The following is a 144,179-nucleotide window of genomic DNA, read 5'->3' as shown; positions in this document are numbered from 1 at the left end:
ATGGATACTGCTTTCTCCATAGTCATGGAACTTTCTGGGAGATCATTCCTTTTCACACTCAAAACATCATTGACTTTCTTTGGTATCCACTTTTGAGTGCGTTTATGAACGACCAAAACCTTCTTCCCATTACTCTCTTCAAGATTTTCCGGAAGAGAATTGGATTGACTATTCTTTTGCAAGTTAGTCTTTCTCCAATTGGGAGCATCAAATCTTGTCTTCGTCTTTACGAAGTTATCCTTTTGATAACCATTACGATTGTGAAAAGGATTCATACGACGTTTATAGGAAAATCTAGGTTTATCACAATACTGATTCCTTCGCCTAAAGGTTGGACAGTTACAACCCGTAATGTTAAGAAAATCTGTCTTAACGTATGATCTTGGTTTCACAACTTCTTGTGATTCCCAAACAATAACATCATGAAGTTTTTCATTCCTTATGCGGAAACGACATCTCCTATCCAGGTGACCTTTATTCCCGCAATAGTGGCAAACATAAGGAATGTTTTTACCTCGATCCGTGTGTGCTGACTTGGGAGGTTGATATACTTTGCACTTTTGAACCTTAACTGCCGGTGAAGGTATTTCACTTTTGCCATCAGTGGAAACATTTTGTTGAGAAGAATCACTAGCCTTGACAAATTTTACCTCTTTGCTAATAATTGGAGCATCTATTCCCTTATAGCCCAATCCCCGTGTATCACGATGATTTTTACTTGCTCCTAGCATAGTGGTTAATTTGCTTGAACTAGTATTGAAATTTTTCAAGTCATCTTCCAACATCTTGATTTTATCAAGAGCAACAGCTAAATCAGCCTCAAGGCGTTTTTCTCGAGCGAGATAAGCGCTTTATCTGTCATCAAAACGTGTTTGCTGAGAGTTAAACCTTGCTTCAGATTCTGCAAGTTTCTCTTCCAACAAAAAGTACTTTTGATAAATATTTTCACATTCAAGTGACTTCATACGTAGGTTTTTCTCAGAATCCTTGAGGATCGATTCGTTAGAACGATTCGAAACATAAACACCTGCATAACATCTTATCAATTTCTTGTTTTCACGACAGAGAGGAGTCAGAAGAGGAGTGACATGAGAAGTTTTCATCTGCTTCTTTTCTAACGAATTCAAAACTGTCACATACTCAGAGACTTCCTCATCAACATCTCTATCAATATCTGAATCACCTTCATCAGAAAGTTCATCCAACTTTTCTTCTAGGTGTGTTTCCCAGACTTCAACAGGTTTTACATTAAGAGAATGTTAGATACTGACCTAGATGTGAGAGTCCTCTTCGGTGAATTCAAGCTTTGAAAATCATCAGGTAATTTATGAACAAGTACGATGTTAGAGATAGACTCGTCCATAATCAGATCGCTACAAACACAGACTTATGAGGTCTTAAACGTGTTTGCCTGCTCTGATACCAATTGAAAAAGTGGGGGTACAACAACCACACCCTATAATTCGATTAGCAATCTGTATGGACAAACAACAATATACTTTCTAGAGAATCAACTAGACAGTCAGACTCCATCTAGATAAAAAGTATATCAAAGAGTTTATATCTCAATCTCTCGATTTGATATATACGCAAGCAAATAGAAATCTGCAAGTCTTTATCAAACACTAGAGAGATAACTTGGATGGTACCAAAGAACAATATCCAAGTGTCAATCAATTTAAATCAACAACCAAAAGGTCGGATATTCTAATTATTTGAAGAACGCACAACCTGTGATATTTCAATTATATAAACAAATATAATGCGGAATAGAAATAACAAAGACACCAGAATTTTGTTAACGAGGAAACCGCAAATGCAGAAAAACTCCGGAACATATTCCATATTGAATACACACTGTATTATGCCGCTACAGACACTAGCCTAGTCCAAGCTAACTTCGGACTGGACTGTAGTTGAACCCCAATCAGTCTCCCACTGATCCAAGGTACAGTTGTACTCCCTACGCCTCTGATCCCAGTAGGATACTGCGCACTTGATTCCCTTAGCTGATCTCACCCATAACTAAGAGTTCTACGACCCAAAATTGCAGGCTTTGACAACAAACAAATCTGTCTCACACAGACAAGTCTATGAAAGGATCAATTTGTCTCCCACAGAAAAACCCTAAAGTTTTTGTTCCGTTTTTGATAATAATCAAGGTGAACAGGAACCAATTGATAATATGGTCTTACATTCCCGAAGAACATCCTAGATTAATCAATCGCCTCATAACAATCTTAATTGTATGTTAGCGAAACAAGATGTATCACAAACAACGAAACGAAGATGTTTGTGATTACTTTTTATATCTTGCCTATCGGAGATATCAATATCAAGCCAATCAATATGATTGTACTCGTACGATAGAAGATGTAAGATCAGATCACACAACTACGATAAAGTAGTATCGGTCTGGCTTCACAATCCCAATGAAGTCTTTAAGTCGTTAACCTGGTTTTAGAAGAAGAAAACCAAAGTTTAAAGGAGAACCGACTCTAGTACGCAAACTAGTATCACACGTAAGGTGTGGGGATTAGTTTTGCACAATACTAGATATCTCCTTTATATAGTCTTTCAAATCAGGGTTTTTCCTTGGTAACAAAGCAATCAATATTCACCGTTAGATGAAAACCTGATTTATATTCAAGCTAATATTTCTCAACCGTTAGATCAAAAACTTAGCTTGTTATACACAAATGAACTGCACGCTTTTAGGTTTGTTAACCATACCCAAACGTGTACATTGTTGGTTCAACAATAGTTAACCAAAAGGTTAGCCATATGAGCATTTCATATCAACCATGTTCTTCTTCACCATAACTAGTTCAAATGACTCAAATGAACTAGTTAGAGAGTTGTTCAATTGCAAGGAAATCTTATGTAACTACACAAGACACAATTGAAGCAAATATGATTTGATTCACTTGAATCGGTTCATGAACTTTTATATCCATGGTTTGAAAACTGCATTCCTTAGTATTTTTAAAGTTTAAATTCAGATATATAACCTTCTTAAGTTCGCACACTAGGTTCGCGGACTTAAGCAACCGGCAGAGTTTACAAACTCCAGCAGAAAATCTCGGCAAGAGACCTTCCTCCGGTTCGCGGACTGGGTTCGCGGACTGGTACTCACGCAACTAGTTTGTCAACTCCAGCATAATTTCTCGGGATGAGAAGTTCGGCAGTTCGCGGACTTGGAAACAAGCCATTCTTCCGGTTTCTCTTGATCAACAAAGTTCGCAAACTTTGGTTCAAGGAATAGGACTTATACATAAATGTTCTTACAAAACAATGCTTATGTCCATCATTGGTTATGTAATCTAAACTCTCATTTCAATCATTTAAACATTCTTAGAGGACGTTATATACACCATTTCTCGTCAAATAAATTTTCAAGATGATTGAAATATATCATGACTTTCGTCACTAGGTAAAGATAAACTTGGTCGAAGCGAAAAGCTTACCAACACATATTTCGAGATATAGATAGGCGAGGTATACTCGGCTCGAAATACCAAATGTGTATAATCTAAGTCTATATATATAGCATACGACTTTTTGTCTCAAGAAGTAGGAGATCGAGTAGATAGACTTTTGAGTGACAGATAAGTTCAAGTATTCACATACCTTTTTGTCGAGAAGTTCCACCGGTTCTTTGAGTAGTTCTTCTACTTGTATAATGGATCACCATGAAGTCCTTGAGCTCAACTACACTTTTTATCCTAGTCCGAGACTTAGCTATAATAGACTAGAAATCAAGGCTTATAGTTTTGATCACTAACATTGACAAACATGCTTGTGATAGCAACGCATGCGAGTTTGACCGAGCAATGCTCTAACAAATCCGTTATTGTTATGCCTGAAAAACTCAGTGCCAGCATGGTAAAAGTATGAATACCATGCCGACAGGGACCAAATCGACATGGTATTCATACTTTCGCCATGCCGATACACAATATCCCCCAATTTTGAAATTGTAAGTACACTACCGGCACAAAAAATTCATTATCGAGCATGCCGGTAGTGGTGCCGGCATGGTCGATTCCCAAGTGAACCGTGCTGGTTTGAAGACAAAAACATACAGAAAAAATCTGTCTGAAATAACAAGTTTCGGCATGGTATTCATCCTGAAATACTATGACGGCACTCAGTACCGACATGGTATTCATCCAAAAATCCATGCCATCACTCAGTACCTGCATGGTATTCATCCTAAAATCCATGCCGACACTTAGTAACGGAATGGTATTCATCTTAAAAACCATGCCGACACTAGTATCGGCATGGTATTCATCTTAAAAACCATGACGGCACAAAAAACAGTAGGGTATTCATCATGAACACAAGCCAGGAGTGAATTGAATTTGAAACTGAAAAGTTTCAGTTTATGATTCTAACCCAAACGAAGTTTTAAAACAACAACAACACTTTAAATATGATTGGGTATCATGCACCTTCTCAATGAAGTCATTTCTTCTTCTTCTTCTTCTTGCTCAACAACAATTCAATTTAACTTATCTTTAAGAACTTGTTAGGATTTGATTTTGATTTTTAGTTTTAGTTTTAAATTTTAATTTAGATGGAAGGGTATTTAGTATTTCCGCCTCCAAAAAACACCCCTTAGCGGACACTATTGGTTGGGGGAAGTAATTTATATCCCCCAATTAGTTCAAGTATCCCCCAATTATGTGTTCAATGAAAATTAGATCAATAGGAGCCAAGATAACATGATGGTGATCTAAAAAAACTGATATCGAAAAATATTAACTTATAGTTTAGCAAATATATCAAAGAAAAAAAAGAAGATAATACGAATAAATAAATAAAAATCCTGATCAATTTATTTGAAGTATAGTTTAACTAATAGATCAAACAAAAACTCTAGATCAGAAACACAAAATAAAAAATAGTCTAATAGTAAATAATTTGTTCATAGTCTAGCAGTAAAAAAACTTCTTCAACTTCAAGTTTTCCAAGTTATGCATGTATGAGAGTATTCGGGAGAACCAAGAACCAAGTTATCCATCTAGTTTTGCCATCCTAATCGTTGTCGTTTTTCGCGTTTCTCGTCTTCTTTTCTTCTGCAAAACAAAACACACCACCAAATTATGTCTACTTATGATTTAGATGATTATCGCGACCAAGATTATGGGAATATGAAAGTCTACGGACACAATAAAAGTTTCTAGTTTAGCTTTAAAATGTTGATGAAAAATATGAAAATATGACTTACTTAGTTGATGCTTTCCATGAATCAAACATCCTCAAGTGTGGGTCCCTAGGAATCCCTAGAGCCTCATATCTGGGGTCGAATATAGAAAATGTACTAATATCGTACCTGTACAAAAAGATGGAAATTAAATTAAATTTGATGTTAATAGATTGTAGTTGCAACAATCTTATAAAAGTATTGCGTAAACAAAATCATATCAAAATGCACCTGGGATTCCACCCCGACAAGGTACTCAAATATCCATCGTGATTATCTGCTGAAGTTTGTGTAGATCCAGACTCGTGTCTCTATAAAAATTATTTATTTAACAATTGGATTTTGATAAAATTAATTATTGTATTATATTTTTGAAAGTTAACAAAATAAGAAACGAATTGGTTAATTAAACTATGGGGAACACCTTTACCTCAAAGAGAGCATCCGCATTGTGTGAACTACGCAGATTTTGGTGTGTCATTGGCACCAAAATATCATTTTTCCTACTTTTCTGTTAACGTTGAAGATTTTGTATGCACATAGATTAGTTAAGTACAAAAAATGACAAGAAAAATGGACATGTTTTACATGAATTCAAATAATTGTTTATCATAATTTTTTTTTTTTTTATGAATACTTAAGAGTTAATAGGTCATACCTGGTTAAAGAAAGGTACTTTTTGGCATACTGGAGGTGGCATGTCACTAGCCAATTCCTTATTCGCATTGACATTATGATCATTGGTACCAGGAGTAACTGGATTGTATGAGTTCATTGGATTTTTGTTTTTCAATGAAGCCGAAAAATCATTTGCCGGATTTCTCTGTTAATTTTAAGATTTTAATTGTACATATATAGAATAGTTAACTACAAAAAAAAATGGAGATGTTTTACATGTATTCAAATAATTATTTATCATGATTGATTTTTTTCTTTATGAATACTTTTTTTATCGGTTTCAGAAGAGTTATCGGCTCGTACCTGGTAAAAGAGAGGTACTTTTTGGCGTACTGGAGTTGGCACATCACTAATCAATTGCTTAGTCGCATTGACATTATGATCATTGGGCCCAAGAGTGGATGGATTGTATGAGTTCATTGGTTTTTTATTTTTCAATGAAACCAAAAAATCATTTGCTGAATTTCTCTGTTAATTCATTGTACATATATAGATTATTTAACTAAAAATAATAAGTGCCCACAGAAAAACCTAAAAAAACTAAAGGTTTAAGTTATTTCACCTCCATGATGTAATGGAATTTGCTTTCGTTTGGTTCTCAGGTAATAAATGCGCACTGAAAAACCTGAAAATGAATAAACGGTGTCAAAAAGACAAAAACACAATCAGTTTTGATGGTTCTTTTTCACCTACAATTAGATGGTCCGAATTTGCAAGTTAATATGGATTTAGCCATCTTGCATCGTGTTAAGAATTCTATATATATTGTTGAGTTTTTTCACTCTTCCCACTAATGCATATGCCGCAGCGTAACAATATTAGGGGCACAAAGTTTGCAAAGAGTAAGAGTAATAAATAATAGATCTACTTTACATTAGATTGTTTTCTAAAATAACAAATTTGGCATGCTTATTTGGAAACATCGGTCTTCATATTTCTTACCATAGTATAGGATCTAGGCATTAAAATCTTATAATGAATCATAAATATTCAAGGAAAAACTTAATTAGCTAGAAAAAAATTCTTTAATAGATTTCAATAACAAAATCTTATCATAAATACGACTTTATAATGATGGTGTTGTTGTTTCTAATGGTTTACGAAAAATAAAATAGATCAAAATATGTATTTGCCTTAGCATATAGGGTTCACCCCAACTAAGATCTTGTAATCTACCCCAACTAAAAGTAAACCCCCGAAATAGCAATGATAATCTTAAGGGTATAAACCTAGGCTAATTGCTTGATTGATTGGATAAGCAAGGAGGATACCATATGCACCAATAAAACTCATGCTTCAAAAAAATAAAAAAAATAAAAAAAATAAAGAAAATAAAGAAAATATGAAAACCCATTTGATGGACGAGTTTGGATAGAGGATTCCGAAGGACAAGATTTCCCTTTAGCTAGCTAGGAATTAGTGGATTAAGAAAACCTATTAACATCCTTGATTCATGAATAATACCCACTCGATCAATAGACATAACTAAATAAAAAAATGCTTAGTTAACTAGGCATTAGGATGACTATAATCGATGGATCTACCAAATTTGATGTAACTAATTCTAATAGACTGTCCATGAAAAATAAATTTAAATTAAAAGAGTGAAACCAAGACAATCTATACTTAGATTTAATCCAAAGCAATTGAAGTTGTGATACTACTTGTTAAGGTTTTAAGGTACATAATAGTGATCTAACAAACATACTTATTTCTATGTAATTGGTGAAGCCTAGTTTCAATATTTGGTATGAATATGATTAACTGCGATTAAATCGAAGTAGAAAAAAAATTTGGTACATGAGAAAGCAATTATTTACCAGAAGAACAAATAAAATAAAATTGGAAGAATGTCTTGTTTTTGTGGTGTATGGTGGATTGTATGGAAATGAGGAAGCAAGTATTTTGGTATATATATGTGATAAAGAAAAAGCTAATACTAGGTGATTCCTCTAAACATGACTTTGTGATTTGGTTTGGAATTTAGGTATCATACTTAGTATATTTATAAGTGAAAAGGGGATTGAATTTACATTACTTTTTAATTTTTTTTACCATAGCTTTATTTTTTTCCTATTTGAGAAAGTATGTATTTGGTGCACTGGAAAATTCTTCCCTATTTTGAAATAGGAGTCCTACCAACAACTTATCTTGGGAGCCCTTCCATAACCAACTTAGGAAGAGCAGAGAAGATTTTGTGGAAAGATCCTTGGTAATAGCTTTTTCTGTAAACTCATCAACTGAAGTCACCGCCTCACCTTGTTGGAAGTACAACTATGTTCCTCTTACCATGGCCTTTTAAAATGGAAAGTATAAGAAAACTATTATATATATTTACATCCAAGTTCTGAATAACAATTTTTTTTTAGCAAACTTGATTTTACGAGACTTTGTATACTTAAAGTTCGATTAAGATTATTCTGAGTTTACATGACATTAGTGTACCACAATAAAGCCAACATTAAACGTAATGTAGTTTACTACTGTGTTGACAAACTGCCATTACCGAATAACGGATATTTTATCGTGTAGCAAATGATTGCTTTAGATGTTAATACGTAGTGTTTAAGCGTCTTTTATTAATTTTTGTATCGCCGCATATTTGAAAATTAAAGGTTTATATAATTTAAGTCAATCCCGAATATTTTCTTTAGCTATCATATGTTTCATCTTGATTACGTAGAAATTTATAATACACCGTCAAAATATAAACAAATAAACGTAAATAAATTGAAGGCGGTATAAATTTTCAATTATAGACGTACATGGAAAGTTACAATAAACCGCTAAATACAAGTTTAAAAAGTTTAAATTTATCAACACTTTTTTCTCTAAATACAAGTTTTTTTTTTTTTTATAATCACGACGAGCTATTATCCTGAATCAAGATGTAATTTAAACGACTAAAAGTAAACATCTTATTAAAAGGTGATGTGAATTCACTATGTAAAAAAAGTAAGCCCTTAAAACAAAAAAGAAAAGAAAAAAAAAGAAAAGAAAAACTTTTTGTTGACCCGTCAGCAAATCTTTCAAATTTTATTTTCTTAAGGAATATTAATGACATTATTAAAAGGGTTACTAAATTGTTCAAGTGTAGTAAATTAGTAATCGAGTGGCTAACCATATTGATATAATTGCCTTATATTCTTCGGATTATATTACCACTAAATATTTTAGATTCAAATTCATACCATATTTGTGCCCCCAACTGCTTTTTGTATCATAAGAGAAACTAGAGTACATGCACCATTTTCTAAGTTTGCGGTTTATGTATCAACATGTTAGGATGTTCAAATACAGGATTCTTGCGAAAATGTTGTTCATTTAATTTTAAAACGTTCACTTATAACAGTACATGCACCATCTTCTGAACTAGGATCTAAATAAGGTGGAACAAACTCTTTGATACTATACAATGGAGCTAACATGTGATTATAGTGGGTGCTCTTAAATGCCATTAGTTGTTATTCCGATTCACCTTTTATTAAGTAATTATGGCGTATCATGTGACATGTCATCCACTCATCCTAAAAACTATATCACACTGTCCAAAATCTAGAGGCACAAAGTCGCCCTTCACCGGGAAACTACCCTACGGTTGAAGATCTACGCAGTGTTCTATAATATTTCCGTATGATTCAATTTACCATGTAACCTGAAAAAGCGGGGGTCTAACAACACCACCCAATATTTCGTTTGGCAATTTGAATAGACAAACTCCAATATACTTTCTAGAGAATCAACTAGAGAGTCAGAGTCAATCTAGAGTAAAGTATATCAAAGAGTTTAATATCTCTATCTCAACACAATCAAAGTTAAACAGAAACAAGTCCGTAAACCTGGTTTTAGTGTGAAGCTCTTAAAACAAAGTCTTTTGTTTTAATCACAACCTATTCAATATCCACCGTGTATAAACCTCTTTAAACAACAATCACTAAAGAAATATTTCAACACAGTGTCCACTTGAAATAGGGTTAGTCCAGACTGGTCTAACAATGTGAAAATAACAAAATCAATTGTCCAAGATCAATCAAGTCTTATACAACAAACAAGGTCGGATTTAACAACTATGATTGATTAACGTACAACTGTATTATTTCAATCATATAAATAAAATATAATGCGGAAAAGAAATAACACAAATACCAGAATTTGTTAACAAGGAAAACGCAAATGCAGAAAAACCCCGGGATAAACACACACTGATTAATGATAAGTTGTTACACCAAATTCCTACTACCTATTCGGACTAGATGTAATACCTTCTTCAGCACTTGTATAACTCCTAGAAGAATATTTATTCTCTTTAGGAACTCTTCACACAAATCTTCTAGCAGAACCCAAAGTTCTCTTTAGAAGACACACCACCACGATTGATACGATTCGCTATTTTGTTTGCACAAAACACCGGTTTGATTTCCCTTTAGATGTAAATCAAGGTTTTGGAAATCTTGTGTTTATTTTGATAAAAAACAATTACTAGGTAAAGGTAATATCAAAACGAACTTGTAGATTAGTGTTTTAACTTACAATCAGTATGCGTACACACAAGGAGTCCGTGAACCTGATTTCCGTAAGTAAACTTGGGTGATTCCAAAGATCAATTTCCAAGTTAAGAAAACCCTAATAAATCTACCACAAGAAAAACTAGAATAAATCTAGAGATATCTTGTTTAAAACTTCTCAAGGATTTTTATGAGATGCCTCAAAAGAAGTTTTTCTTTCTAGTCTCCGATTTCGACTAACAAGTGTTGGTATACGATCGGAAACTGAAATCTATCAAAACCTAGGGTTTATGATCAACAACTCTTAAATGGTTTTATATCAAAAGAGAAAACCTTAGAATAGACAAGATGTGAAAAACCTAGATTACAAGTTATATGATCAATCACGAAGATTAAATCCAACTTGGCTTTGTGATCCCTAATACAAAGACTTTTATCTCACTCTCGTTCACAAAGAACGGAAGACGTGGAAAACAACCTGCAGAGCTTATGCCAATTTTCCAAAGGGATGAAAACGTGTAAACTCGCGAAATCATTATTTATAATGAACAATAGCTTGGAAGCTAAGAAAGCTATTTTATTTTTACAAGACTCTCCTAAATATGGGAGTCTTTCCTAAGTTAAAACTCTTGCCAAAGTAATTAAATTAATAACTTATTTAGCAAAAATTATATTTATGTGAATAAATCACATTTTAACTTAGGCAGGAATCACAAACACTTTAATATGGTAATCAAAAGTGTTTGGACCAATAGCTAACTTGCCTAGATAAGGAAACATCACCAACTTGACCAAAAATCCCTTTTAGTCACGTATTGGGCCCAAGTTCGCGGACCACTCCAAAGCCCATGGAATGTTTCCTACTAATGAACTTAAATCACTCATAACTTTGTTGTTATAACTCGAAATTGAGTGATTCTTGGCTCATTGGATTTGCAAGCTCATTCACTATAACATGAGATCCTTTATAGGGATAAAGGTTATTATCACCAAAGTCATGAATCAAATAACCTCAAGTATATATACATAAATATACATTTACCGTCATCGGAATTGTTCCATATAGTGAGAATATATCTTGATAGATTAGAAAGGTAGAATAGAACAAGAATCCAAATGAAATAAATCACATACCTTTGATGAAGTACTTGTTGATGTCGTCTTGTAGTCTTCAATCTTCAATCTTCATCCTTTAAGAATAGCTTCGATTCAACTTCTTAGACCTAATCTAGTCCGAGATGCTAAATCAAGAATGCATTTTGGCAACTAAAATTGACAACTAACTTGACATACCAACGCTAGTGGGTTCAACCGAGAAGTGCTCTAACATAACTAAACATTATATTGTGTCTCGTACTCTCTCCGACCCCATTATATAGGAAGAGTTTTGAAAATTTCTTGTCCCATTAGATGGACAGAAATCTAATTCCAAGAAGGTTTTTTCACCTATACCCTTAATTAAATAACATGGGTATTATCACAATAAGTTATATCTCTAGCATTGGAAATTGGACAAAGGGTAAAACAAAAAAGTGAATGGATATTTGTAAAATAAAAAAAGTTTCTTATTATAAGAGAAAGGAACTTCTCCGCCTATACATAGGGGACGAAGGGAGTATAAAATATGTCTTTCATTTTTCTATTTTTACGTTTTTTTTTCTTCCCTTTCTGAAGAAAATAAAGAGTATTATCTAAAATATGTATCGGTAGTCAAAATTTAAAATGAGCTAGCTAGGCTCGCCCAAATTTATACTCTTATATTTGTGGCCAGTCATCCTTTGGCTTTCACTAGAAGCGGCAAAAAAGGGTATGATCCAAAGAAAAGTGCGCAATGATTTTCCAGTGGCCAGTTGTTTGATTTTTTAGTTTATTTTTTAAGCCTTGGGTATCACTGGGTTTCAGTGTTTACGTATCTTGGATATTTTGTTTTTGTAGTTACCTAAAATCTGAGAGAGGCTAGAAGTGGGATTCTAAGTTTCTGAAAATGAGTTATGGGAGATTAAGCACGAACAGTCTTTGCCTAAACCACGCACAATGGCCATTCAAAGGCTGCTTCAGTTACAAGGAAGAGGCTTAAGGCTGGTCTTAGGGAGGGAAGCAGAAGAAGAGAGAGATCAGAGAATTCTAGGGTTTGAAGAATAATTACTCTGATGGTTTTTGAGAAAGTTGTGTCTTACCTTGGAGAAATAGAGGACCTATTTATAGTTGAATTCTCTAATCTCAGGTCGGTGAAGATAAGGATTACTTGTCATGCCGTGCCGAGAAATTCTCCCGTCTCCTCAGGTGTAGATAGAGATAAACTAGGTTGCGTTTATCTCATTATTCCACCGCCTTTACTCTCTTCTGCGGAGAGAAATAGGACGGGTATTTCTGACACGTGTCGTAGACCTCCAGATCAAAACCCTAATCGATATCCCTCTGTTTGTGTAAAGATGCGTCAGCCTTTGTGATGATATGTTGAGAGAGAAAAATATTCTTTTTAGCCGAGTTGGTCAAGATAGAGAGATATTCTATGATTTGTGAGAATGACTAGGATGAGTCACGTGAAAAGGCATGAAATGCGTCAGGAATCATGTGCAAAGTGTGAGAGAAACTGAGGTTCAGCTCCCTCTCTCCATGGCCGGTCGCATATGTCATGTGGAGACCGTATTATTACTTGTGGGTCCCTTTGTTGAGCATATGGAGATCAAGAGAGCTTATCCACGTTTTTTGGATAGACATGTATAGTTCACGCTCAATTTACTAACCGTGAGTGTATTTGAGAGGCTGAGAAATAGGCTTGAGATCTAGGTAAGTGGTGTGCTTGACTTTCATGCGTGTATAAAAATCTTCAAAGTATATGGCTCAGTTTGGATGAGGCCACCTAAGATTTAGCTGACACGACTGAGGCTATCATAGATTTGACCGACGGGTTTGAAGTCGTTAGAGATTTGGGAGACAGGTTTGAGACTGTATGATATTTAGATGACGGTTTTGAGGCCGTCAGAGATTTCACTGGCGGGTTTGAGACCGTATGATATTTATCCAACGGGATAGTTTCTGTTCAGGACTTTGCCAGCACAATGGAATCTCTCCGAAGTTAACTAGGACATGTTTCGGAGAGAAAAGAAGGCTTGTACGCCTAATAATGTCTCTGCGATACTTCGACTCACTTGTCTTTGACTAGCGTAATCTCGCACAGATATGATCGAAAGAGCCCAGAGGCAGAATATATAACCAGCGTATCTCGCGGGGATGTCCTAGGAATTATTCTGAAGCATCGGTAAGCCGAGTCATAGCCTAGAGTAGACACGACCAGTGTATCTCGCGATGATGTACTAGGAATCAGTCCTTCATCTCAAATAGGATGAGTCGTTATTACAGGAGACATGCAAGTCCCTGCTCTGGGTCATAAGTCCCCCAGGGACGTTTTTACGCATCTACATAGCCTATATGACCAGTTGTATCTCATCGAGGATGTATACTATGAATTATGGCATCACAATCAGCTCATTCTCGTGAATACATGCTGGAATTGTTATTGTTCTAGTTCATAAGTCTGCCGGGGACGTTTTACGCTCTACAGGCCTACGTGGCCAGTAGTATCTCTCGGGGATGTGCGTTAGGAATCACGGCATCACGACGAGCAGTGTCTCGCATGGACGTGTACTAGAAATCGTGGATATGAGTGCCTTGAGGACCAAGGTATTAATCTCTCCCGTAAGAGTTGAGTTTTGTCATATGGTCTTAAAATGACATTTTTGCCCCTTATCCAAATTTCTCCATCTACATTAAGTCCCCTACTCAGAGTAGAACCTTGATTGTTCTATGATGAGTATATATATGGTGACGAGTTGTTCAGATAGGAAATTACAATTCATTCGTTCTTTTAGACTTGTAGAGTCTCCGAATCGATGCTTAGTCTTTGCTTTTTCTGTGAACCTGAAATTGACTCTGGATCTGGAGTCCTTCTTTGCTTTTCCATTTGGAGGCTTTACTGGCAGGATAACTTAGTCTTGATGAGACAAAATTTCTATCTTGATCGGATCGTTAATTAGGGTTTACTTGAACCTTCGAGTTTGTACATGCGAGTATGGGGGAAAGAGAGGGCTCTGGATGATTTCTGTATAGCTCTGAGGTTGGAGGAATGCTATGAGAATAAATAGGCACTTACTTTTGACACTATAGAGTCTTGATCCCATGCAAATTCTGAATTCAGGCTTGTACTACACCTAAACCCTAATTTCTCTTTTGTTCGCGACTGACTCCTTAAGACACTCTGGAGAGGCTTAACGAGGCTTGGAAGGTGTGCATCTATCTCGTATAGTTGTCACCTTGTGTGATGATAGCATGTTTAATTACTTGTACCAATTAGACACCTTTTTTTTAATAAAAAAATACCTACTTTTGAAATTTAAGGGTATTTTCATCAGAAACCCTTATGAGCTTGATTTTATTTGGCATGAGAGAGACCATAAATCCCCTAGCAATGGTCACAGATTGAGATAGGGAGAAAGGCACATGTATGGTCCTGCTTTTGGAAATTATGAACTCGAACTTCCCTAACTAAATTCCCTTTATTTTCTCTAAAATTCTTCTTTTCTGAGTTCTTTTCCAATCCCTTTCTTCTCCGAACACTTATAGAACTCAATATTCACGTGTACGAGTCCTTTGGGATGAGTATATGAGAGTTTGGTCGGTCTCTGGCTATATTAGGGCCTTCTTCTTTGAAAATACTCAAAATTGTGAAATAAGGGTATTTTGGTCAAAATCCATTATGAGCTCATTTTTGTTGAAGAGTGATGAGATAAAAAAGGGTTGATAGAGCTTTATATAACCGTCCAAGATAATGGGGAGAGGCTCGACACCCTCTCTTTCAGAATAAATCCCTTTTTCGTCAAATTCTTGAAATTAGGGCTATTTTCGTCAAAACCCTAATTCTCTTCGACTTTGGTCCCTCTGAAAAAATTCTGAGAGAATAAGTGACGCCCAACTGTCCTAGGAAACCATTCTCATGCATCGGAAGGGCTTGGCCACGACTTGGAGAGGTTTTGGAAGAAGGGAAACCCTAGGTTTCCTTATTTGAGCCAAATCCCTTTAATTTCCTCTTTCGACTCAAATTCCTTTTCTTTTTTCTTTGAGAGCTTCTCTTTTGAAACAAAACAAAATAGAATTATTTTGGACGTGTACTAAGTTTAGAAACCCGTCCAGTATGTTCCACGAATTGTATTCACAGTGGAAATCCTTCTTTGAGTTGAATTCATTTGCCTTCTCCTAAAACTCATTTCCTTGCTTGGCGTGAACTCTAGTTGGACACATTGGAGGATGAGGTAACTTGAAAACCGTGTTTATGGTTTTGGTTCCATGATTGGATAAGAACTTGATCACCTCTATTAGACAAATGCAATTTTTCTTCAAAAATAGCCAAAATATCGAGCTAGAGGCACTTCTGTGTTTGCTTCTGCCTTTTTCCTCGATAAGTCTCCGTTCAAGGAGGTGGAGAAACTTTGGCATGACTTGTGATTTACTCGGGTAAGGATAGAAACAAGTATAACACATCTTGGACTCTTTTCGGAAGTTGTTTTCCTTGTTCAAGTGAGATTCACCCTTCTATTTGAAGTAGGATTTATATTGCACTCTGAAGGAAATTTGAAGTAGGATTTATATTGCACTCTGAAGGAAATTCGCGTGCTAACTTTTAATGCTTGGTGTACTTGAATTGAATTCTTGATCATGGCGTGCTGAATGATAGAATCTTTCTTTTGCATAGATGGTAACCTTCACTACAAGAAAATGGGTCTATTGCCACACATCCATAAATAATGTGGTAATAGAGAGGTTTTAGCCTCACTGCATTATAAGTGTGGCATTAAGTCAGATCTTTTGCCACATTTCAGAATAGACGAGGCAAATGATAAGTTTTTGCCTCGTATTGTTTGACGATGTCGCAATAGTTCAAGTGTTTTCCACATAGGTGTTGCAGCAGCTATAAAAATACGGAAAAATATAATTATTTAACCATGAACTCCCCTAATGAGGTCGACCGACCGGAGGGCCCGTAGGGAGGGAGTCCCTTTTATGGCCACTTTTTTGTCAAATGAAACCTTACAAAAATGTTCAGTTTGATAAAAAGATTGGAAATTTCCATGTCCATGGTTACTTTTTCACTACACAAAATTGTTCCTTCCTTTTAGTCCAATTACTATATCTACTTGTGCATCCTATCTTTTTAGGGCTATAATTGGAAAACAAACTTCAATATAACATATCTAAGAATCCGTGCCTTAGAATTTTACAAATTTCATATCGTTGGAAAGGTTATAAAAAAATCTACGCAATGAGTATAAACAACAATATCAAATTTAAAGCTTTTACGAAAAATTCGGAGGTATTTATCATTTTAGGCACAATTTTAGAAAATTAAATGTATGTTCATTATGCAAACCATCACAAAGGATACATAATACTTTATGTAGCCATATTTTGGTTTATGCATCAACTAATTTTCCTTTGCAACTAATAAAATGATGTACTCGCTTTGTTTCAAGAAAAGTGATACTTTCACTTTAGGCACAATTCTCGAAAATTGAATGCATAGCCATTATGCAAACCACCACAAAGAATGTATAACACATCATGCAACCATATTTTGGTTGCATGGATCGATTAATTTTCCGTGCTGAAAAAATGATATTTTCGCGTTCTGTTTCAGAAAAAGTGATACTATCACTTTGTTTCAGGAAAAGTGATACTTTCACTCCGTTTCAGGAAAAGTGATCACTTTTTCTAAAACGGGACAAAAATAATCATAAAAAACCCCATTTTCCGATTTTTTTCGGTCTGCCCTTCCACCGTGGCAATGGTTGTACTAGTACACGTGAGGCTAAAAATATTTGTTAAATTCTTTTTTTTTTATTTTCGAGAAAACGAAATTTACCTTTGTAATATTCTCTTGATTTCCCTCTATAATACAGTTTTTGTAAACTTTTGTGAAAAACTAATTTCCATAATATCCGCCCACACAGCCAAACTTTTCGCATCTTCTCGATTAAAGTTTTTTTCAGTTTTCCATATCTCAAAAACAAACTCACTCAAAATCCTATAAACTACTCCATCTTCTCTGAAACCTTCATCACCTTCTTGGCTTGTTCTCAGTTAAACAAAATCTCGTCACTCTGAAAGCCTTAATTTACTATTTCTCACTTACAATGCTATCTATCCATGGAGATCTGCATAACACCTCCGGTTGATATGGGGTTTTTGTTTTCGACACTCTTTAGAGACTTACAGCAGGTTAATTTCTCACCTCTCTCTGAAATTTCAATTTCAAGATGGTTCTTATTTTTAATTTGGGTTTATGTTAATTTTTTTTAGGGCTTCTTTCCGATGATGCAATTTGAAGAAGAGTAAGTTTCAAATCCCTATTTTATTCTTATAGGGTTTTCTTTATTCTGTTTTGGTGTGGTTTACTGATCGGCCACTGAGTAGATTTCTGTTTCCGTAATCATCATGATTAGTTCGAAAGGGGATTTCAATTTTCATAATTATCACGATGAGCTCCAGAAATTATTGCATTAATTCGGTATCACTTCTTTTCTGTAGTGTTCTTGAGAATTGTTTTTTGTATTATGGTTTTGTATCTTGTTCCACATCCAATTGAGAATATGCTGTACTCCGGTTATGTTTTAAGAAATGGTTGGAAAGTTTGAGAGACTTCCTTTGACTTGGTTGTGTTTAGATGAGTCAATTTAAATTTCTTTTGGTTGTGCTAAGTCTGATATTTTCTGGTGTATGCTTGTTATTGTAGCACTAAAATCATATTTTGATTCTGTCGGGAGATCTCTCCGATTCATTAGAATTCTAGAGTGGTTAGTTGATCTTTATGAAATGATTGAGAGTAAATTGTTTGCATTGTATGATATGATTCAAGTTAGCTGTTTGGCTCTGTCATTCATGTATGAATCTTGTCATTAGCTAGTGGTAAGACAAAGCTAGTGCCTTGTTCGCCATTCCTGGGATATTTGTTTCTTATAAGATTAGTGTTTTATACGGTGAATACTGGTTGCACCCTTTATTATTACATGATTCAGAACTAGCTTTAAATGCAATTTACGGTACTTTAAGTTGGTCTTTACAGTCACTTTTTAGTTTGGAACTTTGAAGTTGTTCAAGGTTTAGTATTTCATCTTAGGGTTGATATTCTTATCGGATTTGATTGCTAAGCTTAATAGGTGTTTAATTTTTATTTTTCAGTGGGTACATAGTTGGAGGTTATGCATTGAGAGTTATGGAGTAGTTGTATTAGAAATTTGCAATGTAAGTATATAATATGGGTTACGATTGATCTATCGTCGCCTACAAAATAATACGGTGGCAATATAAATGAACACACATCATCTCCGCTAACAAATGCTATACTAACAACAAATGGTTGTATGTAGTATGTATATATATTTGATTTGTTATTTCAGGGTGATTCATAGATTCAGTCATTGGGTGCGAAACACGGATTCCTTAAGTTATTCTGACATAGATGATTGATCTATCGGCATCAGTAAGCACAAATCATTCGCCAAGATTGTTGTCATGGCCTTTAAAGGATGCTTTGCTGATCACGAAAACGGTAAGGACTTACACTAGATAGGCTTTCTTATTACTTTAAGTAGTAATATAATTATGGATCAAAAAAATAAAATAATAAATGTTGGAAAAGAAATGCATTTGACCCCATAAAGTAAATGTCTTGGCTCTGTCCCTGTTATCACTTCTTGATCATCCAACTTCCTTAGTTGCACATTGCAAACCTTGTCAAGAATGGGAATGCCATATGCTACTAGACATTGGATAGTGCCATCACTTTTTTTGTTATTTAAACTTGACAGATATTCTTTTTATGCAATTTTTCATATGAGTTTTGCTATCAATTACCATAGATCATTTCATTGTTAGTGATGAATGCTATCAATTTCCACAGATCATTTCATTGTTAGTGATGAAATTTGTACAAGCCCAAGAGATTGGACGGAACCCACCAACTGACGGTGATGTGTTTGTTAAAGCCCGTGTGACTAAAGACAGTAGAAAAATTTATGAACATTTTATGAACATTTTACTCTTAGGAGATCAGATCCTTTAACCTAAAAGTTTTATGATACATGTAGGTCCAAATAAGGGAACCATCTGGGTTGGATGAGGATGGTAACCTACAACCTATCAGTGATGAAATATTTGTGTACGTAGTATCTACAAACTCCAGTTCTGATAGGAACGAAAATTTTAAAAGACAAACGAAAGAGCGAGAGGAAGGTTCTATTAGGCGGATGAGGGAACGAAATGGGGAACAACCTTGCATACATGGGCAGTAACTATTGCACCTTAGCAGCAACCTTACAGACCTTTGGAGCAGCCTTACAGATACGAGGAATAACTCGTTAGACCTGGGGAGCAGCCGTAGAGATCGCAAACTGATTGTATCTCTTTCTTGATCTTGAATTCATAGTATTCGAACAATCTCTTAACTAACACGTAAAAATTATCGATATGTTAGTATGATGCTTATCTGCATGTTTGTATGATATTTCTCGTACAACTCAAGATTCCATTAGACTTGATGATATTCTGCCATTTCTTGATTTCTTTTTCCTTGGTGGTGTTTGTTTCTTTGCTTAGCAGGAACGGGGCAGTGGAATAGACAGCTGTGATGGATTTAGCATGGATTATGTCTAGTTTGAAGTATAAAGTTTCTTTACTTCTGAGTGACGCGGTTAATGTTGAAGGTCAAAAATTGTGTAAATTAATCTGGTTATTTTCTTATGGTAAAGTTTGATTTACCACCCTACTTTGTAACATACATTTTTTCTTAATTATATATTTTGATTTCTTTGTTTCAATTCAATTTTTAGTTAGAAATGCTTTCGTAAAAATTTGTTTATCGTGTACAAGTTTTACATGATTACAGTGATCCCTAAACACGTTTTTGTGACAGGCAAGTGTCTTTTTGCTGCACTCAAGTGGTGTGGCGAAAATGTTTTAAAAGGAATATAATTAAAAAATTTAAAAATAAAACTTTTTTGCCTCACGTTATTGCCGCACACCAAATAGAGAAGAAGAAAAGAGAGAGAAATTCATCTATATAGAATACAAAGGTCTAGGACTCTATTTATAGAGTTTACATTCTTGGTACCCAAGTAATAGGGTTCCACCAAAGTGGGCATCTACATAATAAACTGTCGTTTATAACACTTCCCCTAGATGACCACTGTATCTAAGCTAATTGCCTCGTCAAAACCTTATCAGGAAAATCCGAAGGGACAAAACCTGACTGAAGGGAAAAGAGTACATTAGAGAAAACTTAGAAAAGTGTTGGACATGCATATGTTGCCTCGTTAAAACCTTGACAAGGAAAAACCCAGTGGGACAAAACCTTGATGAAGGAAAAAGAGTACAACGTGATAGTCCAGTAAAATACCTTTTACTATGATGCCCCCCCTGAAAAGTATTTCAGTTAAATCTTGGCTTGCAAATCTTCGAGTCGACACTTCCCAATTTCGATAAACGAATTTCTTGAATGCTGGAGATGTCAATGCTTTGGTGAGAAATTTGCCAGTTGATGAAGTCTTCTTTTGTGTTAGTCTTCTAATAGTAGTGTTCTCGAGTCTTCATGTTTATTTCAATACAATAAGTAATTGTGTCTTGGATTGCTAATTTCTTGGAGATGATTTGCAGAAATAGTTGATGTAGTTTCTTCAACAAAGTGCCAAGATATGAATACCTTATCATACGTGAACAAAAATCGTATTTATGAGAAGGAAATCCAAATTCTTAGGAGATGACTAAGTTGATTTGGTTTAATCAAATGTTGCATCCACTAAATAACCAAAATTGATACAACTCCCCCTTGGATGACCATCATGTTGAATTAAATTGCGTCACTAAAACCTTGCCAATAAAACCCAATGGGAAAAAATTTGGACGAAGGAAAAAGAGCACAATATCAATATTTTGAAAACAAAGGTTAAATGTCAACGAGATATTGCCTCGTTAAAACCTTATCAGGAAAACCACATGGGACAAAACCTGAATGAAGGAAAAAGAGTACAACTCTTGACAAAAATATGGATGTTAACCCAACAATATGAGTTTTATAGTAGACAAGGATCAAACAAATAACACTAGTTTATCTCAAAGAAGAGTCTAAGCTAGCATAATTCTAACTGCAGATTTAAGGAAAAAAGTAGAATATATGTTGCTAAAGCGTGGATTTTTGTGTTTTTAAGGACTTCTCAAGAGACCTATAAAGCTGATATCATCAAATAATTAATCCGGGTTTTTGGTTTTGTACCAAATTTCTAAAAACACATAAATGATTGCTAAACCTGATATAATCGATTCAGGTGGCTGCATGAATATAATTTGAATCCTTCAAGGATTACAAATCCTAGTATGTTCTCTGACCACATACGAGTCCTTCAAGGACTACCACGACATATATATCATATAAGGAGAACAATCATTGAAGCAATCCTAGGGTTTAAGAAAAAGTAAAACCCTCGATCGTTTTTAGAACGATTAATTTCTCTTAGTAACGCATCACGACTACACCAACCTGTAACTTTAAGAATTCAGGCTTGCACGTTTAAGATGTTAAGTCTTGGATCCATAAATCGCGTTATTCAAGAGATTTCAATCCAACATAATTTGGATTGTGTGCATAACAATCACATATGTCGTTACTGCTCTGTAGAGGGGTTAATAACCACCATTATTTATTATCTCAGTTGCTACTGTAAATGAGTATTCAACGATCATTACTTTATTATGACCCAACACATTTCTCTGGTGTATATACACTTTGGAAAAATCAAATTTTACTGATACCAGTACCACGGGTTATTACCTCCTCCTCTTCAAATGAGGAGATACTAATTTTGAGAATGTGAATCATATTCTGATAGACTCTATCGGAGCATTATCTTTATATGTAGCAAAACGCTACATTTTTGCTAGAAGTGATTGGATTTGCCTTTTCAAAACGACATTAGCTTATGGAAAAGCTTAATGAGATATGCCTACTATTTAATGGCAGCCATTTTTGGATTTGATCCAATGGGAGAGAAATTGGTATAACTTATAAGTTAACAAACACCGAATTCTAGTGTTGTATAATCTCCCCCTGATTAAGGCGGAAATATTTTCATCATATATACGAAAGAAAACTTCGTAAAAGTATTGTCTGATCAAATCGAGGACATATACTCATAATGATTTCTGGATGTTAACAATAACGGTCGGACGGTAGATAATGACTTCAATAGATGTAGTTGCAGGAAATCCTACACTACACCCCTCATATGATTTCATTATTAATCAACTCATTTTTAGGTTTACACTCTTAATTTTATTGATCAATCTATGAATGTTCTTACAAGAAAAGATAAAGAAATCAAGAATCACCTCTGCTCTAGACTTTCTCTCTCCTATTTACTTGTTTCTTACTCAAAGAAGATCTCTCTCCTTTCTTTACAACTTGAACGACTATTTATAGGGAAATGCATAGTGGATGACAACTAATCTGTCCTTTATTTTCGGGTATGATCTGCGACATTCTCGCAACCTTACAAATATTAATTTCGCAAACTCTCTAATTTTCGCAGGACTATCACATCTTTCTCGTGATCTTAGATGACGTCATTTATTATATTCTTCCTGAAATTGTTCTGCGACGCTGTTGTATTGTGTTGTTGATAATTTCGCTGAAATATTGTCGTTGCGAGATTCTGATCCTACATCTTGCCTCTTCTCATATCTTTTCTGCGATGTAGAGAATGATGTGAGAAATGCCGCAGTTGTTCTCCTCTTCATATTCTGCATTTATCACACGTATTCTTTCTTCCATCTATTTCTTGACACGTATTTTGTAACCGTTGCTTGTTAACCGCTTATATCTTTCCGTATTAATCGTGTTTATTTTCTCGAGGAGAAATTCCCTCTATATATATTCCTTCTCACTCTCTTTTTCTTTCTTTTTATTTTCTCTGCAACTTCATCGTTCTTCTGCAAATTCCATTATTGTAACTTTTCTTCATTCTTCTTCAATCTTTTTAAGTTCTTCTTCATCTTCATAATATTTCTTCTGCAAATCTTCATCGTTCGTAATTTTCTTCGAAACAATCTCCCTGCTATTGTTTTCCATGGATTCATCAAGTTTAGTTTTTTTTTCTTCTTTATGGGTTTCGCTGAAATTGATCTTGTTTATTACCTTATTTGATGTTGTTTATGTGATTCCCATACTCTTGTTATTTCAGCAAAAGCGCCTCCAACACTAGATTTACAGTTAGAACCCTAAAATTCCCAAATCGCAGCATAAGGTTGTTGCGCATAAAAGAAAGTCTGCGAATGAGAAGGTAGTAAGAAACACTATCCTTTTCTAATAACAATATTGTTTCCTATGTTTCTTATCTGGATTGTAATTCGCAGGGTGATAAAGATGTCAATAAACCTCTCAAGAAATCTCGCCACCTTAAAACTGTTCCAACTTCTGTTCCCTTCCAGTTACTCATCTCTTCTAAATCTCCTGCGACATCTTCGCAAGATAAACCTTTATCTCAAATTCGCGAAAAAGCTGCCTCAGACTTCATTTCTTCAGCTGACCTTTGAATGATTGAAACCCCCCTTGTTCATCCTTCTGTGAATAAAACCTATTCTCTTCCCATTGAGAATGTTTCTCAACCTTCTATCACTACCAGTTATCTACCTAAGTCTCTTCCTCTTTCGAAAGAAACCGTGGAAGGGATAGATATTGCCTTCAAAGTTTTATCTGAAGTCCTGGATGATGTCAAGAAGTCTTCTATTGATCCTATCAAGTCTAATGTTTGCGAAATTCTGAGCAAGCATTTAGGTTCTGACAGAGCTGCTTCGCAGACAGCTTTGGAAAAAGAATGTAATGCTCTTTGTCTCGAAAATCAAAAGATTCAGAATGTTTTGCTGATTCGTGACAATCTTCGCAAGAAGAATGATGAATTGAGAGGTATGATTATCTTATCTGTGTCTTTAATTTTCCTTTTTAATGGTTTTATCCTTCCCATATTTAATTATCCTTGAAATCCCTCTTCCCCATGTTAAGCTTTAAACCAGAAACGAATAATGGAGAGATATCAATTTGAATCTGCTGTTGAAGAAGCCCGTGTCGATAAAGAAATCTTGATGGATCAATATAACCAATTAGATAACCTCTATTCATATTCTCTTGATCATATAAATAATCTTACCAATGAAAATACCCAATTAGTTCAAAGACAAGATTTATTAAGTAATGAAGTATCTCGCCTTTCTTATTCTTTAACTAAAGCTAATTTAGGGATGGAAACTTTATCAGATGAGAATAAAACCTTATCTCAAGAGAAGCGAACTTATTTAAACAAGATGGCGATTTCTTCGCAACAACTTAGTATTCTTCAAAAAGTATGTGATGACCAAGAGCAATCTCTTCGCTCTTTGAGAAATGAACTTAAAGAAGTAACAGTCATCTATCGCTGAAAGAGATACACTCATTCAAGGTAGAATAGCTTTAAGTGTAAAGGCGAATCACTTAAAGAACAATATTCCAAATTAGAAGAATCTTATTCTTCTCTTGCGAAGAAAAATGCCTTTCTTATTTCTAAAGAGAAAAATCTTCAGTCTCGACTTAAAGGTTTAGTTGGAGATAAATTTGATGACGCAATGGACCGTTGGGAGAATAGTTGTCTGTCCTTGATTCAACACCTTATTTCGCAAAAGGAAGGTAGTCATAATAGTTTGACTGCCTTAATATACTTTTTTTGTCATATCTTTATGAGTTTCTTCATCTTAATGAATTTTGTATTCTATCTTTCGTCGAGAGAGTCTGAGAAGAATCTTCATCTTCCATTTCTTTTTGGAGGCTAAATATGCCAAATTCGCAAAGAAAATGCATTGCTCGTCTCTGCCCTTACTGGTTCTGCGACGAAGAAAGAAGACTTGATTATCTTGCTTATTTTAAGGATATTCAAATAGGAATCATCAGAGAGCACTTCTTCGTCAAGTTCATCCGGCTGAAGTCCTTGTAAATGACATTTTATTGTCCAAATCTCTTTCTCCTACATCAATTGAACCTTTAGAAGTAGATGATGATGAAGTTCCTCGTCCTGCTGATAGTGATTATGATTACGAAAGCGGTGCAGAGGATAATTTCTTGGAAGATGAAGAAGAAATTCCTTCTAAAGAAGCATCTGCTGGTGTTAATCAAAATGAGAAAGAAATTTCTCCTGAAGAAGTAATTGCTGGCGATAATCAAGATGCTAGTCAAGGCGAAGATCAGAACCGAAATGAAGGAGAGGCTTGCGATAATGAGAATATTGGCGAAGAATTTCTGTTATCTCCTGCTACTGAAATTAATACTGAAGCTTGAGCTTCTTATCTAGCTTTGTCTTCTTGAACTGTCTTATTTTATCACTTCTGCGAGTTACATTTTCAACCAACTTTGGAATCAACTTTTCCTTTTAATATTTTGTTGATGAGAAAGATAATGCTTCTTGTGTATTGATTCCCATACTTGCCTCTCATTATCTTTCTTGCAAAAAATAATCTGTTACGAATACTTATAAATATTTGTTTTATCATGTGGTCTTATTTTCCTTCCTAATTAAAGGTCTTATTATGCCACCTCTTGTCATTGCGACAAAATCGCAGGACGTCCTTGCACTTTCATGCAAAAACCCATTGATCTTGCCTTAACTTTTTTTTTGTATTATGGCCTCTTCAGGAATGTTGCGACAATATGACAGGCCTAAATATTCTTGCGAAAATAAAGCCCCATGACATTGTCGTCTTGCGACGAAATCGCAGGACGTCTTCGCACTTTCATGCGAAAACCCATTGATCTCGTCTTATCTTTTCTTTTGTATTATTGCCTCTTCAGGATTGTTGCACAAATATGACAAGCCTTAATATCCTTGCGAATAAAAGCCTCATGACATTTGCGTCTTAAGACACTTATCAGCTCCTAATGGAGGGTGCCGCCCTTATCTCCCCCTGGTTCCCTTCAAGGAGGCGTACTTCTACCATACAAGGTTAGCTCCTCCCATCCAGTCTTAACAACAACCAGTTGTTTTCGCAGCCTCTTATCCCTTTTACCTATAGGGTTTATGGTTACGAGACTGCACCCTAAGTGGGGTTTTCTTCAGGCCGAGTGCAGTATAAGCCAAGACTTGTCAAGAATGGCAAGGTACGCTTCAAACGTCCCTGGCACTCTTGACTCAACCGTGTACCTCGGCGCCTTGATCAGATCTGCACTCCTTGGGAGAGTCCTTATTACCTTAGTCGCCCAACCCAAGTCATATGCTTAAGCTGAGAATCCAAGGTGCCTCTCCCGGATGGGCTTTATTGACCCCAAATCTCCATGACTCAGTTCGGTTCCGGTGGGGTGTAGCCTTTCCCTGAGCCATGCAACAGGTACCCCCTAATATGACGTACTTTAGGTCTTACATTTGCCTCTTGCGAAATTTTATTCGCGAACTAGGGTGTACGCCATAAAGGTTCGCCCCTTTCTTTTATGTCATTGTTCTGTGATTATCTCTGCGAAAATTTCGCACATCATGATCTTGTTTTGATATGAGTAATCTTGCAATTATTCTTTCAGAATCCATAACTTCTCAAAGCTTCTTACGGATAATATCTTTTTAAGTACAACCTGTTCCATGGTCTGTCTAATCTATGACCAACATCTTCCTTCTGGATCCATTAATCTATAAGCTTGTTCCAACTATCTCCTTAATGATGTAAGGTCCATCCCATTTTTCGCCACCATTTTCCTTTTCTTCTCCTCGCTGATATAATTGGTGTTTCTTTCTCGCAGAACTAAATCTCCTGGTTGAAATTCGCGTATTTTGACACGTTTATTATATTCTCGGGCTAATCTTCGCTGATAATTCTCCATATGTTGTAAAGTTTTTTCTTCTTTTCTTCTAATTCATCAAGTTTATTTAAAATCAAGCCCGCACTAAGATTTTTCTCCCAAGCTTCTCTTTTTGTTGTCGGAATAACAACTTCTGTTGGTAACACCCGCTTCAACTCCGTATGTTAAACAAAAAGGTGACATTCCAGTAGCTTCTCTTCTAGTTGTATTATAAGCCCATACTGCATTATGTACTTGTTCGCACCATGCTCTGATGTCCTTCCAATTTCTTCTTTTAATATATCTGCAATTGTTTTGTTTGTTGCTTCTACCTGCCCATTAGCTTGTGGATACAAAGGAGTAGACTTTCCACATTTTATCTTGAATGCATTAAGTAGCATTTCTATATTCTGTCCTTCAAATTGTTTCCCATTATCAGATACCAACTGTGCAGGAATTCCGAATCTGCAAATGATATTTTCGAATATGAATGTAAAGATATCTTTGTCGCGAATATGTGTACTGCCTTCACTTCTGTCCATTTTGTGAAATAATCTGTTGCGACTATTAAGTATCTTCTTTGTCCAGAACCTGGTAAAAATGGTCCCCACAATATCTAAGCCCCACTTTCCAAAAGGCCACACACTGGTTGAAGATGATAGGGCGCTCCAGGTGCATGTATTTTCTTTCCATGCCGCTGACAATCTTCGCAACGTCTTGATATTTGTTTTGCATCTTCGTGCATGTATGGCCAGTAATAACCTTGCATTTTTGCTCTATGTGCCAAAGATCTTCCTCCACTATGATTGCCAGCATCCCCACTATGTAACATTTTTAGCACTTTTCTCCTTCCTCTCGTGTCAAACATCTGAGTGATGGTCCATTAAAGGATTTTCGGTATAGCAACCCATCTCTTAATTCATAATTCGTTGCACGGCTTTTTAACTTGTGTTTTCCAATCTATTTCTTGGTGTTTCTTCTCTTTCTTGCCAAATATGCATGAAGTTCCATTCTCCAGTCTGCGATATTGTTCATTTGTTCTTCTTCTTCATTGTCTATTATCATCACATCCACGTCTTCTTCTTCTTTATTGATTGATGGTGACAAAGTGTTTGTATTTTTATGCATCTCGCAGTTGGATCTGTCATCATGCTTGAGATGAAAGCAAAAGCGTCTGCGAGTCTGTTATCCTTTCTTGAAATGTGCCTCCATTTTATTTTTGGATTTTCGCTGACAATTCTTCAACCAGCTTCTTGTATTTCTTCAAGGATGGTTCATTTGTAGTATACTCTCCCTTTATTTGGCGAATAACTAGCTGCGAATCACTAGTGATCCTGGCATTTTCTAGTTTCATTTCTATTGCGAATTTTAAGGCATGTATCACAGCTTCATATTTGTTTCATTATTAGTGGATGCAAATTCCAATCTGAATGAAAAAGCCATCTTTATTCCTTCTGGCGAAATTAAAACAATTCCAACTCCATTTGATGATCCATCTACCAATATCTCCCATCTATTTGGTTTGTTAATAAATCTTTTGGATCTCCATGTTCTTCTTCTACATCCATCATTTCTTCTACTGCTTCATCTTCTTCTAAAGGAAATTCTGCCAAGAAATCTGCAACAACTTGTGATTTTGGTGAAGACAAAATTTCATATTTAATATCAAAGTGGCCTACTTGTGCATTCCATCTCTCCACTCTTCCTGATCTTTTAGAATTCTTCATCACTGATTCAATTGGTACTTTTGTTAATACCTTTATCTTGTGCGCTTGAAAGTATATGCGGAGCTTAAATGATGCATAAACTAATGCTAAGATTAACTTCTCAATCTTTGAGTAATTCTTCTCGCAGTATTAAAAGTTTTGCTAATGTAATAAATGGGTTTCTCCACTCCTGCGTCTACTCGCAATAACACAACACTTAATGCATGCGACGTCGTCGCAAGATAGATCAATAATTCTTCTCCTGATTCTGCTTTTTGTAAAATAGTTGTATTCATAAGATGTTCTTTGATCCCTTGAAAAGCTTTTTCACATTCATCATCCATTTAAATTTCGCACCCTTCTTGAGTATATCGAAAAAATATTTGCATTTGTCTGATGATCGCGAAATGAATCTCCCCAGCGAAGCTAGAATCCCATTCAACTTTGTACATCTTTTATTGTTGCTGGTGTTGGCATGTCACGAACTGCTTGCACTTTTTCTGGATCAACCTGTATTCCTTCCTTTGATACAATGTAGCCTAAAATTTTCCCGATGCAACTCCAATAGTACACTTCTCAGGATTCAATTTAATGTTATACTGCCGCATTTGTTCAAAATCTCCCTCAGGTCTTGTACATGGTCTTTAGCTTCTTTACTCTTTACTAACATGTCATCCACGTATACTTCTAATGTTTTGTGTATCCATTTTGCGAACACCTTCTCTACCATTCTTTGGTATGTCGCTCCCGCATTTCGCAAACCAATGGCATTTTCGTGTAACAATATAAACCTCTAGGGGCAAAGAAAGCAGTATGTTCTTGATCTTCTTCAGCGAGAGGGATTTGGTTATACCCTTTGTACCCATCTAAAGATGATACCTATCGTTTCCCGCTGCGGATTCCACCATTTGAGGAATATCTGGTAACGGAAAACTATCTTTGGGGCAAGCTTTGTTTAAATCAGTGAAATCTATGCAAATCCTGATTCCTTTGTTTTTCTTTGGGACAATGACCATATTCGCTATCCATTCTGGGTATTTAGCTTCTCTTATGATTCCCCGCATCAAGCATTTTCTGTAGTTCTTCTTCTATTTGGGAATGGTAAGTTGTTGCAATTTTTCTTATTCTCTGTTTAAATGGTCTCACATTTTTGTTAATCTAATCTCCAACTTGTGGCATGCAATTGATGGATCTATTCCCGGTATCTCATCCATGCTTCCTGCGAAAACATCTTTATATTCTCGCAACAAGTTAACAGTTCTTTCTTCTTCTTCTCCACCATTTTGGTTCCAATTCTCAATATTAGAGGTTCCTCTATAGTCGCAACGTTTATTTATTTTGTTGGTTCTGCGGCAGTGTAACCGGGTTTAGGTTCTCCCATTGGTGTTGGTTCTTTTATTTTTTTCGTAGGTCTTTCTCCTTCTTCCGAAATTTCGCTGGGTATTCCTTTGCCTTCTTTTGCCCTTATCATATATACTCTAAATTCTTCTTCTTTCTTTGCTTCCTTTGCCAACTTTCTGCGAAATTGTTTCTTTTTTGCTTGTCATTCATAATGCTTTACTTCAATTTGATGACATAATTTCGCATTGTCAACATCTCCTCTGATTTCACCAATTCTATTTGGTGTAGGGAATTTAATACATTGATGCAACGTTGATACTACAACTTTTATCGCATGTATCCATGGTCTTCCTAATAACATATTATATGGCGATTCCATATCCACCACGCACAGCGTTACTTGTGTTTCGATTTCTCCAAGTGGAATTCGTACCACTATTTCTCCTTTAGGTTTTGTTGTGGATTTTCCAAAGCCGTGAACAAAATATGTTGAACTGGACATTTCTTCATCTTTAAATCCCATTCTCCGGAGTGCGTGATAAAATATTATATCCACTGAACTTCCTGTATCGATTAAATTTCTGTTCAATATCCATTCTCTTGTGGATTTTGTCGTTGTCTCCTTCTCTTTTCGCGTAATAGGCACTGTGATAACCAATGGAGATGTGTGGTTCAAATTTTATTTTGGTATTTCTGCCGCCATGAATGTAATTGTTTGCTTTTCCCAATCTTTCAAGAGTGATGCCTTTTCTACCGCCATAACCTTCCTTCCTTCAAAATTTCGTTTATGTATTCTTCCTTTGATGCTTTCATGGAATTCATTAACCATCGTTTTTGTTATCATATTACACTCCAATCTTTTGTCATCTTCATTAATTCTATTCATATTTCTTTTAACTGGTTCACTGATTTATTTAATCACTTTCTTGATTTGAATATTCTCAACAACAATCTTCAACTTTCGATCTTCAAGGTCCCTGTTTCTAGCGCCATTATGTAGTTGCAGGAAATCCTACACTACACCCCTCATATGATTTCATTATTAATCAACTCATTTTTAGGTTTACACTCTTAATTTTATTGATCAATCTATGAATGTTCTTACAAGAAAAGATAAAGAAATCAAGAATCACCTCTGCTCTAGACTTTCTCTCTCCTATTTACTTGTTTCTTACTCAAAGAAGATCTCTCTCCTTTCTTTACAACTTGAACGACTATTTATAGGGAAATGCATAGTGGATGACAGCTAATCTGTCCTTTATTTTTGGGTATGATCTGTGACATTCTCGCAACCTTACAAATATTAATTTCGCAAACTCTCTAATTTTCGCAGGACTATCACATCTTTCTCGTGATCTTAGATGACGTCATTTATTATATTCTTCCTGAAATTGTTCTGCGACGCTGTTGTATTGTGTTGTTGATAATTTCGCTGAAATATTGTCGTTGCGAGATTCTGATCCTACAATAGCCATAAGAAATTTTTCCTACAAATAAAATAAAAATTGTAATATTTTTGACATACAAATTTTATATCAACCGTGAATTCATTGAAGATATTACACAACCAAAAAGCATACAATATATGTAAACAAATCTCCAATGACTTATCGGGACAAAGAGATATTCATTCATCTAAGAATGAAATTATAGGCACTTTATTTTATCAAAAAAAATTGATTTAAAGATCAATATAGTCGCTACAAGGACTAATTATTTAGGCTAACAAGCCGGGTGCGCACCCATTGATTTTTTATGTCCTTCTGTATTCCAACTACAAGTGGAAAAGTCCAAAAAAATTCGGAGATTATTAAATCGAAAAAATTAAAATTGCTCGATATCCCTCAAGAATGCAGCAATTTTTTATTCACTAGTATTTGCAAATATTACGAATAACGATTTCCACCCTTTTGGGATTGATTGAGAGAAAGTTTCTTTTTAAGAAGATAAAGAAACCGTAAATCGTTATTTTTCTTGGAAAACACCATGTTATGGTTGATAAATAGTTTCATTAAAGAGATAGAAACCAATGATTTATTATTTGATAAAACCATATTTGATGGTACAAGTTGGTTTTCGAAATCGTACCGTATTGGCAAAAAATTTAAAAAATATGCCAATATATTTTCGCTCCTCTTATGGAAACAATTTATCAAAATCGTTCGACAAATTAAAAGATGTCACTTTAATCATCGCATATGGAAAGAAAAAAAAATCCATTTTGTGGGAATTCTTATTATTGAATTACGGTTTCTGGAAAATAAATATAAACCATATGATAAATCACATGATATTTTTCCAACGGACAAAGATGCCGAAGTAAATTGGCCGGAGGTTCATGAACCATGCATGTGATTAATTACCGTAAAAACAATAAAAATCCACGATGGCACCAATTTTAATTTGGTGATTATAATTTCATTAGAGAAATAGAAACTATAAACCATCTTTGGATGAATTTTCTTTTTCTCTATGTAAAGGATTAGAAGAGAAAAAGTAAATTCTATTTGCCATAATCAATCCAGCGCCACGTCCTTTTAAAACTAAATAATGGAATTTAAATTGCATCCAAACAGAAAAATTGGTGCATCGATGATATAAAATCCATCCCATAGTAATAAGCCACAATGGTGAGGACATATATGTGGCCTCAAAGACATGAAATCCACGATTGTGGATAATACAGAACAAGGATCTGTCAAATAAGACCGGATTGATGGACTGATTAAATAATAAAAAATAATCAAACTGTCGAGTCCATATCAAAATAAATATAAATAATCGAGAAGGAAAATTGAAAAAAATAAATAAAAATAAATCAAACTAGTTGTTCTACCTGATACGGTCAAACATATTGATACACACAAGAAACGTATCGTACTATTAAACGTTAAGAGTACTGTATTCTAACCACCAATCCAAAGACCAAGGTTGTTAGAGCACTGCTCGGTTGAACCCACTAGCGTTGGTATGTCAAGTTAGTTGTCAATTTTAGTTACCAAAATGCATTCTTTATTTAGCATACTAAAGATAGTTTCGGACTAGATTAGGCCTAAGAAGTTGAATCGAAGCTATTTCTTAAAGGATGAAGATTGAAGACTAAAAGAAGACATCAACAAAATACTTCATCAAAGGTATGTGATTGATTTCATTTGGATTGTTGTTATATTCTACCTTTCTAATCTGTCAAGATATATGCTCACTATATGGAACAATTCCGATGATGGTAAATGTACATTTATGCATATATACTTGAGGTTATTTGATTCATGACTTTAGTGATAATAACCTTTACCCCTATAAAGGATATCATGTTATAGTGAATGATCTTGCAAATCCAATGAGCCAAGAATCACTCAATTCCGAGTTATAACGACAAAGTTATGAGTGATTTAAGTTCATTAGTAGGAAACATTCCATGGGCTTTGGAGTGGTCCGCGAACTTGGGCCCAATACATGACTAAAAGGGATTTTTGGTCAAGTTGGTGATGTTTCCTTACCTAGGCAAGTTAGCTATTGGTCCAAACACTTTTGATTACCATATTAAAGTGTTTGTGATTCCTGCCTAAGTTAAAATGTGATTTATTCACATAAATATAATTTTTGCTAAATAAGTTATTTATTTAATTATTTTGGCAAGAGTTTTAACTTAAGAAAGACTCCCTTATTTCGGAGAGTCTTGTAAAAGGAAAATAGCTTTGCTTAGCTTCCAAGCTATTGTTCATTATAAATAAGGAGTTCGTGAGTTTACATGTTTTTCATCCCTTTGGAAAATTGGCATAAGCTCTGCAGGTTGTTTTCCACGTCTTCCGTTCTTCGTGAACGAGAGTGAGATAAAAGTCTTTGTATTAGGGATCACAAAGCCAAGTTGGATTTAATCTTCGTGATTGATCATACAACTTGTAATCTAGGTTTTTCACCTCTTGTCTATTCTAAGGTTTTCTCTTCTGACATAACACCATTCAAGAGTTGTTGATCATAAACCCTAGGTTTTGATAGATTTCAGTTTCCGATCATATACCAACACTTGATAGTCGAAATCGGAGACTAGAAAGAAAAACTTCTTTTGAGGCATCTCGTAAAAATCCTTAAGAAATTTTAAACAAGATATCTCTAGATTTATTCCAGTTGTTCTTGTGGTAGATTTATTAGGGTTTTCTTAACTTGGAAATTGATCTTTGGAATCACCCAAGTTTACTTACGGAAATCAGGTTCACGGACTCCTTGTGTGTAGGAATACCGATTGTAAGTTAAAACCCTAATCTACAAGTTTGTTTTGGTATTACTTTTACCTAGTAATTGTTTTTATCAAAATAAACACAAGATTTCCAAAACCTTTATTCACATCTAAAGGGAAATCAAACTGGTGTTTTGTGCAGAAAAAATATCAAATCGTATCGATCGTTGTGGTGTATCTTCTAAAGAGAACTTTGGGTTCTGCTAGAAGATTTGTGTGAAGAGTTCCTAAAGAGAATCGGTATTCTTCTAGGAGTTATACAAGTGCTGAAGAAGGTATTACATCTAGTCCGAATAGGTAGCATGAATTTGGTGTAACAGCTTATAATCAATGTGTGTTTATTCTGGACTAGGTCTCGGGGTTTTTCTGCATTTGCAGTTTCCTCATTAACAAAATCTGGTGTCTGTTTTATTTCTTTTACGCATTATATTTTATTTATATAATTGAAATAATACAGGTTGTACGTTAGTCAACCATAGTTGTTAAATCTGACCTTGTTTGTTGGATAAGACTTGATTGATCTTGAACAATTGATTTTGTTATTTTCAAATTGTTAGACCAGTCTGGACTAAACCTATTTCAAGTGGACACTGTGTTGAAATATTCCTTTAGTGATTGTTGCTTAAAGAGGTTTATACATGGTGGATATTGAATAGGTTGTGATTAAAACAAAAGACTTTGTTTCAAGAGCTTCACACTAAAATCATGTTTACGGACTTGTTTCTATTTAACTTTGATTGTGTTGAAATAGAGATATTAAACTCTTTGATATACTTTACTCTAGATTGAGTCTGACTGTCTAGTTGATTCTCTATAAAGTATATTGGAGTTTGTTTATTCAGATTTTTAAACAAAATATTGGGTGGTGTTGTTAGACCCCCGCTTTTTCAATTGGTACCAGAGCAGGCAAACACGCTAAGACCTCATAAATCTGTGTTTGTAGCAATCTGATTCTATGGACAGAGGTGCTATCTCTATAAACGTCCCACCAGCCTTAAATGGCACTAATTACTTATGGTGGAAAATTTTTATGCGAGCTTTTCTTCAAGCACGTGATTTTCAATCATGGGTATATATAGTTAATGGCTATGATGCTCCCGTTGTGGCAGTTGGAGATGTAAACGTTCCCAAGAACATTGGTGAATACAGTCCTGCCGAGATACTTGCTGCAAAGCAAAACTCCGACGGTTTGAATGCTATCATCCATGCCATTAACCCATATCTTCAGCACCACGTGACTACGTGTAATAAGTCTAAAGATGCTTGGGATATCTTAGAAACCGTATTCGAAGAGAATGTCGCTGAGAAAGAAGCAAGGCTTCAAAATCTAGCTTCTGACTGGAAAAACCTTCACATGTCTGATGATGAAACCTTGGATGAGTTTAACCAAAGACTTTCTCAAATAGTTAACTCCTCTTTTTCATTAGGAAAAACTATTCCGGAGAAAGATATTGTGTGCCAAATTTTCAGGTCACTACCATCAAGATACGAGTCTAAGAAACATGTCATTGAAGAAGAAAACGATCTTTCTACACTCTCCAGAAGTACTCTTGTTGGAAAGTTAAAGATCTTTGATAATGAACACGCAAGAAAAGAGGTGATTTCTCTTAAAGCTGCAAACAATTCTGAATCCTGGAAGGATAAATATGGTTTGCCAGATACTAAGGATGTTACTCCACAACAATTTAGAAAATTCTTGAGAGACAGGAAAAAGAGTTTTTCTAAAAATGAAACATCTCCTAAGCATGATGCACAATGCTATAACTGTCGTGGTTTCGGGCACTTGTCTGCAGTATATCCTAGCTGGAGTCGTAGACAATCGGCATATGCAGCAGAATTTCCTACTCTTGATGATGGACCTCAATATTATAATCCTCAAGAGCTCATAGGCGAGGTTGCATTAGCTTCTGGAAAAATTCTTTATGATACTGATTCTGATTCTGATGAAGAAGTGTTCCATGATGATCAATTAGCTAATAATCTTCTTAAAGAAAGTCATCGGAAACTCTCGGAGGCTAAAAGCACCATTCTCAGTGAGAAAGTTAAATATGACAAACTTCGTAGTCGGAATAAAGACTTGCAAGACCAACTTGATTCTATTGGTGCAAGAGATTATCTCAACGAAATACGAAAGCTTAAAGAATAAATTGCCGAAGGTCGATATCGGGAAGTTACTCTTCAAGCAAAGCTAGATAACTTGGAGAATATTGAGATGACTTGTTATTTGATTCGGAACGAGAAGATCTCAAAGTTCAATGTGAATCATCCAAGAATGATCTAGTTATTGCGCTTGAGAGTGTCAAAAGTTTGGAAGAAGAAAACTTGAGCTTAAAAGAGAGTTTGTCTATAAATAGCAGCTCAAATAAATTAACCTCGATATTGGGAGCATGCAGAATTCATCGTGATACACGAGGATTGGGTTATGAAGGAATAGACGCTCCTAGTATTTGTAAAAAGGTAAAAGTTTTCAAAGCTAAATATTCTTCTCAACCAAAACCTTCCACAGTTGACAAAAGTAAAGTATCTCTACCAACTACGGATAGCGAAAAGAACAAATCCTTCCAAGCTCAAAAGAAAGCACATACACATTCAGGTAATACTAAACATAACTTTTTCCATTATACTAAACATTGTTTTTATTGTGGAAAACCAGGTCACTTACAAAGGAATTGCAGATTTCTTAAACGAGATAAAACCAGATATGATTCTGTCAGGATGACAAGATCTGATGTTCCAAACTGGAGAAAAACTGAGTCTCATAATATCAGTTCTTTCAGTATTCCCCCAAATAAGTTTCACAATTATATTGGGGAGAAAAAGAAATATGTTGCTCCAAAAGTTACTCAGAAATGGGTACCAAAGAAGACCAATAAAGCAACGAGTTCTATTAAGAAGGATCTCCCAGACAAGAGTTTGACAAGGGATAACATCTTAAAAAGGTATGGAACATTTATTGAAAGTTTCAAGGAAGTTTTTAAATTCCTAGAGTCCATGCATGATTTTGTTTCGATTACCTGTAGTGAGTAAGATTTTGCTCACATCAACACAACTTGATTGTGTTGAAAGTGCATCCTCGCCAAGAAGCCCTAATAAATGTGGTGAGGATTGCAAAAGAATTGGGGCGCACATATTAAGTTGGGAGATTTCTGAATATGTGGAACAATTTATTGTTTCGAGTTGAGTTTAACTCGCTTATATATTCCTCGAAACATGTGTTGGTAAGATTTCGGTTTGATCAAGTTTGACTTCACCTAGTGACGAAAGTCATGAAAAGTTTCAATCACTTTGAGAATTGCTCTGACGTGAATCGGTCTGTGAATAACGACTACATAGCGTCCTCTGAGAATGTCTCAATGATTGAAATGAGAGTTTAGATTACATAACCATGTATTCCTTGAACCGAAGTTTTCGAACTTTGTTGATCAAGAGAAATCGAAAGGATTGTGGAGTTGGATTGCCAAGTCCGCGAACCCAGTCCGCAGACTCAGTCTGCGAACTGTCGGAAGTTCTTGACCGAGAATTTCTGCTGGATTTTCCAAAACTCGTTTGTGTGCTAAGTCCGCGAACTCGGTCCGCGAACTGGCGAAAGTTCTCTTTCCAAGAATTTCTGCTGAGTTTGGAAAACTCAACCGATTAACTTAAGTCCGCGAACTTGTTTGTGAACTTAAGAGGTTATGATCTAAAGATGTACTCTGAACATGAAACTTAAATTACTAAGGAATGCTTTATGCAAACCGTGACTATAAAGTTCATGAGCCGATTCATCGAATCGAATCATCTTTGTTTCAATTGTGTCTTGTGTAGTTACATAAGATCTCATAGCAATTGAACAACTATCTAACTAGTTCATTTGAGTCAATTGAACTAGTTATGGTGAAGAAGAATATGATTTATATGGAAGTGATCATATGGCTAGATGCCACATGTATGAGTCTTAATTACCTAACTTGATTTGTGATTGAAATTCTTAAATATAACAGGTTAGAAGAAATTATCAAAGCCATGGATGCTGGTTTTTATTGTCAAAGAAACTTTTTCATACTCTTATGGTAACCATTCTTGGTGTAAATCCTTGTGAAAAAGTTTATTCTTCCTTCTAAGCATATCAAGTCTTGTTTATACAAGTTTGTATCTTAGAAAAGATGATCACATATTGTGTATTGTTACCATAAGATAGTTCTAAACTTTTTATTAACATGATCTCATGAGAGACTTTCAATGATTGGTTCTTAAATCATATCTCCTTGTAGGATTTCGAAGATCCATTATAAATCCTTCTCTTTGGAGTAAGGTCGCTCTTGTTGTTCTTTCGGGAATGACATCAAATGGGGGAGAGTTCTTTTGAACTTGTGCTTAATGGTAATATCTTGCGGGGTGTGCGGCTGTGGGATTTTATAGGGGTTATCTTGTATCTTAAAACTCCTTGATGAATGCATTTAGCTTCGGCTTTATGATTGCATCTAAATTAAGTTGGTATGTATTTTTCTTTTAGTCTATGAAGCACCTCTTCTCGGAAATTTCATTAGGAACCCGTTCTTGTACGTTTGCAAATTTTATTGACAAAAAGGGGGAGAGTTAATGTGTAGTTCTACTACATATACATATGGTTTTAGGATCATTGTGTAAGGGGGAGTGGTTTCCATGTGAGATGGAGTATTGACTAAGGAGGAGTGATACATATCACCGTAGTATTATTGTCAAAGTTGTGATACAATAAAACTTTGATGCTGTGTAATAATACTATGATGGATCTTCAACAAGTACAGGATGAACACATGAAGAGTTGAAGAACCAAGGAAATCAAGATTGTCGTTTTTACTTTTAACAAGTACAAGCCATATGTAAAATGGTTTTGTCACTAAAATTGACAAAGGGGGAGATTGTTAGAGCAATGCTCGGTTGAACCCACTAGCGTTGGTATGTCAAGTTAGTTGTCAATTTTAGTTGCCAAAATGCATTCTTGATTTAGCATACTAAAGATAGTTTCGGACTAGATTAGGTCTAAGAAGTTGAATCGAAGCTATTCTTAAAGGATGAAGATTGAAGATTGAAGACTACAAGAAGACATCAAAAAATACTTCATCAAAGGTATGTGATTGATTTAATTTGGATTCTTGTTCTATTCTACCTTTCTAATCTATCAAGATATATGCTCACTATATGGAACAATTCCGATGACGGTAAATGTACATTTATGTAAATATACTTGAGGTTATTTGATTCATGACTTTGATGATAATAACCTTTATCCCTATAAAGAATCTCATGTTATAGTGAATGAGCTTGCAAACCCAATGAGTCAAGAATCACTCAATTCCGAGTTATAACGACAAAGTTATGAGTGATTTAAGTTCATTAGTAGGAAACATTTTATGGGCTTTAGAGTGGTCCGCGAACTTGGTCCCAATACGTGACTAAAAGGTATTTTTGGTCAAGTTGGTGATGTTTCCTTATCTAGGCAAGTTAGCTATTGGTCCAAACACTTTTGATTACCTGATGAGTGCCAAATATTGTATATATTTATCCCTTTTTGTTGGCATTTAACTCATCTTTTGTGAAGTAATTCTATATTTTATCCCATATTCTGTATTTTCATTGTTTTCAAGAATAAATATTGTTCTTACTTAATTTTGCATTTTTAGGTAATAAATAAAGTCTGGATAACTTGCGGAGCGGAAAAGAGCTGAAGAGTGGTGAAAAGCCGGAAGAAATTACGCAAGGAAGCCGCAAAGAATGGAGCGCACGTCCAGAGGCTAGAAAGTGGGCTTAATAAGGAAGGGATTTGTTCTTAAAGAAGAAGTGGGCTCAACATATCCTAAGCCCAAACTTATTTCCCAAAACTAAACCCATTTTCCAAGCCCAGAACTCCAAAACCCAAACCCATTCTTTTGTAGCCGTCAGATTGGATACATCTCATCATCCAATGGTCGCTTCATCATCGTGCATCGAAGTCTGAAGATCCTGCTAAACACTACAGCACCTAACTCCATCTGGAGCCGTCAGCTTAGTTGTATCTCGCAATCCAACGGTCTCTCCAAGCTTCATCCCATCGCGCCGTTCATTTAAATCCAAATCTGGTCATCCGATGATTTCCCTCTCGCTGTGCATCAAACTCGCTACACTTGACTCACACCCTAGCACGAAGCACCTATACCCAACCAAACACTCCCTACATCCCAAAACACTCGAGTCTTCTCCACCCTATTTGCAGACCTACCACCACCACCATACCTCACCTGCTACCACCTCGCCACTGCCATCGCCACCATACCTCTGCCACAACCACCAAAAGCCATCATGGCTCTCACCAATCGAAACCCATCATCATCCTACCCTTCTACCTACCTATTTCACCATTCTCTCTTCCTTTTCAGAAACCCTAGAGGAGAGATTAGTGAAATATGTCGAGCTAGAAAGAGAAATTGAAGGCATGGGAAGGAGCAGAGAAGGGAGAAGAAGCATGGGTTGAAGACGGACTCGTCTTATCACAGTTGGTGAGTAAAAAAATCAAAACCCTAATTTTACTGTTAATTTGGGGATTTTTGGGATTGAGCTTGCATGTACAAATTGAAGGCATGGGTTGCATCAGGATAAGAATAAGAGGCATGGGTCGACGTATGAGGGCTGTTATCAGTAGGTTAGGTGAGTCAATTTCACTTTTTGGTGAAACCCTAATTCTCTGATATTTTGGGGATTTTTAGGTTTTTGCTTGCTTGTATAAATAGAAGGTGTTGGGTGTGAAATTGGCTCATGCTGGAATAGCCAGTGTCCAGAACTTTGATGTTCTGCATATATTCATGTTCTGTTTTGTGTAATGTTCCCTGTTGTTAATGTGATGTTCCCTGTTTTTGTGTAATGTTCCCTGTTTTAATATCCTCTTGTTGTTGTTGTTAATGTGATGTTTTTGTGTTGTTCCTGTTAATCATGTGTTGTTCCATCTGTTCTCTCATGTTCTCATTAGCTGAGGCTCAGATGAAGCTTTAGTGGACTGTTAGGTAGTGGAATGTTAGGTTAGAAGCCTTAGTGCACTGATTTGATTGAGCAATGGGAGAATTCAGTGCTCACTAGTGCTTGTGATTGATTGTACTGTCAAAAGACAGTCAATACTAGGAGCACATCAGTTGAGCAAGCTGTTTATCTTGCTATTCCCTTTTTGTATGCTTAGGATCTTAAGTTGGCCTTAACTGTCACTTAGTTCCATTAAGGATTCAACCTAGAACTATACTATCTGGCTAGGTCATAGGGTGGATTCATAACCCAGTTGTGTTGTTTCTCTGTTCTGTTATTCTTATTTGCTCACTGCCATTTCCCTTGGCTTAGGCCTTGGTTTATTACACTGTCATTTTATTGTCTTTGCTTCACTGTTTATCTCCATTGTTGTTTACTGTTTTGTGTGAATGTTAGGCTAAAGCCTGTGAAGCATTGGATTGATTGAGCAGTGGGGAGAAACTAGTGCTCACTAGTGACTGTGAGCAAGCTGGTTCTCTTCCCACTCTAGTAGTATGCCTAGGCTCTCAATTTTTTTTTTTTTTATAACTGTTTTGTGCCTTGTTCTCCCACTGCCCTTGGCTAACAGCCTTGGTTTATTTGGTTTTGTTTCCTGTTAACTGCCACTGTTACCATTTGTTTCATTGCTGCTCCCTTGCCTTAGGCTAACTGCCTTTGTGCCTCATTGCCACTGATTTTTGCTTCTTTCCCATGATCATTCTTCATTGTCATTGTAAATGCCATCCTTGGCCCTGTGTGATTTTGTTTCCTGTCTGCCTTTGCTTCTGCTGCCTTGCTCTCCCTTTCCCTGCTGAAGCCACTGCTGCTGCTGCAACTGAGCTTGGCTCAGCTAAGAACACAGTTCAGGTTAAGGCCCAGCCACAGTTCACTGTGAAAGCCCAGCTCAACCCAAGGCTCAAATCACATCACAAGCCTAGTCTAATTCAGTCCACCCAAGGCTCAGTTCACTACACTAAGCCCAAGCCCAAATTCAAAACCAAAGCCTAGTGCACTACAAAACCAACTGAGCCCAAGCTCAGTTCATTTCATTAAGACAACACCCCAATTCATTCCAAGAGTATTCAAAGGCCCAAAGCACATTCATAACCCATTGGTACCACAACCCTTTGATACCTAAAGCCCAATAGCCAACTAGAACCCAAAATAGCTAAATACTCCAAACACACCCAGTCTCTGTGGATCGACCCGTACTTGCACGAGCTACAACCGACGACCGTGCACTTGCGGTATTACTGTAGGCCCGCGTTTCATTTCGCTTAATTTTCACGCATCTCCGGGCCCACCAAGTTTTTGGCGCCGCTGCCGGGGACTGGTGCTGTGTTTTTCTAGTAGTTTTATTAGCTATTTTTGCATTTCACTGCATAGCATTTGCATCTGCATCTGCTTCACTTCATTTGCTGTTGGACCTGCTGTTCTGAACCTGTTTTTCCTCTGCTGGGACGCCACCAAGGAAAAGAACCAAAGCCCAACTGGGTTTTTGCAACAATATCAGAGCAGCTGGGCTGTGCTAAAAAGGTAACCCATTTAAGAGAACCCGAATTGTGGGCTTCCAATTTTTAATTGTGGGCTTGTAATATTAAAGCCAATTTTTGGGCTTCTCTTATTTTCTGTTGGGTTTGTAATAATTTATTTGTGGGCTTGTTTGTTTAATTTGTGGGCTTGTTTAAATTCTTTCATTGGACTTGTATTTTGGACTCTGGGTTTAAACCCAGCTGAGCTTGTAACCGATTGTGGGCTTGTTTCCACTCAAGAGTGGACCTCGAAACCAAAGTTTTAAAACAAACGTCGGGCCTTAACCAACTGGGCCAAATTAAACTTTCAAAGTTAAAACTTAGTGTTTCGTGGGCCGCAGCCTTCCTCCCATTCCATTAGAGGACCAACAGTAGGCTTGCTCCCAATTTCAAAAACCAAAAATTTCTCCCTAAAAAACCAAAATTTTTCTTTTTCCCATCAAAGCCAAATGTCTCCCGACAAAACCAAATTTTTCCCAAAAAGTCCAATCCCATTAAAAACCAAATTTTCTTGTAGATAATGTGTTAGTTAAATTTCCTTTTGTATATATTTTGTGCTCATCCATTGTGACTCCGAATATGTTGGAGTTTTGCCTTGGATAATGGAGTTTTAATTCTGCTTTCGCCGAAATCGGGTATTCTCTCTCCTTTTACTCTACTCAGCATGTCCCTTTCCATATGTTGCATTATAATTTTGTTATCTTTTGAAACATTGAGGACAATGTTTAGTTTAGGTTTGGGGGTATGGATTGGATACCATGATAATATGCTATAATTGAAAACAAACTCCTTCTTTTGAAAAAATCGAAAAAATTCAAAAAAAATTAAAAAAATGAAAAAACATAAAAATGGAGCTCATTTACCTTGAAATGTTGACTCTTGTGCAAATATGTATTTTTATTAGGAGTCTTAGTCTAGATATTTAGGCACCCTGATTCTAGCACAATTCACATAGTGATAAGAAATTTGCACGCGCACGATCTACCAATACATGTATGGCCTCGATCTTCAAGGTGTTTGATAGGAAGTCACGATTGCCAATCACTTTAGAATACTGAACGAAACTTGACTAGCTTGTTCTTTGGTTGGTTGGGATAGAAGGTGGAGGTTACATTAAGAAAGACAACCATCGAATTTAACTGGGTGCATCAAAAAGGGCTACCTCTTGCAAAGTGTCATGTAATCTTTTGTTTCCTTTTGTATATGTATCAAAAGTGTTTTCTGTTCAAAAAAAAAAAAAAAAAAAAAAAAAAAAAAAAAAAAAAAAAAAAAAAAAAAAAAAAACGATGTATATTCAAAAAAAAAAAAAAATCAGAAAAATACAAAAAAATCAAGTATTTATCAATTCCATCCTCTCTTGTTCCAAAAATAAAAGAGAGTAGTCAATGTAAATAAGAGTCATGTAAAGAGTCATTTTGTTGTTTCATTGTAATAAGCAAGGAGGGTGTATGCCATTGATTTACAACGCGAGTAATTGTGAAATACCTCCAACTCATTCACAATTCTCGTAAAGTCCGGACAGCTAGCTAGATTTTGACCTTGGTTCTTAGCCTGAGAAACTATCTCTTGGTGATTAGTAGTCATAACTTCAGATCTTTCTTTACACATGTGTAGATACACTTTACACTCTTATCACATGTCTTTTTTTGTTATCAGTGCTAGGATTGTGCTTTACATAGCTAGATTGACATCTCCATTTTGCTGTGAGCTTAAACTGTTTTGCACATGTCACATTTGATGGAATATGAGCTTATATTTTGACCTAGAACTTTGTAGGTACGTTCTAAGAAAACCTTCACGAGACTTCAACTCGTCCACTAGGGACACTTAGTGGTTTAAAAGGCTTAGTGCATACGCTAAATGCATTCGAGAGACCAGCGACAGTGGTATAGGTAGGATTTCCTTAGTTTTGTTTTACTTGAGGACAAGTAAAATTCAGGTTTGGGGGTATTTGATGAGTGCCAAATATTGTATATATTTATCCCTTTTTGTTGGCATTTAACTCATCTTTTGTGCAGTAATTCTACATTTTATCCCATATTCTGTATTTTCATTGTTTTCAAGAATAAATATTGTTCTTACTTAATTTTGCATTTTTAGGTAATAAATAAAGTCTGGATAACTTGCGGAGCGGAAAAGAGCTGAAGAGTGGTGAAAAGCCGGAAGAAATTACGCAAGGAAGCCGCAAAGAATGGAGCGCACGTCCAAAGGCTATAAAGTGGGCTTAATAAGGAAGGGATTTGTTCTTAAAGAAGAAGTGGGCTCAACATATCCTAAGCCCAAACTTATTTCCCAAAACTAAACCCATTTTCCAAGCCCAGAACTCCAAAACCCAAACCCATTCTTTTGTAGCCGTCAGATTGGATCCATCTCATCATCCAATGGTCGCTTCATCATCGTGCATCGAAGTCTGAAGATCTTGCTAAACACTACAGCACCTAACTCCATCTGGAGCCGTCAGCTTAGTTGTATCTCGCAATCCAACGGTCTCTCCAAGCTTCATCCCATCGCGCCGTTCATTTAAATCCAAATCTGGTCATCCGATGATTTCCCTCTCGCTGTGCATCAAACTCGCTACACTTGACTCACACCCTAGCACGAAGCACCTATACCCAACCAAACACTCCCTACATCCCAAAACACTCGAGTCTTCTCCACCCTATATGCAGACCTACCACCACCACCATACCTCACCTGCTACCACCTCGCCACTGCCATCGCCACCATACCTCTGCCACAACCACCAAAAGCCATCATGGCTCTCACCAATCGAAACCCATCATCATCCTACCCTTCTACCTACCTATTTCACCATTCTCTCTTCCTTTTCAGAAACCCTAGAGGAGAGATTAGTGAAATATGTCGAGCTAGAAAGAGAAATTAAAGGCATGGGAAGGAGCAGAGAAGGGAGAAGAAGCATGGGTTGAAGACGGACTCGTCTTATCACAGTTGGTGAGTAAAAAAATCAAAACCCTAATTTTACTGTTAATTTGGGGATTTTTGGGATTGAGCTTGCATGTAAAAATTGAAGGCATGGGTTGCATCAGGATAAGAATAAGAGGCATGGGTCGACGTATGAGGGATGTTATCAGTAGGTTAGGTGAGTCAATTTCACTTTTTGGTGAAACCCTAATTCTCTGATATTTTGGGGATTTTTAGGTTTTTGCTTGCTTGTATAAATAGAAGGTGTTGGGTGTGAAATTGGCTCATGCTGGAATAGCCAGTGTCCAGAACATTGATGTTCTGCATATATTCATGTTCTGTTTTGTGTAATGTTCCCTGTTGTTAATTTGATGTTCCCTGTTTTAATATCCTGTTGTTGTTGTTGTTAATGTGATGTTTTTGTGTTGTTCCTGTTAATCATGTGTTGTTCCATCTGTTCTCTCATGTTCTCATTAGCTGAGGCTCAGATGAAGCTTTAGTGGAATGTTAGGTAGTGGAATGTTAGGTTAGAAGCCTTAGTGCACTGATTTGATTGAGCAATGGGAGAATTCAGTGCTCACTAGTGCTTGTGATTGATTGTACTGTCAAAAGACAGTCAATACTAGGAGCACATCAGTTGAGCAAGCTGTTTATCTTGCTATTCCCTTTTTGTATGCTTAGGATCTTAAGTTGGCCTTAACTGTCACTTAGTTCCATTAAGGATTCAACCTAGAACTATACTATCTGGCTAGGTCACAGGGTGGATTCATAACCCAGTTGTGTTGTTTCTCTGTTCTGTTATTCTTATTTGCTCACTGCCATTACCCTTGGCTTAGGCCTTGGTTTATTACACTGTCATTTTATTGTCTTTGCTTCACTGTTTATCTCCATTGTTGTTTACTGTTTTGTGTGAATGTTAGGCTAAAGCCTGTGAAGCATTGGATTGATTAAGCAGTGGGGAGAAACTAGTGCTTACTAGTGACTGTGAGCAAGCTGGTTCTCTTCCCACTCTAGTAGTATTCCTAGGCTCTCAATTTGTTTTTTTTTTTATAACTGTTTTGTGCCTTGTTCTCCCACTGCCCTTGGCTAACAGCCTTGGTTTATTTGGTTTTGTTTCCTGTTAACTGCCACTGTTACCATTTGTTTCATTGCTGCTCCCTTGCCTTAGGCTAACTGCCTTTGTGCCTCATTGCCACTGATTTTTGATTCTTTCCCATGATCATTCTTCATTGTCATTGTAAATGCCATCCTTGGCCCTGTGTGATTTTGTTTCCTGTCTGCCTTTGCTTCTGCTGCCTTGCTCTCCCTTTCCCTGCTGAAGCCACTGCTGCTGCTGCAACTGAGCTTGGCTCAGCTAAGACCACAGTTCAGGTTAAGGCCCAGCCACAGTTCACTGTGAAAGCCCAGCTCAACCCAAGGCTCAAATCACATCACAAGCCCAGTCTAATTCAGTCCACCCAAGGCTCAGTTCACTACACTAAGCCCAAGCCCAAATTCAAAACCAAAGCCTAGTGCACTACAAAACCAACTGAGCCCAAGCTCAGTTCATTTCATTAAGACAACACCCCAATTCATTCCAAGAGTATTCAAAGGCCCAAAGCACATTCATAACCCATTGGTACCACAACCCTTTGATACCTAAAGCCCAATAGCCAACTAGAACCCAAAATAGCTAAATACTCCAAACACACCCAGTCTCTGTGGATCGACCCGTACTTGCACGAGCTACAACCGACGACCGTGCACTTGCGGTATTACTGTAGGCCCGCGTTTCATTTCGCTTAATTTTCACGCATCTCCGGGCCCACCATTACCATATTAAAGTGTTTGTGATTCCTTCCTAAGTTAAAACGTGATTTATTCACATAAATATAACCTTTGCTAAATAAGTTATTTATTTAATTATTTTGGGAAGAGTTTTAACTTAGGAAAGACTCCCTTATTTAGGAGAGTCTTGTAAAAGGAAAATAGCTTTGCTTAGCTTCCAAGCTATTGTTCATTATAAATAAGGAGTTCGTGAGTTTACAAGTTTTTCATCCCTTTGGAAAATTGGCGTAAGCTCTGCAGGTTGTTTTCCATGTCTTCCATTCTTCGTGAACGAGAGTGAGATAAAAGTATTTGTATTAGGGATCACAAATCCAAGTTGGATTTAATCTTCGTGATTGATCATACAACTTGTAATCTAGGTTTTTCACCTCTTGTCTATTCTAAGTTTTTCTCTTCTGATATAAAACGATTCAAGAGTTGTTGACCATAAACCCTAGGTTTTGATATATTTCAGTTTCCGATCGTATACCAACACTTGTTAGTCGAAATCAGAGACTAGAATGAAAAACTTCTTTTGAGGCATCTCGTAAAAATCCTTGAGAAGTTTTAAACAAGATATCTCTAGATTTATTCTAGTTGTTCTTGTGGTAGATTTATTAGGGTTTTCTTAACTTGGAAATTGATCTTTGGAATCACCCAAGTTTACTTACGGAAATCAGGTTCACGGACTCCTTGTGTGTACGCATACTGATTGTAAGTTAAAACCCTAATCTACAAGTTTGTTTTGATATTACTTTTACCTAGTAATTGCTTTTATCAAAATAAACACAAGATTTCCAAAACCTTGATTCACATCTAAAGGGAAACCAAACTGGTGTTTTGTGCAGACAAATTATCAAATCGTATCGATCGTTGCGGTGTATCTTCTAAAGAAAACTTTGGGTTCTGCTAGAAGATTTGTGTGAAGAGTTCTTAAAGAGAATCGGTATTCTGCTAGGAGTTCTACAAGTGCTGAAGAAGGTATTACATCTAGTCCGAATAGGTAGTAGGAATTTGGTGTAACAACTTATAATCAGTGTGTGCTTATTCTGGACTAGATCCCGGGGTTTTTCTGCATTTGCGGTTTCCTCGTTAACAAAATCTGGTGTCTGTGTTATTACTTTTCTGCATTATATTTTGTTTATATAATTGAAATAATACAGGTTGTACGTTAGTCAATCATAGTTGTTAAATCCGACCTTGTTTGTTAGATAAGACTTGATTGATCCTGAACAATTGATTTTGTTATTTTCACATTGTTAGACCAGTCTGGACTAACCCTATTTCAAGTGGACACTGTGTTGAAATATTCCTTTAGTGATTGTTGCTTAAAGAAGTTTATACACGGTGGATATTGAATAGGTTGTGATTAAAACAAAAGACTTTGTTTCAAGAGCTTCACACTAAAATCAGGTTTACGGACTTGTTTCTGTTTAACTTTGATTGTGTTGAAATAGAGATATTAAACTCTTTGATATACTTTACTCTAGATTGAGTCTGACTTTCTAGTTGATTCTCTAGAAAGTATATTGGAGTTTGTCTATTCAGATTGCCAAACAAAATATTGGGTGGTGTTGTTTGACCCCCGCTTTTTCAAAGGTGTTAGTGGATCCAAACCTCTTAGTAGCTGAGGAAGCTAAGAGATTTGGTGGGCGGGACCGCGGGAGATAACTCCATAGCTACAATGGAACAGGCCATTTGAATTTCATCATTCCACAACATGCAAAAGATAATAAAACGATGAATAGAGATTAGTATTAGAATAAAACGGACCACATCTCCCTAAGATTAAATAAAACAACATGTATTAAACAAAGTATTTGATTGAGAGCTTCTCTGTTTTGTTTTTTGCTCTGTCTTATGCGGCCAAAATCTCAGACGCCATTTTCTTCCTCTATAGGTTTATAGACGATCATATAGCTCGATTGGGAGTGTGCTGATGACGTGTTGCAAATAGAGAAGGAGACACAAAATAGAGAAGAAGAAAAGAGAGAGAAATTTCATTCATCTATATAGAATACAAAGGTCTAGGACTCTATTTATAGAGTTTACATTCTTGGTACCCAAGTAATAGGGTTCCACTAAAGTGAGCATCTATATAATAAACTGTTATTTATAACAAAAACAATAATAATTGAAATTTTTTTTACCTTTTTGGGGCATGTTATTGCTTCACCATTTGGTGTGGCAAAAAACCTAGCTATTGCTACAGTGTTTTTAAGGTGTGGAAATAATTTCTTGCCACCTGGGCTGTTGCCACAGGCGTGGAAAATTTTTTTTATGTGGAAATAGGTTTTTGCTACATGAAACATGGGTTCTTGCCACATAAGTGTGGTGTTGCAATACACTGATTTTCCTGTAGTGCGTTACATAAGATTTCCTTGCAATTGAACAACTCTCTAACTAGTTCATTTGAGTCATTTGAACTAGTTATGGTGAAGAAGAACATGGTTGATATGAAATGCTCATATGGATAACCTTTTGGTTAACTATTGTTGAACCAACAATGTACACGTTTGGGTACGGTTAACAAACCTAGAAGCGTGCAGTTCATTTGTGTATAACAAGCTAAGTTTTCGATCTAACGGTTGACAAATATTAGCTTGAATCTAAATCAGGTTTTCATCTAACGGTGAATATTGATTGCTTTGTTACCAAGGCAAAACCCTGATTTGAAAGACTATATAAAGGAGACATCTAGTATTGTGCAAAACTAATCCCCACACCTTACGTGTGATACTAGTTTGCGTACTAGAGTCGGTTCTCCTTTAACCTTTGGTTTTCTTCTTCTAGAACCAGGTTAACGACTTAAATACTTCATTGGGATTGTGAATCCAGACCGATATTACTTTATCGTAGTTGTGTGATTTGATCTTGCATCTTCTATCGTACGAGTACAATCATATTGATTGACTTGAGATTGATATCTTCGATAGGCAAGATATAAAAAGTAATCACAAACATCTTCGTCTCATTGTTTGTGATTGCACAACATCTTGTTTCGCTACCATACGATTTAGATTTTTGTGAGGTGATTGATTAATCTAGGATGTTCTTCGGGAATATAAGATCGGATTATCAATTGGTTTCTGTTCACCTTGATTATTATCAAAAGATGGAACAAAAACTTTAGGGTTTTTCTGTGGGAGACAGATTGATCCTTTGATAGACCTGTCTGTGTGAGACAGATTTGTTTATTATCAAAGCCTGCGATTTTGGGTCGTAGCAACTCTTAGTTGTGGGTGAGATCAGCTAAGGGAATCAAGTGCGCAGTATCCTGCTGGGATCATAGGCGTAGGGAGTACAAGTGTACCTTGGATCAGTGGGAGACTGATTGGGGTTCAACTACAGTCCAGTCCGAAGTTAGCTTGGAGTAGGCTAGTGTCTGTAGCGGCTTAATACAATGTGTGTCCAATCTGGACTAGGTCCCGGGGTTTTTCTGCATTTGCGGTTTCCTCGTTAACAAAATTCTGGTGTCTGTGTTATTTCTATTCCACATTATATTTGTTTATATAATTGAAATATCACAGGTTGTGCGTTGTTCAATCAATTAGAATATCCGACCTTTTGGTTGTTGATTTAAATTGATTGACACTTGGATATTGGTCTTTGGTACCATCCAAGTTATCTCTCTAGTGTTTGATAAAGACTCGCAGATTTCTATTTGCTTGAGTATATATCAAATCGATAGATTGGGATATAAACTCTTTGATATACTTTTCATCTAGATTGAGTCTGACTGTCTAGTTGATTCTCTAGAAAGTATATTGGAGTTTGTCCATACAGATTGCTAATCGAATTGTTGAGTGTGGTTGTTGTACCCCCACCTTTCAGGATTCAATGACAAAAAAATCAAATTTCAATACATTAATACCTATATATGACTAATTGGAGCACTTGTATATTCAGCTTGTTTACTTTCCTGGGTTGGTTCTTCACCTAAACCTTCATGATCACAAATATCTTGATTTAATGTTGCTGCATCAACAAATTCAATGATAATGATTTATTCTAATGATTATCAAACTAATCTATTAACTTACCTAATTATATTTAACCACTAAACATGATTAGTGAGGGGTAGATTAAGAATTAGTTAAAATACATGGATAAGGGGTGACTCTGATTTACTATTTATATCCCATTTTTGTCTTTTCCCTTTATCCCCAAATTAATATAAGTATCCCCAATCGCGCGTTCTTTTCATTTTATTTAACTTCTTGTACTCCCTTTTGTTTAGATTAGATGAATTTTTATAAAATTTCACATTCACATATACAGTGGCGAGCTAGGCTTTATCATAAATTGGGGTTAAAGTATTCTTTTTATATATTTGGTGGTCTAAATTGTGAAATTTCATAAATGTGGATTAAAGTATTCTTTTTATATATTTGGTGGTCTAAATTGTGAAATGTTATAATAAAGGAAATAAAGGAATTGAGGGACTTGAAAATATAAGACAGATGAGGGATTATTTAATAAATTAGTAAGTTCCAATTCTCTGTGAGCTCTACTTATTGGCCTAAAATTTATTTTTTGCGCAAAGAGAATTGAGCAAGTACATTTTTGCTCTTTTATTAATGATTTGGTAAAATTGTTCACATACAAGCTCTTTTTACTTCGTTTGGCTCCCAAAAGAAAGTCATTACACAGAGCTTGAGATCGATTCCAGGATAATCAAAGTATCCCCTTCAATCCAGAGGACCCCTTCTAGATTCTGAAATTACAACACTAGTCGTCGTCTCTCCAAACATCAGTATAACCTGAGATCTGTTACCCTCCAAATTAAATTTTTTGTTCAAAGCATCCTCTTAGCAAGTGAATGTAGGCTCTCCAATAAGGATTTGGCATATTTCTAGAAGGGCAAATATTAGCCGAGGAATAAAGTCATAAACTACGTACGATTATACCAATGTGATCAGACACTGAACTACTGGATTAAGGTTTTCTGCACTTGGATAAACTTAGTAACCAACTTTAACAATTGTCTTTACTATTCTTTAAAAGCAATTTGTATTTCAAAGATTTGCTTGTCATTAAAGAATATTCCATTTTTGTTTGTGTCAGCTCAAAGTCAACTATCAATTTATTTCCTTATCTCATATGGACAATTTAGTAATTTTAATTTCTTTGTGTAGGTAAACAAATAAATGTAAATAATAATTAAATGTATTTTGATAGATTTCGAAGAATACTTTGGAGGAGATTAAAATGTGGTTCATTCATGTATATACTCAGAGAGTAATGTGTCATCGAGAAGTGAGATTTTCTGAAACAAAGGATTAATATCCTTAATGGTTTTAAAATTTGATTTCGAATATAACTTATATATATGTTTATTTATGTTTTAACGGTTTAATGTAATCCGCCGCCACGAAAAGTAGATGAAATATTATGTATGACAATCAAGAAAAAAAATTTATTCTTAAAATGAGTCCAATTGGTTAGAACATTTAATATTTATATACGCGGAGATTCGTAAAATATTGAAAAACTTTCTAAGCCTATTAAAATAATTATATGGTACACGACAAGAAAACCGTTATTCTATAACGATAGAATAATTCGTTAAACTGAAAAACTAATTATTATATGGATGATATATAAAGTCTCGACTTCTTGTGGTACATCGATGTCATGTAAATTTGCAATAATCTCAATCGACTTTAAGCATGCAGTCTCACATAAAATCGCAAAATCAGTTCTAATAGAAAATTTTCTTGCTATTTAGGACTCAATACATTATAGATACATGATTTTCCTTAATTACCCATTGTAAATATTAAGCTAAATATTGCAACTGATTTTCTCTCTTTTTTACCTATAAGTATGATGCCTAGAGTTTAAACCTTCGTCCAAACTCGCACACCCTAGCAATATCCTATCATGTTTCTTTCTTACAGATATTCATTGTCATATAATTCACCAACACCACCCAAAAAAAATTGATATAGATATTTTCTTCTATGTATTAACATTGTTCTCCTTTTTCTGCTTCCATCTCGGTTCATCTTCATACCCTGCAAGCTACATCTAATTAAGCTAAGATTAATTACCATTATTTGGTTAAGTATTTAGCTATCACTGCTATGTACCATGAATATTTGCATGAAATTTAACCCCAACCAGTAGTTTTACAATCTCCTTTCAGTTGGTGCTTGTTTTTTATGATTGTTCATACGCTAATTGATCAAGCAAATGATTGCATTTCACTAGGATAAATATTTTACCTTAATTCCACTCTAATCTCAGATTATTACATACTTTCCTTTAAGATTATTTACTTAACATATTAATTGGTAATTTAATACTTTTTTTTTTATTATTTCTTTAAATGTAGATTACAAGATCATAGTTGGGCAACAAGCTCTGTCCAAAAATACAATGGAGGTGATATAAAACATGAAATGTATTCATCTGTGTATGAACACCATCCAATGTTGCGAACTGTAATGGTTCTTCAGACGTTGCTGAAGCTCTCTCCTTGACTGACGATACTGAGTTTCTTCTTTCCACGGACTTATTGAACACCATCTTTCAACGGCAGTTCACCATTGTGAAGGTTATTCCACACCAATGCGGGCTTGGCTTCTCCAGGGAACTGAAACATTGTCTCGATAGAGTTATCGCAAGCCTAGGTAACCTTTCCATGTGGCTACAGCTTTTACTTCTTCCCATTTGCACGATAACTCTTTTTAGACCAAAGAGCTCCGCTGAGGCAAAGTCGGGCAGCCGTAAGAAACTGCAAATCGCAGCAATCAACCAGGACATCTCGGTGTGGAAAGAGCCTAACAAATGCGCTATTCTGGTGTCGAAACTATTGCAGCAACCTGTACGAATGGGGAATGGAAATGCAGACTCGAAGAAACAAGGCGCTGCCAATATTTTGGCCTGCCAGAAGAAGATTAGCTGTGGTCATTACTCGACTGCAATACGAGTACTTTCTTCATCAGGGGTAGCTCCGCGTAATGAGAATACTTATCTGGAGTTGCAAGATAAGCATCAATCGGCTCCTCCCCCCGTTGTTCCTTCGGATGTTGTGACAGTTGACCCAATTACGGTGGATTCACGGGCTGTCTTGGGAGCCATAAAGAGCTTCCAAAAAGGTACTTCTTGTGGGCGAGATGGCTTACAAGCGCAACATTTGGTCGATGTTATGAGTGGGTCTGCAGCTGCTGTGGCGGATAATTTACTCGCTTCGATTACTGGGGTAGTCAATCTTTGGTTGGACGGTAAATGCCCCAATAGCTTGGGTGAGTTCATTGCCAGTGCGCCTTTGACTCCACTACTTAAACCAGGGGGTGGTATTAGGCCAATTGCGGTTGGTACGGTTTGGCGAAGGCTGGTTTCCAAGGTTGTTGCTTTTTCAGTCGGGAAAGAGATAACCTCTTATTGGGTGACTATCAATTTGAAGTTGGTGTGCCTATCGGTGGGGAGAGTATTTTACATGCTGTAAATAGCTTACTAGAGTTGAAAGGTCACTCGGATACAATGTCAATGTTTCTTATTGACTTTTCCAATGCTTTTAACATGGTGAGCAGGTCTCATATCATCAAAGAGGTTCGTCTTCACTGTACAAGTATTTCTCGTTGGGTAGAGTTTTGTTATTTGCGACCCGCTAAACTCTATTATGACCAATATATATTGTCATCTGCTCTCGGGGTTCAGCAAGAGGACCCCCTTGGTCCCTTGCTTTTTGCATTGACTCTTCATCCTCTTGTGAAGAGTATTGCTTCTCGTTACACACTTGATTTGCATGCTTGGTACCTTGATGATGGTACCATTATTCGGGATAGTTTGGAAGTAGCCAAGGCCTTGAGTATAATAGAGGCTGAAGGACCTAATAGGGGGATGCATCTTAACGTTCGAAAAACTGAAGTCTTTTGGCCATCTATTGATCCCAGAAGTACTTTAGACGGCATCTTCCCCCCAGACATTGGTAGGCCCTCTAATGGTGTTAAGCTTTTGGGAGGACCTGTGAGTTTGGATTCGAGCTTCATTAGTGATATGATGTTGACCAGGGTGAATAAAACTGTTCAACTGATGGATGCAATCAAAAAACTCAAGGACCCTCAGAGTGAGATGTTATTACTTCGTAATTGCACTGGTGTGTCTCGTCTATATTTTGCAATGCGTACTACCAATCTAGCAGCCTTGCAATCAGCCACTGATCTTTTTGACGATCATCTACTTAAGTATTTGCGACTCTTAATCACTGGAGATGGTGAGGGTTTTGGTCCTCTACAGCAGCGATTAACTACTTTGCCTATCAAAGATGGTGGCTTTGGCATCTACACCATGGCGGACACCCGTACTTACTATTTCCTTGCCTCTCAGAATCAGACCGCTTCTGTACAGAAGACAATTCTGGGTAGTTTACTCTCAACAAACAAAGGCTCTGCTTATCAGTTGGCTCTTCAGAACTTTATACAGGTATGTGGATTACTTCCTTCTTACTATGTCAATGATACTTCCCCCCCCCCCCCCCCCCCCTTCCATGCATTCCCTGGCAGTCACTTATTTTGATGCAATTAATAAGCAAATCCAGACCAATTTTCCATGGCTGCAAGAGATTCCGTTTTGTGGCAGTGTAACCGTATCAAGCATGCTCAAGATTGTTATTATCTGTACCAATCAGTGGGCTTAACTAGTGCATTGGGCCTAGACAGTTTCGAGCCGTGCTTTGCTATCGTCTTGGTATCCCTCTGTTTGTTGAGAATGGCTTATGCACTAGTTGCAACAAATCTATGGACATTTTTGGAGACCATGCGCTTCATTGTGCTAAAGATGTTGGAAGTAAGTTTCGACATGATCTTGTCCGTGATATTACTGTCGATATTTTCTACAAAGCTAGTGTACCTGCCCGCAAAGAGGTTTCTCTTGGTATTCTTTCCGATGAGGATAAGGACTTGAGGCCTGCCGATATTCTTGTTCTCAACTGGGAAAACGGGCAAGATGTCTACATGGATGTTACTGGTGTCTCGCCCTTTACTGGTGATGGTGTACGTTCTTTTGTCCCAGGGAAAGCTATTTCTAAGGAAGTTTCAAGGAGGCGTGCTAAATATTTGGACAAGTGCAATTCACTTGGTTATGGTTTGGGGGTCTTGGCTTTCTCTACTTTGGGTGAGCTCGGTGAAGATACTTTATGTTTTTTTAAGCGTCTGAAGAACTGTCTTGTTAATAATGACGCTAGTAGTGGTTTTGGTAGTTTTTTTCATAGATTAGGCATTGCTATTCAGAGGGGGGTTGGTGCCCAGCTTATCGCTAGGTTGCCAACCGATAGCTTTGTATGATTTTACTGTGCAATTATTTTTTTAATTTAATAATATTTGTGTATTTCCTTTGCAAATTCTCTTTAATAAGGTTATTAGCGACTGAAATTCAAAATGTCTAATGTAGGGATACACATGGGCGGGTATGGGCGGGTATAAGCTAAAACCAACCTCGCACCCAAAGACTGCGGGTTTTTTTTCATAACCAATCCCGCACCCACAAACAGCGGGCGGGTTTTGTTACCCGCCCGCTACGGGTTGGGAGGGTATGGGTTTAAACGGGTTTAAACCCGCTTTATATTCAAGTATTTAGAGTAACTTCTATTCTCCTTGATTAAGTGAGAAAAAAAACCAAAACCCCCAAAATATTCATACCTAGGAAGTTCACAGATAAAGATTAAGTGTTGAATATGTTGATTTTTCGATTGTTGTCGATTTCTGGTGAAGATTCGAAGTTGTTGTTGTCGATTTCTGGTGAAGATTTCTGGTAATTGTCGTTCGTAGGTGAAGAAGAAGAACTGAGGAGGAAGAAGAGGAGAGGCCGAACAGAGAGAAGAGTCTATAAAGTGAATGAGGGTTATCAGTTATCCTATCTACTAGTATTAGGGTTTCATAATGGACGAATATGATTAGTTTTATCTAATGATATATAATCTGCGGGTTTTTTGGGCGGGTATTAGCTTAAACCAAGCTCGCACCCACAGACAGCGGGTTTTTTTCATAACCAACCCCGCACTCACAATGGGCGGATATGAATTAAAAACCCACGAATATAGCGGGTACGGGTGGGTTTGGGTATCGTGGGCGGGTCTTGTGCAGCCCTAATCTAATGGTTCCTTGGGGGGGGGAGAAGATTTGTTCATTGATGCAAACATTTTCAATTCCGACTATGAATTGGGAGAGGATGGGGATTTATTCAATTGGTCGGTGTCCACGTGAGTTGAACAAATATATGGCCAAATATACTACTTAAAATTATTTAAACTACTAAGTTTAATAACTAATAGATAATGTTTTCTTCAAACAAATTAAAACAGATCAATCACTCATGATTCGTCAAACAACGCACCACAACATGGAGTAGGACACCAAATTACTTATGACCATCAAAATGTTGGTTCTTCGACTGGAGATGCACTTGACCAGAGTTTACGATATGGACTCGATGGACATCAACAACAGCAAAATTTTGATTCTTCGACTGGAGATGCACCAACCAATGAACTAGTCCTAAATTCGGGTTGGGTGAGTAGTGGTCCAATAATTATCCTAATAAACCAATGAATCGAAAAATTGACCGGTTAAACCAGTAAACCGTGTGAAACGGCTGGGTTTATAACGGTTCAATCTGTATGCATTTCTTACTTTCAAGGGACTAGTGGCCTCCTTTTCATACAAAGTTACCAAGACCATTGAGCACGTGAAATTATTCCATACTTATCTAGGTACATATCATATAACCCACTTACGTGACTACTTCGATATATGTTCATGTGAACAATCTACATAAATCTCAATTCATATAAGACAACTAGACTTTATCAGCTAACACTTAACCCAGTTGAACCACTGGTTGGACCTGATTGACCCAACCCAGTAACTTTACTAGGTCAGTGACCGGTCTGGGTTTTAAAATATTGATTTTAATTGGAGTTGACTATGAAATTAACTGGGATTACTGGGAAATGATATAACGAAGCCAACAAAAACTCTATGGTATTTAGCAGGAAAATGTAGATGCTTTCTATAAGGTAATTAATTTTATACCTAAATGTAATGATGCCTTTTTTTTTTTTTGAATTTTTGTTCATTTTTCTTTAAATAATAATTAAATCTTTTAGAATTTGATTTTTAATTAAGGAATTTATCCCGAGAGGTGAGTTGAGGTCTAAGAAGACGCCAACATTAATCGGCAGCGGGTATAGCAATTTGAATACGGTGCCAAACCCCAAGTATGACTCGATATGGTTGTTGTAGCATCAAATATCTACATTCTATTGATCTTAATTACGATTAAATTTAATTTCCATTCCCAGGGGATTTATGGTCTCTCTCATGCTAAATAAAATCAAGCTCGTAACGGTTTTTGATGAAAATACCCTTAAATTTCAAAAGTAGATATCTTCTATAAAAAAAAAAGGTGTCTGATTGGTACAAGTAATTAAACATGCTCTCATCACACAAGGTGATAGCTATACAAGATATATGCACACCTTCCAAGCCTCGTCAAGCCTCTCCAGAGTGTCTTAAGGAGTCAGTCGCAAACAAAAGAGAAATTAGGGTTTAGGTGCAGTACAAGCCTGAATTCAGAATTTACATGGGATCAAGACTTTGTAATTTCAAAAGTAAGTGCCTATTTATTCTCATATAATTCCTCCAACCTTAGAGATATACAGAAATCATCCAGTGCCCTCTCTTTAACTACTACCCCCCCCCCCCCACCCCCCACCCAAATACTCGCATGTACAGACTCGAAGGTTCAAGTAAACCCTAATTAACGATTCAATCAAGATAGAAATATTGTCTCATCAAGACTAAGTTATCATGACAGTAACACCTCTAAATGAAAAATCCTAGAAGGACTCCAGGTCCAGCGTCAATTTCAGGTTCACAGAAAAAGCGAAGACTAAGCATCGATTCGGAGACTCTTCAAGTCTAAAAGAACGAATGAATTGTAATTTCGCATCTGAACAACTCGTCACCATATATACACTCAACATAGAACAATCAAGGTTCTACTGTAAATAGGGGACTTAATGTAGATGGTGGAATTTGGATAAGGGGCAAAAGAGTAATTTTAAGACCACATGACAAAAATAAACTCTCACGGGAGAGATTAAGCCCTTGTTCCTCAAGGCACTCATATCCACGATTTCTAGTACACGTCCATGCGAGACACTGCTCGTCGTGATGCCGTGATTCCTAACGCACATCCGCGAGAGAAATTGCTGGCCACGTAGGCGTGTAGAGCGTAAAACGTCCCCGATAGACTTATGAACCAAAACAATAACAATTCCAGGATGTCTTCGCGAGACGAAGCTTATTGTGATGCCATAATTCATAGTATACATCCTCGACGAGATACTACGTAGGCTCTGTAAATGCGTAAAAACGTCCCTGGAGGACTTATGACCCAGAGCAGGGACTTGCATGTCTCCTATAATAACGACACACCCTATTTGAGATCAAGGACCGATTCCTAGTACATCATCGCGAGATACACTGGTCGTGTCTACTCTAGGCTATGACTCGGCTTACCGATGCTTCAAAATAATTCCTAGGACATCCCCGCGGGATAGCTGGTTATATATTCTGCCTCTGGGCCCTTTCGATAGGAAACTAGAATATCCATCCGAGATACACTGGTCATGTCGGCCCCATGAATACATACACAATTGATTCCTATCATATCTCTGCGAGATTACGCTAGTCAAAGACAAGTGAGCCGAAGTCTCGCAGAGACATTATTAGGCGTACAAGCCTTCTTTTCTCTCTCAAACATGTCCCAGTTGACTTCGGAGAGATTCCATTGTGCTGGCCAAGTCTTGAACATACTCTATCTCGTTGGATAAATATTAGATGGTCTCAAACCCGCCAGCTAAATCTATGACGGCCTCAAAACCGTCAGCTAAATATCATACGCTCTCAAACCCATCAGCCAAATATCTATCGACCTCAAACCCGTCAGCTAAATCTCTGACGGCCTCAAACCCGTCATATAAATATCATACGACTTCAAACCTGTCGCCCAAATCTATGACGGCTTCAAACCCGTCGGTCAAATCTATGACAGCCTCAGTCGTGTCAGCTAAATCTTAGGTTGCCTCATCCGAACTGAGCCATCTACTTTGAAGAGTTTTATATACGCATGAAAGTCAAGCACATGCCTTACCTAGATCTCAAGCCTATTTCTCAGCCTCTCAAACACACTCACGGCTAGTAAATTGAGCGTGAACTATACATGTATATCCAAATAACGTGGATAAGCTCTCTTGATCTCCATATGCTCAACAAAGGGACCCACAAGTAATAATACAGTCTCCATATAACATATGCGACATGCCATGGAGAGAGGGAGCTCCTCTCACACTTTTCACATGATTCCTGGGGCATTTCATGCCTTTTCACGTGACTCATCCTAGTCATTCTCACAAGTCATAGAATATCTCTCTATCTTGGCCAACTCGGCTAAAGAGAATATTTCTCTCTCAACATATCATCACAAAGGATGACTCAGCTTTACACAAATGGGGGGATATCGATTAGGGTTTTGGTCTAAAGGTCTACGACACGTGTCAGAAATACCAGGCATATATCTCTCCGCAGAAGAGAGTAAATGCGGTGGAATAATGAGATAAACGCAACCTAGTTTATCTATATCAATTCCTGAAGAGACGAGAGAATTTCTCGGCACGACACGGAAAGTAGTCCTTATCTTCACCGACCTGAGATTAGAGAATTCAACTATAAATAGGTCCTTTATTTATCCAAGCTAAGACACAACTTTCTCAAAAACTATCAGAGTAATTCTTCTTCAAACCCTATAATTCTATGATCTATCTTTTCTTCTGCTTCCCTCCCTAAGACCATCCTTAAGCCTCTTCCCTGTAACTGAAGCAGCCTTTGAACGACCATTCTACGTGGTTTAGGCGAAGACTGTTCGTGCATAATCTCCCGTAACTGATTTTCAGAAACCCTAGACTCCCACTTCTAGCCTCTCTCAGATTTTAGGTAACGACAAATAAATAATATCCGAGATACGTAAACACTGAAACCCAGTGATACCCAAGGCTTAAAAAATAAACTAAAAAATCAAACAATTGTCCACTCGAAAATCATTGTGCACTTTTCTTTAGATCATACCCTTTTTTGTCGTTTCTAGTGAAAGCCAAAGGATGACTGGCCACAAATATAAGAGTATAAATTTGGGCGAGCCTAGCTAGCTCATTTCAAATTTTTACTACCGATACATATTTTAGATAGTACTCTTTATTTGCTTCAGAAAGGAAAAAAAACGTAAAAATAGAAAAATGAAAGACCTATTTTATACTCCCTTCGTCCCCTATGTATAGGCGGAGAAGTGCATTTCTCTTAGAATAAGAAACTTTTTTTATTTTACGAACTTTCTTGTTTTACCCTTTGTCCAATTTCCAATTCTACAGATATAAATTTTATTGTGATAACCCATGTTATTTAATTAAGGGTATAGGTGAAAAAAACCTTCTTGGAATTAGATTTCCGTCTATCTAATGGCACAAGAAATTTTCAAAACTCCGCCTGTATAATGGGGTCGGAGAGAGTACGAGACACAATATAATGTTTGGTCACATGGTAAATTTAATCATAGGGAAATATTATAGAACACTTCGTAGATCTTCAACCGTAGGGTAGTTTCCCGGTGAAGGGCGACCTTTGTGCCTCTAGATTTTGGACAATGTGATATAGTTTTTAGGATGAGTGGATGACATGTCACATGATACGCCATAATTACTTAATAAAAGGTGAACCAGAATAACAACTAATGGCATTAAGAGCACCCATTATCCATGCGGTCAAAAGACTCAAAACCTTTCCTAATGGTATTTCCACGTGAATAATTTCAAATGAAATATTGGTTCCTAACATGCATGTTACTGCCAATGTATAGTATCAAAGAGTTTGTTCCACCTTGTTTAGATCCTAGTTCAGAAACAGCTGCCCTCAATCCTCATCTAAATAAAGAAGTAGAAGATGGTGCATGTACTGCTATAAGTGAGCGTTTTAAAATTAAATGAATGATGATCCATGAACAACATTTTCGCAAGAATCCTGTATTTGAACATCCTAACATGCTGATACATAAACTGCAAACTTAGAAAAATGATGCATGTACTCTAGTTTCTTTTATGATACAAAAAACAGTTGGGGACACAAATATAGTATGATTTTACTTAGTGGTAATATAATCCGAAGAATATAAAGCAACTATATTAATGTGGTTATCCACTCGATTACTAATTTACTACACTTAAACAATTTAGTAACCCTTTTATTAATGTCATTAATATTCCTTAAGAAAACAAAATTTGAAAGATTTGGTGACGTCAGCAATTTTTTTTTTTCTTTTTTGTTTCAAGGGCTTACTTTTTTTACGTAGTGAATTCACATCACCTACTATTCAAATGTTTACTTTTAGTCGTTTAAATTACATCATGATTCAGTGAATAATAGCTCTTCGTGATTATAAAAAAAAAAACTTGTATTTAGAGAAAAAAGTGTTGATAAATTTAAATCTTTTGGAAAGAGAAAAAGTTTTTGGTTTAGGGTTTATTATAACTTTCCATGTACGTCTATAATTGAAAATTTATACCTCCTTCAATTTATTTACATTTATTTGTTTATGTTTTGACGGTGTATTGTAACTTTATACGTAATCAAGATGAAACATATGATAGCTAAAGAAAATATTCGGGATTGACTTAAATTAGCTAAACCTTTTAATTTTCAAATATGCGGCGATACAAAAATTAATAAAAGACACTTAACCACTATGTATTAACATCTAAACCAATCATAAGCTACACGATAAAATATCCGTTATTCGGTAATGGCAGTTTGTCAACACAGTAGTAAACTACATTACGTTTAATGTTGGATTTATTGTGGTACATTAATGTCATGTAAACTCAGAATAATCTTAAATCGAACTTTAAGTATACAAAGTCTAGTAAAATCAAGTTTTGTAAAAAAAAATGTTATTTAGAACTTGTATGTAAATATATATAATAGTGTTCTTATACTTTCCATTCTAAAGGGCCATGGTAAGAGGAACATAGTTGTTCTACCAAAAGGGTGAGGCGGTGAGTTCAGTTGATGAGTTTACAGAAAAAGCTATTACCAAGGATTTTTCCACAAAATCTTCCCTCCTCTTACTAAGTTGGTTATGGAAGGGATCCCAAGATAAGTTGTTGGTAGGACTCCTATTTCAAAATAGGGAAGACCTTTCCAGCGCACCAAATACATACTTTCTCAAATAGGAAAAAATAAAGCTATGGTAAATTTTTTTTAAAAAGTAATGTAAATTCAATCCCTTTTTCACTTATAAATACCCTAAGTATGATACCCAAAGTCCAAACCAAATCACAAAGTCATGTTTAGAGGAATCACCTAGTATTAGCTTTTTCTTTCTCACATATATATACCAAAATACTTGCTTCCTCATTTCCATACAATCCACCATACACCACAAAAACAAGACATTCTTCCAATATTATTTAATTTCTTATTCTGGTAAATACTTGCTTTCTCATGTACCAAATTTTTTTTCTACTTCGATTTAATCGCAGTTAATCATATTCATACCAAACATTGAAACTAGGCTTCACCAATTACATACAAATAAGTATGTTTTTTAGATCACTATTATGTACCTTAAAACCTTAACAAGTAGTATCACAACTTCAATTTCTTTGGATTAAATCTAAGTATAGATTGTCTTGGTTTCACTCTTTTAATTTAAATTTATTTTTCATGGATAGTCTATTAGAATTGGTTACATCAAATTTGGTCGATCCATCGATTATAGCCATCCTAATGCATAGTTAATTAAGCATTTTTTCTTTAGTTATATCTATTGATCGAGAGTGTATTATTCATGAATCAAGGATGTTAACAGGTTTTCTTAATCCACTAATTCCTAGCTAGCTAAAAGGAAATCTTATCCTTGGGAATCCCCTATCCAAACTCGTCCATCAAATAGGTTTTCATATTTTATTTTTTTATTTTTATTTTTTATTTTTTTTGAAGTATGAATTTTACTGGTGCCTATGGTATCCTCCTTGCTTATCCAATCAATCAAGCAATAAGCCTCGGTTTATACACTTAATATTATCGTTGCTATTTCTGGGGTTTACTTTTAACTAGGGTAGATTACAAGATCTTAGTTGGGGTGAACCCTATATGCTAAGGAAAATACATATTTTGATCTATTTTATTTTTTGCAAACCATTAGAGCCAACAATACCATCATTATGAAGTCGTATTTGTGATAATATTTTGTGATCGAAATCTATTAAACAATTGTTTTCTAGCTAATTGAGTTTTTCCTTAAATATTTATGATTCATTATAAGATTTTAATGCTTAGATCCTATAATATGGTAAAAAATATGAAGACCGATGTTTCCAAATAAGCATGCCAAACTTGTTTTTTTAGAAAACAATCTAATGTAAAGTAGATCTATTATTTATTACTCTTACTCTTGGCGAACTTTGTGCCCCTAATATTGTTACACTGCAGCATATGCATTAGTGGGAAGAGTGAAAAACTCAACGATATATATAGAATTATTAACACGATACAAGATGGATAAATCCCATATTAACTTGCAAATTCGTACCATCTAATTGTAGGCGAAAAAGAACCATCAAAACTAATTGTGTTTTTGTCTTTTTGACACCGTTTATTCATTTTCAGGTTTTTCTGTGGGCATTTATTACCTGAGAACCAAACGGAAGAAAATACCATTACATCATGGAGGTGAAATAACTCAAACCTTTAGTTTTTTTTAGATTTTCTGTGGGCACTTATTATTTTTAGTTGAATAATCTATATACGTACAATTGAATTAACAGAGAAATTCGGCAAATGATTTTTTGGCTTCATTGACAAATAAAAAACCAATGAACTCATACAATCCATCCACTCTTGGGCCTAATGATCATAATGTCAATGCGACTAAGAAATTTTTTTAGTGATGTGCCAACTCTAGTACGCCAAAAAGTACCTTTCTTTTACCAGGTACGAGCCGATAACTCTTCTGAAACCGATAAAAAAAGTTTTTATAAATAAAAAAATCAATCATAATAAATAATTATTTGAATACATGTAAAACATCTCCATTTTTTTTGTTGTTGTTAACTAATCTATATATGTACAATTAAAATCTTAAAATTAACAGAGAAATCCGGCAAATGATTTTTTGGCTTCATTGAAAAACAAAAATCCAACGAACTCATACAATCTAGTTACTCTTGGTACCAATTATCATAATGTCAATGTGAGTCAATGTGAGTAAGCAATTGGTAAGTGACATGCCACCTCCAGTATGCTAAAAAGTACCTTTGTTTAACCAGGTATGACCTATTAACTCTTAAGTATTCATTAAAAAAAAGATTATGATAAATAATTATTTGAATTCATGTAAAACATGTCCATTTTTCTTGTCATTTTTTTGTACTTAACTAATCTATATGCATACAAAATCTTCAACGTAACAGAAAAGTAGGAAAAAGGATATTTTTGTGCCAGTACCACACCAAAATCCGTGTAATTCACACCATGCGGCTGCTCGCTTTGAGGTATAGGTTTGCCCCATAGTTTAATTAACCAAATCGTTTCTTCTTTTGTTGAACTTTCAAAAACATAATACAATAACTAATTTTATCAAAATCCAATTGTTTAATAAATAATTTTTATAGAGACACGAGTCTGGATCTACACAAACTTCAACAAACAATCATGATGGATATTTGAGTACTTTGTCCGGGTGGAATCCCAGGTGCATTTTGATATGATTTTGTTTACACAATACTTTTATAAGATTGTTGCAACTACAATTTATTAACATCAAATTTAATTTAATTTACATCTTTTTGTACAGGTATGATATTAATACGTTTTCTATATTCGACCCCATATATGAGGCTCTAGGGATTCCTAGGGACCCACACTTGAGGATGCTTGATTCATGGAAAGCATCAATTAAGTAAGTCATATTTTCATATTTTTCATCAACATTTTAAAGCTAAACTAGAACTTGTTATTCTGTCCGTAGACTTTGATATTCCCATGATCTTGGTCGCGATAATCATCTAAATCATAAGTAGACATAATTTGGTGGTGTGTTTTGTTTTGCAGAAGAAAGGAAGACGAGAAACGCGAGAAACGACAACGATTAGGATGGGATAACTAGATGGATAACTTGGTTCTTGGTTCTCCCAACTACTCCATACATGCATAACTTGGAGAAATTGAAGTTGAAGAAGTTTTTTTTACTGCTAGACTATGAAAAAATTATTTACTATTAGACTATTTTTTCTTTTGTGTTTCTGATCTAGAGTTTTTGTTTGATCTATTAGTTAAACTATACTCCAAATAAATTGATCAGGATTTTTATTTATTTATTAGTATTATCTTCTTCTTTTTTCTTTGATGTATTTGCTAAACTATAAGTTAATATTCTGATATCAATTTTTTTAGATCACCATCATGTTATCTTGGCTCCTACTGATCTAATTTTCATTGAACGCGCAATTGGGGGATATTTGAACTGATTGGGGGATATAAATTACTTCCCTCAACCAATAGTGTCCACTAAGGGGTGTTTTTTGGGGGCTAAAATACTAAAATACCCTTCCATCTAAACTAAAATTTAAAACTAAAAATCAAAATCAAAATCAAATCCTAACAAGTTCTTAAAGATAAGTTAAATTAAATTGTTGTTGAGCAAGAAGAAGAAGAAGAAGAAATGGCTTCATTGATAAGGTACATGATACCCAATCATATTTAAAGTGTTGTTGTTGTTTTAAAACTTCGTTTGGGTTAGAATCATAAACTGAAACTTTTCAGTTTCAATTCCAATTCACTCCTGGCTTGTGTTCATGATGAATACCCTAATGTTTTTTTGTGCCGGCATGGTTTTTAGGATGAATACCATGCCGATACTGAGTGACGACATGGATTTTAGGATGAATACCATGCCGGTACTGAGTGCCGGCATAGTATTTCAGGATGAATACCATGCCGAAACTTGCTATTTCAGACATATTTTTTCTGTATGTTTTTGTCCTTAAACCGACACGGTAAACTTGGGAATCGACCATGCCGGCACCACTACCGCATGCTCGATAATGAACTTTTTGTGCCGGTAGTGTACTTATAATTTCAAAATTGGGGGATATTGTGTATCGACATGGTGAAAGTATGAATACCATGCCGATTTGGTCCCTACCGGCATGGTATTCATACTTTTACCATGTCGGCACTGAGTTTTTCAGGTGTAACAATGGCGGATTCAATGAAAAAAAAATCAATTTTCAATACATTAATACCTATATATGACTAATTGGAGCACTTGGATATTCAACTTGTTTACTTTCCTGGGTTGGTTCTTCACCTAAACCTTCATGATCATAAATATCTTGATTTAATTTTGTTGCATCAACAAATTCAATGACAATGATTTATTCTAATGATTATCGAACTAATCTATTAACTTACCTAATTATATTTAACCACCAAACATGATTAGTGAGGAGTAAATTAGGAATTAGTTAAAATACATGGATAAGAGGTGACTCTGATTTACTATTTATATCCCATTTTTGTCTTTTTCCTCTATCCCCCAATTAATATAAATGTCCCCCAATCAGGCGTTCTTTTCATTTTATTTAACTTCTTGTACTCCCTTTTGTTTAGATTAGATGAATTTTTATAAATTTTCACATTCACATATACAATGGCGAACTAGGTTTTATCATAAATGGGGGTTAAAGTATTATTTTTATATATTTGGTGGTCTAAATTATGAAATTTTATAATAAAAGAAATTAAGGAATAGAGGGACTTGAAAATATAAGACAGGTAAGGGATTATTTAATAAATTAGTAAGTTCCAATTCTCTCTGAGCTCTACTTATTGGCCTAAAATTTATTTTTCGCGCAAAGAGAACTGAGCTCTATAAGCAATGTAATTAAAGTACATTTTTGCTCTTTTATTAATGATTTGGTAAAACTGTTCCCATACAAGCTCTTTTTACTTCGCTTGGCTCCCAAAATAAAGTCATTACACAGAGCTTGAGATCGATTCTAGGATAATCAAAGTATCCCCTTCAATCCAGAGGACCCCTTCTAGATTCTAAACTTACAACACTAGTCGTCATCTCTCCAAACATCAATATAACCTGAGGTCTGTTACCCTCCAAATTAAGTTTTTTGTTCAAAGCAGCCTCTTAGCAAGTCAATGTAGGCTCTCCAATAAGGATTTTGCATATCTCTAGAAGGGCAAATATTAGCCGAGGAATAAAGTCATAAACTACGTACGATTATACCAATGTGATCAGACACTGAACTACTGGATTAAAGTTTTTTGCACTTGGATAAAATTAGTAACCAACTTTAAAAATTGTCTTTATTATTCTTTAAAAGAAATTTGTATTTCAAAGCTTTGCTTGTCATTAAAGAATATTCCCTTTTTGTTTGTGTCAGCTCAAAGTCAATTATCAATTTATTTCCTTATCTTGTATGGACAATTTAGTAATTTTAATTTCTTTGTGTAGGTAAACAAATAAATGTGAATAATAATCAAAAATATTTTGATAGATTACGAAGAATATTTTGGAGGAGATTAAAATGTGGTTCATCCATGTATATATGCAGAGAGTAATGTGTCATCCAGAAGTGAGATTTTCTGAAACAAAGGATTAATATCCTTAATGGTTTTAAAATTTGATTTCGAATGTAACTTATATATATGTTTATTTATGTTTTACCGGCTTAACGTAATCCGCCGCCACGAAAAGTAGATGAAATATTATGTATGACAATCAAGAAAATTTTTATGCTTAAACTGAGTCCAATTGTTTAGAACATTTAATATTTATATTCGCGGAGATTTGTAAAACATTGAAAAATTTCTAAGCCTATTAAAATAATTATATGGTACAAGACAAGAAAACCGTTCTTCTATAACGAGAGAATAATTCGTTAAACTGAAAACTAATTATCATTATATGGATGATATATAAAGTCTTGATTTCTTGTGGTACATCGATGTCATGTAAATTTGCAATAATCTCAATCGACTTTAAGCATGCAGTCTCACATAAAATTGCAAAATCAGTTCTAGTAGAAAATTTTCTTGCTATTTAGGACTCAATATATTATAGATACATGATTTTCCTTAATTACCCATTGTAAAGATTAAGCTAAATATTGCAACTGATTTTCTCTCTTTTTTACCTCTAAGTATGATGCCTAGAGTCTAAACCTTCGTCCAAACTCGCACACCCTAGCAATATCCTATCATGTTTTTATCTTACAGATATTCATTGTCATATAATTCACCTAACACCACCAAAAAAAATTTGATATTTCTGTGTATTAACATTGTTCTCCTCTTTCTGCTTCCATCTCGGTTCATCTTCATACCCTGCAAGCTACATCTAATTAAGCTAAGATTAATTACCATTATGTGGTTAAGTATGTATCTATCACTGCTATGTACCATGAATATTTGCATGAAATTTAACCCCAACCAGTAGTTTTACAATCTCCTTTCACTTGGTGCTTGTTTTTTATGATTGTTCATCCGCTAATTGATCAAGCAAATGACTGCATTTCACTAGGATAAATATTTTACCTTAATTCCACTCCAACCTCATATTATTAATTACTTTCCTATAAGATTATTTACTCAACATATTAATTGGTAATTTAACCCTTTTTTTATTATTTCTTTAGATATAGATTACAAGATCGTAGTTGGGCAACAAGCTTTGTCCAAAAATACAATATAGAGTTGATATAGAATATGAAATATATTCATATGTGTATTTCCTTTGCATAAAAGTTTTAATAAAGTTATTAGCGACTGAAATTCAAAATGTGTAATGGTTCCTTAGGGGGCAGAAGATTTGTTCATTGATGCAAACATTTCAATTCCGACTATGAAATGGGAGAGGATGGGGATTTATTCAATTGGTCGGGTGGCCACGTGAGTTGAACAAATATATGGCCAAATATACTACTTAAAATTATTTAAACTACTAAGTTTAATAATTAATAGATAATGTTTTCTTCAAACAAATTAAAACAGGTCAATCACTCATGATTCGTCAAACAACGCACCACAACATGGGGTAGGACACCAAATTACTTCTGACCATCAAAATGTTGGTTCTTCGATTGGAGATGCACTTGACCAGAGTTTAGGATATGGACTCGATGGACATCAACAACAGCAACATTTTGGTTCTTCGACTGGAGATGCACCAACCAATGAACTAGTCCTAAAGTCGGGTTGGGTGAGTAGTGGTCCAATAAGTATCCTAATAAACCAATGAACCGGAAAATTGACCGATTAAACCAGTAAACCGTGTGAACCGGCTGGGTTTATAACGGTTTAATCCGTGTGCATTTCTTACTTTCAAGGGACTAGTGGCCTCTTTTTCATACAAAGTTACCAAGACCATTGAACACGTGAAATTATTCCATACTTATCTAGGTACATATCATATAACCCACTTCCATGACTAATTCAACATATGTTCATGTGAACAATCTACATAAATCTCAATTCATATTAGACAGCTAGACTTTATCAGCTAACACTTAACCCAGTTGAACCACTGGTTGGACCTGATTGACCCAACCCAGTAGCTTTACTAGGTCAGTGGCCGGTCTGGGTTTTAAAACATTGCTTTTAATTGGAGTTGACTATGAAATTAACTGGGATTACTGGGAAATGATGTAACGAATCCAACACAAACTCTAGGGAATATTTATCTGGAAAATGCTGCTGCTTTCTGTAAGGTAATTAATTTTATACCTAAATGTAATGAGGCCTTTTTTCTATTTTTTTTTATTTTTAATTTTTGTTCATTTTTCTTTAAATAATATTTAAATTTTTTAGAATTTGATTTTTAATTAAGGAATTTATCCCGAGAGGTGAGTTGAGGTCTACGAAGACGTCAACATTAATCGGCGGCAGCGGGTATAACAATTTGAATACGGTGCCAAACCCCAATTATGACTTGATATGGTTGTTGTAGCATCAAAATATCTACATTATATTGATCTTAATTACGATTAAATTAAATTTCCATTCACAATTTCTGTAGGCGTGCTAAAAAGAATGCGGTGTATGATCCAAAATATGAGACTCTAGGACTTCCTATTGATCCACACTTGAGGATGTTTCAATCCATGATGTTATCAAGTAAGTCTTTTTTCATAGTCATTACCTATTCAAGCAACATCTAATCCATATATGCAATTTTATTTGTAAAATTTTCAGGGCTTCATTACATTCTTTTTTTATCGCAGACAAAGTTAAGGCCGGAAACGGCGACAATAGAGATAGCATTGAGCAGATCCGTAGTGGATGGCAATTAAAATAGCAAAGAGAAACATGTTATTCTTGACGTAAACTGTGAACTCATGTCTATCACCGAGCTTGTTTTTGTTGTTGTATCGATCCATCTCTAGTTAGCTAGTTCTTCTGTTCCTCAGTGCACAACTTGCATGCTAAACGGTGGTTGTGTACACATATATCTCACTATCAGACAGTGTATATAAAAAGATACGTGGAAAGCATGCAGGCCAAAACATCAAAACATGATGCGCCACGAAACACCAAATAAACCCCGAGGAGTTACTTTATCCCATCCCCAAAAGAGAAGCTAGGATCAACGGTGGAGAGAAAGTTAGCTGACACGGACGTGACAGGGGCAGAAGACACTTGTCTGACACGAGAAGACCCCTCAACTACCCACATTTAACACTCTGAGCAGTGTACGTGTCGATCAACCTGTGGAACGAGCGAGGATGCCTCTGCGGGATCAAGGGGCAAACGCAGACCTCTGCGTGATAGATGCAAGGACACAAGAAGATAAGGTTCCAACGGTCATCAAAGATGGGTCCCACATTCTAACCTTATAAATACCCCGTCTCCACCAAGAGGAAAGGGGATCAGAAGAATCAGGAAGGTGAGGAGAGAGAGAGAGAGTTTGCAAGTGTAAGTTAATCATTTAGAAGAGAGAAACATGTAAACCCAAAAGTCATTCGACTATTCGTGTAACCGTGAAGAATATAGTAAAACAACAAACCTCGTGGACGTAGGCCTTAGTGCTGAACCACGTAAACCTTGGTCTTATTTACATTTCAGCACTTTATATTTATTTAGCCCCATGGATCTTTACTTATACGTTTTATTTTCTTTGCTTGTACTTATATCCCGTGCGCAAACGCCTCGCGTGGAGTTGTTAGATGAGGCTATGATAAACCCGAAGGTTTTGAGCCAATGAATCAACACTAGGATATCATCATCACAAATCTCCTTAGATGATGATGATATATTGTGAGCACTCGGATCCCTTCGTGATTTGTGTGTTCACAATTTGGCGCTAGAAACAGGGACTTCGTCCCGGTAAAAGATTTATCTTATCCTGTGATTTCATTTTAAATTGGCATATGATTGCTCTGATTTATCAGCTCGGACCGTATTGATCACTTGTTAACTGTATTGTGTTAAAAACCCACCTTTTATGTTCGATAAGATTTATTGTTCTAATCCGCGGATTTACGATTTTCTTTAAATCTCGTGCGAACCCGTCTCTCTGGGGGGTTTTTCGTAGTTTTTATACTAAGGATCTCCTTTAGTAAAACTTTAACCCGTATATTATAACTTGCGTGTATTAATCCTCTCCAGGAAGAATGTATTTCGTCAACTAACCCGCTTCACGCGGATATTCCCGTTTTTCGTTTGAAATGCCTTATGCAGAAAGGACGTATTGTGAGTAAAGAAGGCGAGTTTCGGCGAGATTTCATTGTCAACAAAAGGACACGTGATGGAAAAGACGCAGGAAGCAGGAAAATCCAAAGCTTTGTCCAAAGAAACACCCAGGACAACCCCGGTCATCACCCGAAGCAAGCAGAAGGGAGATAGAGCTAAAATGACCAGTCAAAGGCAAGATACTGCGGAAATCACTTCACCTATGAACGCTAATTCAGTTGCAGCGACGGCTCTCAGAGCAGCAGCGACAAAGTACGGTGCGGTTGCGGTAGTCCCGAAGGCTGCAGAGGCTAGCAATACTTGCGCCATGAATCAACTTAACCAACCAAGAGAAATGGTAGATGAATCCAGAACATTCCAACCCGTGCACCTTCTAACTTTTGGAATGCCACCAACAAATGATCAAAATCAAACCATACCGGCGGCTCTAGCACCGCAGAGGGGCACTCACCCCAATTTGGAAATGCCAGCGACCGAAGCTGAACCCCTTCCACCTTTAGTGCAGACCATGGAGGAGGGTGGCACCATGGCTGTAGTAGCACGCGCTGGGACCCCCAATCAGGGGTCCAACCAATCACACCGACTGATGGATGAGCTTGAGGAACTGAAGAAGAGACAGCAGGTTTACGCAGATGCTGTAGCCCTGTTGGTCAGAGAAAATCAAGATTTAAAGGAGCGGATTGCTCTAAGCACGAAGACCAGCCAACAACTTGATGAAGCAAACTCCAAATCACCAGAGCCAAAACGAGATTATAGAGTCGTCATAGCGGCTAATGAAGACGCGACAAGGGGAAGTAGCGTATCTGACCCGGATTATGACGATGGAGAGTCAGACGGTAACGAACAGAAGAATTTAGGGCACCACCGCGCAATGGAAGAACTACGAGATGAGATGATGGCCGAGATCAGGCAATTAAAAAATAAACAAGGCGGGGGGAGGTTAGAATAAGTCATGAGAGAAGCTAACTCCACGCCCTTAACTCATCGCTTGGCCAACACCCCTATTCCACTGAAATTCCCTGTCCCAACATTCGAATGCTATGATGGATCCAGCGACCCTGCTGCACATATTCGGTACTACAACCGTGTCTTAGCTAGATGGGGTCAGAACGACGCCGTACTCTGCAGATACTTCCCGTCAAGCCTGAAGGGATCGGCGTTATCATGGTTCGATAATCTTCCACCAAATTCTATTCACTCATACGACCAACTCGCAGAGAAATTCTTAAGAACGTATATGTACAACAAAACTGTAAACACCGGAATGCATAAGCTATTTTCACTAGCGATTGGCTACAAGGAAACCACGAGGGAGTACACTAAAAGATGGCACAAGATCTGCCAAGCCATAGGTAGCGTGGACCCAGTGGTAAGCATCAATTGCTACAAATGGGGCTTAGACCGAATGAGTCCCCTATTTGTTGAAATTCATGGGAGCGTGCCTAAGACAGAGGGAGATCTTCGAATAATTATCGAAAATCACGCTCGACTTGAAGAAATTCAACGGGAAAACCCGAGGGCATATCCGCAGAGGTCTCACCGCACCAATTCAGCGGAACAAACCAATGGGGCCAAAATGAGTTGCTCAGGGGAGAGATCAAAGGGAGGGAAAACTTGGAGTGTCCATGGTCTAAGGGAAAGCATCCCCCGAGATCCGAGAAGTCTAAAGATTACTGTGAATATCACTGTTTCAACGGACACCAGACCGAAAAGTGCAAGAACCTTAAAATAATGATCCAAAAATTAATTGATGCGGGAGAGCTCAAACATTACGTACGAAAGGATGTTACCGAGGAAAGATATAAGCAAACCAAACCAGTCCAACTTCCGGAAGGAAACCGAACAATCAACACAATCTCGTGTTCTGAAGCCACATGACCCTCACTTACAGCGCAGATAGGAAAGAGGTTACGGAAGCAATTCGAAGACCGCTGCGAATTATATAAGGTCGATGGGATAGTGGTGGACGAACACGAAGAATGGATGGAATCTCCTATCATCTTCGATGACGAGGATATCGAAGAAGATATGGAAGACAATAACGATCCCTTGGTCCTAACACTACCAGTAGCTGGATGTAACCTCAAAAAGATCCTCATAGACGGGTGAAGCTCCGTAAACGTCCTATTTTACGATGCATTCAAACGGATGAAGCTCCATGATGAACAGTTAATGACCTCTTATCACACCATCTATGGATTCAATGGAGCAGCCACGAAGCCCTTGGGAGACATCGTGTTGCAGGTTAACGCAGGGCCCATGAAACTGGAAACCCGATTCAGTGTGGTGGACACCCCTTCCCCCTACAACGCTATTATTGGACGAAAATGGATACATAAGCTCAAAGGAGTTGCGGCAACGTACCACCAATATCTCAGATTTCCAACACCTGAGGGAGTAATGGAAATCAAGGGAGATCGGATCACTACGCGAGAGTGCCAGGCCACTCAGGATCATATCAACAACGAGCAAGAAGAGCAACTAAAAATCCGAAGAGTAAAAAATCAAGAAACCGCGAAAGAGAAGGCCATAAACCTGTTCCTCAAGGAAACTACAGGGAAGGGCTTGACGAAAGATGATAATGTCCTAAGCACAGAAACAAGTACTTCAACAACCAGCGAAGAACAGAAACACGATAAATAGCAATTAAAGAACGTCCTAGTCCTCGGAAACCCGAAGCCTGTGTTCACACCAGTGGAGCCCGTAAAGGAAATCAACATAGGAACGGAAGAAAACCCGAAGATGATCAAAATCGGGACCATAATGGACGAAGGAAGGGAGCATTCCTTAACCAAATTACTTAAGGAATACGCGGATGTGTTCGCCTGGAAGCTAGGAGATATTCCGGGGATTGACCCAAAAGTAATCCAACATGAACTACGCATCAAACCGGGCACGCCCCCGTTCAGGCAGAAAATACGAAAAGTAGCTCCAGAGTATCATGAGGCAGTAGAAACAGAACTTCGGAAACTACTAGACGCAGGATTTATCAAGGAAGTCAAGTATCCTACCTGGATCTCCAACATGGTCATTGTTCCTAAGAAAAATTGAGGGGTTAGAATATGCATCGACTTTACTAATCTCAACAAGGCATGTCCAAAGGACAGCTATCCCCTGCCGAGCATAGATCAACTGGTTGAAGCAGTGGAAGGGTACGAAGAGCTGTCGTTCATGGACGGATATTCTGGTTACAACCAAGTAGCCCTGGCAGAAGAAGATCAGCCACACACAGCGTTCTACACCCCACATGGCCTTTATTGCTATACTAGAATGCCTTTCGGACTTCGAAACGCAGGGGCAACATACCAAAGGATGGTCGATGCTATCTTCAAGCCATGGATTGGAGGAACCCTAGAAGTATACGTTGACGACATGCTCGTCAAAAGCAAGCTGCGTAAATATCACCACCAGGACCTGAGGAATATCTTCAAAGCAATGAGACAGCATCACATGAAAGTGAATCCGGAGAAATGTACTTTCGGTGTCACCTCGGGGAAGTTCCTCGGGTATCTGGTAACAAAAAGGGGCATCGAGGTAGACCCAGCAAAGATTCAAGCCATAGTAGAGATGCCGTCCCCAAAGAATTTAAAGTAAGTACAGAATCTCAATGGATCTATAGCAGCGTTGGGAAGATTTATTGCACGGTCTTCAGACAAATGCAAACATTTCTTCAATATTCTAAAAAAAGGGAGCAGGTTCGAATGGACCTGAATGCGAGGAAGCATTCCAAAAAATCAAAGAACACCTAGCCTCAATCCCGATCCTGCAGAAGCCAGACCCTGACGAGGTTTTGGCACTATACATAGCAGCAACAGAGGACGCAGTCAGCGCGGTATTAGTCAAAACCAATACAAAGATAGAACAACCTATCTATTACGTCAGCAAGACCCTCAATTCTGCGGAAAGAAATTATACTAAGATTGAACAACTCATCCTCGCACTGGTATGGGCTACCCAAAAACTGAGAACCTACTTCCTAACTCACCTCGTCAGGGTCCCATGCAAAGCACCATTGGAAGCAGTCCTCAAAAGCACGGGAAAAGTGGGCCGAATAGCCAAATGGAACACCCATCTGGATCAATTCAACATCATTCATGAAATTCAACATTCTCGGAAGTCCCAAGTTCTGGCGGATTTCTTAGCAGACCTCCCCCTTGACAACGACGAAGAGATTAAGGGAATACCAGAAGCCGAGGAAGAAAACAAGGATCCAATGGATATCCTCGAACCTGCGAGTCAAAGACAATGGGAAGTCTTCGTCGACGGATCCAAAAATAAGGAAGGAGCAGGAATAGGCATTGTCATTATCACCCCAACTGGAGAAAGGATTATACAGGCACTTAGATTGGAATTCAAAGAGCATACCAACAACATTGTTGAATACGAAGCTGTCGTACACGCCCTCCGTATAATAATAGAGATGGGGGTAACCGATGTAAGGCTGACAAGTGATTCGCAGCTTGTCATACGGCAAATAGGGCTCGAGTATAATGTGTACGATGACACCCTCTCAGCTTACATGGCCTTGGTCCAAACATTGGCATCACAAATCCCGAACATTAAGTTCCGGCACTTATGCAGAAGGGACCTCAGGCACGCGGATGCCCTAGCATATATATCATCCATGCTGAGGGATAAAAATGTCGAAGCTATTAAAATAGCAAGGGTATACGAGCCTTCGATTGCATCTCAATTCTCCTTCGCTACCAATCAAGATACAGTGGAAGAAAATATCGAAGACCAGGTAGGAGAAGACATCCATAATGACTTTGACAAGAGGATATCCTGTCAAGAGCAAATCAAGACGAAGACTTCAGCAACGAAGATGACTGGAGAGTGACAATCCATGCCTTTCTCGAAAAAGGAAGCTTACCTGCGGATCAGAAACAAGCTAGGAAGATACTCTCCAAAGTGGGAAGATATGATCTTCGGGATGGGGTCCTGTATAAGAAATCCTTCCTTGGACCATTACTACGTTGCTTGTCCCGGAAAGAGGGGCATCGAATTCTAAATGATATCCATTATGGTGACGCGGGGAATCATAGCGGCATGAGATCACTAGCTGACAAAGCAAAAACGCAAGGATATTACTGGCCGACAATGATACAGGATGCCGCGAGGATGTCCCGACGATGTGAAGAATGTCAGCGCTTCGCAAAAAAGATCCACGCGCCGGCGACAATGTTAAACTCCGTCGATAGCCCGTGGCCATTTGCAAAATGGGGCGTAGACATCGTCGGGCCTTTCATCGAAGGATCAGGGAAAAGACGATTTTTGATAGTAGCCACGGACTACTTCAGTAAATGGGTGGAGGCTAAGGCCTTGGCCAGGATCAGAGACGCGGATGTGTTTACTTTCATATTCCAGAACATCATTTGCAGATTTGGTATACCCGCTGAAATGTATCTGATAATGGCAAGCAATTACAGGGGAAAAATATAGACATGCTCTTCGATACTTTCAAAATAAGAAAGAACAAGTCCACCCCCATATACCCTCAAAGCAACGGACAAGCGGAAGCTACCAACAAGACCCTCGCCCTTATACTCAAAAAACAATTAGACGAGCATAAGGAAGATGGTGCGAACAACTGCACAATGTGTTATGGGCATACAGGACAACACGAAGATCCGCCACCGGGGAATCCCCGTTTCTTCTAACTTATGGAGCTGAAGCAGTCATACCTACGGAAATCCTCATGCCAACCACGAAGACCGAAGCTTGGGAGAAAAACCTCACAACAGATATGATGTTAGAAAGGTTGGACGACTTGGAAGGAAGAAGGGAAGTCGCATTACAAAAGATGGAAAATTATCAACGAAGACTAGCAAGGGAGTACAACAAAAAGGTAAAGCTGCGGAATTTTGTAGAGGGGCAGTATGTGTTGAGAACAATCCCACGGTATCAGCAAGAAAAGAAATGGGGAAAATTAGCACCTACGTGGGGAGGACCTTTTGTAATACACGACGTTGCGGGTAACGGTTCCTACTACCTTCGTAATCTAAAAGGCGAGGTCCTCCGGCATCCTTGGAATGCTAAGTGGCTCAAACCATACTTCCCATAGGAGCAACGCAGACTTGAATCTGCTTGGAGTGTACCAGAAGAAGAAGGGAGCCTGACCGCTCCACATGTTTCTATCTCTGGAAGAGGAATTGCAGGCCTCAACTTATCAATCAAACAAGCTTTCAAATTATCAAGTCAGCGGAATCTATCGACAATATTGGGGAAAGTAGTTAATCTACAATCTCTCAGGGCTCCCCCATCAGTGTCCATAAGTGTAAGACCAGGGGGAAGGCACCCAGCAGAAAGAGATACCCAACCAATCTTAAGGCAACGGGTCGACGGAATGGGTGTGTAAATATTTTAATCCCATATCCTAGAACGTTGCCCCGGCCCCCACCGTCTGGGAATCCTCTGGCCCAGGATTCGCCAGCGGGGTGACAGGTCTCAAGACGATCACGAAGGTACCTTCCTTCAGTATCGCACCAAACACTTAAAAACTTTTGTTTGTTTTTTCACAAATGCTTAAAATAAAAACAAACCAACATTGCAGGTATATCAAGAAAAGGATCCATTTCATAAAGGATGATTACAAAAAGTGAAAGGCCAATTCAAGGATACACATCAAAAAATATTCCTTTTACAGGATATCAGCAAAAAATATTCTTGTTACATGATTACAAAAAGGGAAGGATAATGATGCCGCGGCCCCTACAAAATGCTGCGGTCTCTGCCTAGATTGCTGCCCCATCGGCAGGATTATTCCGAAGACTTGAAGGGACGCTCCCACCAGAAGAGGTCCCGAGGAGTCAGGCAAGGCAGAAGGAACTGGACGACGAGGATAGTTCTTCACGAGACCATGCTCGTTCTTTAGGCCAAGTTCTATCCTCTCCAGCATCTTGTTCGTCTCCTCAGCCAATTGACAACGAGCCTTGTGCTTAATAACTGTTGTCCGCTGTTGGGCTTGGGATAATAACGAAGATAGCCGATTCACTTCTCTAGAAGCAGCACCAACGGCCTCCTCGCGGGTTGCCGCTAAATTCTTGAAATGATTGGTCTGTTCTTCCTGCTGCGCTAAGGAAGATTGAGCCTTTTCAAGTTTTTCATTTGTGACGCGAAGGTGTCCCTCGAGCTCTGAAAAAGACAACACCACGGAGTTAGCGCAGAAAAAAAACACGGTCACACTCGATGAAATAGGATTATACCTTCGACACAAGCCGAAGCCTCTTCATACTCATTAACAACCGCATCTCGCGCTTCATCAAGATGGTCATATTCCGCGGATAATTTCTTATAGTCTAGTTGAAGGTTGGTGAGAGTAAATTGACAGGCATCTAATTCTACCTGCTTCATCGAGTCCATGTGACGAAGATGGTCGACCTCTTTATTTATCTCTGAGACCCCTTTGCTAAGTCTGTACATACACACTTCAAGATTCCTCTCAGACTCAGCCTGACGAGCTACTTCAACGCGGGACGCGGCAAGCTTGCTTAGAGCATGGGCTTCGGCACGGGCATCATCTCTTTCTCTGACAAGACAGAGCATATTATCCTTAACCCCTGAAAGAGGAATGGATCGAGCCTTCTGTAATTCTTCTTCCAGCAGCTGAATCCTAGACTCCAGCAAGGAAGTACGCTCACGGGCTTCCCGCAGACTATCACGTGTCCACAGCAGTGTGCCATTAAATAAAGCACGATCATGGTTGTACAGATTTTGCATGTCGACCATCTGAACATGCCTCGCGCGCCATACCTCAGCCCGAGCATCCCATTTCTTGGCTTCATTCTTAATTTTCTCAACCAGATCTCTAATACGAGATTTTTGCCGAGCTCTTTCGTTTCGAAGCCATATCAGCTCGGGGACGCCACCCACTGGAGATAGGGTGGGGAGACTCAGACAGAACAACTAAGAAATAGAGGAATGACGACATACTGCGAGGGAAAAAGAACCAAACCTGTGAAAGTTGAAACTTGGCTGCGAGTTTGCTCTAACTCAGCGCGAACAGCAACAAGCTCGGAACGAAGACCGGCCTCTGCTTCACCCAGCTTCTTTCTCCTTGAGGCTTTTCTCAGTTCTTCTATTTCACCTCAGCCGCAGATAATTCCTTTTCTCTGTGACGAAGCTTAGCCTCGAGCTTCAGAGATTTCGCTTTGAAGAACTGATACACACGTGGTTACAATGCTCACTCCTCATCATCTACACATCAAGATGACAAACATTATTTCACCGAAGCATTCGATGTCACGAAAAAGTATGTACGAAAATTTACCTCCAAGACACGCTGCTGCGGAAAGCCATATTGATACCCGTCGGCGATGGCCATCATATCTGCAACGGAAGTAGGAGGCTCCGGCACAAGGGTAGCTTCGGGAACACTCAAATTTTTTCCCCAGGCTTCAGACACCCGCGCCTTAGAGACATCTCCATCATGCGACGGGTATACGCAGTAGATTCCTTTTCCCCAGCAACAACAGGGGCGGGATGAGGACAAATAGAAGATTCTTTTCCTTGAACCAATCCATGATGGCGTCCTCGCCCTCAGACGTCGGCGACTGGGAAGATTATCAGCAGCATCAATGACCGATTTCCCCTTCTCTGACACGGCCCCCTCAGCACAAATGTCGGCATGCTCCTCCGGCCTACATGCGCAGCATGCTCCTCCGCGCCACCATCTTCAACAGTAGCGTCTCCATTACCATCACCACCAAGAACATCCCAATTATCATTGGGGGAAAGTAAAGAGAAGTCCTCGGGAAAATCGAGGGCATCGTCAAAGAACTCCCCCGTGGAGTACATCCGATCAAAAGAAAATTCTTGAGAGGCGGGAAGGGTATCCCGCGACATCACCAGCAGGGACAGAAATGCCCCAATAACAACGCCATCAGCCACCACGGCTTTGTTCCTTCCTTCATCACCAACATGACCAACGAAGACCTCTTCTTCGACATTGATAGGGGAAGTACCAGTACGTTCCTCCCCATCTGTAATCTCCTCATCCTCAGCAAACTCTTCGTTCACTGGACTAGTAACTTCTTCTTGGGCCTCAGCCTCGCCCATCACAATAGTAGAAGACTGCTTCGGCTTAATCTTTTTCTTCTTCAACACCTGAAAAACAACACCACAAAAAGAATTATTTTTCCCGTCAGATGAATTTCTAAAAGAAGAAGCGCAGCTAGAATCCGCGTACCTGAGCAGTTGAGGTATTCTTCGGTGGAAGTATAGCACCAGAACCTTCCTCCTCGTCTCCCTCTACGACGTCAAGGGCATAAGGAAAATTCATACCCGCAAAGTTCAAACGCCAGGGACAGAAATCTCCATAACGAGCAGGAGGAGACTCGCGTGGCTTACTACTCTCGGTAGGCCGCCAACCGCGGGGACCAGGAATCCAACCGTAAGCCCACGGACCAACTATTTCGATAACGGTGGCGTGCCACTCGTAGTCATGATCGCGCTTGATCCTCTCGCGCGCGTGGGAAGAGTTTCCGATGACTAGACCCCTCCGTGCCAGGAACATACTTCAGCTTGGCATCGCTGACCTCATTTAACAGACGAATCTCGCCCCGAGGAGCAGCGAGATTCCGAAGGCTGACACTCCACGGCTTGCGGTTCCTACTATTGACGTAATCACCGAAGGAGTTATTGAAATTCTCAGGAGTATACCATTCCTTCTCCGCGGGATTGGGGACGTAGCAAGTCATCGACGTCTCCCCCTTACTCCGCAGATAGCACTCCTTCAGGGCGCGGAGATAATTCCCCGATAGTTGGGATACGGAACGGCTGTGAGTATTGGTGGAAGAGCCTTCACGACTAGCGAGCACGTCATAGTAGAAGGAATCACCTGATTTGTACAACGGCAGCATAAGACCAGCTTCGAACGCTCCAACCGTCGTTAACAAATGAAATTCATCGAACTCATACTTTGAGATAAGCTCATAAGTAATATCATCCTCAGGGGCATAGAAACGAACCCCGAAGGCTTGAGCTCATGCTTTTCCTTGAATATTTCGAGATCAATATGCTTGAAGGTTACTTTTTTCTTACTAACCGAGACACTACGTATCAAGGGGGCAGCCTCATCCTCCTCGGCGGGGCCGGATGAACTAATGAACGCTTCGGAAGCTTTTCTCTTCACGGAGGATTCTTTGAAGATTCAGCCCTCGGAACTACACCCTTCGTATTCTTCCCTTTAAAAGTTGGAGGGGACCGCAGATGATGCTCGGGCACTAACGAACGTAGAGGAGGAACGTCAAAAGCAACAGCACGAGGCGGAGCCTGCGTACTCCTAATATCATCACGAGGACGAGACGCTGCGCGATCGAAGACTCTTCGGGAACCAGAAGGATTTGTCGGAGGAATCTCTTCCCTAGAAGACGAGGCCTTCGCTCCAGAAGAAACTCGACTCCGACGAACATCATCTTGAGATTCTCTACGCGGAGGAGATCTCGATAGACCAGAACCAGGAGTCTGACAAGTAAGCCGCGGACGGTCAGACATGGCTGCGAAAATATTAAAATCAAGAACAAGTTACACACATTCAAAAACATTACCAAAGATCAAAAAACCACATCAATAGCAATATACACACGATAATGCAGAAACCCTAAAATTAGTATACATGCTCAAAATTCCATAAAATTCAGACCCTCAAAAACTCAAATACAAGCAAAACAGTGGCTTCCTTGATTTAAGATAAAGAACAGGGGCAAACTAGTATGCAAGCATCAAAAAGAAGTTCTTCATCACAAACAAGGAACAACAGTAGAAGAGAATTTACAAATCAACACATCGTAAAACAATGGAAATAAAGAAAAGAAAAACTTACCGGCAAAAACAGCAGCAGAAGAAACAAACAGTGGAAGCGGGCGTGATTAATGCTAAGGTGCAGAGAATTTAAGATCACAGGTTCAATAAAGACTGACAGAGAATTTAAGGTCACAGGTTCAATGAAGACAGACAGAAAATTTAAGGGCTGAAAAACAAAGAACGAAAACTGAGAGAATGTTTAGGAAGAATGAAATTAATTTTCTTTCTCTCCTTAATATACCCGAAAGAAAGAGAAGGAAATTAATGGAGGAATGGGAAACTTGCCCGTTACATAAGCAGTTAATGCACGAATAAAAGACGTGCCCAAGTATCTAGGAAAAGTTATTAGGAGTGAGAAGAATATGCGACGATAGTTTTTCTTCAAGGCACCCATTAGACATTCAAGCCCGAACAAAAGGGGCAAATTGTGTACACATATATCTCACTATCAGACACGTGTATATAAAAAGATACGTGGAAAGCATGCAGGCCAAAACATCAAAACATGATGCGCCACGAAACACCAAATAAACCCCGAGGAGTTACTTTATCGCATCCCCAAAAGAGAATCTAGGATCAACGGTGGAGAGAAAGTTAGCTGACACGGACGTGACAGGGGCAGAAGACACTTGTCTGACACGAGCAGACCCCTCAACTACCCACATTTAACACTCTGAGCAGTGTACGTGTCGATCAACCTGTGGAACGAGCGAGGATGCCTCTGCGGGATCAAGGGGCAAACGTAGACCTCTGCGTGATAGACGCAAGGACACAAGAAGATAAGGTTCCAACGGTCATCAGAGATGGGTCCCACATTCTAACCTTATAAATACCCCGTCTCCACCAAGAGGAAAGGGGATCGGAAGAATCAGGAATGGGAGGAGAGAGAGAGAGAGTTTGAAAGTGTAAGTTAATCATTTAGAATAGAGAAACATGTAAACCCAAAAGTCATTCGACTATTCGTGTAACCGTGAAGAATATAGTAAAACAACAAACCCCGTGGACGTAGGCCTTAGTGCTGAACCACGTAAACCTTGGTCTTATTTACATTTCAGCACTTTATATTTATTTAGCCCCATGGATCTTTACTTATACGTTTTGTTTTCTTTGCTTGTACTTATATCCCGTGCGCAAACGCCTCGCATGGAGTTGTTAGATGAGGCTATGATAAACCCGATGGTTTTGAGCCAATGAATCAACACTAGGATATCATCATCACAAATCTCCTTAGATGATGATGATAGATTGTGAGCACTCGGATCCCTTCGTGATTTGTGTGTTCACAGTGGTTTAATATTTTAGTATCAAACTTTTGTACTCGCACCAACATGCATAATAATCTTGGCTCCTAACATCATACCTCTCGTTTTTGTTTGTGATTGTTAAAGTCGTTTTTGTTTTTGGTCAATAAAGATACGAATATAGAGGTGTAAATTGGGACGGGCCAGCACGTTTAAGACACAACACAATACGTTAAAATTCGAGCACAGCACGGCACAACACGTGACCGGACCAGCACGGTCAAAGTACGTTTGCTTAATGTCCTGTGTTGTGCCAGATAAATAGGCACACCGGCACAGCACAACACGCAATACGTGTTAGCACGCGACACATCACAGCACAACACGCGAAGAAAGCACGCCACGTCATGCGTAAAATACTACACAATACATCACATTTGATGCATATTTCACAAAAAAATCATTGGTTTAGCCAATTTATGACATTTTATTTTATTTTCGTTATGTTAATTTATTTTAATAATAATACATGTACTAACTAAAATATCTCAAAAATATTTATTTTGGAGAACATAAAATAAGTGTGCTAGCACAGTCCAGCACGGCACACCACGTTTATTTTTCTGGCACAATACAGCACGGCACGCCATTTAGCACAGCACGTCTGAATCTCTGGCACAGCCCAACACAACATGCAGCATGCTAAGCACGTGATCTCGTGGGTCGGGTTGTTCCGGGCCGGCACGTTTTGCACCTCTATACGAATATATTGGAAAACGCTAAGGCCAACAATTCACATTTGGAGAGCCCCAACAAAACAAAAAGAGCAGGAAAAGAAACCTCGAAGAAACAAATCAGTTACAAAGAAACTAGAAGATAGAGAATAAAAAAAAGTTATGGAGGCTCAACGGATAGCTCTTACCATTTTATAATAACATCATCTTGATAAATGTCAGCCATCAAAATGGAAGAAGAATCCCAATGAAACAGCCGAATTAAAGTTGTTACTCTCGTTACATAAGTTAGTCGAATCTTGGAAAATTATGCATGGTAAAGTTGGTAGGCTTGTTGGATATCAAGAATCAAAAAATATAGATTTGTAGCTGAGAGTGCATTTTATAAATGCGCCAATCCTCCCAATTCCCAACGACCTACATTGAGATGTTTCAAGGAAAAATAAAATAGTAAGATGGGAGAACAAGTTACGCCGTCAAGTCCTTTTTACGGTAGAATTCTTTCTCATGGCGATTATTCTTTGTTTTCAAGCTTACCTTCTCAATCGTTTCGATCTTGATTGATTCCGTCTGAGAGTGTGATAATTGAACTTCTTCGTCGTCTAAGGATGGATCTTTGATCCTTCCCCTTAAGGCCGAGATTTATTGGTTAGTGGAGTTTGATTTAATAGTTTATTCTTTGTTATTTTTAGGGTTTTTAGTCCTCAGATCTATAATAACTGGAAGAAAAAGAAAGAATGCTGATAATCATAAACTGACAAGAAAATTCTCTTTCTCAGGATAGAAGCAAATATGAAGAGGGAGAAAAATATCAAGATGGAAGAATTTTTCAGATGGAGAGAGTCTTTTTCGATTGAGTATTTTGGAAGCACCAAAGAAGTGAAGATTACTGAAAGGGGAAGGAAAGCTTACAGAGCATGGCTTTCTTTCCATCCAGACATGATGATATGGCTGAAGAGGGTCATAGACTTAATAGTAGATGAAGGAAGGGAGGAAACTAAAGGTGCTATTTCTTTTCCACCTTATATTTTGTTATATAATTGAAATATCACATGTTGTGCATTGAATCGATCAATTGAGAAATCCAACCTTTGGTTGTTGATTGAAATTGATTTGTCCTTGAACATTGGTCTTTGGTACCGTTCAAGTTGTTTCACATAATAATCAGGCTCGCGGATTCTATCTGTTTGGTTTGTTGATTACATTGTGAAATATATACATAACTCCTGGATATACTTTTATCTAGATTGAGTCTAACTGTCTAGTTGATTCTCTTGAAAGTATATTGGAGTTTTTCTATTCAGATTTCCAAACGAATTATTGGGTGTGGTTGTTAGACCCCCTCTTTTTCAGTTGGTATCAGAGCAGGCAAACAAATTGAAAACCTTATAAGTTTGTGTTTGTAGCGATCTGAATATGGACAGAAGTGCTATCTCCATAAACGTACCACCAGTCTTCGATGGCTCAAATTACTTATTGGAAAATTGCTATGCGTGCCTTTCTTCAAGCGCGTGATTTTCAATCATGGGTTTATGTTGTTAGTGGCTATAATCCTACGGTAGAAAAATTCTGACGGTTAAATGCTATCATCCATGCCATTACTCTAGATCTTCAGCACCATGTGACTACGTGCACTCGGTCTAAAGATGCTTGGGACATCTTAGAAACCGTATTTGAAGGGAATACCTGTGACAAGGAAGATAGGCTTCAAAACCTAAATTCTGATTGGGAAAATGCATCTTTTGCATTGGGTAAGACTATTCCTGAAAAGGACATTATGATGAAAATTCTTAGATCGCTGCCATCCAGATACGATTCTAAGAAGCATGCCATCGTTGAAGGTAATAACCTTGAAACTCTTTCCAGAAACACTCTGATTGGGAAGTTAAAGATCTTTGACCATGAGCATACATCCAAATCCGAAAAGGATGTAGCTTTCAAAGCACAAAAGAACACTAAATTACTTGACAAAAGTAAAAGTGTTTGCATCTCTGAAGATGATCTTCCTGAGGTTGATTCATCAGATGAAGATCTTGACAAGTCAGTCTCCTTAATCACAAGACAGTTTAGGGATTTTCTTTTGAAGAGAATTAAACGATTCTCTAGAGATAAACCTAGGTCATCAGTTAAACCTCATAATCGTGTTCCTCCTAAAAACATGGATATATATCAAATTTGGCCAGAATTAGCTGGATAATTCACGGAATGCAAAACAGGGAAACACGGGTTGGACACGGGATTGGAGAAGATTTGAGCGTGTTCTGCTCATGCATGGGGGCTCTAGCAACATTGTGGGTCGTGTGTAAACATTTCTAGAGTGACCAGGATGGAAATCTACGCGTGAGAAGCTAAATAAGGGAAGAAAATATTCCCGGAATATTTTTTCATCAAACCGAGTTAAGAGAGAATTATCTCGAGTTATAGCGAGACTTCTTGATCCTTTGGAGTATATATAGAGTGATGGGGACTCATAGAAGAGGTGTCGAGAGTCTGGGGGGGCTGAGGAGAGCCAGAGAAGAAGAAATTCGAGTTTTCCCAAACTCGGTTTCTGCTGCTGATGCTGATGATGAACATGAAGAACACGAAGAACGAACCCGCACCAGCAGTCGTTTCTCTACAGTAATAACGACTCATACTTGTGGGTTGTACAGCAGGCAGACTTATTTGCTACAGTTTTTGCGACACAGCGGCATCAGTCTTATTTTGTCACTGAGGGTCGTAGTTCTCTGGTTTGTAGGTTTTATTGTATTTCTCATATTCTCATCATTTGTAAACCATTTTTGAGCATCAATGAAATATTTTGAGAGGTTTTCCAACATGATGAGCGGCTAATTCCCTCGTAACCAAGGCAATGGAGGAAGCTATTCACGCAACATAAATGGGTAACTATTTCATTTAATTATATAATTCACCTAATCGCTGCTTTTGCAGAGTTTTGAATTATTTGAATGATTTTCCTAATTATTTGTTATTCAGTTTGATAGGTTATGCTTGGTTTAATCTCTTGATAACCTATGCTTAAGGTTTACAAATAATGTTTGAGAATCTGTATGATTGATAGTGAATTAAAGATAAAAGAGGACTTAAGAATTGAATAGAGTTTTGAAATATTTATCATTCAATTTTGCATAATAGTGGAATCTAGTGTCTTGGTTACCTCTCGCACCCATTGTTAATATTTTTGTATATATATTTTTATTAAATCTAAAATTCCATTTCCTTCACAAGTCTGAAATGAATCCTATTTAGTAAATATACCTAAGCAAAATGATTAAGATTTTTTATTGTGATTGTAGTAAATAGGATTCGTTTCAGACTTGTGAAGGAAATGGAATTTTAGATTTAATAAAAATATATATATAAAAATATTAACAATGGGTGCGAGAGGTAACCAAGACACTAGATTCCACTATTATGAAAAATTGAATGATAAATATTTCAAAACTCTATTCAATTCTTAAGTCCTCTTTTATCTTTAATTCACTATAAATCATACTGATTCTCAAACATTATTTGTAAACCTTAAGCATAGATTATCAAGAGATTAAACCAAGCATAACCTATCAAACTGAATAACAAATAATTAAGACAATCATTCAAATAATTTAAAACTCTGCAAAAGCAGCGATTAGGTGAATTATATAATTAAATGAAATAGTTACCCATTTATGTTGCGTGAATAGCTTCCTCCATTGCCTTGGTTACGAGGGAATTAGTCGCTCATCATGTTGGAAAACCTCTCAAAATATTTCACTGATGCTCAAAAATGGTTTACAAATGATGAGAATATGAGAAATACAATAAAACCGGGTTTGTAACAATTATATTTATTACAAACGAGAGAACTACGACCCTCAGTGACAAAATAAGACTGTTGCCGCTGTGTCGCAAAGGTTGTAGCAAATAAGTCTGCCTGCTGTATGACCCACAGGTGTGAGTCGTTATTACTGTAGAAAAACGACTGCTGGTGCGGGTACGTTCTTCGTGTTCTTCATGTTCATCAGCAGCATCAGCAGCAGAAACCGAGTTTGGGAAAACTCGAATTTCTTCTTCTCTGGCTCTCCTCAGCCCCCCAGACTCTCGACACCTCTTCTATGAGTCCCCATCACTCTATATATACTCCAAAGGATCAAGAAGTCTCGCTATAACTCGAGATAATTCTCTCTTAACTAGGTTTGATGAAAAAATATTCCGGGAATATTTTCTTCCCTGATTTAGCTTCTCACGCGTAGATTTCCATCCTGGTCACTCTAGAAATGTTTACACACGACCCACAATGTTGCTAGAGCCCCCATGCATGAGCAGAACACGCTCAAATCTTCTACAATCCCGTGTCCAACCCGTGTTTCCCTGTTTTGCATTCCGTGAATTATCCAGCTAATTCTGGCCAAATTTGATCGAACCAAAAGCCCAAAACGTGTGTGCTAGGACATATCACAACTTCCTACCAAAAATCAGCCATTGAATCGCCCTAGAACACGTTCAAAAATTCTAACAAAACATCTGCCAGTTGATAGTATTTTTTTCCCGCCAATTTTTGGTTTTTGAAGTTGGGAAGAAGACGTCCTCCCCCTAACCGGAACTGGGGTGCGAATAGCAGATGCCTTTTGGGGTTACCTGGGGTGCCCCTTAGTAATTGAGGTGCCCCTTATACAACGGTGAGAGTCCGAATAACACGTGTCCTCCGGGGATTTTACCAACTTTTCGAGACGAATTTTCCAAAAAATGTTTATTTTCCAAAGGTGCCTACAAACACATAAAACACCAAAATTAGTACAAACTCGAGTGCCAACAATATATAGTATTGAGATCAAATTAAACACAAAAATGTGTCTATCAGATATTCTTTCAGAAGAAACCTCAACCGGTCTGGAAGAAAAAATGAATCTATCTGTTTCTACTGGAAACTCTTTTTCTGATTTTTCAGGTTCCACTATGTGTCTAATTGCCTAGACATCTCGGGGTTCTGAATCATCTTCCATGTTGACATGCTCTTATTGTTCTCCCAAAGGTCATGAATTTTCAAATTGTTTCAAGTACAAACACAAAATGAGATATGTCAACAAACTTCAACGAAGAGGGATCGATTAGAAAACAAGCTCAAACTTGTTCAAAAATCATCAGAGGTATGTAAACGCATCTCTTCTTCAAAGAAGTTAGTTTCCAAAGAAAAGACTAGATCATTAGAGAAAAATTTATGGTCTAAACACTCTGAGAAACATGTCTCTATGAATTCCTTTCGAAAAGGTTATGGTAAACAGATTATTGTTCACCCCAGCACAACTTAATTGTGTTGGTTAGTTCATCTTGTTGCATGTGCCTGATCAAAAGAGACAAGACTATGCACACCTCAGGCTTTAGGAAAAGAAATTTGTGTTAGATTGTTTGGATTTTCGATTTTCTTTTTTCTTTTTTTTTGCTATGCCGAGCTTTGCAAGTCTGGAATTCGTGCCTCTTTTCATATCTAATTGATATTTGAAGGGACTTCCCTGTTTAATCAATAAAAGAGGGTTATTCTCGACAATTCTACCCTCTTTAGGGTTGAGAGTTGTGCGTACGTGAACTTGTGGTTTAAAAGTTCCGTAACCCTACATTCCTTTTTCCTTCTCTCAAAACTCTTTTTATCATAAGACTGATTGTTGAGATTATCTTGTGATTTCCTCTCACAATTCCGCTTGTATGGATACTCCAAGCATTATGTATTCTGATGGAAAATATGTTAATATGATTGTTAAGCCATCAATCATGAAGGAAAAAGATAAATCTCCGTAACCTCCAACTTTGAAAAGAAAAATAAGGAATGTGAGGAAGCTAAGAGTTGTTCCTTCAAATTCTCAGAAGTTTTCTGGTGTTCTTGAAGAGTTGAAGGAAACAAGGAAGGAGATTCAGGAAAATTTTATTAGTTCGTTTGCTGGATCTAACCTAAACGAACTAATAAAATTTTATTTTATTAGTTGATCCTTTGAATACCGTTGATGCCATTGATAAAGTCTATTTCTTTGAGAACTCTTGAAATTCAGAAGGCCCTGGTTCGGCATCAGTTCAAAAGGTTTGTTGGAATTGACTCATTTCTTCATGAACCTTATGTTCCCATGGCTATTGACAACAAGGAGTTCGGGGAGGATAAAGAATTTTTCAGAGGTCTCAATGTCTAGGAAACTTCTTATGAGAATTTTATTCTTGAGTTTTTAAGAAGGATAACTAGGGTTTGGAATAGTCATTATTGTGAGTACACATAACTATTTCCAATGTTTTTCATCTTTCAATGTTTTTAAATTTATTTATTTAAATTCTAAGTTATTTAGAAGATGATTTTTGCAGTATTAATCTTTATGGTTTTATATATTGCAAATTTTTATGGGATATATTGGTTATGTCCGTGAACCTTGACTGTCCCATACTTGTTCAAAAGTTATCTTTATTATATGTCGGTATGAAAGTATTGATAAAATATAGAATGAACTTTTGACTACAAAAGTTAAGCCTTTTATGTCATTATGCAAGTATTTATGGAAGAAAGGATGAACTTTTATTTACAAAGATTAAGTCTATTGTATGTCATTGTGCAAATAGTAATGAAAAATAGAATGAATCTTTGATTATTTCGCAGTATTGGTCTTTCACTGATCCACATCTTTGTGCATATACTGTGTTGCTCCGTAAGTTCTCTTATGTTGATCATGGCCAATTGAATTGATCATTTTCCTTATGGTTAATTCAATTGTGATTTTTAGATATAAATTCATATTCTTATGTGATTTGTTAATGTCCAAAGAAATCCTTCTTTTCTTGTAAAAGTAAGGTCGCTCTTGTTGTTCTTTAGAGAGTGACATTTAATGTGGGGGAGTTCTTAATTGAACTTGTGCTTAATTGCCAAATCTTTGTGGGGAGTGCGGTTGTGGAATATTGTAGGGGTTATCTTGTATCTTTATAAACTCCTTAATGAATGCATGAAGTTTCGACTATATGATGGCATCTAAACAAGTTGATATGTTGTTCTCTTTTGGTCATGAAGTATCTATATGAAAATTTCATGAGGATCCCACTAATTTTCGTACCTTTGCCAATTTTATTGACAAAAGGGGGAGAATTCATGTGTAGTTCACACTACAAATACATATAGTTTATGGATCATTATGTAAGGGGGAGAGGTTTTCATTGCGTGATGAAGCACTGACTAAGGGGGAGTGATACATATCACCATAGTATTGTTGTCAAAGTTGTGATACAATTGAACTTTGACACTGTATAATGATACTATGACATTGTATAACAATGATTGAGAGCTATTGTTTTCTCATTATTATAGCTACGGATCTTCAACAACTATGATGCTGAATTGAACGTCTTTAGAATCATTGAAGTACTTGGAAGTGACGAATATTTCGAGTAATGTTAAAGAACCAAGGAGATCAAGCATTTGGATGAGAAGCTACAAAGTTTATTTATTTTGTATCCATATGTATTGATAGTTTTGTCACTAAAATTGACAAAGGGGGAGATTGTTAGAGCACTGCTCGGTCGAACTCGCAAATGTTGCTATCTCAAGATTGTTTGTCAATGTTAGTGATCAAAACTATAAGTCTTGATTTCTAGTCTACTTATAGATGTCTCGAACTAGGATAGATTGTGTAGTTGAGCATTAGACTTCACGGCGTTCATCATTGAAGATGAAGAACTACTAAGGAGAGCTTGTGGAACTTCATCAACAAAAAGGTATGTGGAGACTGAAACTCATTTATCACTTGGAAAGTATATTTCTACTTTATCTCTTACATTGAGACATAAGTCGTGTTATGATATATTTTCTATTACACACATTTGAGATTTCGAGCTGAGTTTAACTCCCTTACATATTTCTCGAAATATGTGTTGGCAAGCTTTCGCTTCGACCAAATTCTTCTTGATCATGTGAAAATCTCCGAGTAACATCTTATATAGTTTGTGTGATACAATCATTTGGTATAGACTTGGAATGTTTCTTTATACTTATTTGAATAACTTGAAAATTGCTTTGATGCTAAAAGTGTGTGAAAATGGCTATTTTCATCCTCTAAGAAAGTTTTAATGATTGAAATAAGAGTTTAGAATACTTAACCATTATTGGATTATGACATGTTGTGTACTCTTGCACATATGTAATCCATGTCCGGGAACCATAATATGAATACCCGTATGCATACCTGTTGGTTTGAGAAATCCGGGAACCTAAGTATGCGTACCCGTATGCATACTGGCGTAAGGTTCATGTCCGAGTTTTTCTGCTGGGATTGGTAGTATGCGTACCTGTTCGCGTACTAGCGAAACCCAATTTCAGTCCGGGTATTTCAAGTATGCGTACCTATTCGCGTACTTGAAGGTTAAAGTTCTAAAATCGGTTTAATACATGAACTTATACATTTATATAATAAGAAATGCATTCTTTGAAAACCGTGGCTATAATGTTCATGAATTGATTCAAGTGAATCAAACCGATTTTGCTTCAATTGTGTTCTTGTATACTCTATGAGAATATAGCAATTGAACAACTCTTTAACTAGTTTCATTTGAATCATTTGAACTAGTTATGGTTAAGATGAATAAGGTTGATATGAGGGTGTTCATATGGCTAACCTTGGTTAACTATTGTTGAGCCAACATGGTGTACACGTTTAGGTACGACTACATAAACCTAAATGAAGGTATATTTCATTTATGTGTAACAAGCTAAGTTCGATCTAACGATTGAAAGTTATTAGCTTGAATCTAGTCAGGTTTTCATCTAATGGTGAATATTGAATGCTTTGTTACCAAGGTAACTTAGATTGCAAACCCTGATTTGAAAACTATATAAAGGAGAACTCTAGCAACTGGGAAAACTAATCCCCACACCTCCTGTGTGATGCTAGTTGCATAATCTAGAGTCGATTCTCCTTTAACCTTAGGTTTTTCATGAAACCCTGTAGGTTAACGACTTAAAGTCTTCATTGGGATTGTGAATCCAGACCCAACTATTTTCTCTGTAGTTGCGTGATCTGATCTTGCTGTTTATATCGTGTTTGGGTACTATCTTCTTTAATATTGGCTCGAGATTTAATCTCCGATAGGCAAGATAAAAAGTAATCACAAACATCTTCAACTCATCGTTTGTGATTCAACAATATCTTGTTTCGCTACCATACGATTAAGATTATTGTGAGGTGATTGATAGGTTGTTCTTCGGGAATAACATCACCTTAGTTTTATCTACATGGTTAAATAGTTTTCAGTGGGTTGTTATGAATGCATAAAGTCCTTGTGATTATGTTCCTAAAACTGAATTTTGGGTTGATATGGATGAAGCGAGAAGATGGCGGAATGGCCCTATGTTCATAAAGAGAGATATGAATTCTGTACGTAGTAGGGAAAAGAGGAATCGCGGAGAAAGGGATAGCCGGAATAACGCACTACTAAATAACTACATTTTGGAACACGAATTGATTGATCAACCATTGTTAGGAGGCTCTTTTACATGGTCCAATAACCATGATAACCCTCTGTTGTGTAGGTTAGACCGATTCTTATTTAACCACGACTTTGAGGAAGCATTTCCTAATGCCCTTCAGGTAGTACTGACAAGAAATATATCGGATCATAATCCAATTTAGTGATTTCAGAACCTACAACGCCATCTAAGCTTTATTTTAAGCTTGATAACTATGGAAAAAGCACAAGGATTTCGTGACAAAAGTTTAGCAGCGGTGGAAAGTTATGACTTCCAATGGAAGTGCGAGCTCAAGGTTTTTCCTCAAATTGTAGAATCTGAAGCATTTGATAAATCCATGGAGTAGGCATGAGTTTGGGTCTGTTGCAAGGGATAAAAAGAACTCACCGGTAGAATTAATAAATTGAACATCCTAGAGGAATCTTGTACATCGTAGCATCATTAATTCGAGGAGAGACTAAATTGTAAAATGAAACTCAGAACAATAGAAGCAATGGAGGAAAGAAAATGTCAATTGAGGGCAAAGAAAAACGATTTCAGATGGGGAGACTCAAATACCAAATATTTCTATAGTATTGCAAGTGCAAGCAAAATGCGAAACACAATTGTTAAGTTTCAGTTCGGAGGGGCTGACTGTTTTGATCAAAACATTATTAAAGAAGATTTACGATGCTTTTACATCAATATTTACAAGCATCATGATGAGGTCAACTCTTATATGGAGAATCTATATTTTCCAAAAATTAATGAGATGGACAAAACATGGCTTGAACGTGAGTTTTCCGAAGAGGAGGTTTGGGATGTCGTGATAAATTTGGGATGCAACATGACATCGGGACCAGACGGGTTTACCGCTGAATTTTTCAAGAGTTGTTGGAATATTCTAAAAGAGAATCTTATGAATCTTCTTAAAGATTTTCATCGGTATGGGTCTATAGATTGGAGGTTCAACCGCTCGTTTATTACTTAAATCCCAAAAAATGAGGACTCATGAACCTTGAAAGACTGTCATCCATTTAGTCTTATAGGAAGTTTATATAAGATTTTGTCAAGATTACTTGCAGTAAGGTTGAAGAAACTGATGCCGGAACTTATCTCAGACTTCCAATGTGCATTTATTCATGATAAACAAATTTTTGATGGAGTACTCATCGCAAACGAATGTGTCGACAACAGAGTGGAAGCTAAGAAGCGAGGAATCCTTTGCAAGATAGACATGGAGAAAGCTTTTGATAATGTGAATTGGAAATCTCTATTTACAATTTTACAAAGGCATGATTTTGGTGAAAATGGATATCCTGGATCAAATGGTGCGTTACGTCTTCTTATTTGTCTATTTTGGAGAATGGAAGTTCTACAGAGAAATTTAAGCCAACTAAGGGGCTAAGTCAAGGTGATTCCTTATTGCCGTATTTCGTTATAGTGGAGATCCTTTCTAAATTGATAAACAATGCAGTTTATAGAGGACAATTATCTGGATTTTAAGTGGTTGAACATGGTTTTATTATTTCTCACCTGCAATTTGCAGATGATATGTTGATTTTCATCGATGTAGCTGTGGAAGAAGTGAGAAAACTTCTCATTATTGTGTCTGTTTTTTAAACCTTAACGAGTTTGAAGGTTAATCTAGACAAAAGTATTATGATCAGTATGAGAGAAGACGCGGTAATCGACGTACTATCCAGGGAACTTGGTTGTGGAAGAATTTCCTTTCGCTTACCTTGGAATGCCAATTGGCTCACATTGGCGCAGTGTTCTGTTTGGGAGCATGTTTTGGCCAAAATGGAGCAGAAGTTGGCGACTTGGAATAAAAGAAAATTTAATAAAGCTGGTAGTTGGTTCTTATCAAGAGTTGTCTTGCTAGTTTACCAATTTATTACTTGTCCCTTTTTCATCTTCCGGTAAGCATGGAGAAAAAAATGATCCATATTATGAGAAATTTCTTGTGGGGTGCTTTGGAAGGTAGAAGGAAGCTTGTTTGGGTAGGTTGGAAAAAAATATGCTTTCCTAAGGAGAATGGAGAATTGGGGGTGAGAAATTTGAGAAATATCAATAGTTCGCTGCTAATTAAGTGGATATGAAAATTATCAAAAAACAGAAATAGTCTGTGGCGTAGGATTATGAACTAGAAGTTTAAAAGAAAAACTGAGATACTAATGCCTGACATTGACGACCAACCTCAATGTAAAAGATTGTGGAATAACGTCATTAAGATGGTTTCTATAGTTCAAAGCATCACACACTTCAAAGGTAACAAATAGTCAAGGGATACGATTCTGAAGGATAAGTGGCTCGATGGAGGAAAGTTGCAAGACCTTTTTCCGGTTGTGTTCACAGATACCAAGGAGAAGGATGTTACCGTTATGGACATGATTGAATATAATAGATGGAATTGTGTTTTCAAAATACCACTGAATGTAAATGAACAGATAGAATGGGACCTGCTCAGACGAGATAATGACCACATTCTTGAGTTAGTTGCAGACGAAGATAAAATGGATATCATGGAGAATTTCAACATTCGCAAATACTACGAGGTCCTAGAGGATAATCACAGTCCTTGCAACTTCAACATACACTTATGGAATTCTAATATTCCCAACAAGGTAATTAGCTTCATTTTATGGGAAACTTTTCATGAATCATTACCAACAAGGGATATGTTGAGATACAGAGGCATAATCATTGACAGTGATTTATGTATCCTGTGTAATATTGAAAGAGAAGCTTCCGATCACATGTTCATGCACTGTCCGTATTCATTTGAGATATGAGATTATTTCATTAAGTCCTTCGAGGTGTCATGGCCTATGCCGAGAAAGTTACTTCAATTGTTTGATGCTTGGATTGTTAACGATCTTCATGGGAGGGGCAAGGAAGTATGGAAGATCATACCTTATGTAATATGCTGGATTTTGTGGAAGGATAAGAATGCAAGGGTTTTTGGAGGTCATCCGAAGTGTGTAGCTGAAGTTATAGACCTTGTAAAGAACTTAGTTATCATATGGTCTTGCGACACCAACACTTTCAAATTTGTTACCCATAGTCTAATTTGGAGCAGCTGGGAGACACTTATGAGTGGCTAATCTCCTTTATTCGTGTCATCAGCAAATGAAAGGAGTTCCAGGATTTTCAGAAGAAGAACATGTATTGTTTTCTTCTGAAGTCTACCTGTCTTGGTCTAAAGTCAGTTGCATCGACTAGAAACCTTCCTGCATTGGTTGGGGTGTTATAGATGTAGTTGCAGGAAATCCTACACTACACCCCTCACAAGATTTCATTAAAATTCAACCCATTTTAGATTAACAATCTTAATTTTATTGATGAATCTCTGAACAATCTTACAAGAACAGATAAAGGAATCAAGAATAACCACTTCTCTAGATTTTCTCTCTCCTATTTACTTGCTTCTCAATCAGAAAAGATCTCTCTTTTCCTTTACAACTGAACGACTATTTATAGGGAAATACATAGTGGATGACAACAAATCTGTCCTTTATTTTCGGATATGGCTTTCGACATTCTCGCAACCTTACAAATATTAATCTCGCAAACTCTCTTATTTTCGCAGAATTATCACATTTTTCTCATAATTTTAGTTGACGTTGTTTATTATGTCATTTCTGAAATTGTTTTGCGACGTTGTTGTGTTGTGTTGTTGATAATTTCGCTGAGATATTATTGCTGCGAGATTCTGATCCTATATCTTGGCTCTTCTCATATCTTCTCTGCAAAGTAGAGAATGATGTGAGAAATGCCGCAGCTGTTCATCTGATGTAGGATCAGAATCTCGCAGCAATAATGTCTCAGAGAAATTATCAACAACACAACACAACAGCGTCGCAAAACAATTTCAGAAATGACATAATAAACGACGTCAGCTAAAATTATGAGAAAAATGTGATAATTCTGCGAAAATAAAAGAGTTTGCGAGATTAATATTTGTAAGGTTGCGAGAATGTCGCAAGCCATATCCGAAAATAAAGGACAGATTAGCTGTCATCCACTATGTATTTCCCTATAAATAGTCGTTCAGTTGTAAAGGAAAAGAGAGATCTTTTCTGATTGAGAAGCAAGTAAATAGGAGAGAGAAAATCTAGAGCAGTGGTTATTCTTGATTCCTTTATCTTTTCTTGTAAGATTGTTCAGAGATTCATCAATAAAATTAATATTTTTAATCTAAAATTGGTTGAATGTTAATGAAATCTTGTGAGGGGTGTAGTGTAGGATTTCTTGCAACTACATAATGGCGCTAGAAACAGGGAACGGATTGAAGACTGAAGATTATTCTAGAAAAAATTGAAGATTAATATTGAGATTTGTGAAAATTTGGAGTGATTCATTAAAGTTTTTACATAATCTCTTGCAATTCATTAATGTTGAAGAAATGGTTAGAAGAAGAAATATATCAGAACAACCAACTACTGTTAGAAGAAGCAAGAGAATTGCTGGAAGGGAAAGAAGTGAAATGGGAGAATCAACTAGAATGAGAAATAATGGAGAAAATCGAATTCAACCACCAGTTCAACAAACACTAATACAAGGAAGGAATAAAGATTATGATAGGGTGAGTATACATACTTGGCAATCAAATTCAGCAGAAGAAGAACAGCAAACCAGAAACCATAGACAGGAAGAGAGAAATCAAGAAGCATATGAAGGAATAATTCATGGAGATGAGGAAGTTGGAGCGTTAGAAACATTAAGACGAAGAATACACGAAGAAAGAATAGCTGAGGCAGAAGAACGTGCGAATTTAACAACGAAAAATAACGAATTGAGGATGGAAAATATAAGACTACAGAGTAGAAGATCGAGAAGTATTTCAAAATCATATTCAAGATCGACTAGAAGAGAAATGAGGCGAAATTCACCCACAATTAATGCTGGAAACAATATTCAAGAAGAAATATCAAATCCTAATGAAGAATATCGCGAAAATGGAGAAAGAACTGATGATCGTTACGTTCCACAAAATGAAACTTTTGATGATAGGCAAAATGGTAGAAATCAAGAGAATGGAAAACGTCGGGGAAGAAATGATCAAGATGGCTAAGGAAATCGAGAGGAAGGAAGGAGAATTTTACATGAAAGAGAAACTCAAAGAAATCAACAAACGATTGAAGAAGAAATTGAAAGACATTATGCTGAACAAGTACATTTAATTTGCGAACGTGAAAGATTGAGAGCGAAAATGGAAGAACAGGAGCTTCAGAAAACAATTCTCCAGAACAATCACGACAACCGAGGAAGAAGACGAACACAAAATCGGAATAACAGTAATATCAATGAAGAGTATGATAGAATACAGAGGATGGCTGAAAGACAGCGAATGGAATTAATAAGAAATGAACAAAATCATGAAGGAGAAAATGAGAGACATCATTATATGCGAATTCAAGATAGAGATGAAGAAGAGACTCGCAGAAAAAGACGAGATGAGGATAATGAAGAAGAAATGCAAAATGTTGTGAGAGAAGAAAGACATGAACGCAGAAGAAGGGGGGAGAAATTAAAAAGACCAATGGATCAAAATTCAGGTGTAAATAAACAAATCTTGAAAGAGTTAGAAGAAATGAGAGGAATGCTAAATAATAGAGGAGAAGTAGGCAGAAGACAATTGGATGAATCTATAGAAGAAGCTGCGAAAACTCTATTTACAAGGGAAGTAAAACTAGGAGGAATACCTCTGAAATCAATTTTCCCGCATTAACCAGCATTTTTGATGGAACAACTTGTGAAATTTAACACATTAAAGCCTATGTGAGGTGTATGCTGCAATGGGAAAATCGTGATGCCGTATTATGCAAGTATTTCGCATCCAGCTTAACAGGGGAGGCATTAAAATGGTTCGAAGGTCTACCAAAGAATACAATAACATTCTTCAATCATTTGCAGACTACATTCCTGGGGGCATATATAAGTAATAATTCTTCGCGACCTGGTATTGAAGACGTGTTTGGATTAAAACAAAGGATTGGCGAAAGTTTGAAGCACCTAACTAAAAGATGGAGGACTATGTGTAGCGAAATAGCTGGCCGTGTAGATGAAAGATATCTTATCTTATCATTCATCGATGCTGTGTTTGCAACCAACCTATTGTATATCCAAATTTTCATAATCAAGAATACGATCACAATGACTGAATTGCGAGAACTTCAAGAAGAATATATTTCTCTAGAGGAAAGGAAAAATGAAATGGAATCATACCCAGTTGCGAATACCAGTTCACAAACAGCGAACGCAAGCTTATTACCCAAGCTAATAAACACAGTGGCGAATACTTCGCAAGTACAACAAGAGAAGGTGACGGGTAACAATCAACAGAAGCTGGTGGCTATGGGAAGCTGAGATCAAGAGGAGTATGAAGGAGAAAGAAATTTCTATAATCGTAGTGGAAATAACAAGATTCAAAGACTCGATCAGCCACAAGAAACTTATGGAGGTCAAAGACAAAACTATAATAGAGGACAAAGAGGTCACAAGATAGTATGGGAAGAAATCAAGATGCCACCTCTAAATGAAAGTGTGGAGAAAATATGGGAATCTATAATTTTGATGGAGAATATACCAACACCATGGAACATGGGAACGAAACCACCTCCAAACCACAGAAGTCATGAGTTTTGTTCTTATCATCATTTTCATGGACATACTACAAATGATTGCATAAATGTAAAAAGAATTATTCTGAGAATGATAGATCAAGGAAAACTAAACCACTTCTTGGTAGGGCACCCACAATCTCAACCATTTCCACCACCACCAGCACATCACAAAGTAAACACGATGAAAAAGAAGGAAACATTCTTCATAGAAGTTGGTGCAAAAGCAAAGAATCTATTCTGTCACTCTATTGTACATTCATACAAGACAATTGAAGATTTTCATGACAATGTTTTGAGTAGAGTCTTCGCAAGAGATAATGATGGAAGAGAAATTATGAATATTGCGAAAATCTCGCCACTAGAGGAATGGCAGAAACAAATTATTTCTTTTACCGCAGAAGAAATCCCTGAAGGTGAAGAGGTACATGATAATCCATTGGTAGAAAATTAGAAATTAATCCAAAACCGAAAGAAGATGAGGAGGAAGAAGCTGAAGATTCATGGGCAACTAATAGGATTCTAATCGACACTGGAATATTTGTGAACATCCTATTTTATCATACTTATAAAACTATGGGAGGAAGAGATGATGATCTTATACCATCAACATATAAGATATATGGTTTTAATGGTACTGCCAACAAGCCTAAAGGGGAGGTTACTATGCGAATTCCATTAAAGGGAATATCTTCTGAAATCCTATTTTCTATTGGTCGACCTTGGCTACATGGGATTATAGGTGTAGCTTCGGCTTTCCACCAGTGCATCAAATTCCCTCACCCCAGCGGTGTAGGAATCATAAAGGGATATTGGGTTGAAGGAAAGAGGTGTTACGAAACTGAGATAGAATCTTGCAAAGGAAGAGCAAATAAGAAGGAAAATTGGCGATACAAAATCAAAGAGACAAAAAGAAGTGAGAGGTTGATGGTGGATGCAATCGAAAGAAAAGAAGAAGAGATGTTGCGAAACTAATGCTAGCTCAGAATAAAAAATGGTAAACATACCACTACCAAGGAAACAGTAGCAGAAAATAACAAAGAAGCAGAGGATAACAAAGGTAATGTATGAATGATTGATTTGTTGCGACACTCTCGCAATAAATAAAATTCTCAAAAATACATTTTATTGAATGACAAAATTGAGATTGCGAAATGCAAATACAATATGATGATATGCAAGAATCTCGCAGAGATAATGACAGACAATCAGAGAACAATGACAAAAGAGAAAGGGGCGAACCTTTATGGCGTACACCCTAATTTGCGAATACAATTTCGCAAGAAGCAAATGTAAAACCTAAAGTACGTCATATAAGGGGGTACCTGTTGCATGGCTCAGAGAAAGGCTACACCGCCACCAGAACCTGAGTCATGGAGATTTGGGGTCAATAAATCCCATCTGGGAGAGGCACCTTGAATTCTCAGCTTAAGCATATGATTTAGGTTGGGCGACTAAGGTAATAAGGACTCTCCCAAGGAGTGCAGAATATGATCAAGGCGTCGAGGTACACGGTTGAGTCAAGAGTGCCAGGGGCGTTTGAAGCATACCTTGCCATTCTTGAAAAGTCTTGGCTTATACTGCACTCGGCCCGAAGAAAACCCCACTTAGGGTGCAGTCTCGTAACCATAAGCCCTATAGGTAAAAGGGATAAGAGGCTGCGAAAACAACTGGTTGTTGTTAAGACTGGATGGGAGGAGCTAACCTTGTATGGTAGAAGTACGCCTCCTTGAAGGGGAAACTAGGGGAAGATAAGGGCGGCACCCTCCATTAGGGAGCTGATAAGTGTCTTAAGACGCAAATGTCATGGGGCTTTTACTCGCAAGGGTATTAAGACTTGTCATATTTGTGCAACAATCCTGAAGAGGAAATAATACAAAAGAAAAAGATAAGTGTCGCAATACGGCAATGTCATGGGGCTTTATTTTCGCAAGAATATTTAGGCCTGTCATATTGTCGCACCATTCCATAATACAAAAGAAAAATTTAAGGCAAGTTCAATGGGTTTTTGCATGAAAGTGCAAGAACGTCCTGCGATTTTGTCGCAATGACAAGAGGTGGCATAATAAGACCTTTAATTAGGAAGGAAAAATAAGACCACACAGGAATGAGATTTTAAAAAGAATCAAAATTCACTTTGCATGAGATTGTGAAATTATAGATAAACAACTGCGAAGTTGAGGCACAAAATGAGAAAAATCTGCAAAATCTCTCATTTGGATACAAATACCAGAGGAAAGTATGGGAATGAATGAAATTAGAAAATGTTATTTGTCTCCACATGATAGATTTACGTAAAAATTAAAAAATTAATGATTATATTGATTAACCATATTGCAAGGAAGAATTGTTTTAATGAATGCAGGTCAAAATGAAAGAAACTCATATATTAAGGAATATGGAAAACCAAAAGAATTCGCAAATATACAGAAAGGAGGAATAAATGTACAAGTATTACAGAAGATTAAAGAAAGAAACAAAGACTACTTCTAGGTTATCCTTCATCATCTTCACCAGACTTGTTCTCTTCTTCGTCTGTATCAGAATTTTCATCTCCATCAGAACCTTCATCACCATCAGATTCTTCATCATCAGCTTCGCTATCAGAAATAATCATACTGGGAATGTTCTTTGGGATCTCCTCCAAGAGACAAGGATAATCAGAATGAGGAATGCTATGGTCATCACAAACCATTTGAATAGTTTGATTGCGAAAATGCATAACATCATTCTTAAAGTTCGCAACCGTGATCTTGATTTGATTCTTTAATCTAGAATACTTGTCGTTGCGAGAAGAAAGATTCTTTGCGAGTTCCACTTTTTCAGCTTCAATTTCCTCAATCCTTTTGCGATATCTACTTTCAGAATCTGCGAACAAAAGGCAATCAATTAATAACTTGATGAAAATTCATAAGAAACAAAAGATTAGTATTGGAGAACAGTTAATAACCTTCTCTGTCAGAAATCATATCTCTAATCAAGGTTGTATGCTCAACTTGGAGACTAACATTTACACCTAAATCTTTTCTGGCATCATCTAAGATTTTCGCAGCCCAAGCGAATTCATCCTCATTACTTATAAGAAGACGAGAACGAATTTGGTTTTCTCTTTCACAGAGCTCGGTATTCTTGCGGTTAGCTTCATCTCGTTCAAGTTGAACTTCAAGAAGGGTCTCTTGGAATTTCGCCAAAGCCTTAGCACCTTGATCAGAGATGCGATCCTTATCATCTATGAGACTGCTAATTTTGGTTCTCAACTCATTGATTTTCTCTTTAGAATTAAGAAAGAGACGCTTAAATCGGTTGGCTAAGCCTAAACTAGATCTATGGTCAATTTCTAAGAGGCGAAATTTGGATCTTAGTTCATTCAGGGAAAGAGATGAAATTTTATCATTTGAGAAACTATTTAAAGATATATTAAGACGCTCAAGAAGCGTATCATTATCCAAGGCATTAGGAAATGAACGAAGAATGGTAGCTTCATCAGAAAGACCATAAATGTCTGCAAAAAGGATCCATTAAATAAGATAAAACAACAAGATGAATGAATGAAAGGAAAAGAGAAAAGTAACATACCATAGAGTTGATTATTAGCTTGCTGAAGACTAGAGATTTTGTTTTTATACGAAGAAGAATCAATTTCTAGTTGTCTATTTTTCTCGCGAAGACATTTGACTTCAGCTTCCAATTCCTCATTCTTTGTGCGAAATTGAAGATTCTTCTTTTTAAGATTTTCGCATCTCCTCTCTAGATCTGAGGCAACAACGAAAGAAGCTTTTCCAGCCTGTGAGAAAATATAAAAAGTATTAAAATAGAAAGAGATTTTGAGTTACAACAATGAAGGAGTAAAAGGATGAAAGCATACCAGACTATTAAGAGAATGCAGGAAATTGGGAGTCACTGATCTAGAAACTCCACGAAGAGAGTTATCACCATCCAGCAAAGGAACATCGTAAATTGTAGCGAGAGCTTTACAGGTGTTAGCGAATTGACTATCTCCAATTCCTTGCAAAGAATCAGAAAAGAGGCCAGAGAGCTTATCCATAGAAGATTCAGATGGAGAATCTTCATTTGCAGCAAGGTCATCATTATCCTCATCATTCTAGGAGTTTTCATGAGAAGGAATATTTGAAGGAAAGGAAGAACGAACTTTTCTTTTCTTTGAAGGAGGAGCAGTTGGCTTTTCCCTGCGAAGAGCACCTTTGCCTTTATCACCAATCTTCGCAACATTGGCAGACTCTTCTATTTCAACAATAATCTTCACACAACAGATAGAAATAAGAAATTGAGGCAACAATATAATGTTTAAAATCATAAGAGAATATTTCTTACCTCATCTGTGTATGAGCGAAGAGCTAACAAGGTACTAGCCTTCCCAGTCCTGTTATAACTATCTTTCAGTTTTTGGATCTGTAGAATATCGCAAGAGTCAGCGAACAAAAGAATAAAGACAAATAAATAAATATAAAGTGAACGAAGATGGAATAAACATACCTCTTTCTCCTTCTCGGTCCAAGAGAATACCCAAGGTTGATAGGTAGCGAGATTCTCAGGAAGAACATTTGACCCAGCAATGTAAGGTCCTTTTAGCATCAAGAGAAAAACACACCACTTATCATCTTTGGATTGGAGAGGAGTTGTGTTCTTACCAGAATGCCAATCAATGTCTTGCATGAGTATTCTAGCTTCATCAATGTTATCTTTCCTTTTCAAACGAATACGCCAGCGAGTATTCTCTTTCTTCATGGAGATCAATTCATAATTTTCAAAGAAACTCGCTACTATGTATTTCTCAGCAATTATCTCCAGGTCTGCGAATTTAGGATCCCTAAGTTCTTTGGAGTACAGAGATCCTTTGCCAGCACCGCGATTAGCGAACTCTAGCATCAGACGGATGCAATCCCCACTCAACTGGAAGATAGCTCGCGAAAATCCCGAATGAGCGAGAATTTCATAGAACAAAGAAATATTTGGGTCATAAAGAGGAATGGGGAGACCTGCGAGAATCTGACCTAGCGAAATTATGATTGATTGATCATCACAATATTGATCATAGAAAAGTTTGATAGACTGAATTGACTTGGCACTTTCACCAGGAATGGTAGAAAGTGTGAAACCTTTCTCAGCAAGATCTTTTTGGACGTCTTTTAAGTTTTTCTCATGTTTATGGCCACTTGGAGGCATATTTGAATATGGAGTATGGGAATGAATAAAAAGTAAGAAGATTGAAGAGGGAAGGATTACAGTAGCATAACTTACGGAAGAACAATAGAGTTGCAGAGATGAGAGAATAAAAAGAGAAGAGAAAGTAAAAAAGAAAGTGGAAAGAAGAGTAAGAAGAATATATAAAGAAGATTTTTTACTCGAAGAAATAAACACCATTAAGAAGAAAAGACTAAGCGGTTGAAAAGCATCGGTTACAGAAGACGTGTCAAGAAACAAATGGAAGAAAGAATACGTGTGATAAATTCAGAATATGAAGACATGAACAGCTGCGAGAATATTTTTGTTACGCGAAATTTATACAAAATTTCCTCTCACACAGTTGGAATTTGATTACTTCACAAGAACTTTGATTATTTCGTAAGAGAGTGTCAGCATAGTTGGTATGGTGCGAGAATATGCAAGTAGCAGGTCGCGGGTTCAATTCTTTCCTTTCGCATCTGTTTTTGCTAAGCGACACTTATACTTCATGCAACGTATTTTTCGCGCGAGATTGACAACAACAACGAATCACATAAAAGCTAAGTACCACTTTCCTTGAACATTTTACTTTTACAAAAAATAAAAGATTTTGATTTGATTTACAAAAGGCGGTATAATCACAGAATTACAGAAATTTCAGAATTACAAAGATTCCACAATTACAAAAGAAACCGAGAAAAATCTCGCACAGATCAATTTATATATTTCTCTTGAAAATTTGCTTTGTTTCAAATGAGAATGATATCTAACATGGAGAGTAGTAGGAGGCAAAATAAGACCTTCCATCAACAGGCTAGTAAGACCTTCCATCAACAGGCTGCATAAGACCTCATTAGGATCATTTCCATGAAAGATGTTTATCGGATGAGACGAAACAAGTTATACAAAGGAAATCAAAACAAAAGAAAAACGATTTGAACTTGCAATTAAATGAAAATTTTTGATAAAAGAAATGTTGAATACTAATCTAAATTCTTATTTGCATTACAGCATTGCATGAGGCAGAGAACGTGGAGTATAATTTGGCAATACTTCTTATTCGCAATCAAGGACGGATACTTCTTATACTTCTCAAAGGATACTTCATACTTCATACTTCTTATATATTTCGAGGATTAAGTACTTCTTATACTTCTCAAAGGATACTTCATATTTCTTATATATTTCGAGGATTGAGTACTTCTTATACTTATTCAAGGATACTTCGTACTTCGCATACTTCAAGAGATGATACTTCTTATTTACTTCGCAACGCTCCGGAACTTCACAAAAGAATAGAGGCAAGTACGTACTTCTCAAGACCAATATTCTTTCGCTCGTTCCTCCAACAACTATCGCACAACAGTAAGAGTTTGTGAAATTATAGATAGAGCCTGCGAAATTATAGTGAGAGTTTGCGAGAAGGTAGCGAAGCTTGCGAGAATGTAGTTTGGGCGCGAGATAATATGAGTTGTACTCCACTATATGTGAGTTGTCATCCATTATGTAAATACCTATATAAAGAGAAAGGCAAGAGAGAGAAAGGGATAATCAAAAAGAAAAAGGAGAGAGACACTTTAGGGAGGACACATTTGTAGAGAGAGAGCAGAATTTGTATTATTATCTTCTTCTTCCTTCTTCAACCAAGAGCTCCAAATACTCATTAATGGAGTCTCAATTGTAATCCATATGTAATTACAAACAATCATAGTGAAGATCCCTAACCCCATGGATGTAGATCAGATTGATCGAACCACGTCAATCTTGTGTCTTATTTTCTATTTTCATTATCTTTATCTTTATTTTCATATCAAATAAGTTTAGATCTAGAAATCATAGTCATGATAATACAAGGGGTGTGTTGTAGGATTTCCTGCAACTACAATAGCTTCAATTGTATTTTGGTAATATGATCCATGCTCCTATTGCAGCTGTAGCTTGGGAGAGTTTCTGCAGTTGTTATGTTTGCAGTCTCTTGTTTCGCCTTGCAATCTCACTGCATTGGTTGAGGTGTTAAAATATCAATTATACTTTGGTAGTTAACTGCATTCTATTTGCAGCTGTAACTTGATAGATCTTTTCAGATGTTATGCAATCTCTGGATTTTTCATTCACATTCTTGGGACCTGGGGTTGTATTTGTTTTAGTGTAATGTTTTTTCAATATAACATTTTCTTTCAAAAATAAATAAATAAATACTAAGACGACTAAGGACAGTTTATCAACCGTACCATTGGTTACAAGATGGATCCAAAAATATTTTAAAACATAGGGTCAATTTAATAACACAATTGCTAAACTATCGTCCCCTAAATCTTTTTTGTGTATAAAATCGTTAGGCACTTTCCTTTGGATCGTACCCTTTTCTGACCTTTCCAGTGAAGTCCAAAAGTTAACCAGCCACAAATAAGAGTATAATAAATTGGGGCGAGCTCAGCTCATTTTAAATTTTGATTGTGGATGCATAATATTCCTTATTTGCTTCAGAAAGAAAAAATAAAAAAAGGTAAAAATAAAAAAATGAAAGACCTATTTTATATGGGACAGAGTATAATGTTTGGTACCATGGTAAATGGAATCATAGGGAAATATGTTTAGAACTGCGTAGATCATCAACCGTAAGGTAGTTTCTCGGTGAAGGGCGACATTTGCGCCTCTAGATTTTGGACAGTGTGAAATAGTTTATAGGATGACATGATACTACGCCATAATTACTTTATAAAAGGTGAATAACAACTTCTTTCTAATGGCATTTAAGAGCACCCGCTATCCATATGGTGAAAACCTTTCGTAATTCTATTGCGACGAGAAGAATTTCAAATGAATTATTGGTTCCTGACATGTTAGCGTCATCGTTTAGTATCAAAGAGTTCGTGCCACCTTGTTTAGATCCTAGTTCATAAATTGTTGTCCTCAATCCTCATCTAAATAAAGAAGCAAAAGATGGTGCATGTAGTGCTATGAGTGAACGTTTTATAAACGAAGGATGATTCGTTAATAGTTAGAAAAATGGTTCATGTACTTTAGTTTCTCTTATGATGCAAAAAGTAGTTGGGGACACAAATATGGTATGAATTTGAATCTAAAATATTTAGTGGGATAAAATTATCCGAAGAACATAAGGCAACTATAAGCATATCAATGGGATGAGACACTTAATTACTAGTTCATAACATTTGGACAAATTTGGTAGCCCTTTTAATGTCCTTAATTTAATGTTCTTTAATAAAATAAAATTTGTGAAAGATTTGCTGACATCAGCAAAAAAGTACTTTTTTGCTTTCACTTTTTGTTTCAAGGGCTTACTTTTCTTACTTAGTTGAATTCACATCACCTATTATTCAAATATTTACTTAGTCGTTTTAATTACATCATGATTCATTGAATAATAGCTCGTTGTGATTATCAAAAAAAAAATAAAAAAAACTTGTTGTTGCTATTTATTTTAATATGTATTTTGAGCAAAAAGTGTTAATAAATTTAAATTTTCTGGAAAGAAACAATTTTTTTACCTTAGCGATTTATTGAGTCATGTACATCTATAATTGAAACTTTATACCGCCTTGAACTTATTTATGTTTAAACGGGTATTCTAACTTGCCACGTAATCAAGATGAAACATATGATAGTTAAAGAAAACATTCAGGATTAATTTAAATTAGCTAAACCTTTTAATCTCGAAATATGCGGCGATACAAAACTATGTATTAATAGCTAAAGCAATCATAAGCTACACGACAAAATATTTGTTATTCGTTAATGGTAGTTTGTCATCACAACAAGCTACATTATGTTTAATCTTGGCTTTATTGTGGTACGCTAATGTCATGTAAACTCAAGATAATCTTAATCAAACTTTAAGTATACAAAGTCTCATAAAAAAATGTTGTTTAGAACTTGAATATAAATACATATAATAATTTTCCTATAATACCCATTCTAAAAGGCCATGGTAAGAGGAGCAGAGATGTTCTTCCAATGAGGTGAGGAGGTGGCTTCATTTGATGGGTTTACAGAAAAATCTATTAACAGGAATTTTTTCACAAAGTCTACTCCGCTCTTCCTAAGTAGGAAGATCTTATGGAAGGGTAACTGTTGTAGGACTCCTCTTTCAAGATAGGGCCTTTAGAAGACTCTTGCTAGCACACGAAATACACACTTTCTCAAACGGATTATTTAAAGCTATGGTAAAAAAAAAAAGTAATGTAAATTCCACCCCTTTTTGACTTATAAATACCTTAAGTATATACCTAAAGTCCAAACCAAATCACAAAGTAATGTTTAGAGGAATCACCTAGTATTAGCTTTTTCTTTCTCATATATATATACCAAATCATACAATCCACCAAACACCACCAAAACAATACATTCTTCCAATTTTTATTTAATTTGTTCTTTTGGTAAATACTTGCTTTCTCATGTACCAGTTTTCTTTTTCTACTTGGATTTTAATCGCAGTTAATCATCTTCATACCAAACATTGAATTTAGGCTTCACCAATTACTTACAAATAAGTATGTTTGATATATCACTATTATGTATACCTTAAAACCATGGCAAGTAGTTTCACAACTTCAATTGTTTTGGATTAAGTCTAAGTATAGATTGTGTTGGTTTCACTCATTTAATTTAAATTTATCTTTCATGGACAATCTATTAGAGTTGGTTACATCAAATTTTGTAGATCCATCGATTATAGTCATCCTAATGTCTAGTTAATTATGTATTTCTTTCTTTAATTATGTCTATTGATCGAGGGGTATTATTCTTGAAGGAAACATGAATCAAGGATGTTAATAGGTTTTCTTAATCCACTAATTCCTAACTAGCTAAAAGAAAATCTTATCCTTCGGAATCCCCTATCCAAACTCGTCCATCAAATGAGTTTTCATGTTTTTCTTATTTTTTTTTGTGCCTAGGGTATCCACCTTGCTTAACCTATCAATTAAGCAATCAGACTCTTTATATCCTCGTGCTTATCATTACTATTTCTCGGAATTATTATTTAACCCACTTGGCGCTTTTAACCATTTTTTTTAATTTTCTTATTAACGTAGGTCACAAGATCTTAGTTGGGCAAACCCTACATGCTAAGGCAAATGCATCATTTTGATCTATTTCCTATTTTGCAAATCATCGGAGCCAATACCATCGTTATAAAGTCGTATTTATGATAAGATTTTGTGATCAGGATCTATTAAATAATTTTTTTCTAGCTAATTAATTTTTTCCTTGAATATTTATAATTTATTATAAGATTTCAATGCATAGATCCTATATTATGGCAAAAATATGAAGATCGATGTTTCCAAATAAAAAATGCCAAGTTTGTTCTTTTTTAGAAAACAATCTAATGTAAAGTAGATCTATTATTTATCATTCTTACACTTTGTGAACTCTGTGCCCCCGATATTACACACTGCAGTATATCCATTAGACAATCTAATGTAAAATTATTATTTTACTTGTAAGAATCTAAATTAGTTGGAAGAGTGAAAAAATTCAAAAATATATACAAAATTCTTAACACAATGCAAGATGGCTAAATCCATACTAATGTTAACTTAAAAAAATTCGTATTTAAATGCAGGTGAAATAGCACTATGAAAACTACCGGTGTTTTAGTCTTTTTAACACTTTGTATTTATTTTTGGTTTTTCAGCGGGCACTAATTACCTGAGACCCAAAGAGAAGCAAATCCCATTACATCATGGAGGTGAAATAACTCAAATTTTTGACCGAATGAAAAATAAAATAAAATTATGTATCATTATTCAGATTCTCAAACTTACTACATAATCATAAGTATTATTTGCTACATAAATTAATTTGAAATGCTTATGATCTTTCAGGGGAAAGAAAACTTGTTTGCCGATACAAATAATAGTACAAACATTTTCAACTTTGACTGTCAGCCAGAATATGGAAGTTTCTACGATATGCTGATGAACGGGTGAGTTAAACATTTTTAATCAATCTTAGTCATGCAATTAAAAAATATTTGGCTCCAATTATAATTATTATTAGTAATTATTATTTTTTACGAATAAATTAAATTAGGTTGTCTACTGAAGAACCATCTGACACTGCACAATATCATGGAGTGACACCTCAGATTGTTGTTGATCATCAAAATGTTGGATCCTCGGTTGAAGTTGCACATGATCAGTTCAATACGGGGTCTGGATATTCTGAACCCAATGCGCATCCCCAACAACAAGATTGTAATCTCATTTTCCAATCTCACCAAACTCAGGTTGGAATTGGTAATATGGGGTCCCGAGACTCCCAACACTTTGAACCCAATGGGTATCTCCAACGACAAGTATTAGGCTCATTTGGAGATCAAGGAGTTATAAACCCCAATTTCCAGTCTCATCAAACGCAATCTGGAATTGGTAATGACAATGATGAACCCAATGGGCATTGCCAACAACAAGTTTTAGGCACATTTGGAGAACAGGGAGTTGTAAACCCCAATTTCCAGTCTTATCAAACTCAATCTGGAATTGGTAATGACAATGATGAACCCAATGGGCATCTCCAACAACAAGTTTTAGGCTCATTTGGAGATCATGGAGTTGTAAACCCCAATTTCCAGTCTCACCAAAATCAATCTGGAATTGGTAATGACAATACTAATGCGAGCACCGCATTGGGTAATGATCTTGCATCACAAATACTCCATGATTCCTATGTTTTTAATCAGGTATATACCTCAAGCCTTGTCCTTATTAACAATTCAAGCAAGACATGCTCATTTTTCTTGTTTATCTTGTAGTTAACTAATAATAATTATACATACAAAATCTGCAAAATTAACAGGGAATTCTCAGAAATGATTATTGGGAAACAAATGAAGTTCATAATCCAACTAATCCAGACAATGCAGCCACTAATTTTATGGTAAACTTTTACACCGTAGTCTAATTAAGTACTTTTATTTTGTTATTATAATTCTAAAAAAATATATAAAAATAATTAGATTCTATCAAAATTTGTTTGTTAAGGATTTATTACTGGGAGATGGGCCGAGTCCTGCACCGCAAACATTAGTAAACAATGACAATGCATATTTGAGTGAGATGATGGAAAATCCCAGGTACGATTTAATATGACAGTTGTAACTCTAATTTTTATTAGTGTTGCAGTTTAACTAAATTTCGCTTGCAATTTGTATAGGCACGATTTCAGAGCATTTTCAGTTTATGATCCCCGATATGAGGGTCTTGGGTTTGATATCGACCCACATTTGAGGATGTTTAAGTTGCATATTGAATCATCAAGTAAGTCGGTTTTCATTACCTTTTTAAGCAACATTTAGTTTGAGGTATTTTAATCTTGGACGATTACTAAAATTTGGCCCGGGAAGATTAATCCACCTAGAACTACATATGCTTAATCCTTTTTTTTTCAACAAAAAAGGTAAATATTATAAACATTGGTTTAAGTAAGAATCCAAACGAAACAAAGACTTTAGTAGAGTGTTTGGATACAAATCTGTTTCTACTTTTCCATAAGTAGAAGTCAGAAGCAAAATTATTTTGCTTCACAAAAAGTTGACTTTCCTGTTTCTAGAAGTCGTTCTGAAAAATTATTGTCAAATTAACTTCTGACTTATCGACTCCCAGAAATCGAAAAGCAATTTCTGATTGTACATCCAAACAGCCTGTAGGACTCCTATATGTCTCATGAAATACTTCCAATTAAAAAGAACATTATTTGTTGGAACTCCCTCGGGGATATCTGAATTAGATATTTTAGTGTTTACATTTTAGTGTTTAATACAAACAAATAAATTAGAATAAACAATGATAATTTCTTGCTTAATTTATTTACATTTTAGTGTTTTTAGAGGAATATGAATTCTCGTGTTATTATTTTTAACAGAATGAATAATTAAACTAAAAAAGAAACCCTTTTACCTGTATATATATTGGTGATTAATGATTAATTATCTGTTTCTTAATTTGCAGAAAAAAGAAAGATAAGTGAGGCGGGATTCGATGACAACTACTAAGATATTGCGTAACTTGAGTCTCTTGATGTGAGCTTTTCCATCACTGAGACAGCTTTTGTGCCGTATCTAGTTGTTCCCAACGGACCCAACCTCTTCTATGTATAACTTGCACAACAGGTGTCCGGAGAAAATTTTAATTGCTACAGTATTTTTTTTATCCGATCCATTCTATATGTTTGGATATTTTTGTTGAAACACTCCTGCAAATTGACCGGGAAAGAAACTATTTTTTGCTTTTTATCCATTTATAACTTATTTATTTTCGGATCAATTTAATATTTTCATATTTTTATGCCACCATGAACATGTTATTTTTGACATCTCGGAGCAAGCAGAGACTGTGGTGCCTTGGCTAATAGCTAAGCCTGGAGTCGGCTAACTAGGTTTCCGCATAAAATGTTTTTACAGAGTGTTGTTGAGGTTTTAGGGTTTTTGCTTCTTCTCCCGACTCCTGTTTCGCTTTTTCGGAATGGAAAAAGAGAATCTGAAATGAGTGAGACTTATTAGATACTCCCTCCGTCCCAAATTAATTGAGCTAATTGGTTTTAAATTTTGTCCCACAAATAATTGAGTTATCTCACTAATCAAGGAGATATTTCTAAAACTACCATTTTAATTGATTATTCTTACTATAAGAAATATGTATAATTTGATAGTCATGTTTCTATTCGTTATATAGGTGTTTTAAAATGTTTTTCAATGGTATATAAAGTTTACGGAAAACCGTGGTATAGTTTAAGAGATAAATCATTTCTAAGTTTTACTAGTTATTATCCATAAAGATGTAATTTTAATTGTGGCAATTATATAATTGCCCTTACTTTTCAAGGGTTTCACAAATACCCTTATGGGATAATAAAAATGCCCCTCTCCAACTACAGGCCCATCAGGGGTCCATTAACGTTTTTCTTATTTCCACATTTAACCTTCCTCCTTTAATCTTCGAACAAAGAAAACTAAATTGAAAACCTCCACCATCGTCTCCATTGCTACCACCACCATCTCTGGCACCATCTCACAACCAACACCAATACCAGTGCGATCACCGCCACCGCCATCACCACCACCATTACCACCTACTACCACTACAGATGGAGAATACAATGGAAAATCGTTAAAAAAATCAATTTCAGATCTGGAAAATATCTTAAAGCCATCGTCACCACCACTGCTATCCCATGTGATGCCAGCTGGTGAAGAATAGAGATCGATGGTTTTGCGCTTAGGATTCATGAAACGAAGAAAGAAGATTTCTCTCTCTCGTTCTCATCTGTTGCTGCTTTGACAGAGAGGGTAGATACTCATCTGCTGCTCATTTGTCGTAAATTGAAGAATGAGGGATCTAAGATTCAAATTGAGGAGATGAAGCAACGTTTGACTGATTCATGGAGAGCTGGATTTAGTTTCTATCGAGAAAATTCAGGGGAGAAAATAGGTTTGCTGCCATTGATTCACAGAAGCGGAGGGAAGAATTGATGAGTTTGTGAGTATGAATGATGTTAGGGTTTTGTTTGAGTTTAATTTTACAGAGATGTTGTTCATATTCAAATCAAGAAACAATCAGGTGAAGGAGAAATGAGAGAGATGATGAATTTGAGTTTTAACAGGAATTGAAGTTGGGTTTTGTTTGAATTAGGTTTGAGTTTTGTACTCGAATTGGAGATATTCAGAAAGGGATTCTTAATGTTTCTGAAGCTGAATTAGGGTATGAAGGTTTTCTTCTTGTTAGAGCATTGCTCTGTCGAACTCGCATGCGTTGCTATCTCAAGCATGTTTGTCAATGTTAGAGATCAAAACTATATGTCTTGATTTCTAGTTTACTTATGACTAAGTCTCGGTCTAGGATAGTTATGTATAGTTGAGCTCCAGATTCCATGAAGATTATCTTACGAAGACGAAGAACTACTCAAGCAACCAGTGGAACTTCATCCGACCAAAAGGTATGTGGAGACTTGAACTCATCTATCACTTAAAATTCTATCTACTCTATCTCCTACTCTTGAGAAAAAAGTCGTATAAGTATGATAGTTTTCATGCATACACATTTGCTATTTCGAGCCGAGTTTACTCGCCTATCTTTTTCTCGAAATATGTGTTGGTAAGCTTTTGCTTTAACCATTTTCATCTTTACCCGTGACGAAAGTCATTATGACGTTTCAATCTTGAAATAGCTTTGATGACGATAGTAGATTCTTTTTTTCTAACGACTATTATAACATTATACAAGAATGTTTCAATGATTGAAATGTGGTGTTGAGATTACGTAACCAACTATGGATATAAGCATATATAGTGTGTTCGCACATTAGTGTATAAATCCATGTGCCGAAAACCAAGGGCGTGCATATGTGTGCATGCGGTATTGGTGAAGGAGACAGGTTAGGTACGCGTACCCGTACGCGTACTGGCGGAAGTTTTCATACCGAAAATTTCTACTGTAGTTTGTGAAGTTTGCAAACTGAAAACCAGTCACCTTAGGTATGCGTACCCGTATGCGTACCCACGGAAGTTTTCAAACCAAAAATTTATGCTGAGTTTCCAAGATCAAGTCTAATAGCTATGGTACATGTACCATATGCGTACCTAAGATGTTTATATTTCTCAAATCGGTAATTTCATGAACTTAAACAATAAATCAATAAGGAATGCAATCTTTGCAAACCGTGGCTATATTGTTCATGAATTGATTCAAGTGAATCAAACCGATTTTGTTTCAATTGTGTCTATGTATAAAGATCTAAGCAATTGAACAACTCTTTAAATAGTTCTTATGATTCATTTGAACTAGTTATGAGAAAGATGAATACGATTAAATTGAAAGTGCACATATGGCTAACCATTGGTTAACTGTTTATGAACAAACCTAATGTACACGTTTAGGTACGGTTACTCAAACCTAAATGAATACAATTCATTTGTGTGTGAGACAAGCTAAGTTTCGATCTAACGGTTGAAATATATTAGCTTGGATAAGTCAGGTTTTTCATGTAACAGTGAATATTGAATGCTTTGTTACCACGGTAACTAAGATTGCAAACCCTGATTTGAAAACTATATAAGGGAGACGTCTAGAAACTGAAAAAACTAATCCCCACACCTCATGTGTGATACTAGTTGCTTTTGCTAGAGTCGATTCTCCTTTAAACGTAGGTTTCTTCTCGAGACCCTGTCGGTTAAAGACTTAAAGACTTCATTGGGATTGTGAAGCCAGACGAAACTACTTCTCTTGTAGTTGAGCGATCTGATCTTGCCATTTTCTATCGTACGAGTTCAGTTGAATAATTGACTTGAGATTATATCTCCGATAGGGCAAGATAAAAAGAAATCACAAACATCTTCGTCTCATCGTTTGTGATTACGCAATATCTAGTTTCGCTACCATATTCTTCTGGAATATAAGTCTGGTTTATCAATTGGTTCTTGTTCACCTTGATTTCTATCAAAATACGGAAAAAACTTGTAGTTTGTGATTACGCAATATCTAGTTTCGCTACCATACGATTTTGATTATTGTGAGGTGATTGATAATATAAGTCTGGTTTATCAATTGGTTCTTGTTCACCTTGATTTCTATCAAAAGACGGAACAAACTTGTAGTTTTATCTGTGGGAGACAAATTTATCTATTATCGTAGACTTTTTTGTGTGATACAGATTTGTTTATTAAAGTCTTCAACTTTGGGTCGTAGCAACTCTTAGTTGTGGGTGAGATCAGCTAAGGGAATCAAGTGCGTAGTATCCTGCTGGGATCAGAGACGTAAGGAGCGCAAATGTACCTTGAAACAGTGTGATATTGATTAGGGTTCAACTACAGTCCAGACCGAAGTTAGTTTATAGTAGGATAGTGTCTGTAGCGGCTTAATACAGTGTGATGGTCAATCTGGACTAGGTCCCGGGGTTTTTATGCATTTGCGGTTTCCTCGTTAACAAAACTTCTGGGGTGTGTGTTATTTCTATTCCGCATTATATTTTTTTATATAATTGAAATATCACAGGTTGTGCGTTGTATCGATCAATTGTGAAATCCAACCTTTGGTTGTTGATTGGAAATTGATTGATCCTTGGATATTGGTCTTTGGTACCATCCAAGTTTATTATCCTTGTATTTGATAAAGACTCGCAAATTCTTATTTGCCTGAGTAAAGATAAAATCAAGTGAGAGATATATTACCTCCTTGATATACTTTTCTCTAGATTGAGTCTGACTGTCTAGTTGATTCTCTAGAAAGTATATTGGAGTTAGTCCATACAGATTTCTAATCGAAATATTGGGTGTGGTTGTTAGACCCCCGCTTTTTCAATTGGTATCAGAGCAGGCAAACACGTTTAAGACCTCATAAGTCTTTGTTTGTAGCGATCTGAGGATGGAAGATATAGTCTCTGATAAACGCATCGCCAGAAATAAAAGATATGTTTCCTTAAAGTCTATTAAAGAGAAAGATTTATCAATCTCAAATATAGAAGAACCTTGTGTTCAAAAGAAACAGACAAACATTGACAAGTGTTTTCCTGACTACCTTACAAAAGAGTCTTTCTCTGAAGATGAAAGGAATACAACTAAAGAGAGTGATGTGATTCTAAAACTTGTTAGAACCAGACTGATAATGTTAACCAGTTGAAACACAAAGTCAATGTTCTTGTTGGTATGATAAGTGAGCGCAACTCTTGTTCAAAGATCATTCAAGAAGTAAATCTCAAGAAGGATTCTTTAAAAATTGAACATCCCTTAAGTAAACTCTCAATTCAAGAGTGTTCAAAAGAGTCCTCCATACCAACTGCTTCTGGTTTAACTGTAAGAGAATCATGTTCAGAAGCAAACCGAAAATCCCTTCTGTTGAAAAAGATGTGCATGTATCTTCTCCTAATCAAGGAAAGCCCACATCAAAAAGAATGAAGAATTCTCGCAACAATGGTGTTAAGACTGTTTTATCTAATCAGTTAGGTGATCAGAAAGTGTGTCTCTTTTGTGATTCAAAAGGACTAAGTAAACAAAAGAGGAATTCTAGGTTGAATGAAAATTCTATTATTCGTCTTCAACACACCTTAGATTTAATTCTCAGAGGTGTAACTGACATTCGTATGTCTAAACCAATTGGTTTTAGTACTCATCCTGTGTACTCCACCAGGAAAGTCAGTTCAATGTGTTCCTCGAATGTTCAAACACATAACAGTCTTCCTAAGCCATTTCGACGAAGAGGAATTCATGGATATTCTTCGGTCAAGAAGGGAGATTACGTTGTTCATGATGTGAAAAAGGTCCCACAAGTAGAAAGCAAAATTGGAGGAATGGAAGACAACTTCAAAACGATAATTGAAGGATATAAAGAAATTATCAACATGTTGTCAATTCCCTCTGGCCTAAATTCTTCAGGTAAGAATCAAAGCTATGTGTCATATTCTGATGATAGTATGTTTTATGATAATTTTTTCACATTATAATGGTTTTCTTCCAAAGATCAGGAAGAAGAGGTTTAACCAGAAACAATGTTCATTTGATGAGGTAAAAGCTCATATTTGTGCCAATTGATCACAAGGTTAAAATCTCTCACCAAAAACCTGGTTGAGAGATATGATCGGGTATACTTGTGTCAATAGTGTTTTCGGATTCTCATGATATCTTCTTATCGTCTTTAGCATAAGTATATTTTGAAAAATACTTTCACAAGTATTGTATTTATTGTGACATGTTTTTTATTTTTTTGTTAAACAACGTGCTACTCTTGTACTCTAAAAATGCTTCTCTATGAGACATTTTTTTTTGGGTCACCAAGAACTTTCAACAAGGTTGTGTACGCACAACTTGTGTCTTGGGTCGAGATTGTTCTCGTACTAGTTCCCGTGTAACTGGCACGAGTCAATTAAGGAAACCCCAAAAATTTCTTCCCTAAGAAACCTTTTAAATACCCGACCTATTGAGTTACGTAAGTCACGTACGCATACTCTAGGTTATTTTGGGATATCAAGAATGTCATCTTCTTCATCTCACTATGATGATTTTGCAAAAGGATTTCTTGAAAAAGTTTTGGTTTCGATTCAAAAGGGAGGAAGAAAAGAACTCTTGTAGAAGAAGGTGCACCTAATGCTTCATGCTACTATGCCTACTCACACCAAGATGTTGAGAATGTGGATATGGTTTCGGCTGAAGTGGTTCATGACTTTCTTAAGTACTTTGACGAAGCGAAACTGCAACTTGTTGATACAATTAAGGATCTTGATGTGATTAGAATTGAGTTGAAAAAGGTTTCTACTGACCTTGGTCTCATAAAGTCACAAGTTAAAGAACTTCTCAATGAGGATATCTTCTCCAAAAACGCATTTGATATTATGAATCACAAGCTCAAAGGCCTCGAAACCCGTGAAGCTGCCGAACGTGAACTTTCATTAAGCTTGTGATCAGTTTTTAGTAGCTTTTTTATTTATGTTATGTAGGAAACTTCTTAAGAAAATTTTTATTCTTGTTTTTGTTTAAGAAGGATAACTAGTGTTTGGAATAGCCATTATTGTGAGTACACATAGCTATGTCCAACGTTTTCATCTTCATGTTTTTAGATTTATTTGTTTAAATTCTAAAGTTTGGTTTGGAAGATGATTTTTGCAGTATTAATCTTTATGATTTTATATATTGCAATATGTTATGGGATATGTGTGTTTGCGTCCGTGAACTATTATTGTCCCATACGATGTCAAAAGTTATCTCTTTTATATATCGATATGCAAGTATTGATACAAGATCGATGAACTTTTGACAAACAAAAGTTAAGCCTATTAAGTCATTTTTTGATGGAAGATAGGTTAAAATCTTTTGTTAACAAAGATTATGTCTATTATAAGTCGTTATGCAAATAGTGATGAAAATAGACTGAATCTTTGTATGTGCCGCAATATCGATCTTTCCCTGATCCATATTTTATGTGTATACTGCAATGCTCCATAAGGTTTTCTTATGTTGAGCATAAAACGATTGAGTTGATCATTCTTTTATGGTTAACATAGTCGTAGCTCCGTAAGTTCTCTTATGTCGAGCATGTTCAATTAAATTGATCACTTTTGTGTTTAATTTGATTGTGTATTCCGATTAAATTAATCATGGGTTTACTTGTGATTAGTTTAATTGATTATTTTGGATATAGAAAATCATTCCATTATGGTTTTTGGTGTCCAATAAAAATCATTCTTTTCTTGTAAAAGTAAGGTCGCTCTTGTTGTTCTTTTGAGAATGACATCAAATGGGAGAGAGTTCTTTTGAACTTGCGCTTAATTTCCATATCCTTGAGGGGAGTGCGGCTGTGAAATTATTTAGGGGTTATCTTGTATCTTTATAAACTCCTAGATGAATGCATTTAGCTTCGGCTTTATGATTGCATCTAAATAAGTTGATATGTACTTTTCTTTGGTCTTGAAGCGTCTTCGTGGAAATTTCATAAGGATCCCGTTTTCGTACCTTTTCCAATTTTATTGACAAAAAGAGGAGAATTAATATGTAGTTCACACTATAAATACATATGATTTACGTGTTCTACGGGCCATTATGTAAGAAGGAGTGGTTTTCATGTTGAGACGAAAGTATTGACTAAGGGGGAGTGATACATGTCACCATAGTATTGTTGTCGAAGTTGTGATATAAGAACTTTGATGTTGTGTAATAATACTATGACATTGTAAAATAATGATCGAGAACTTTTGTTTTCTCATTGTTATGGCTGAGGAACTTCAACAACTATGATGCTGAATTGAACATCTAAGGAATCATATGAGTACTTGGAAAAGACAAAGTTTTCGAGTAATGTTGAAGCACCAAGGAGATCAAGCATGTGGACGAGAAGCTACAAAGTTTTATCTATTTTGTAATCCATAAGTATTGATAGTTTTGTCACTAAAATTGACAAAGGGGGAGATTGTTAGAGCATTGATCGGTCGAACTCGCATGCGTTGCAATCTCAAGCATGTTTGTCAATGGTAGTGATCAAAACTATATGTCTTGATTTCTAGTTTACTTATGACTAAGTCTCTGTCTAGGATAGTTAGGTATAGTTGAGTTCCAGATTCCATGGCGATTATCTTACGAAGACGAAAAACTACTCAAGGAACCAGTGAAACTTCATCCGACCAAAAGGTATGTGGATACTTGAACTCATCTGTCACTTAAAAGTCTATCTACTCTATCTCCTACTCTTGAGACAAAAGTCGTATAAGTATGATAGTTTTCATACATACACATTTATTATTTCGAGCCGAGTTTACTCGCCTATCTTTTTCTCGAAATATGTGTTGGTAAGCTTTTGATTTAACCATTTTCATCTTTACCCGTGACGAAAGTCATGATGACGTTTCAATCTTGAAAATAGCTTTGATGACGATAGTTAATTCTTTTTGTCTAACGACTATTATAAAATTATAGAAGAATGTTTCAATGATTTAAATGTGAAGTTGAGATTACGTAACCAACTATGGATATAAGCATATATAGTGTGTTCGCACATTAGTGTATAAATCCATGTGCCGGAAACCAAGTGCGTGCATATGTGTGCATGCGGTATTGGTGAAGGAGACAGGTTAGTACGCGTACCCGTTCGCTTACTGGCGGAAGTTTTCATACCAAAAATTTCTACTGTAGTTTGTGAAGTTTGCAAACTGAAAACCAGTCACCTCAGGTACGCGTACACATACGATTACCCACAAAAGTTTTCAAACCGAAAATTTCTGCTGAATTTACAAACTCAAGTCCGGTAGCTATGGTACACGTTCCCGAACGCGTACCTAAGCTGGTTCTATTTCTCAAATCGGTAGTTTCATGAACTTAAACAATAAATCAATAAGGAATGCAATCTTTGCAAACCGTGTCTATATGGTTCATGAATTGATTCAAGTGAATCAAACCGATTTTGTTTCAATTGTGTCTATGTATAAAGATCTAAGCAATTGAACAACTCTTTAACTAGTTCTTATGATTCATTTGAACTAGTTATGAGAAAGATGAATACGGTTAAATTGAAAGTGCACATATGGCTAACCATTGGTTAACTGTTTATGAACAAACCTAATGTACACGTTTAGGTACGGTTACTCAAACCTAAATGAATACATTTCATTTGTGTGTGAGACAAGCTAAGTTTCGATATAACGGTTGAAATATATTAGCTTGGATAAGTCAGGTTTTTCATGTAACAATGAATATTGAATGCTTTGTTACCACAGTAACTAAGATTGCAAACCCTGATTTGAAAACTATATAAGGGAGACGTCTAGCAACTGGAAAAAATAATCCCCACACCTTCTGTGTGATACTAGTTGGTTTTGCTAGAGTCGATTCTCCTTTAACCGTAGGTTTCTTCTCGAGACCCTGTCGGTTAACGACTTAAAGACTTCATTGGGATTGTGAAGCCAGACGAAACTACTTCTCTTGTAGTTGAGCGATCTGATCTTGCCATTTTCTGTCGTACGAGTTCAATTGAATAATTGACTTGAGATTGTATCTCCGATAGGGCAAGATAAAAAGAAATCACAAACATCTTCGTCTCATCGTTTGTGATTACGCAATATCTAGTTTCGCTACCATACGATTTAGATTATTGTGAGGTGATTGATAATACTAGGTTGTTCTTCGGGAATATAAGTCTGGTTTATCAATTGGTTCCTGTTCAACTTGATTTCTATCAAAAGACAGAACAAACTTGCAGTTTTATCTGTGGGAGACAGATTTATCTATTATTGTAGACTTTTTTGTGTGATACAAATTCGTTTATTAAAGTCTTCGACTTTGGGTCGTAGCAACTCTTGGTTGTGGGTGATATCAACTAAGGGAATCAAGTGCGTAGTACCCTGCTGGGATCAGAGACGTAAGGAGCGCAATTGTACCTTGAATTAGTGTGATATTTATTAGGGTTTAACTACAGTCTAGACCGAAGTTAGTTTATAGTAGGATAGTGTCTGTAGCGGCTTAATACAGTGTGGCGTTCAATCTGGACAAGGTCCCAGGGTTTTTTTGCATTTGCGGTTTCCTCGTTAACAAAACTTCTGGTGTCTGTGTTATTTATTTTCTGCATTATATTTTGTTATATAATTGAAATATCACAGGTTGTGCGTTGTATCGATCAATTGTGAAATCCAACCTTTGGTTGTTGATTAGAAATTGATTGATCCTTGGATATTGGTCTTTGGTACCATCCAAGTTTACTATCCTTGTATTTGATAAAGACTCGCAAATTCTTATTTGTCTGAGTAAAGATCAAATCAAGTGAGAGAGATATTAACTCCTTGATATACTTTTCTCTAGATTGAGTCTGACTGTCTATTTGATTCTCTAGAAAGTATATTGGAGTTAGTCCATACATATTGCTAATCGAAATATTGGGTGTGGTTGTTAGACCCCCGCTTTTTCAATTGGTATCAGAGCAGGCAAACACATTTAAGACCTCATAAGTCTGTGTTAGTAGTGATCTGAGGATGGACGATATAGTCTCTGATAAACGCATCGCCAGAAATAAAAGTTCTGTTTCTTTAAAGTCTATTAAATAAAAAGATTTATCAATTTCAAATATAGAAGAACCTTGTGTTCAAAAGAAACAGACAAACATTGACAAGTGTTTTCCTGACTACCTTACAGAAGAGTCTTTCTCTGAAGATGAAAGGAATACAACCAAAGAGAGTGATGTGATTCTAAAACTTGTTAGAATCCAGGCTGATAATGTCAACCGGTTGAAACACAAAGTCAATGTTCTTGTTGGTATGATAAGCGAGCGCAACTCTTGTTCAAAGATCCTTCAAGAAGTAAATATCAAGAAGGATTCTTTAAAAATTGAACATCCCTTAAGTAAACTCTCAATTCAACAGTGTTCAAAAGAGTCCTCCATACCAACTGCTTCTGGTTTAACTATAAGGGAATCAGGTTCAGAAGAAAACCGAAAATCCCTTCTGTTGAAAAATATGTGCATGTATCTTCTCCTAATCAAGGAAAGCCCACATCACACAGAAGGAATAATTCTCGCAACAATGGTGTTAAGACTGTTTTATCTAATCAGTTAGGTGATCAGAAAGTGTGTCTCTTTTGTGATTCAAAAGGACCAAGTAAACAAAAGAGGAATTCTAGGTTGAATAACAATTCTATTAATCGTCTTCAACACACCTTAGATTTAATTCTCAGAGGTGTAACTGACATTCGTATGTCTAAACCAATTAGTTTTAGTACTCACCCTATGTAATCCACTAGGAAAGTCAGTTCAATGTGTTCCTCGAATGTTCAAACACATAACAGTCTTCCTAAGCCATTTCGACGGAGAAGAATTCATGGATATTCTTCGGTCAAGAAGGGAGATTACGTTGTTCATGATGTGAAAAAGGTCCCACAAGTAGAAAGCAAAATTGGAGGAATGGAAGACAACTTCAAAACGATAATTGAAGGATATAAAGAAATTATCAACATGTTGTCAATTCCCTCTGGCCTAAATTCTTCAGGTAAGAATCAAAGCTATGTGTCATATTCTGATGATAGTATGTTTTATGATAATTTTTTCACATTATAATGGTTTTTCTTCCAAAGATCAGGAAGAAGAGGTTTAACCAGAAACAATGTTCATTTGATGAGGTAAAAGCTCATATTTGTGCCAATTGATCACAAGGTTAAAATCTCTCACCAAAAACCTGGTTGAGAGATATGATCGGGTATACTTGTGTCAATAGTGTTTTCGGATTCTCATGATATCTTCTTATCGTCTTTAGCATAAGTATATTTTGAAAAATACTTTCACAAGTATTGTATTTATTGTGACATGTTTTTTATTTTTTTGTTAAACAACGTGCTACTCTTGTACTTTAAAAATGCTTCTCTATGAGACATTTTTTTTTGGGTCACCAAGAACTTTCAACAAGGTTGTGTACGCACAACTTGTGTCTTGGGTCGAGATTGTTCTCGTACTAGTTCCCGTGTAACTGGCACGAGTCAATTAAGGAAACCCCAAAAATTTCTTCCCTAAGAAACCTTTTAAATACCCGACCTATTGAGTTACGTAAGTCACGTACGCATACTCTAGGTTATTTTGGGATATCAAGAATGTCATCTTCTTCATCTCACTATGATGATTTTGCAAAAGGATTTCTTGAAAAAGTTTTGGTTTCGATTCAAAAGGGAGGAAGAAAAGAACTCTTGTAGAAGAAGGTGCACCTAATGCTTCATGCTACTATGCCTACTCACACCAAGATGTTGAGAATGTGGATATGGTTTCGGCTGAAGTGGTTCATGACTTTCTTAAGTACTTTGAGGAAGCGAAACTGCAACTTGTTGATACAATTAAGGATCTTGATGTGATTAGAATTGAGTTGAAAAAGGTTTCTACTGACCTTGGTCTCATAAAGTCACAAGTTAAAGAACTTCACAATGAGGATATCTTCTCCGAAGACGCATTTGATATTATGAATCACAAGCTCAAAGGCCTCGAAACCCGTGAAGCTGCCGAACGTGAACTTTTATTAAGCTTGTGATCAGTTTTTAGTAGTTGTTTTATTTATGTTTTGTAGGAAACTTCTTAAGAGAATTTTTATTCTTGTTTTCGTTTAAGAAGGATAACTAGGGTTTGGAATAGCCATTATTTGAGTACAAATAGCTATGTCCAACGTTTTCATCTTCATGTTTTTAGATTTATTTGTTTAAATTCTAAAGTTTGGTTTGGAAGATGATTTTTGTAGTATATATTGCAATATGTTATGGGATATGTGTGTTTGCGTCCGTGAACTATTATTGTCCCATACGATGTCAAAAGTTATCTCTTTTATATATCGATATGCAAGTATTGATACAAGATCGATGAACTTTTGACAAACAAAAGTTAAGCCTATTAAGTCATTTTTTGATGGAAGATAGGTTAAAATCTTTTGTTAACAAAGATTATGTCTATTGTAAGTCGATATGCAAATAGTGATGAAAATAGACTGAATCTTTGTATGTGCCGCAGTATTGATCTTTCCCTGATCCATATTTTATGTGTATACTGCAATGCTCTATAAGGTTTTCTTGTGTTGTGCATAAAACGATTGAGTTGATCATTCTTTCATGGTTAACATATTCGTAGCTCCGTAAGTTCTCTTATGTCGAGCATGTTCAATTAAATTGATCAATTTTGTGTTTAATTTGATTGTGTATTCCGATTAAATTAATCATGAGTTTATTTGTGGTTAGTTATAGAAAATCATTCCATTATGGTTTTTGGTGTCCAATAAAATCCTTATTTTCTTGTAAAAGTAAGGTCGTTCTTGTTGTTCTTTCGGGAATGACATCAAATGGGAGAGAATTATTTTGAACTTGCGCTTAATTTCCATATCTTTGTGGGGAGTGCGACTGTGGAATTATTTAGGGGTTATCTTGTATCTTTATAAACTCCTTGATGAATGCATTTAGCTTCGGCTTTATGATTGCATCTAAATAAGTTGATATGTACTTTTCTTTGGTCTTGAAGCGTCTTCGTGGAAATTTCATAAGGATCCCGTTTTCGTACCTTTTCCAATTTTATTGACAAAAAGGGGAGAATTAATATGTAGTTCACACTACAAATACGTATGATTTACGTGTTCTACGGGTCATTATGTAAGAAGGAGTGGTTTTCATGTTGAGACGAAAGTATTGACTAAGGGGGAGTGATACATGTCACCATAGTATTGTTGTCGAAGTTGTGATATAAGAACTTTGATGTTGTGTAATAATACTATGACATTGTAAAATAATGATCGAGAACTTTTGTTTTCTCATTGTTATGGCTGAGGAACTTCAACAACTATGATGCTAAATTGAACATCTATGGAATCATATGAGTACTTGGAAAATACGAAGTTTTCGAGTAATGTTGAAGCACCAAGGAGATCAAGCATGTGGACGAGAAGCTACAAAGTTTTATCTATTTTGTAATCCATAAGTATTGATAGTTTTGTCATTAAAATTGACAAAGGGGGAGATTGTTAGAGCATTGATCGGTCGAACTCGCATGCGTTGCAATCTCAAGCATGTTTGTCAATGTTAGTGATCAAAACTATATGTCTTGATTTCTAGTTTACTTATGACTAAGTCTCGGTCTAGGATAGTTAGGTATAGTTGAGTTCCATATTCCATGGCGATTATCTTACGAAGACGAAAAACTACTCAAGGAACCAGTGAAACTTCATCCGACCAAAAGGTATGTGGATACTTGAACTCATCTGTCACTTAAAAGTCTATCTACTCTATCTCCTACTCTTGAGACAAAAGTCGTATAAGTATGATAGTTTTCATACATACACATTTGTTATTTCGAGCCGAGTTTACTCGCCTATCTTTTTCTCGAAATATGTGTTGGTAAGCTTTTGCTTTAACCATTTTCATCTTTACCCGTGACGAAAGTCATGATGACGTTTCAATCTTGAAAATATCTTTGATGACGATAATTAATTCTTTTTGTCTAACGACTATTATAACATTATAGAAGAATGTTTCAATGATTGAAATGTGAAGTTGAGATTACGTAACCAACTATGGATTTAAGCATATATAGTGTGTTCGCACATTAGTGTATAAATCCATGTGCCGGAAACCAAGTGCGTGCATATGTGTGCATGCGGTATTGGTGAAGGAGACAGGTTAGTACGCGTACCCGTACGCTTACTGGCGGAAGTTTTCATACCAAAAATTTCTACTGTAGTTTGTGAAGTTTGCAAACTGAAAACCAGTCACCTCAGGTACGCGTACACGTACGATTACCCACAAAAGTTTTCAAACCGAAAATTTCTGCTGAGTTTCCAAACTCAAGTCCGGTAGCTATGGTACACGTACCCGTACGCATACCTAAGATGGTTATATTTCTCAAATCGGTAGTTTCATGAACTTAAACAATAAATCAATAAGGAATGCAATCTTTGCAAACCGTGGCTATATTGTTCATGAATTGATTCAAGTGAATCAAACCGATTTTGTTTCAATTGTGTCTATGTATAAAGATCTAAGCAATTGAACAACTCTTTAACTAGTTCTTATGAGTCATTTGAACTAGTTATGAGAAAGATGAATACGGTTAATATGCAAGTGCTCATATGGCTAACCATTGGTTAACTGTTTGTGAACCAACCCAATGTACACGTTTAGGTACGGTTACTCAAACCTAAATGAATACATTTCATTTGTGTGTGAGACAAGTTAAGTTTTGATCTAACGGTTGAAAGATATTATCTTGGATAAGTCAGGTTTTTCATCTAACGGTGAATATTGAATGTTTTGTTGCCAAGGTAACTAAGATTGTAAACCTTGATTTGAAAACTATATAAGGGAGACGTCTATTAACTGGAAAAACTAATCCCCACACCTCTTGTGTGATACTAGTTGGTTTTGCTAGAGTCGATTCTCCTTTAACCGTAGATTTCTTTTCGAGACCCTGTCGGTTAACGACTTAAAGACTTCATTGGGATTGTGAAGCCAGACGAAACTACTTCTCGTGTAGTTGAGCGATCTGATCTTGCCATTTTCTATCGTACGAGTTCAGTTGGATAATTGACTTGAGATTGTATCTCCGATAGGGCAAGATAAAAAGAAATCACAAACATCTTCGTCTCATCGTTTGTTATTACACAATATCTAGTTTCGCTACCATACGATTTTGATTATTATGAGGTGATTGATAATACTAGGTTGTTCTTCGGGAATATAAGTCTGGTTTATCAATTAGTTCCTGTTCACCTTGATTTCTATCAAAGACAGAACAAACTTGTAGTTTTATCTGTGGGAGACAGATTTATCTATTATCGTAGACTTTTTTGTGTGATACAAATTTGTTTATTAAAGTCTTCGACTTTGGGTCGTAGCAACTCTTGGTTGTGGGTGAGATCAGCTAAGGGAATCAAGTGCGTAGTACCCTGCTAGGATCAGAGACGTAAGGAGCACAACTGTACCTTGAATCAGTGTGATATTGATTAGGGTTCAACTACAGTCCAGACTTAAGTTAGTTTATAGTAGGCTAGTCTCTGTAGCGGCTTAATACAGTATGGTGTTCAATCTGGACTAGGTCCCGGGGTTTTTCTGCATTTGTGGTTTCCTCGTTAACAAAACTTCTGGTGTCTGTGTTATTTCTATTCCGCATTATATTTTGTTATATAATTGAAATATCACAGGTTGTACGTTGTATCGATCAATTGTCAAATCCAACCTTTGATTGTTGATTGGAAATTGATTGATCCTTGGATATTGGTCTTTGGTACCATCCAAGTTTATTATCCTTGTATTTGATAAAGACTCGCAAATTCTTATTTGCTTGAGTAAAGATCAAATCAAGTGAGAGAGATATTAACTCCTTGATATACTTTTCTCTAGATTGAGTCTGACTGTCTAGTCGATTCTCTAGAAAGTATATTGGAGTTAGTCCATACAGATTGCTAATCTAAATATTGGTTGTGGTTGTTAGACCCCCGCTTTTTCACTGCTGATGGAATGGTTTGCTGCTGATGAAATGATGGTGTTGTTGTTAACTCATGAGTTGTGAGAAGCTGAAGCTGGGATTTTGTTGGGGGGTGGTGGTGGATTTTGTTGTAGTAGTGAGGGTGGTTGTGGTGGTGATTACAACATTGGTTGTGTATCAACTCATGTTGTTGATGCCTTTTTCAGCGGATCAACTACCGTTGTTTATCCCATTTATGGGATCAACTCCTGTTGTTGACAATATTTTTTATGGGATCAACTACTGACTCCTATTGTTTGATGTGGTGATGGATGATGTTATAGTGGAGATGATGGTAGTAGTGGTTGTGAAGGTGCTGGTGGTGGATTTTGTTAGGATGGTGGAATCAACAATATAGATTGACTTATTTTGCAACTATTTTGGCTTCAGAAGAAGATTTGGGAACTACTACATTGGGGATTATGCATGTATCAGATACTGAAATCACCAATAATGCATGATATTAATAATTTATGGGATTATTGTTGTTGATCCAATAAATGGGATCAACTCCTGTTGTTTACTCCATTTTTACGGGATCAACTACTGTTGTTGACATCATTTCCTTGGATTAGTATAATTATGCATGTAATTTAAATGATTTGATTTTTATATATGTAAATTCTTCAAAATGTTGAATTTGTGGTGTAATGGTAGCATGACTGATTCCACGTCAGATGATGTGTGTTCGACTCACGCCAAATTCAGCCATTCGTATATGTCATTTTGTATCAAATATTGTAATGACATACATTCTGATTTGTTTTTATGAATGTTATTCTTGTGTTTCTTAAGGATATGTCAGTTTGCAGGTTCCAGGTTTATTGGTTTTTAAGGAAACATACTTATATAAATATGTTGATCTCATTTTTTGTGGATCAACTTCCATTGTTGATCCCACTTAAATGGATCAACTTTTGTTTTTGACCCATTCACTGGGCTCAACTTTGATTGTTGACACGATAAAAGAACTGGAATATGTATTAGTAAAGTTATTTTTGAACTTTTATTTTTTGGATCAACTTCGGTTGTTGACGGCAAATTTGGCGGCAGCGGTGGCGGCGGCGGTGGCGGAAACAGCGGCGACAGTAGAGGTGACAACAATGATAATGGTGGTGGTGGTGGTGGTGGTAGTGAAATATTAGTGGTGGTTGTAGTTATTAAGTGGTGGTGGTGGAATGGTGGTGGTGCTAGTGGCGGTACTGGTGGAATGGTGGTGGTGGTAGTGGTAGTGGTTGTGAAATAAAAAAAAAATTGTTAATGAATATTTATAAGGTTTGTAAATGAAAATAATTATAAGTGAGGGTATTAAGGTAATCTATTTATTAATGGATAAGGTTTTTAAATGATAGGGGTATATTTATTGTTGTATAAGCGTATATTTGTTGGGTGTCAAAACTAGGGGTATTTAATTAATGTGCCCATTTTAATTTGGGACGGAGGGAGTATATGACTGATGTTAATGTACGACTCCTTCTTTCTCTATTCTGCATGACCCTCACTTTTTCAGCCACCTGATCTACTTCTTCTCCGGAGTTTTCTAGCTGTTACCCTTGTCGTCTAGTGCCCTAACGGTCTTTTTTCGCCGGATTTTCCTGCCTCTATGCCGGAATTTCTCCCATGATCTCTCTTTTCTCCTTTGCTCTCCATGATTTCGATCACCAAACCCAACCACTAGTCCTTTCTGTTAGAGCATGTCTCGGTTGAACCCACCAAGCGTTGGTATGTCAATTTTGGTTGTCATATTTTAGTGAATCAAAACTCATGTTAAGAGTCGCTTGATTATGTACTAGAGTTAAACTTCGTATAGGTTAGCTTGAAAGTATTAGGATATGAGACATTACAAGTATTGCGAACACTTGAAGATGTGAAGAAGCAAGGAGCTACAATGACATCAATCATCCTTCCACTTGAGGTTAGAGATATTTGACTTAAACCGTTTCATTCCCTAACGTATCTTTCAAGTCGTGCATATTGAAAACATAACCGCGAAGCATATTTGAACTCTAGATAGACATAGTATTAAGGTGTACAATACGAGGTTTATTGCTTAACCATTAAACTTTATAGATAAGACATCGCCATAATATTTTGAATGCTATTGTGATTATGTATGGGTATGGGGTGAGGATTTCATCCTAGGGAACAATGTTTACATGTGTTCTAAGGAAGTAAGTTCATAAACTTGTTTTGTGAACCGAAAAGGAAATTTCCAGGTGTTATTGGTTTTGTTATTCATTGCATATCGTATGAACAACCAATATGTGTGATAAAGTAGAACCGCTCACAACTTGTTGTGTTTTTGGTAGAACTATTCACAAAGGCATGACTTTTGTATTGGCATAACTTTTATTAGTAAAACCAATATTAAGTAATCACCTTGGTATGATCGGATTATGTCTGCCTTGGGGAAAGGGAACCGATCCTTGTAAGGTAAAGGGGAACCGATCCTAGTATGGGAAAGGGGGAACCGATCCTTGTAAGGGGTGCAGTAGATCAAGGGGAACCGATCCTTGTATGGGGTGCAACAAGGTTTACAGGAGAAAGGGGAACCGATCCTGTGAAAATGTGCAACACATATAAGTTAGATACCATATATATGTGGGGAACCGATCCTAGTACCTAGTCAACCGAATCTTTTGGGAAGCTAGTGTGACTATGCGTAGTACTCACATGGAGGTAGAACCGAAACTTGTTTTAGTAGAACCGTAAACTCATGATTGTGATTGAATGTTGGTTTGATCAATCACATAGTTCTTGAAAGTCAGATGAACCAATTCTAAACTTGTTTGGAAGTGTGGAAAATCGGTTTCAAGGTTGTAAGTGTGGAAGAGAACTTACAAAGTAAAGATGTCGACAAACTTTAAACACGTGATGAGAATGTTTATTTCTATAATTGTTCAGAGATATTCCTTAACGACTAAGGGAAGAGAATCCCAGGATCGAAACACAAATAATTTAAGAATATTTTAATTAAGGTTATTAATTTCATTTGTATAGAAATTACAGAATTGGTAATGTGCATTTACTAATTATATTTTCCAAGAGATTTCGATTGTTAATTTTTGACAGAGCATTTTCAGGAATTATGAAAACCGAATATGTGCATTTATGAATATCTTGAGAATATTTTCGGTTTTGTAAATTCATTTGTGTCCAAACTTCCTTGTCTATAAATACACGAAGTTTGCCTTTCTAGCAAACTAATCATTCGTAACAACAGACTTCCTATTTTGTCTTTGTTACTGGTGTAGCCGCCTATCGGAGAGGAGAGTAATGTAATTAAGTGAAATCTCTTACGGCCGCTCGTTTTAAAGTCTTCTTTGGGATTGAGAAGCTCTAGCGCGACCCGTTGATGGGAAACTAGATAATTGCGGTTTATTTTTGTTTTCGATTGATTTGATTAACTAACAGTGGTTGAAATCTGATTGCACCTAGTTTGTTTATTCTTGAGAATCTACTCTTCTGATATAAGATTCACTCAAACTAGTTCAGAGTTTCGACATGGATCTTTAGATTGTTGTTAGTTCTAAAGACGATCTTGTGATAATCCATTGTTAACAGACTCCGTTCTGTACGTGATTGATCACAATAGATTCAAGTGATTGTGTCCAGGTTTTTATTGAAGATCTAAGAAGATATTGAAGATAAAGAAGATATTGAAGATCTGACTTCGGCTTTATAATCTTTGGTGTGCACAATACTTTTTTTGGTAAAAGAGGATCCAATTAATAATCGGTTTATCCTTGTGGTAGATTGGATTGATTAATTGAGTAAATCGGCATCAACATGGTTCTTCGGATTAAAGGTGTTGTTGTCTTAATCTTAAACGATTACCTTAGTATGATTGAACATAAGTTATATCTAGACCCGACGAAGGAGTTTATGTTAAGATAAATGGAAGATCCTTTGTCCGACTCATATCACTTGGTTGAATAGAGTTGATACCAAACAGATTTCTTGTTCCTTTACTGTTTGGAATACGAACCAAAGGGGTTTTTCCAAGTATGTGACTTATTCATAGGTCGGAGGCGTGGGAATACAGACGGAACTAAGTGAACTATAGGGTTAGTTACTTGGTCTCAACTATACGAAGTTAGGTGTAATTTTGTGTAGTGGCTTAATCCTGAGAGTTTTCAATTCTGGACTAGGTCCCGGGGTTTTTCTGCATTTGCGGTTTTCTCGTTAACAAAACCTTGATGTGTCATTTACTTTTATTTTCCGTATTATAATTTTTTTATTATAATTAAAGTAAATTACACAAACGTTAATTCTTATTTACTTGATAAGCAATCCTATTGTGTTTGGTTAAGTCCAAACCTTTGTATCAAGTAAACATACTTCGTTGTTGTATTGTCTCGATCTCGTATCCATAGACAATCACACGAAGTGTGAACCGATTAGTTGTATTGTCTCGACTCAGTCAATAGACAATCACTTTCGGAGAAAGGACTTATAGGTAGGAAAAGTTTTAGCTTGAGTTATATTTGGGTACCCTCGCATTTTCAATTGGTATCAGAGAAGGAAAACACGAAAAGATCTAACAATTTGTGTTTGGTGCGATCCAACCTATAAGAATGAACTCGAGTTCTCATGAATCGACTTCAATTAAAGTGACGCCAAGATTTGACGGAACAAACTATCTATGGTGGAAATATGCTATGAGATCTTTTCTTCAATCACGAGACTTTAATACTTGGATATCAGTCGTCGATGGTTATACTCTTCCAAAGAGAGAAAATTCAGAAACTGAGTTTAAACACTTAGAGGAATTTTCGAGCAAAGAAAAGACATTGGCAAAGCAGAATTCAGATGGTTTGAATGTTATTATTCATGTTGTAAGTCGCGACCTACAACATCATGTGTCAACATGTCAAACTTCGAAAGAATCTTGGGATAATCTTCAGATCGTATTCGAAGGAAATTCTTCAGAGAAACAAGCTAGACTTCAAACCCTCACTTCCGAGTGGGAAAACCTTCGAATGGATGACAACGAAACTTTTGAGGAGTTTCACATTAAACTCTCTGAGATAATTAATGCCTCTTTCTCGTTAGGAAAGACTATTTCTGAAAAGGATATAGTATGCAAGATTATCAGATCGTTTCCATCTAGATACAATTCTAAGAAGCATGCGTTGAAGCTAATGATCTTTCGTCTCTATCTAGAAGTTCCTTAGTTGGAAAAATAAAGATCTTTGATCAAGAAATGTTGTCTAAACAAAAGGACAATCTGGGCTATAAATCCTTAAAAGGAGTTTCTACTCAATATTCTGAAGATTCCGATGAACAAGAAGATCTCTTTACTGAAGATGAAGGAGAAATAAACCATCACTTGTCTCTTATTACTCAACGATTCAAAAGACTGTTAAGACATCGAACAAGAGGTGCACATGCGTCAAAAAGGAAAAGTGTACTTCCACTTAAACGTGAAGACACACCTGGGATGATGATGATGTTATTCCCCAATGTTACAAGTGCAGAGGTTTTGGCCATATCTCTCCAGATTGTCCAACCAAGGACACACGGTGGAAAAGAAAAGCTTATACTGCCACTCTTGATTATTGTCCTAATGAGAATAATCAAGTTGATGAGATAGATCATGTTGCAAATATTGCAGAAATCTGTGATTCTGAAACCCTTCCAAACATAGATACTCATGAAGAGTTCAATCCTTTGATATTCGAAAAATTGTTTCCATGTAAAGATAAAAGAACTCATCTTCTTAAGTCTGACATTTGTGAAATAAAGTCATTGCTTGATCAACTCAAACTGAGTTTTTTCAATGATAAAGAGAAATTTAACAAGCGTCTAAAGAAAATCGAGGTTACTCAATACTCCGAAAGAGTACAAGTATCTAAACTCATCTCCGACATTCGTTCTTGCCAAGATAAGATTAGGGTGTCAAAAGCAGAAAATCAGAAATTGAGAGAGAGAGAGAGAGACTCGATTGCTTTGAAAATTCATCACCTATGTTGAATGATTCAAGAAACAAGAAGGTAAGAATTAAGAAATCTGGGGGATCCGATTCCAGGAAGCGTAATAATTCTAGTGTTTGATTTCTGTGTAAACAAAGTGGGCAATTTCAAAAGGAATGTTTAAATATTAAACAGAGAGAGAGACTGTATAAAACCAGAAAATCGAGATCTAATCATAGATCGAAAATCTCTTCGAAACAAGAGAATAAGCTCTTTGAGTATCATGATCCCACAACAAGATTAAGATGTGAATCTAAGTGCTCAAATATTGTGTTGAAATCTCCAAAGGAAGAAAATTCAACAACCAAATTGTGATAGTTTAACCGATTATCATGAATCCTTACGAGTTACCTTAATAATATGGAGTAAGGATATTGATGTAAATATTTAGTTTTAAATATTTCTAAAAAATTAATTTTTAGGTTATGAAAAATATTCTCAAAGATCTTTGAAGAAAAGTTCTAAAAACTTATTAGAGGTAAAATATATTGCCTCATTTTCGTAGAGTCCTGTCAAAAATGTCCACCTCTAGTTGCAGTTCTCGCAAAACCGAAAAAGTCTGGACAATATTGTTTCCAAACAAGAAAATTCGTCTTGAATCGTCTGATGGAGATTGTGATTCATCTCCAGAGCTTCAGCATGATGTTCCTAATGAAGAGATCTCCTCTCTCAATGATAATCTTCTCTAGAATCTTTCACTAAAGATGGATCTAATTTTATGTGAAGTAAGGAACATTGAAAAGGATTTGAGAAAGGAAGTTAAAGAAGTCAATGACAATGTTGTGAGCCTTGAATCTAGGCTCGTGATCATTGAAGATGATTGGATTCCGATGAAATCTGCGGATCCGGTTTCAGCATTGGATGAAAACTCTAAAAAGTCAATTTCAGAGTTTCACAAATGAGAAGGAAAATAGACATCAGTTTTTGATTTCTTTCATTGATTGTATTGGTCTATTATGAATAAAACTATTATAAATAAAATTATTTGATTAGTAATTTTTCTTGTGATAGTTTTCGGTTTACATAGCCTGTGCTTAATTGCTTTTACCTTATTGCTATGTATGTTTATGGGATGTTTGATTTCGGTTTTATACCTTAATATTCAATATCATATATTGTGAACCCTCATGGTTTGGGTGACTTTTTGATTTAGCGGGATTAAGTTCTAGCCCTAGTAGATAGGCTTTATCAAAGGATTATGAGGGGTTCTAATAGAAACAATATGTGAAAAAGTCACAATATGTTGAATCGGTTTTGGTTTAGCATAAAAGCATATGTGTTTTGACGGTTTCAACTTTTGCTTGCAATTGTTAAAACCGGTTTTCAACCTTTCGCTGGTAAAGGTTGAGGTATGTTGTTATTCTTTTGTTCACACATAAGGATGACAACGTGGTGATATTTCGATATCAATTCTCCCTGGACGAAGATGCAATCATATTGGAGAAGTGGATGCGAAATTTGAGGTAACAATCTTGTTTAAGAAAAGCCTGAGTTTATATTATATATATTGTTGCTTTTGCTTAACGAAATTTAGGTTCAATTGATATTTATTCCATGATGTGTGTTTGGATGTGTGTTTCAATTGGTTCATGTTAAGAGAAACTATTGCTATCTTGCTTTATTGTGTGATATCAGTCGTTTAGGCTTACAAAATTTCGGTACAATTGATGTGTGTGTGATTCAATTGGTTCCGGTTAATAAAAACTATTGTTATCTTGATTTTGTATGGTATCAATCGTTTAGGCTTACAAAATTACGTGCAGTTGCGGTGCTTATAATGTCTATTACTGTTTCGATTGCTTCCGGTTGAGGTGAATAATTATGCAAGTTGATTTATTATGGTTTGTATGAATTATTTATGGCTTAACGAAATAATATGTGTATGGGATGAATTTTCTAGTCCAATTCGATTCCGGATAAGAAACTAAGTTAATTCTGATCTTAGTTTGTCTTATCAAAGTGAGGTTTCAGTTATTCAAGTCTAATCGAATGCCTAAACAAAGAAATACTAGTTAACTAACCTAGTATTTGGTTTGTTTAAAATTGAAAGGTCTAAGTTTATGGATAATTAGAACCTGATAAGAAAAATGGATTTTATTCTTTATTTTGGTCTTATCGAATTAAGCGGTTGTTTTTGAACAATCGGTTTAGCAAAGGAACTAATGTGATTAGTTGTTTTTGGTTTACTAAACTAAATGGGAACAATTGTTTCAGTCAATTGTTTCCTTGGTAACATATCAAAATAAGACTACTTGTAGTTTCAGTTTTGATATTGGTTATCAGAACATGATGTGTGGAACCCTCGTGCCTAACTCTACAGGTTTGCAAGTCTATTCTGAGATTTGTAAGATTCTTTTCGTGTTGTCCTTTATTTTTTTCGTTTCTTTGTCATTTTTGTGGCAAAAAGGGGGAGAAATATATGGAGTAAACAAGTGATACTGGCACTGATTTTATATTAATTGGTATCACTAAGGAAAAGAACATTGGTACTTGAATGTTTTATCTAACGAAAGAGTGAAAGCACAGACTAAGGGAGAGTAACATGTCATATAGATTGGTATAACAAAGATGTGGGGATTGAATATCTACCTATCTTCCTTAGGGGGAGTATTTTCTTTGTTATTATAATGTCAACAGCGACATTTTCAAGGATTGAATGTAAGCAGTTTCACTGTGCTGTTGAATCGGGAATCAAGCGGATTGTAATGAATTATTATAATTTGTTTATCCATATGATGTAAGAGTTTTGTAACTAAAATTGAAAAAGGGGGAGATTGTTAGAGCATGGATCGGTTGAACCCACCAAGCGTTGATATGTCAAGTTTGGTTGTCATATTTTAGTGAATCAAAACTCATGTTAAGAGTCACTTGATTATGTACTAGAGTTAAACTTCGTATAGGTTAGCTTGAAATTATTAGGATATGAGACATTACAAGTATTGCGAAGACTTGAAGATGTGAAGAAGCAAGGAGCTACAACGACATCAATCATCCTTCCACTTGAGGTTAGTGATATTTGACTTGAAATGTTTCATTCCCTAACGTATCTTTCAAGTCATGCATATTGAAAACATAACTGTGAAGCATATTTGAACTCTAGATAGACATGGTATTAAGGAATACAATACGAGGTTTATTGCTTAACCATTAAACTTTGTAGATAAGACATTGTCATAATCATTTGAATGTTATTGTGATTATGTATGGGTATGAGGTGAGGATTTCATCCTAGGGAACAATGTTTACATGTGTTCTAAGGAAGTAAGTTCATAAACTTGTTTTGTGAACTGAAAAGGAAATTGCCAGGTGCTATTGGTTTTGTTATTCATTGCATATCTTATGAACAACCAATATGTGTGATAAAGTAGAACCGCTCACAACTTGTTGTGTTTTTGGTAGAACTATTCACAAAGGCCTGACTTTTGTATTGGTATAACTTTTATTAGTAAAACCAATCTTAAGTAATCACCTTGGTATGATCGGATTATGTTTTCCTTGGGGAGAGGGAACCGATCTTTGTAAGGGAAAGGGAACCGATCCTTGTAAGGGAAAGGGGAACCGATCCTAGTATGGGAAAGGGGGAATCTATCCTTGTAAGGGGTGCAGTACATCAAGGGGAACCGATCCTTGTACGGGGTGCAGCAAGGTTTACAGTAGACAGGGGAACCGATCTTGTGAACATGTGCAACACATATAAGTTAGATACCATATATATGTGGGGAACCGATCCTAGTACCTAGTCAACCGAATATTTTGGGAAGCTAGTGTGACTATGCGTAGTACTCACATGGAGGTAGAACCGAAACTTGTTTTGGTAGAACCGTAAACCCATGATTGTGATTGAATGTTGGTTTGATCAATCACATAGTTCTTGAAAGTCAGATGAACCAATTCTAAACTTGTTTGGAAGTGTGGTAAATCGGTTTCAAGGTTGTAAGTGTGGAAGAGAACTTACAAAGTAAAGATGTCGACAAACTTTGAACACGTGCTGAGAATGTTTACTTCTATAATTGTTCACAGATATTCCTTAACATCTAAGGGAAGAGAATCCTAGGATCGTAACACAAATAAGTTAAGAATCTTTTAATTAAGGTTATTAATTTCATTTGTATGGAAATTACAGAATTGGTAATGTGCATTTACTAATTATATTTTCCAAGAGATTTCAATTGTTATTTTTTGACAGAGCATTTCCAGGAATTATGAAAACCGAATATGTGCATTTATGAAGATCTTGAGAATATTTTCGGTTTTGGAAATTCCTTGGTGTCCAAACTTCCTTGTCTATAAATACACGAAGTTTACCATTCTAGAAAACTAATCCTTCATAACAACAAACTTCCTCTTTTGTCTTTGTTACTGGTGTAGCCGCTTATCAGAGAGGAGAGTAATATAATTAGGTGAAATCTCTTACGGCCGCTCGTTTTAAAGTCTTCTTTGGGATTGAGAATCTCTAGTGCGACCCGTTGGTGGGAAACTAGATAATTGCGGTTTATCTTTGTTTTCGATTGATTTGATTGACTAACGGTGGTTGAAATCTGATTGCACCTAGTTTGTTTATTCTTGAGAATCTTCTCTTCTGATATAATATTCACTCAAACTAGTTCAGAGTTTCGACGGGGATCTTTAGACTGTTGTTAGTTCTAAAGACGATCATGTGATGATCCATTGTTAACGGACTCCGTTCTGTGCGTGATTGATCACAATAGATTCAAGTGATTGTGTGCATGTTTTTATTGAATATTTAAGAAGATTTGAAGACAAAGAAGATATTGAAGATCTGACTTGGGTTTTATAATCTTTGGTGTGCACAATACTTGTTTCGGTAAAAGAGGATCCAGTTAATAATCGGTTATCCCTTTGGTAGATTGGATTGATTAATTGAGTAGATCGGCATCAACACGGTTCTTCGGATTAAAGGTGTTGTTGGCTTAATCTTAAACGATTACCTTAGGGTTATTGAACATAAGATAGATCTAGACCCGACGAAGGAGTTTACGTTAAGATAAACGGAAGAGCATTTGTCCGACTCATATCACTTGGTTAAATAGAGTTGATACCAAACAGATTTCTTGTTCCTTTACTGTTTGGAATACGAACCAAAGGGATTGTTCCAAGTACGTGACTTATTCATAGGTCGGAGGCGTGGGAATACAGATAGAACTAAGTGAACTATATGGTTAGTTACTTGGTCTCAACTTTCGAAGTTAGGTGTAATTTTGTGTAGCGGCTTAATCCTGAGAGTATTCAATTCTGGAATAGGTCCCGGGGTTTTTCCGCATTTGCGGTTTCCTCGTTAACAAAATCTTGTTGTGTCATTTACTTTTATTTTCCGCATTATAATTGTTTTATTATAATTAAATTAAATTACACAAACTTTAATTCTTATTTACTTGATAAGCAATCCTATTGTGTTTGGTTAAGTCCGAACCTTTGTATCAAGTAAACATACTTCGTTGTTGTATTGTCTCGATCTCGTATCCATAGACAATCACAAGAAATGTGAACCGATTAGTTGTATTGTCTCGTCTCAGTCAATAGACAATCACCTTTGGAGAAAGGACTTATAGGTAGGAAAATTTTTAGCTTGAGGTATATTTGGATACCCTCGCATTTTCACTTTCTTCTTCTCCCTATGGATTATCTCACCTAAATCACCAATGTCATTGCAACTGCTTTAACTCACCTCTTGGAAATCTCACAGGCACCTCATAAATCACAAAAACAATCACAAAATCCCCGGAAATCATAGGTATCACAAAAAATACAGAGTTTACAGGGACAAAGAACAACATAAACATCACAAGTACCACCTCAATCACCTTAAACATCAATACTAATAGCACCAATTACACTCTCCGAAATTCCCTGGATGTTTATATTCACCTATTAAACAAAACTCCTCATCATAGAACCAACTGCAACAAATCCATTAACAGCACTAGTAATCCTGAGTTCTATCTCAAAACCCATCTATGCAAACAAATTTTTGAACATTATCACCCGCCTATTCACCTGTTCTCCCAATTCTCACCCTCTCTCAATCATTTAAATGGGGAAACCAAAATTAACATTCTCA

This window comes from Papaver somniferum, chromosome 2 (assembly GCF_003573695.1).
Source record: "Papaver somniferum cultivar HN1 chromosome 2, ASM357369v1, whole genome shotgun sequence".
Taxonomy (NCBI): domain Eukaryota; kingdom Viridiplantae; phylum Streptophyta; class Magnoliopsida; order Ranunculales; family Papaveraceae; genus Papaver; species Papaver somniferum.
This window is presented reverse-complemented; position numbering follows the sequence as displayed.